The sequence below is a fragment of the Ceratotherium simum genome, chromosome 17, assembly GCF_057802395.1.
Source record: "Ceratotherium simum simum isolate JZ-2026a chromosome 17, ASM5780239v1, whole genome shotgun sequence".
Taxonomy (NCBI): Eukaryota; Metazoa; Chordata; class Mammalia; order Perissodactyla; family Rhinocerotidae; genus Ceratotherium; species Ceratotherium simum.
The window spans coordinates 19,212,635-19,334,530 of record NC_141916.1 but is presented as its reverse complement, the minus strand read 5'-3'; the positions used below and the strand labels follow the sequence as shown (position 1 = coordinate 19,334,530).

Below are 121,896 nucleotides of genomic sequence, written 5' to 3'. Positions count from 1 at the left end.
GCCCCAGTAGATAGTTGTATGTCATAGCTGCACATCCTTCTAGTTGCTGTATGTGGGACACGGCCTCAGCATGGCCAGAGAAGCAGTGCGTCAGTGCCCGCCCGGGATCCGAACCCGGGCCGCCAGCAGCGGAGCGCACGCACTTAACCGCTAAGCCACGGGGCTGGCCCCCTCCCCCCCTTTGGATATGTGAAGCCATGGCTCAGAAATCAGAACCTACTCTGATGTCATCCAAGAGCCAGCTGTTCACATGCCATATCCTCCTCTTCCTTCCAGAGTCTCAACCTTATGCTGGAAGCAAGGATGGGCACCATTCCTGAGAAACAGAATCACAGATTGCAAGTTCTCTGAGGACAGGGTCATTTCCTAGTTAATGTTTCATTATGCCTGATCCCTAGGCCAAGTCTGGCTGGGAGAGTGGAGAAGGAGGGGGAGTGCAGAGGCTAAGTGGGAGATGAGATGGCTGTGTGCCAGGGAGAGTGAGGGTGGGAGGGTGTTCGTTAGCTGAATGAACTAAGGAAAGCAATGTCTAACTGAATTGACAGACAATTGCCAGAGATGGCTTCCTCAGCCCACACCATCTGGATTTGGAACCTTCATGTCTCCATTTCTTCCACCTTTGTCCTCACTCCTCAGAGATGCACTTGCCTTTGCCTCCTGCCCAGTGACATTTGGCTCTGACTTGTACTCCATATCTCCTTTTGTTCTTATCTTCTGCACTTTCATGCTAGTCATCAGTATTTCAGTTACTTATTTGTCCATGTCTTTGATTAACTGAAGAGTTACTGATGCCTACTGTGTGCCAGGCACTTATCATGGCCGTCTTGGCTTGTTGGCTCCCAAAGGGCAGAGATAACACTTGGGGAATCCTTTCTGATGGTGTCCAGGTAAGTGGCCAGGTGTTCATGGACCTGGTTCCAAAAATGAGTTGGGGAAGTGTGGGTTTCAGCAATGAGACAGAAAATTTTAAAAATAAACACGCCTCTATTTTATTAAAAATGTACAGTTTGAGCACTGAAAGAGGAAAGTGGCGTTTCTCAGAGTTCTATGACTACTTAGCAATTCCCAGAGTGTGTGTTTAAAAACACCAGCTGAGAACCTGCATTTGGAACAAGTTTCCATGTGATGTGTAGTCACCCTGAAGTCTGAGAATCACTCACTAAGGGATGGAGTGGGGACTGGGATTGTCTCAATCCTCTGGCATTTTAGGGTTCCAGGGAAAGACTCATTTGACTTTTTACGAACAAGCTCAGCTGACTCATCTCGGGGTTCCTGGCATGCCTTTCTTTGGGTCGCTGAGTCACTGAAAGAGTTAATACAGTTACAGGTGGGGGAGCAGCTGAGACAAGGATGTGAGTGCCCGCCCAACCCACCCAAGAGCTTCTTCCCTGGTCGTCTCTGGGAGACCAGTCCAGGGCTGGGCCCAGACTTGACCCAGACGTGGAATGGCTTAACACAACATTTCTGCCATATCCCAGGGGCTCTGCTTCCTCTGCTTCTCTTCTTGTGAATCTGCCTCTCTTCTCACTTCACAGAGTACTTTCTCTCCCCTCCCCTACTCTTCCATGCTCCTTCCTACCCATCTATGTTTCTTCCTCTCCACCCCCATCTAATCTCCTTCCCAGAAACCAAGTTATAAGCCTTCTCCTCTGTCTGCAGCATGTTGGATGTCTGTGTGAACCACTGTGTACTTTAGCTGTGCAGGAACAGGCCTTGAGCAAGGGAGAGCAGGGCAGTTAGAGTCAAGGTTAGGATTCTTCTCCAGCTGCAGGCAGCGTTTGGTGTGTGTAGACATGCAGCCATCTTACCTGTCAGACAGAGAGCCCAGGGATCTTGATGCTTGTAAGGCAAAGCAGAAAAAGATCTTGAAGAAGGGGGCCAGCTAGGTTTTGAGGGACATGGTCTTCCTAGTGTCCCAAACCACAGAGGGAAAATGAGAGGACACCCCAGCGGGCCTGTAGATGACACAGGCTGTCGATGCCAGGCAGACCAGGAGAATGGGGCAGTTGGTGTGAGGTTGGTCCTAGTTATGAAACTAGATGGTACTGTGAATGGGACAGCATGGCCAGGGGAGCTGGTGAGGTTGGCAGGACCACAAAGAGGTGAGTGACCTGGAACCACAGGGCAGGTGGACGTGAGGATTCATGGTAGGCCAGGGGCAGGTGGCCAAAGAGAAGGTGCACTTTGGGGAGTGGAAGCAGAGGGGCACACACACAGAGCACTCACAAGGAAAACAGCACGAGCACCAACCCTCAAGGCAGCAGTAGCCTGGGCAGCAGCAGACAACTTTCGTTAAAGAGTGGCAGATCCTCATGCCACAATAACAGGATCCCAAGAACGCAGGGAGCCCCCACAATGAAACGTTGAGGCCCAGCCTGACACACAGGTAGACGGTGCCACCTTGGGATGCGGAAAAAGAAGGCAGAAGAAGCAGGAGTTTGCCTCTACACCTGGTAGAGAAATAAACTGAATAAACTTGTGTAGAGTTGGGAACAGGGGAAGAAACTTGTATTCACCTAAATTCCCCTGGAAAGGGAAAGCTGTCTTTGCCAGGAACAATATTTTGATAAGTGCTTAAGCCTAAAGCTGAGATCCCCGGGGAGGCCAGGGAGTGGGTGGAACAGCTCTGCATGAGATGGAAGGAGTTTCTGAATTTTGCATGTTATACCAAAGAGAGAGGGGAAGGAAGGAGGCTGCTGTTTGGGATGTTCACTGTGAGTCCTTTTCCCCATCACCTTGTTAAATTTTCAGAAAGTTACTAACATTATGAAATGCTCGGGGTCAAATGCAGTGTGTATACTTGGTTTATGTGCACGTATTTATGTGTGCAAAGAACACAGGGGTTGGGGCCTCAGATTCTAACAGATGCCGAGCAGAGCCCAGGCACTGACAGGGATGCAGAGGGAGAGGAGAAGCAGCTTGGAGAGACAGCACTATAGGGGCGTGTCCCCCCTTGAGACACCACTCAATGGGGACCTTGAGCAAGTTTAGCCAAATCTCAGTGGGGCAGGGCCCCAGTTGACTTCCGGGTTATTGAGTTCTGCCACACTGTTGTTTTAGTTATTCTCAATTAATTCTGTTTGCTATTTCCAGATCAAGAACAACGGCAACAATACACACACACACACACACACACACACACACACACACACACTCCTTGGAAACTCTCCAGAAATTGAAAACCAGATATCTGTGTACTAGGTGGGCTATAATGCTGATGTCCAGCTGAGACTCTCAGGCGTACTTCAGAGCAGACGCATAGCCAAGGACCGGCCTTCTTTGATGCTGCCGTGCCACTCTGCCTTACCTAAGTCCCTGTCTGGAGGATGGTGGCAGCACCAGCGTCTTACAGCTCTTAGTTCTGGTTAGGTCTAGACTGGCAGGCATCAGTGCCCTCTCCCTGTCAGAGATCTTTAGTTGGGGCAAGGCCAGGGCCATAAGAGACATCTGGGATTGGTAATCTAGAAATGCTCCTTGGAAGAGCCTTGTGTCTTCAATAGTGACATCTTCAAGCCAAGAGAGGCAAAGGAAAGTTGAACCTTCCTAACCAGAAAAGCCTCCTGTTGGCCCAGTGAGTCCTGCCTCCCTCCCCTCAGCTGCTCTTCCCAGGGACAGTTCTTGAAGGCAGTAAAGAAATGAAATGCCAAAGACAGGCCCAGGCCCAGTCTCAGGTTTATCATGTGATTCTTGGTCTCCTTCATCTCTCCATCCTGCACCTGGCTCTCCTAGAGAACAACCCCTAGGCTTAGGGCGGGATACGCCTCTTGAGCAATTCATGTGCAGCCCAGGAAACAAATGGGGAGGGAAGACTTCTGTAGTGATCTGCTGAGACACTATGTAAAGTCCTTTGAGAGATCTAGAGTGGTGTTGGCACGAGGACCCAAGCTGATGGCCAGTGAGGCAGGTAAGCATCTCTCTGTCTGATGTGGTACAAAAAATGAGGTTGGTATTAATGTCTGGAAAAAGGTCTCTTGGGCTGTTGGACAGGGACAGTGTGTGCTCTGGCTCCTGCCCTTGGTGGGCAGGTCTCCCTGAATCCAGATTAACTATCCAGCTTGCACCTTACCGGGCCTTGAGGGATGTCAAGCTTTTGTGGTAGGAGGAACGCACATCCAGTGCCAACAGCCGGGGAATATCCGGGTACCCCCCTGGCACGTCCCAGGGCAGGCTAGCAGGGATCTTCTTTTCTATTGGGTGACTGGAGGAGGCCACATCAGTCTTCCAGACAGCTTCCATCTGGTTCCCCTGTTGGCTAGGGGGTGGGGGTCAAAAGGATAAAAAGAGACAAAGAGTTAGATACAGAGGGAGACTGAGAAGCAACAAGCTCTCTAGGGTCACAAGGCTCAAGACACTGGGCCTTGTTTTCTTCCTTTCTCAAATATTTGTCATCACCCTCCTTGTCACCTCTCTTCCCCTTAACTCTAAGTCTCACCTCCCTGGGGCTCCTTGGGCTGAGGAGCTGCTGGAGGAGGCTCCCAGGGATAGCCCCCATCTTTCTATGCACATACCCTGGGGCTGAAGCCCTGAACAGGCCACAGTAGGGTGGGTATGGATGTGGGTCTTCTCGACTGCCCAGAGGCTCACAGTGTCTCTTTTTGAGTCTAGGGGTCACACAGTGGGAAGGATCAGGCTTGTTTATATGGATGGACTAATGGCAGGTGCAGGATCAATGCTCAGGGTAGTAATGGTTGTAAGTTCTCAGTTGTGGGTCCTCAGAGTTTTTCAGTTGCATAGTTTGAAACATACTTGGTCAGGCCGGCCCCTGAAGTCCACTCACCACCATACACACACCCCGGTCTGGGCTGGTGGCCAGAGCTGGGCAGAGAGGCTGAGAAGACAGGTGCCTTTTAACTCATGGGGCCAGCTTTGCCTGTCTGTGCCCTGGCTGAGCTGCCAGCCTCCCCAATCTGGCCACCCCTGCTCCCTGCCTCCCCACTCATCCCGCTGGCTGCCCCCTTGGCTTTGCTGCACCTACCAGGCTATCTGCAGGGACACACATTCTGGGTGCTTGGACGTACAGTGCTCCAGGGGCTGCTTGCAGGAGGGGCCACTGGAGTGGATGCGCCGGAGTAAGGATGGGGGTGGCTTGCTTTTCCTTGACTTTGGAGAGGTGACCACAGGGGTGTGCAGATGAACATTCCACTCCAGCTGGAGCTAGAGGAGCCAGCAGAGAGGCATCAGGGAGACAGGAATTTATCCCCTCTCTAGGGTAGGAGGAGGCATTGCCTGACTCAGGGCTGAGCAGAGAGGGTAAGGCCTAGGGAATCCCTCCAATTAGAGACCCCTGGGACTCCAGGGTATTGAATTTCCTAGAAATTCCTTCAATTCTTATGTGCTGTGTGAGTTCCTGTCTTCTCCTTTGTTCTGGAGAATCTGGACAATGGGCAAAACAAGAAGGAAAAAAAACAAAAGGAAGCCAGAGCAGCTGGGACTCCTGGAAGCACTCATAGGGTTGGGGACATGGGGCCTGGAGAGCTCTGGGTATCTTTTCATCCAGCCCTGGCACTGGGCAAGGAGCTGGGAGAACCCTCACAGACATCCAAAGAATTATCATATGGTCCCTTTTCTTCTCAACCTCAAAACCAATTCAGTAAGTCAAGACATCTACAGGAGATGATCAAGACTAGTACAAGGTGACTGGAAACTGAGTTGGGAGATACCTCCATGGCCAAGGCTCCTCCAGCTGCCTGATGCCCACTTACACCAAGTCCCTCAGCACACTGCTTCCTCCAGACTCAGGCCGCTGCTGCTCAGGACTCAGGGGGGGTTACCTCCTGGCCCAACACCACGGGAGATCCCAGCAGGTTCTGAGTCACTGCTGTGGTTTCTCCAATCCCCCCAAGCCGTCATAGCCCCCTGTGGACCATGTCAGCACTCACTGCCTCTCCGCCCTGGTAGCAGGGGAAGAGCAGAAGAAGCTGAAGCCAGCCCTCAGAGAGTAAAAGGAGGTCAAACCCAACGGATCGGGACTCAGAATGACTTTGGACTCTCAACAGCAACACTGAAACCTAGAGGGCAATGAGCAGTGCCTTCAAAATTGTGAGGGAAAATGAACTCTAACTTAGACTGTCATATCCAGGCAAACTGTCAATGAAGAGTGAGAGTGGATACTGTGTAGACATTTTCAGACAACCAGGGTCTTAAGGACTTTATCTTCCAGGAGCCCTTTGTCAGAGAGTGACTGGAGGAGGGGCTCCACTAAAACAAGGGAGACCTGGTGTCTAGAAAGCAGGGGAGCTGTCTCCAGCTGACTCCAGCGAGTCCCCAGCACGAGGGAAGAGGACAGCTGGGAGCAAGCCTGGAGAGCAACCAGAGCTGAGAGGAGCAGGGCAGAGACCCTCAGGGAGGAAGAACCTCAGTGCAAAGTTGGGACTGTGGGCTCAGCTACCTCCCCCTCCAGAAGGGTCTCTTCTACAGCTCTTTTTAGGGGTCCCTCTCTCTCTTGCTCTCCCCATATATGGAGATTGGAAATCTGCCCTTCCTCACGCTCTGGCCGCCTCCTGCCTTCGCCTCCTGGTTCAGAGGCTTTAACCTGCTCTCTTATTTCCCATCCGCTCCTCCGGCCCCCAGTCACCCCACATCCCTACTGGCTGTGTTGACCCCCGAGAAGGTCGCCAGGAGGGCGGGAGGCCGACCTTGGGGAACATGGTCACCATGCTGCTCAGGCACTCTCGGCGCTTCTCCTCCACGTCCTTCTGCTTGTCCGTCCAGGCCTGCAGCCTGAGGGTGTGCTGGTGGTCAATGTTTTCCAGGAAGATGTAGAGGTTCTGGGCTTTGTAGGCAGCCCCAGTTTCTTGCATGGCTTGTATGTGGTTGATCACTTCTTGTCTGGGAAGAGAGGGAAGTGATTTAGCGGGTGAAGGGGCCTCCTCCTCCCCACAAGTCTGTTAACCAGAGATGATTCTGTGTTTATAATTCCTGGGAGCAAGAAGAGAAACGGAGGTCCGTGAGAGCTGGGGAAAACAGGGAGCAGAGAAGTGGGAGCCTCAGGCTGGGCTGGAAACAGGAAGAGAAAATGAGGCAAATGGGGGAGTATATTAGGTGGGTTATGGACAGGGCAGTAGGAGGAGAGAGAGAAATAGGAAGCAGGGCTAGAGGAAAAGCCGACTATAGGGAGAGCAAGTTGTAAGAGCCAGACCTTCCACACCTTCAGGGTTACCCATGGCCCTGAGGTCCAGCATCCTTTGCCAGTCCCCTCCTTCAGAGAGACCTTGTCCAAGCCTGGGGTGCTTCTCCCCGTCCCCCCTTGCCCTGTGCTTCTTCTCTCCCATTGGGTTTTGGCTCTGCCCACACACAGCAGTGAGTGTAGGGGGTTGCTAGGCGGATGCCAGGGAGGTCCTACCGGAGGCTCTGGAAGCGTCTGTAGAGGATGTACTTATTGCACAGGCACCGCAGCCTGAGTGTGTTCAGCTCCATGGTGGTGGTGGTGAGCTCCAGCGCCTTGCTTCGCAGGTAGTGGGGCAGCCCCAGCTCAGCCTCCTCACTCAGGAGCTGCAGATTCTTCTTCTGGGCCTCCACATCCATGTGGTATGTTTTCCCCTTAAGAGTTACCGGGGATATATGCAAAGGGGGCTGGGTCACCTTTTGGATGGACGTCCCCATGACAGGAAAAGAGGCCGATTTCTTGGGCTTTGTGGGAACCCGGCGGGCCTGTGGTTTCTGGGTAAAGTTGGCCGAACTCATGGTCCTCTGGCTTCCAAGGGAGGGCTGCTGGGTATCAGGAGACCTGGGCAAGCGTGGCCTCCTGCCTTGGCAAGCAGACTGGGCCCGGCTTGGGGGAGGTGCTAATGATGCCTTCTCCAAGTCCCTCCATCCACTGGTGGTCATGAAGATCATCCTCTCCACGTCCTCCCTTGGCTGCTCTGGCTCCCTCCATGGTTTTCCGTGCTCCTTTTCTGGCTGGCCCAATCTCTGCTGCTGTTCCCTTGCCACCTCCTCCATCTCCCACTGCCGCAGCTTCTCCTGGTGCTCCTGCTCCTGCAGGGCCCACTTCTTCTGCCGCTGCAGCCACATCTCCTCCTCCTCCAGCCACTGCTGCCTCCGCCTCTCCCAGCTGAGTTCCTCTTCCCACTGCTCCACCTTGCTCTCCAAGGCCTCCTTCCTGGAGCTCTCTGGGGACAGCTGCTTCCCAAAATGGGACTTAATTTGGAGTCCTTCCTTCTCCTGGGCTGCTTCCTGAAAGAAGTCCTTCTGGTCTTTGACTATGTGGCCAGGGCTTTCTGCCACCGGTCTTTCCCATTTCTTAGGAAACTTGTGATCCACTGAGGATGGCCACACAGGCTGAAGACTTTCAGTGTCCATGCTACTGTACACATCTGCAATCCTTGAATGCATGGTCATGCTGGAAAGTGGCTGATATGTTGAAGGCCTAGCACCACTGTCCCAGGCCATGGCCATGGGACTTGGGGAGAGTGGTGAGAACAGCTGATCCTCCTCCTTGGGTTCTTGTTGGGTTTCCTCTGTAACTGTTTCTTTCTTTGGGAGGGTCTCTCTCTCAGGGGGGCCCGGGGAGTCAACCAAGATCTTAGCCAGGTCTTCTGCTTGACCTTTAGCTGACTGAACCTTCTTCAGCTGGAACTCTAAGGCATGCTTTATCAAGAGAAGGTCATGGTACTTTCCCCCTAGAATTTCTACCTGCTTTAGTAGGGCATCCCTCTTGCTCTCAAGGACTTGGAGGGACTTCTGGAAGTACAGCCTCTGGCTGCTGAGTTCTTTGGTCATCTCCATTTTCAGGTAATTGTATTTGGTCTCCAGGCTCCTGTTTTCCTTGTGCTGGAGGATCAAGGCCTTGTTGAGGTTCTCCACCACAGCGGACATGTACCTGATGGCCCTGACCTCCCCCTGGTTGAATATAGTAGAGTCTAGGAGCTCCTGCAGCATGGACTTCACCTCGGAGACTCTCGTGCAGGTAGTGTGCTTGTCCTGGAGCATCTGCTCCGGGCTCAGTGGCTGAGGGTAGGATGTAGATTTTTGTGAACTTTGTTCCCGCCAGCCCTGCCAGAAGGTGCATTTGGATACTAGGAGAGGTGGAGAGAAAAAGGCAACAAGCTCCCATGGGTCCCAAGGATTATACTGATTCTCCAGACCCTGCTTGGCCAAATTCCCATCCAACCCTCTTAGGGCTTTGGCAAGAATCAGGAGTTGGGGCTATATGTGAGGCCAGGGGAGATGCTATCAGGAGAGAGCTCCCTCTGCTGGGCTTGGAGCTTGCCCTGAGCTTACCTGTCAGGGTCTGCCAGCTCCAAAGCACCTGCAGAGCCCAGAGGGGCCTGGAACTATTCAATCCAGTTCAACTCAATTCAGTGTATTCCTGATCCTCCATGTTTCCCTGGAGTAGAGTTATTTGTCTAATCATGCTGCTTCCCAGCCTCAATATCTGTGTTTGGCTCCCTATTGCCAACTATCCAAACTCTGGAAGCCTACCTGGCACTTAGACTCCAGATCACCTGGGAAGCTTTATTTCCCTCTCCTGTTACCAGTGGACTGTGTTTGTTGAAAATTTATCACATGTTCCTGCAACTGTTCACGTGGTTTTTTTTTTTAATGACTAATGTCTTTTTCCATTTGGGGAGTCATGACCTCCTTTGATACTTTGATGAAAGCAGGGGACCTTCTCCTCAAGAAAATGCACATAAACCCAGATTGTGCACTCTATATTCCAACCCATTCATAGATATCAGCTCTGCAGGTCTAGTCATGGTCATAGTTGTACCCCCTGGGACCTCCTGTGTCTAGGGCTGCTGGTCATTATCTTGGAGCATTCACTCCTTTGCCTATTCAACAAACATCACTGGAAGAAAAAAAACTCACTAACTTTGGATGAGGGGGTAAAGGAAATATGGAAATTAAATGAGAGTGAAGTCAAGCTAGCATCTAGCTAATGTCAGTGAGGCCATATGGCCTAGTGGTTCAGAGCTTGGATTCTGGAATCAGATAACTTGGGCTTGAATCTCATCCTTACCACTTGCTTTGGGCAAGTGTCCTAACTTCTCCGTGCCTCTGTTTCTGAAAAATGGGGATAATCATAGCATCTACTTCATAGGACTTAACTAGGTTATCCATGTTTAGTGCCAAGCACAGTACCAGGTACCTAGCAAGTGCTCAATAACTAATCCCTAAAAAGAAATGAATAAGACACAGCCTTTGCCCTCTAAGAGTTTATAACCTAGCTAGGAAATAAGTCAAGTATACAAATAACTGTATCTCAAGAAATAATATGGTAAGGATTGTAGGGGAGATTGTCTCCTTCTCATCCACCTTTCCCTGCTTCCTCCCTCCCCCAACTATCGACCTTACTTAACTGATAAGGAACCTGGCCATGAGAATCAACAGTAAAATGCTAATGTTAGCTGTTACTAAGCCCTGAGCATGTTGGTGCCTTACACCAAGTGGAATCCTGCAAATGGGCAGTGTCCGCCTCATTTTGTATATGAGGAAAGTGAGGTTCAGAGAGATGAAATTACCTGCCCCAACTCACACAGCCAGAAATTGGCACATAGGATTCAAACTCATGTCTGTCTGACTCTGAAGCCCATGTTCTTGAGTAAGATTAAGAAGCCAGAAAGCCTAAGTATGGGGCCTGGCTTGGCCACAAGCTTTCTTTGTGGTCCCTTCTCTTCTCTGAGCTTCCAATGTTCTCATCTACAAAATGTAGGAGTTAGATAATCTCAGATCCCTTCTAGTGCTGATAGGAGTAAAATTTCAAAGTTGAGCCATGTTGTTGACTGACCACTTCTGGAGCAGCCATAATTGAGAAGGTTCTGGAAGGCCTCTGGCTGAGTCTCACCAGACTTCTTGACTCTGCAGCTGGGTTTGGAGTAAGGAAAGGATGTTCCTTGGGCTCTAGCTACAAACTCCAGCCTTTCTGGCCTTCTAGCTTTCTTCCCCAGGACCTGCATGAGGCCACAGCTCCAGGGATCACCAACTGGGGCCTGTCTCCACATCACCCCTACTTCCAGCCCTGAAGGACAGCTCAGAACTGTCCAGGGCTCATCCTGAGTTCAACACCACAACCTCTCACTACTTCCCATCCATCTCAGATAAAGCTTTTATTATAGAGGAGAGTCGGGAAGACTCCCGTAGACACTGGAGTGTGACTTCTTCCCCTGAGATGGCATCCACCCCCCCAGCCCCGCTCCTAGGTGCTCCTGGAACCTACTTTGTGCCCTTTTCTTTTGTCCTTCAATGAGAGTGGAGCAAAGGGAAATGAGAGACTCAATGCCTCCTTTGGTGGCGATGAGGGAGAGAGGTAACACTTTCTCCATCACCTCAATCCATTCATCCAGGGCTTCCTCTTCCTCCTCATTCTTCCTGTTCCTCATCTCATAGGTCAGGCTGTCACCTGGAGAGGGAGTGGGAGGTACAGGCTGAGAACAGTCTGTCCTCTGGGGAGCTCCAAGCAGCCCTATAGCACAAGGGTTACACCAGCAAGCTTTGAGGTCGGATTGGTTTCACCTCTTACTAGCTGGGTGATGGTGGGCAAATCACTTATTCCCCTGAGCCTCAGTATCCTTGCCTGTTAAAGGAGTGGGTGAGGATTAATTGAGATAACACATATGAAATGGTTAACATGAGGCCTTCCATGTAGCAAATATGCAATAGACATTAAATAGTATTATTGTACTATAAGGCCAGGATGTGTCTGCCTTGTTATTGCTATATCCCCATTGCCTAGTCTAATATCTGGACAATTATATTAATTAACTGGAGTTAACAGCCCTGCTTAGTTCTTGGGGGCAGGTGAAGGACCACTGAACTGAGAGCTCCTCAGGGACAGGGCAGTGTGAGGGGGTAAAGGCACATCCCTATACTATCTTCCTCCAACATTGCAGCATCTACCACACCTCACAGCAGACTGAGGTCTCATGATGAGATAACTCTGATCTTAATGGGGGTAGCATCTGATTCCAGGGCTGTATGCAGCTGTTCCACACCCAGTTGGCTATACCAGTTGCTTACAGCTGGAATCAGTGCTGTTTGGCCCAGTGCCCATGCAGTAAAGGTCATTCAGTACTTGGAATATCACCTTTGGGCTCCTCTATAAAGTAGCTAGTGTGCTCCACCAAAAAACTGTTAGAACTAATAAACAAATTCAGTAAAGCTGCAGGATACAAAACCAACATACAAAAATCATTTGCATTTCTATACACTAACAAAAAAGAAATAAGAAAACAATCCCATTTACAATAGCATCAGAAACAATACAATACTTAGGAATAAATTTAACCAGGGAGGTGAAAGATCCCTATACTGATGACAAAAATTGAAGAAGACACAAATAAATAGAAAGATACTCCATGTTCATGGATTAGAAGAATTAAATGTCCATACTACCCAAAGCCATCTATAGATTCAATGCAATCCCTATCAAAATCTCAATGGCATTTTTTACTGAAATAGAAAAAACAATACTAAAATTCATATAGACCACAAAAGACCCCAAATAACCAAAGCAATCTTGAGAAAGAAGAACAAGCTGGAAGCATCACACTTCCTGACTCCAAACTATGTTACAAACTCATAGTAATCAAAAAAGTATGGTATTGGCATAAAAACAGACACATAGACAGATGGAACAGAATCAAGATCCCAGAAATAAACCCACGCATTTACAGTCATCTAATATCTGACAAGGGAGCCAAGAATACACAATGGGTAAAAGATAGTCTCTTCAATAAATGGTGTTGGTAAAACTGGACATTCACATGCAAAGAATGAAATTGGACCCCTATCTTATACCATTCACAAAAATTAACTTGAAATGGATTAAAGACTTAAATGTAAGACCTGAAACTATAAAACTCATAGAAGAAAACATAGGAAAAAGCTTCTTGACATTGGTCTTAGCAATGATTTTTTGGATATGACACTAAAAGCAAAGTCAACAAAAGCAAAAATAGGGCCGGCCTCATGGCTTAGCGGTTAAGTGCACGCGCTCCGCTACTGGCGGCCCGGGTTCGGATCCCGGGCGCGCACCGATGCACCGCTTCTCTGGCCATGCTGAGGCCACATCCCACATACAGCAACTAGAAGGATGTGCAGCTATGACATACAACTATCCACTGGGCCTTTGGGGAAAATTGGCAATAGATGTTAGCTCAGAGCTGGTCTTCCTCAGCAAAAAGAGGAGGATTAGCATGGATGTTAGCTCAGGGCTGATCTTCCTCACAAAAAAAAAAAAAAAAGCAAAAATAAACAAGTGGGACAACATCAAACCACAATGTTTCTGCACAGCAAAAGAAATGATCAAGAAAATGAAAAGGCAACCTACAGAATGGGAGAAAATATTTGCAAACCGTAGATCTGATAAGGGATTAGTATCCAAAATATATAAAGAACTCATACAAGTAAATAGGAAAAAACCAAATAATCTGATTAGAAAATGGGCAAGGACCTGAATAGACATTTTTCTGAAGAAGACATACAAATAGCCAACAGGTATATGAAAAGGTGCTCAACATCACTAATCATCAGGGAAATGCAAATCAAAACCACAATGAGAGGGCCGGCCCTGTGGCTTGGTGGTTAAGTGCGTGCGCTGCGATGCTGGCGGCCCGGGTTCGGATCCCGGGTGCACATCGAGGCACCGCTTCTCTGTCCATCCTGAGGCCGAGTCCCACATACAGCAACTAGAGGGATGTGCAGCTGTGACATACAACTATCTACTGGGGCTTTGGGGGCAAAAAATAAATAAAATCTTTAAAAAAAAAAAAAAAAAAAAAAAAAAAAAAACACAATGAGATATCACCTCATACCTGTTGGGATGGCTATTATGAAAAAGACAAGAGATAACAAGTGTTGATGAGGATGTGGAAAAAAGGGAACCCCTGTGCAATGTTGGTGGGAATGTAAACTGGTACAACCATTTTGGAAAACAGTATAGAGGTTCCTCAAAAAATTAAAAATAGAACTACCATATGATCCAGCAATCCCACTTCTGGGTATATATGAAAGGAAGCAAAATCACTATCTCCAAGAGATATCTGCACACCCACATTCACTGAAGCATAACTCACAAGAGCCAAGACATGGAAACAACCTAAGTATCAGTCAACAGATAAAGAAAATGTGTTATATACAACAAAATATTACTCAGTCATAACAAAGAAGGAAATCTTGCCATTTTCTACAACATGGATGGACCTTGAGGTCTTAAGTGAAATAAGTCAGAAAGCAAAAAACAAATACTGTATCATCTCACTTACATGTGGAATCTAAAAAAGGTGAACTCATGGAAACAGAGAGTAGATTGGTGGTTACCAGGGGCTGGGAAGTAGGGGAAATGGGGAGATGTTGGTCTAAGGGTACAAACTTTCAATTATAACATAAATAAGCTCTGTGGATCTAATGTACAGGATGGTGACTATAGTTAATAATACTGTATTGTATACTTGAAATTTGCTGTGAGTAGATCTGACATGTTCTCACCATACACAGAAAAGGGTAACTATGTGAGGTGATGGATGTGTTAACTAACCTTATTGTGATAACCATTTCACAACATATACGTATATCAAATCATCACATTGTACACTTTAAATTTACACAATGTTATTTGTCAACTGTGTCTCAATAAAGCTGGAAAAATTAAAAAAATCAAATAAAATACCTAGTGTGGGTTTGAGTTTAGTTTCTGTCTTGCTAAAAAATGAGATGTCGTTAACAGGCTAGTGACGTAGCCTTCATCACTTATGCAGCTAATGTCACAATCTATTACGTTTTGGACAATTACATGTTTGCCCCTCTGGGGAGGGGAGGGGAGGTGTTGTGACATGAGTGGGAGAGTGTGTCACTGGAGAGGCACTGGGATGTGTCTTTTGCTCCCCCTGCACCCACTACCCTGCACTCCCCTCCTGGCAAATGCTGACCTAGGGTGGAAAAGGAGGAGACTGGGTGAGCTGGGACCAGTGTCATGGGGGGAAGGCACCTGCCCTCAGGACTGCACCCAGCCTGCAGACTCACCCCAGTTGCCCAGCCAGCGGAGAATCTCATACAAGTGCTTCTCTTTAGTCTTAGCATCTTTGGAGAAGGAAGCAATTTTCTCCAGCAAGATGAATCTGTTTTTGCCCTTTTGCTCCGTCTGGTGCGATTTTGCCTTTTCTTTTAAATCGTATCCTAATTCTTCCTGGAAGCGATTGATGACACAGTTGACATTGTCCAAGATGTCCGAGAGCTGGCAAGAAATATCCTATATGGGAGGCAGCAGATTGTAGTGTTTAGGGGCGTGAGCTCTGGAGCCAGATGCCACGTCCTAGCAGTGTGATCTTAGACAAGTCAGTTAACCTCTCGGGGCTTCAGTTTTCTTTTCTTTTTTTTTTCAAACAGGTATTTATTTTATTTTTTAAACAGATATTTTTTCCCTTTTTTTCCCTTTCCTTCCCAAAACCCCAGTACATAGTTGTATATTCTAGTTATAGGTCCTTCTAGTTCTTCTATGTGAGCCACAGCATGGCTACTGACAGACAAGTGGCGTGGTTCTGCGCCTGGGAGCCGAACCCGGGCCACCAAAGCAGAGTGCGCCAAACCTTAACCACTAGGCCATTAGGGCTGGCTCTTCGGGCCTCAGTTTTCTTATTTGTAAAGTGGGGATTGTTTCAGTACCTATGTCACAGGGTTTTTGTAAAGATTAAATGAATTAATATTTGTAAAGCACTTAGGACAGTGTCTGGCACATAAAACAAGTGTTAGCTCTTATTACTGTCATTTTAATTATTAAGACCAGGTTAGGAAGGAAGAGGATACTAAAAATCTACAGCAAACGTTTCTTCAGAATTTGCTGAGGACTTCTGGACATCTCTCCTCACAAGAATCCAAGTGCAACAGACTGGAAAAATGAGGTCCCAAAACCTCAGGATCACAGGCTCCCATAAAAAAATGCACCAGAGGCCCATGTGCAGGGTGATTCAGACTTCGGCCATTTCTCTGTGAGCTTGTAGGGTTTAGCTTGGGGGACTCTGACAGGTTGCAGAGAACAGACCCCGAATCCGACCCCGACTCCCTGCGAGGACCCACCACAATGTGTCTCAGGGCCATCCTGGGGCTTCCTGTGGGCTGTTCCTTTCCTGGGCCCTGCCCTGCCTCAGGGGAGTGGTTTGATTCCAGCTTGCCCTGCAGAGGCCAAGTCTAGAGGTGGATATTTTGCATTAACCTGTCTGCAAACCCAGTTTGCTGAGGATCCCAGGAACCCTGAGGTCCCAGATCTGGAATCTTGCCCAAATCTAGGATCAGTTCCCAGCCTCTACATCAAACCCCAACAGAAGGGTGACTTCCTCATCTCATAAGTTACCTCCTGAGCCCGAGTTAGCTGCGCAGCCTCAATCCTCGAGATAATGGCTTTCACCGACTCAGGGGTCACCAACTGTGGGGACTTCTCTTTTTCCATTTTGGATCACTCTGTCAATCACGAAGATGTCCTGTGTTTCTGGTACACAGGCCTGGACACGTGATGTTGGCTGCTTTGGGGTTAAGGGCTCCAGGGCAGCTCCTGGGTACCCTCTGCCTAGCCACAGCTCTCTGTAACTGCCAGACATCAAGTTCCAACTGACCTTTTCTCCAGTGACATCATCAGTTTGATTGGAAGAATGACTCCCTGTCATCTATCTGATTGGTTATCTAGCTTTTTATCTGTCACCTAATATATATTAACTCGACCTGTTGCTTTTTAAAAATCATTAAATGTTACACTCGCAACTAAACATTAATGGCTAAAAATAGGAAAATGTAATTAGAAAAAGTTCTTTTCCAAAAGAGAACTGTTTTTTAATTAGAGCCCATCAATAACTAATGGGAATATATTTGCATTTGCACCAGGGATCAAGGCTCAATCAACACTTTCACTTACTAAAGTGAGTTTCTGGCATATAGTAGGCACTTAAACACTTGTTGAATGAATGAATATGTAAGTACAAATACATATACATGAAAGTTATTCTTCCATGCTGCTAAAAAGTATTCCCATTTAACAGATAAGGAATTAAACATTGTAAGTTCAGTTCTTAGTAGTGCCATGGCCACTTAATAACTTGCCACCTGATACTCACCTGTCTTTCACATACTATCATTCATTCACTTACTCAAAGTTACTTTCATTGCCTCATTCACTCAAAAAACACTTATTGGTAACATTCTATGTCTTAGGCATGGGGGTTGGTGCTGGAAATACAGAAATGAGTGAGACCTACTTCTGTCTTTGAGGCACTCATACTCTGGCTATGGATACCTGTCTATCTATACATCTGGCACTGGGTGGTTCTTTAACCCCTTATGATTTCAGAGCATGTTGTAGTTTATAAATAACTTATTCATCCTTACAAACATGTGCGAGCCAGCTAAGGCTCAGAGGAATTATGAGATTTACTTAAAATTACAGAGCTGGGAAGTACAGAATCAGAACTCCAACCTAGTTTTCTGACTCCCAATCTGAGATCCTTTCCTTTTTTTCCTCTTTCTTCCCCCCCTTCTTCTTTCTTTTAAACCCAATCATACTGATAATTACATGACATATAAATGACCTAAACAAGCCAATTAAAAGATAGAGATTGTAAGATTCAATTAAGAAAAATCCAAGACTCAACTATGAGCTGTCTACAAGAAACACACTTTAAATAAAAAGATGCACAAAGATTAAAAGTAAAAGGATGGAAAGAGATAAACTATGGTAATACTACTCAAAAGAAAGCTGGAGTGGCTATATTAATATCAGATTTCAGAACAAGAAATATTAGCAAAAATAAAAAAGGAAGGACATTCCATAAAGATAAAGGTGTCAATTAATAAAGTGGACACAGTCCTATATGTATATGCTCCTAATACCATAGCTTCAAAATACATGAAGCAAAAAACTTACAGAGGTGAAAGAAGAAATGGATAAATCCACAATTATAGTTAGAGATTTCAACAGTTCTCTCAGGAATTGGTAGAAGTAGAAAAAAATAAGTAAGGATATAGAGATTTTGAAAAACACTATCAACCAACTCAACTCACTTGACATTTGTATAACACCTCACCCAACAACAGCAGGACTTATATTATTTCCAAATCCATATGGAACAATAATCTGGGCCATAAAGTAAATATTAATAAACTTAAGATTAGAATCATACAGAATAGTTTCTCTGACCACCATGGAATTAAACTATAAATCAATAATTGGAGTAACATCTGGAAAATTCCCAAATATTTGTAAATTAAACAGCACACTTCTATATAACTCATGAGTCAAAGAAGAAATCACAAGGAAAATTATGAAATATTTTGAACTGAGTGAAAATGAAAACATGACATATCAAAATTTGTGGGATGCTGCCAAAGCATGCCTAGAGAAAGAAACTAGAACAGGGAAACGCAAAATAAGCAGAAGGAAATAATAAGGATAACAGTAGAAATCAATAAAATAAAAAACAAACAAAAATGGAGAAAATCAATGCAACCAAAACCTAGTTCTTTAAAAAGATTAATAAAATTGATAAAACTCTAGCCAGATTTTATCAGGAAAAAAAGAAGGTACAAATTACCAACATCAGGAATGGGGGGGGGGGCATCACTAAAGACTCTACAGAGGGAATAATTAGGGAATATTATGAAAAAACTTTATGCCAATAAAGTTGGTAAATTGGATGATATGGACAAATTCCTTGAAAGACACAACCTATCAAAGCTCACTAAAGAGAAAATCTGAAAAGCCCTATATTTACTAAATTAATAAATAATTAAAATTGGATTTGTAATTTAAAACCTTTCCCTCAAAGAAAACTCCAGTCCCAGATGGCTTAATTGGTGAATTTTGCCAAACATTTAAGGAAAAAATAATGCAATTCTAGACAAACTCTTCCAGAAAACTGAACAGTAGGGAAGACTTCTCAAATCATTTTATGAGGTTAGCATTACCCTGCTATCAAAACCAGACAAAAATATCACCATAAAAATAACCAGAGCCAGGGCCAGCCCCAGTGGCCTAGTGCTTAAGTTCAGCGTGCTCGACTTCGGTGGCCTGGGTTCAGTTCTTGGGCGTGGACCTAGACCACTTGTCTATCAGTGGCCATGCTGTGGTGGCAGCTCACATACAAAAAGAGGAAGATTGGCAACAGATGTTAGCTTAGGGCAAATCTTCCTCAGCAAAGAAAAATATTAAATAACCAGAGCCATCCCTGATGGCCTATTGGTTAAAGTCTGGCATCCTCCACTTCGGCAGCCTGGGTCCGGTTCCTGGGCGCAGAACCACATCACTCATCTGTCAGTAGCCATGCTGCAGTGGCAGCTCATATAGAAGAACTAGCAGGACTTACAACTAGAATATACAACTATGTACTGGGCCTTTGGGAAGGAAAAAAAAAACAGAGGAAGATTGGCAACAGATGTTAGCTCAGGACGAATCTTTCCCAGCAAAAACTAAAATAAAATAACCAATATCTCTCACAAATATAGACATAAAAAAATGAAATGGAAGCCAATGACTGGAAAAAAAATTATTTGCAAAACATATGTTCGATAAAAGACTTGTATCCAGAATATATAAAGAACCACTACAACTCAATAACAAAAAGAAAAATAATCTAGTTTTTAAAATGAGTAGAAGATTTGAATAGACATGTCACTAAAGAAGATATACAAATTATAAATATGCACATGAAAAGATTCTCAACATCATTAGTCATTTGGGAAATGCAAGTTAAAACCACAATGAGGGCCAGCCCCATGGCTTAGCAGTTAAGTGCGCGCACTCCGCTGCTGGCGGCCCGGGTTCGGATCCCGGGCGCGCACCGACGCACCACTTCTCCGGCCATGCTGAGGCCGTGTCCCACATACAGCAACTAGAAGGATGTGCAGCTATGACATACAACTATCTACTGGGGCTTTGGGGGGTAAAAAATAAATAAAATCTTTAAAAAAAAAACCACAATGAGATGGCAAGTCTAACAAGGATGGGTCAGACAATTAAAAAAAGTGACAATGACCAGTGTTGAGGAGGATGTTGAGAAAGTGAAACCCTCCATTATTACTGGTGAGAATGTAAAATGGTACAGCAACTTTGGAAAACAGTTCGGCAGTTTTTTCAAAAGTTAAAATATACATTACCATCCAACCCAGTAATCCTATTCCTAAGTATTACCCAAGAGAAATGAAAGCATATGTCCACACAAAGACCTAAACACAAATATTCATAAGCAGCTCTATTAGTAACAGCAGAAACTTGCAAAAAATCTAAATGTCCATTAACAGGTGAATGGATAAACAAACTGTAGTATGTCCACGCAACGAACTATATTACTTCACATTAAAAAGGAATGAACCACTGATACATGCAACAACATGGATAATCTCAAAAGCATTATACTAAGTGAAAGAAGCCAGACACAAACTACTACAAAACTGTATGATTCTACTTATATGAAATCTAGAAAAGCAAAACTAGAGTGACAGAAAGCAGACCAGCAGATGCCAGGAGCCAGACAAGGGGAAAGAGGCTGACTACAAAGTGCACAAAGAAAGTTTGTAAGTGAAGGAAATGTTTTATGTCATGATTATGGTGGTGGTTACATGACTGTATTGTGAAAATTCACTGTATTGTACACTTAAAATTGGTGAATTTTATTATATGTAAATCATACCTCAATAAAGCTGACTTTAAAAAATGCAATGTTTTATAATGCCCAAGACTGTAGAGGGACTGTGGGCAGACAGTGCAAGGGGCTGGAAGTTAGTCAGGAGGTTATTGGAGGGTGTAAGAAAATAACTCTTCCTCCTTTCTTAGGTGGCAGGTCTTCTCTACTTTCACACCCTTTTCCCTTGGGGCTAGGATGCTCCCTCTTCTAGACATTAGTCCTTCCCAAGCCCCTCTCCCATGGGCAGCTCTGTGGCCAGTAGCAACACCTTCACCACAGTTCAAAGGCCACACTTAGGTGATCACTAGCCCAGGAGAGATGTTTGTAAAATTTTTAAAAAGCAGCCAACCCCTTTTCCAAGCAAAGCCTTTTATAGAACCTCACTATCTAAAACAGATAAAAGCAATATCTTATTAGAATACATGATATCTCAGGGCCGGCCCAGTAGCGCAGCAGTTAAGTGCCGCTTCGGCGGCCTGGGGCTCACAGGTTTGGATCCCGGGCGCGCACCAACGCACCACTTGTCAAGCCATGCTGTGGTGGCGTCCCATATAAAGTAGAGGAAGATGGGCACAGATGTTAGCTTAGGGCCAATCTTCTTCAGCAAAAAGAGGAGGATTGGCATCGGATGTTAGCTCAGGGCTGATCTTCCTCACAAAACAAAAAACAAAAAACAAAAAAAAGAATACATGATATCTCAACTTCATGGTATCTCTGTGTTATAAAATCATTCAATGTCAACAAGCTTGCTTTGATGAACCCAAAAATTTGATACGTAGGATATTTGAGTGTATATATTTTTAAACTATTGTTTTAAAAACAGTTAAAATATATTTAAAGTTTCTGGGTAAAAATGCTAGATTAAACACATGTATCTAATTTTGCTCCACTAAAACTATAGCAAAGGGATCTTTTTTTAAGGCATAAATTCACAAGGACAGGGAAACAGGAGAGGAGACAAGAAGAAAATACTTTAGGAAGCTGGAAAGCATATGGAGTGGTTATTTACACTAGAGAAGGTTGGATCCTAAGGCAGCAGTGGGACAACATACGGCAAGTGGAATTGGTTGTGCCAGATCACTGACCATCCCAAGAAGGAAGACCTAAAGATGCTGACATCAGAGGTTCCCAGCCAGATCACCCTGCAGTGAAGCTAGTGGCCAACAAGCTCCATCCAGGTACCTGAGCTAACATAGCACAAATGTTCCCAATCAGCTTTCTGGTAACCCATTCTTTTTTTTTTTTTTTTTTTTTAAAGATTTTTTTTATTTTTATTTATTTTTTCCCCCCAAAGCCCCAGTAAATAGTTGTGTGTCATAGCTGCACATCCTTCTAGTTGCTGTATGTGGGACGCGGCCTCAGCATAGCCAGAGAAGCAGCACGTCAGTGCGAGCCCGGGATCAGAACCCGGGTCGCCAGCAGTGGAGCGCGCTCACTTAACCACTAAGCCACGGGGCCGGCCCGGGTAACCCATTCTTAAACGTGAGCAGACAACCAAGGATTATAAGACCTCCAAGAAAAGAATCTAACATGAAAGAGACCAAAACAACAGAAAAAGAAATTTAGAGCAAACAGAGATTATGCAGAAAGAAGAAAACTATCAATAATAGCTTTGGAGATAAGATAAGCTATTGCAACCCTGCAAATAAGCAGCTACAAAAAAGAATATTCAGGGAATAAAAATAAAGTGAGAGTAATAGAATCTTTAGCACGTTGAAAAACTCAATAGAAGAATGGGAAGATAAAGTTGACGAAGTCTCCCAGAAAACAAAGTAAAAAACATGGAAAATAGGAGAGAAAAATAAGAAATTAGAAGGACCAGTCCAGCAGATCCATCATCTGAATTATAGGAGTTCCAAAAAATAAAGGAGAGAGAAAATGGAAGGGAAGAAATAAGCTGGGATGATTCCAGCTTATTTCCCAGAAGTGAGGGGCAGTGAGTGCCTCTCACCAAGACATATCACTGCCATTTCAGAACACTAGAGGTTCAGAGAGGGGGAAAAAGTCACTTACGAAGCATAAGGAGTTAAAAGGCTTCAGATTTTTCAAGAACAATGATGAAAGCTAGAGGAGGTAATGTCCCAATGCCTTCATATGCCAAAGGAATTCAATACCCAGCTAAACCATCAATCAAGGGTCAGAGTAGAATAATGGCCATGTCAAACATGCAAAATTTCAAAACAATTTATCACCCCCTTTCTCAGGAAGCTTCTTTTTCGGGAAGATGGTCTCCTCTAAAAAAGAGGGAATAACAAAGAGAAAGACCTGGAAAATGGCAAATAAAAGATCCAACAAAGGAGAAAGGCAAGGAAAATGCCCAGGAGGATGAGAAAGGTGATGCCAGATTGCCAGATGTGCAGGAAGGGTAGAGGATAACGACTCGGATTGGAGCAGATCAGAAGGTTCCAGCAGCAGTGTCTTCAAGAAGAAGTTGATAGAATGCTGTATATAGATATTCTAAGAAGAGAGTTAGGCAGCTAGGGGAAGATTTTCTAATAAATACATAGAAAACTAAACAAATGAAAAAACAAGATAATTATTAATTCCAGGAAAAAAAAGTTTTGCAGGAAAGGAAGAGTAATCAAAGTTTTCTGCACGGTTCAACACTGAATAGCATATGTAGTCACAGTTTTGTGAGAATTGAAAATTGAACTAACAAAAATTATCGAATTAAATTTGGCAAATTCCAGATGGGAATGAGGTATAAGTGGTGGGGAGAGAGGAGGGGAAAAAGAGTTAAATCCTCAAATTTGCCCCTATTATTTGTGGGGGCTGGGGCAAGACTACAAAATAGAGACTCACATTCTAAATATTTTAATGTTACAAATTAAGCTAACAAACTGTTAAATAAAATAGCTTTTAAACTCCTATCTTTACAAATATACCTTCCTAAGGACCTGGAAGGCCAGGTTCTAAATTAGAATGTTGGAAATCCTCAGAGTACTACACTAGAAAATAGCAGCCCCCAGCCCCTGGCTCTTGCCTGACCTCCTTTCCTGCTGTCCTTGCCTCTGTCCTGCATTAAGAGAGCCTCACACAGGGTCCTGTGAACACGCCAGCTTGTGCTCATGCCTCTCATGGCAAATAGCTGCCCCTTGGCTACCCCTCAGGTCTAGGGATGCCCACACCACCAGCAAGGTCTCCCAAGGGAGGAGAAATCCCTTGCACCAGGAGGTGCAGGCCTGGAAAGCAAGCTGGGCAGAGAATTCCAGGGTCCCAGGAATTCAGAATATTTGGCCTATAAAGGGGTACATGGGTTTTGGTTGGGCATATCCCCTTGGACTCCTCACCCTGTGTAGGATGCAGCTGGAGAAGGGCCAGAGATCTGAAGGTAAAATGCCAAAAGAAACAGCTTAAAAGAGCTGAAAATGGCTGCCTCCGGAGAGGGAGAAACGATGAAGGCAGGGCTCTGATGTTTTTCATAACAAATCTTATAGTTATCTGACTCTTTAAAATAGGTATCTATGTATTCTAAGAAATACTTCATAAAAAAATAGAAACTTTAAAAATAAAATGTGATTGATAAAAGTGTATGGAACCTCTGAATCACTTCTGCTATGCCTGGAGGTCTCAATAATAAAGTTTGAAAACCACAGGACTAGGCCCTCATTTGAAGCCATCTAGGTATTGCGATGAAAACCATAATGAGGTTTCTCTCTACAGGAGCCTCCAAGAATGAATCCCCCTTCCTTTCCTCCCATTTAATTTAGGACTTCTACGTCCTGTTAGTTGGTTTCCTTCCTCTCCCCTGCTACACTCTAAGCTCTTTGCAAGCAGGGCCCTGGCTCAGAGTTCTTCGTATCTCCAGACTTAGTAAAGTACCAAGCACAGAGTACACGCTCAGCTAAGTGTTGATGAATGAAGGAAAAAGGAAGCATCTTTACCCATGCTTTGGAGGGAAGGTGTTTCATCCCTTTCTGCACCCGTTTGCCTGGGGTCCTGTCAGTTACTAGCCGTGAGACCTTCAGCACATTCATTAATAGTTTTGGATTATAATTGCCTTATCTGCACAACATAGTATTTATCTCACATCTTTAATTCCTGTAAAAGATTGGGCCCCGGCTCCCTAAGATTTCATCGTTTGGTGGGAGCCAGCTCTCAAAAGAAGTAACTTCAGGGTTACGTGAGAAGCACGTGCACGCCCCATGAGGGCAGGGATTTCGGGGGATCCGTCTGCTTTTTATTCAACTGCTGTACGCCCAGAGCCTGGAACAGTTGTGGCACATAACAGGTGTTCATTAAATAGTTGTTGAAAGGTTTAATTAAAAAGTGCTAAGAATAACTACACATCGAATTAAAAAACGCTTTGTGAGGTGCAAAGATACCCCTATGTTAGGAATCAATACTTCGGTCCAGCCCCTGGTCCTGGGAGCGAGCGCCCGTGCGGGGCGGACGCGCCAGCCGAGCCGCGAAGGCCAGGAGGTGGCGGGACGAGCTCTGGAGGCGGCCGGCGGGAAGGCAGGAGAGCTGCCGGCGCGTGCCGCGCCGGCGGGACGCGCGCCCAGGCCGCTCTGTGCAGCCCAGGGTCGGCGCTCCAGCTGTCCGTCAGAGTCCGAGCAGGCACGCCCCGCCCCCCGGTGGGCGGGCCCCGGACCCGGCGGGGCGGGGGCGGGGCCTGGCTCTCCGCGCCGGGGGCGGGGCCGGGCCTGGGCGCTCCGGGCCGGTGCTGGCCCCGGCTGAGCGGCGGGAGCGACCGGAGTCCCGGCCACCAAGGGGTGCGACCCCCCCATTGGCCCCGCCTTCCCGGCTGCGGCCCGGCCAATCAGAGCGGCTTTTACTGGCGGGTGGGCCGAGCCGGCCCAGCTGCTCCGAGGCTCTGGCATGGTAACGTCCCCGCGCGGGGGTGGAGGGGCCCGGGGCGGTCCCGCAGCGTCCCTGGCGGTCCGGGGCCAGTCCGGGGGTGCGGGGAGGCCGCCGGGGGTACCCGGGACCCCGGGGGAGGGCGAGGGGAATGAGAGGTTAGGGACAGGAGCCCGGGAGGGGGTGGGGCGGGGATTGGGGGGAGAAGGGGTGGGGGAGGCCATGATGGAGGATGGCGTGGGGTGGGGGAGGTTGAGGGAACGAGAGTTGCGGGACTGGGTAAGGAGGAGGAAGGGAAGAAGTGAAGGGAGAAAGGTCGGGAAAGAAGGGAGGGGGCGGGAGATGTGGGAACCACGGGACAAGCAGAGAGCTGGGGGCCGCAGTGTCCCCTCCTGGGATATTTGGCGTGCGACATGCCCCTCCCCCAGACCCCGTGCTTGTTCCCTTTGGAAGCCCTGGATGCCCCATAACACCTCCAGGAGACCCCCTCCTTCATTTCCCCACCGTCTCCTGAGGTGAGGAGGGGGCACTGTCTCCTGAGGAAGGAGGCTTCCAGCCCCCACCCAGTATTGGATAGTCCAAGAGATGGACGAGCAGAGGCCCCTTGGTCCCAACCCTGGCTTTGCCATCAGCAAACTGTGTAACAACTCTGTGTGACCTTGGGCAAGTCACTACCTTTCTTTGGGCCTCAGATTTTCCATCGATTAAAAAAAAAAGGAAAATGCATGAGAATGATATCTCAGATCTTCCAATGGGGTGGTTCTTAAGAGAGTTCAGAAGAATGGGTTCTAGAACATGGGGAAGCGAGAAGGATGAAGATGGAGGTGAGGCCTTCAGCTGGGGCTGCGGAAAATCCCTAGGGATATGGCGGGGATAGGAAGCACAAAGCCTGCAAGGCTGGGGCAAGCTAGCCAGCGCCTCTGGAATCCTGTTGAAGGAATGGAAAAACTCTAAGTAGAGGAGGAGGTTGAGACCTAACCCAAGAAAGATGAAGACCAGAAGTAACATTCTGTTCTTCAGAGGGAGAGTGACAAGGAGATGTCAGGATCAGAGAGAGGCAATGGAAGATATTTTCTGGTATGACAGTTAGTATCTTTGGGGAGCAGGAAGAATAATAAGGCTGGTACAGGGGAGTGAGGACTAGGATGCTCTTGAAAACAGGGAGGGAGGGGCTGGTGCTCTTTGGGTCAGCTGAAGAAGGGCAGCAGGTAGAGCTAGAAAACAGGGTAATCACCTGGTCTCTCAGCCTCCATGATACATTTCTTTTTGATGATGGCTATGTACCTTCTTATGAGAGATGTGCCTCCCAGCCTTCATTTTCCAACACACATCCCTTCAGGGAGTGAGTCAGACCAGGCCAACCTGGGATCACCTAGCTGTCTGAGGATTTTAAGATTGTGTGAGGATTGGGGTGAAGAGAAAAGAGGGCAATGAATTTGAGTGTAAGAAATACCTGTGGCACCATCATCCTTGCTGGGAAGCAGTGTTGTGTAGTAGTTGAAAGCACAGGCTTTGGGATCAGACTGCTTGTATTCCAAACCTGCCTCTCCCAAAGCACAGGCTTTGGGATCGGACTGCTTGGATTCCAGACCTGCCTCTTGCTACTTAATCTCTCTGAACCTCAGTTTCTTTATGTATAAAATGGGGATAATAACCTCTAAGATGGTTGCAAGGATTAAATGAGTGTTTGGCATGGTATCTGGCCCATAATAAGCACTCAGTAGATATTAGCTATTAGTTGTTATTATTCCCTCTTTCCATTCTCATTCTTCTGTCTCTCTGTTCTTGTCCTTTTCTCCTTTTGTTCTTTTTTCTGAATCTTTAGTTTTAGATATCCCTTAGATGTGGAGGCTGAGAAGAACTGACTGCCTCTTGGGGGGGGGGGGGTCCTTCCACTGGCCCAGGTGAATATGTTGATCAAATGATCAGTTGTCTCTTCTTCATCTCTTCCTAGCTCACAAATGTTTTTTTATTCCTGAGAAAACACAGGATCTGCTTCTCTTTCAGCCCCTTTTTCTTATCCTTCTCTCAATATGAGTTACTTTTTCAGATTCTCACCTAGAAGTGTAATAAGACCTAAAGTTTTACAGGCACTGCAGCAAGTGAGATACTGACAGGAGTGTTTTGCGAAAGAAAGAAAGTATACACATCACACGGGGGAGGCTCAGGGAAGGGAGGGCTTTGGAAGTTCTATAGTAATTTACGTTCATTCGGTTGCTCTGTCCTCTGTAGGGAACTGTCCAAAACAGGCCAGTATCTGGATCCTGGCCAGGAGTCTCCATTCCAAGTTAAGGATGGTCATATACAGTTAGTATTTTATTGTTTAGGTTTTCCCTTGCCAGTATTTGATTCCAGTTCCCTTTCCTCAGCCACACAGACCTCTGCCACGCTGCCCCTCTCTCTTATCACAGTCAGCCTTCACCCGGAGAATTTATACACATGTACCTGGGACATGTGTTCACACGCACATTTGCCTGTTTTAGGATATTCCGGTATGCAAAAATAAGGTTAGGGATGAGTCTGCATTTTATCACAGCACTTTGTGTGCAGGGCCCTGACTAGACACTCAGAGAAGGCTTAAAAAGGAAAAAACTCAATCCCTGAATGTAGGGAAATCCCCCCCTGGGTAGGGAGACAGGTGGTCCCACGTGAAACACCCAGCAAACATCTACAGAGTAGCATGTTGCTCTGTGCTAAGTAGTGCAGCATTTATCCTGAAGGGACACAGTTAGGAATGTGTGTATGTGTGGAGGATAGTCATAGAGGTAAGTTGAAGGAGGTGAATACTGGATCATCTTGAACAAAGAGAGAAAGTGGAATAAAAGAAACACGTGGAGTGATAATTCCTGTGCAAAGAGGAGGAGGGAAGCCATTGAGTCAGGATGAGCCAAGACGAGTGTGAGATGGGCCTTGTTGAAAGGCTTTGAATGTTAGATGAGCGATTCTGTAGGGTGGGCAATAGGGAGCCACCACTGGATCTCAAGTAAGAACGAGATCATGTTGAATGCTTGCTGATTAACCACATGAGTTGCAGGGGGTATGCTAGAGTGAAAAAACAGACCTGCTTCCTGTGGGAAGGACTGTGTTAAGGGAGTAGGGCTGGAGGGCAGATTGGATCCAGCCCTGGCTGTGTCCCTAACCAGCAGCGGGACCTTGGACTTACTATTCCCCCTTAGTTTTCTCATCTGAAAAAAGGGGACTACCTAAGGTGGTTGCCACAGCGCCCTCTAGCTCTGACATTCTGTCTTCCCTGAATAACTACCAGCCTTACCAATAGCTTTGTTTTGTGGGATGAGACCATTAAGTAACAAATATTTATTAGCATGTACTATGTGCCAATAGGGAGTGGTAAGGAAAATACAGTGGGATAGGATATTGGGATGAGCAAAAACAAAGTCCTTGCCCCTTAGAGTTTTCAGCCTAGTGAAGGCAGCAGATATTTCATTGATTCTAAGACACATTTTAACATTTCTGAAGTCAAGATGCATCTTAAATTCAATAGAGTATTATAATTCAGTTGGCAGCATTTGTTTTTTATTAGTCCCACATAACATAATAGTACAATCAGAATTGTACAAGTAACTGTAAAATTCAAATGGATAATTGCTGAGGGGGAAGGTACATGGTGTACGAGCATGTAAAAAAGGGCTGTGACTAGTCCACTGGGTCAGGAGGAAGGCTTTCTTGGGAAATGGTGACTGGATAGATGTGAAGGATATGTAGGCGAGGTGTGTGGGTTGGCGGGAAGATTGCCCCACGCAGAGGTGGATGCCTGAGGTAGAGAATGGAGAGGTGAGTGTGGCTGGAGCACAGACCTGGAAGCTCAGCATGGGTGAGGCTGGCAAGGCACTTGGGGAGCAAACCTGCCACAGCCTCCTAGGCCTTGGGCAGGAGTTTTGGTCTTTATCCTAAGAGCAGCGGGAGCCATCAAGGGGGTTTTAAGCAGGGGAGTAACATGGTCTGAGTGCATTTTGATGAGCTCGTTATGTCTGCAGGTTGGAGTAAATGTGGGGAGACTAGTTGGGAGGCCACTGCAGTAGATCAGATGGAAAAAGGGGTGGTGGGGGTGGAGGAGGAAATGGAGAGAAATAGATGGATTCAAGAAATCTTTTTGGAGGTAGAATTAAGAGGACTCAGTGATGTATTGACAAGCAAGAGGGAGATGTGCAGAGTGACTCACAGGTTTCTGTCTGGGACAGCTGGTAGGAACCAAAGACGGTTACGTAGCAACTGGGAAGTTAGAGAGGATGCGAAGGCAGCTGGAGATGGGAAAGTGTGGCACAGGGAATTGGATTTTCTCCCGTGTGGACTGGTTTCTGACTTCTCATGCTGAGAAAAGTTTCAGGGCACAGGAGTGGGTCTGAATACCGGGCTAGACTGAACACTGAGAAAAGGTGATTCAAGTTGGAGTAGTTTGGTTTATCTCCTTCTCTCCTTAGGACATGGGCAGGAAGAGAGGAAGGACAGGTGTTGCTAAAGGTAGACATTAGCAAGTATCTTTAAACACTGAGCCTTCTCAGTATAGGGCTAATTGGGGAAGTAGGGCAGTTGGGCAGCAGTGAGGTGGCTCTTCAGCTAGCCACTACCTTTCCCTACCACTCTCCAACTTTCAAGCCAAGAGGAGGAAGGGTGTGGCCTTTTAGCTTCATCTCCAAGCCTCAGTTCACTTAAAAAAATTTTTTTTTGAATGGGTAATGTAGTCATATGGCTGCATGTTGAAAAGTTACAAAGGGCATGCAGTGAGACATTTCCCTTCTACCTCTGTCCCCCTTCTACTGATTTGTATGTCATCTTTTGTCTCCAATTTGATACCATCTCCAAGATGATAAAACTTTGCTGCACTTTGTTTTTTTCCCACTTGTTAATATATCTTAGAGATTGTTCCATATCAAGACAATGAGCTTCTTCATTCTTTTTTATGACTGCATGATATTCCATTTTATGTTTGTGTATAATTTCATAGTTACTTGCGGATAGATATTTAGGCTGGTTCCAGTCTTCTGTTTTTACAGATAATGCTGAAATGGAAACCTTGTACACACATCATTTTGGCCATGTGGGGCTATATCTGTAGGATCAATTTTTAGAATTGGAAGTTTCTATATAGAGAGTATTTGTTCCTTCATTCATTTATTCAGTATTTATTGAGTACCCATTATGTGCCAGATACTGTGGCAGGGACCAGGAATCCAGCTTTCCACAAGTCAGATATGATCCCTGCCCTCATGGAATGTTATTACCCTCTAGTGAGGGGAAACATTTAATTACAAAGTTGTGTACACAAGGAAACTAAAAAGGGAATCAGAGAATAAATTGGAAGGATCTGCTTTAAATAGAGTCAGGAAGGCTTCTTAGAGCAAGTGATATTTAAGTTGAGAACTAAAGGATGGGATGTGGCCAGCCATTAGGTGTAGGACAGAGATCTAAGCTATTCAAAGCCTCATCCACAGGGAAATGAGTTGAGGATCTCTAGGGGAGGAGGAGTAGAGCTAGGGAGATGAGGGAGATGATTGGGAGTGGAAGACGTCAAAAAGAGTGAGTGACTAAAGATGGGGCCAGTTAGGGGAGGGGGCCGCTGGTGAAGAGAGGAGAGTTAGGGAGACTAGTACTTATGAAGGACTAATGCTTATTTGTGTTGGGAGGGCTTTGGGATTGAATCTTTGTCACTGGGTGAATTCAGATAGGGGAACACGAAAAGAGGCCACTTCCTCCGTGGACTCTTTGGGAATGAGAAACCCCTGTTTAACTGGTTTGAGGGAGGCACAGTCTTGCCCACAGGCAGGAGAATGGATGAAAAGCCTTGGGAAGAGCCAGTCTGTGCCTGTAGTGGAGCCTCTTCCATCTTTTCTGTGGCTTTGGCAAAGTGGAAACTTCAAAATAAAGATGACATTGAAGGGGCATGGCCAGCTGGCTCTGGGCTGGTGGAAGAGAGAGCAGACCTACCCAAGGCTCAGAGCTGGGGGTGGGCAGGAAATTGGGCTTGGAGACCCTTCCTCTGAACTTTGTGCTCCTTTTTCATCCTCATCCCTCTGCTTCCCTTTTGTAAGCCAATCTCTTTGCCCATCCTGGGTCCTATGACTTTTCTCTCCCTCAACAGTCGGTTCCCGATTCTGGTCCCCGGCCCCCAGCAGCGCCTGCCCCCTTCCCACCGGGGCCCCCCATGATGCCACCACCCTTCGTAAGTTTTTGTCTTTCCCTCGGCTTGGCTTTTCCAGCCTGCACCCCCAACACCTCAGTCCCTAGCACTGCTGCATCACCAGCACGGTTTTTGTATATTGCCCCCTTCTGCTGCCCTTGGAAGATGGATGGTTTTGCTTGGGCATTGGGGTGGGAGGAGCTGCTGTTAAGCTCTCAGTCCATGAAGTTGACAGTTCCTCCTTTGTCTTTTTGTCCTTGGGACATACTGGGGTCTCCTGGGGGGTAGGAGAAGTGAAAGGAAAAGACCCCATTAGTGTGAGGGCAGGCGGGGCTGTCTTTCTCTTTCAGTACTCCTTATCTGTATTCTTTAAATATGCCACAGAAGTCAGGCTGGAATAGCAACTGGTAGTCCGAGTTGGAGAAAAAGGGATGAGTGACAGGGGACTGGGGGATTTGGGTACCTGGACACCTGCCTCTGGCCCTGTATCTGAGAAGCTTCTCTGGGGTGAGCTGCTGAAGAGGTGGAGCCTTCCAGCTGCAGTCCGGTGGCAGTTACACTTCCCTTTTCCCTCTTCCTTCCGTACCTCTCAAGAAGCTGTGTCCTTGCCTGTTAGACTCAGAGGACCCCCCGGTTATCAGTCTTTCTCAGTGATGAAGAGGGAGGCAGTTTTATGCTTTGTAATTCTCAAACTAAAGCCTTGGAATTGCCTCAGAGCTGAGAGGGAGGGTTGGGAAGGGTGGGAGACAAGGTGTTTCCTGACAGGTCTAAGGCAGTGTCTTCTCTGCTCAGTGTCTCTGCCTTTCCTCATTTCCAGATGCCCCCTCCAGGAATCCCCCCACCCTTTCCTCCGATGGGGCTACCCCCCATGAGTCAGAGACCACCAGCCATCCCTCCCATGCCACCTGGCATCATGCCCCCAATGCTTCCACCAATGGGGGCGCCACCACCACTCACACAGGTAATCCTGCCCCCTGCATTGGCGCCTCAGAAAACCCTGTGAGTTTAGCTGGGGGTGGAGATGAGAGTCATCATCTGGACTTCAGAAACTGGGGAGGGAAGGGAGGGAGCTTCGGGCCAGGCCCATGTCGATCTGTCTGCTAAATGACTGGAGAAACGCTAGGCTAGGCCCAGAGCCCCAAACCTGGGGATTGCCTGAGGAGGTGCCCATGTGAGAGTCATGGCCCCAGTCTCTGTCAGGACCCTGCCCAGCTTGGGCGTGCCCTCATCTCAGTAGCTGGTTTTTGTCTTCTTTTTATCCATAGATACCAGGAATGGTACCTCCCATGATGCCAGGAATGCTGATGCCAGCGGTGCCCGTCACTGCAGCGGTAAGCGTTGGGGGCTGGCAGGAAGCCGTGTGGGTCTGATGTGGTGTACAGGGATATGGCCTCCTTTCTTTGCCTCTTCTCTTCGGATCACCCTGGTCCCTGGTGGCACTCCCCACCCTCAAGTCCTTTCCAGCCACATACTCTGCTCTTCTAGTGTCCCACTCATCCCCAAAGGCATGCCCATTCTCTTTTGGTATTCCCTCCCTGCCGCTGTGCCCAGCTCCCTTAAGGAACACACTCATGCCGGACACTGCTTACCTTGCATAGCTTGCACTGTGGACACTTGAATACAGCCCCCTCTTCCCATCTTCTCTGCCTCAGGAGGAAGCAACAGCATCTTGGGATCTCGCTGTACTTTCTTGTGCTGTTGCTCAGTGTAGTAAGAGTCTGGGTACGAGGTAGAATTTGGTATCCACTGTGAAAGAGATGGGCCTTGGAGGTCAACTCAACAAAATACTCTCACTTGAGGAAAATAAAGAAAGGAGCTGCTGTGTGATTCGCCCTGGGGTCCTAGAGCCAGGGCCTCAGAGGGTGGGGGCAGCCTCTTAGGGAGCAGAGATCCTTGGGAGCAGGAAACCTGGATCCTGGCCTGGCCTGCTTCTCTATCCCCCATGGCCTGGGTCCTGGGGGCCACTGGGCTTGGCCCCAACCCTTCCCCCTCCTCTTTCTTCGGCAGACGGCTCCGGGTGCAGACACCGCCAGCTGTGAGTCTTCTGGGGGCCTGCTCCCCCCAGGCTCGGAGGTTGGGGGGATAGGGGAGAGGGGACCGTGGACTAGAGCCCACCCTGGATCATGCGTGTTGGGATGCCAGGGAGCCTGGGATGTTGATGGGACCAGGGGATATTTATTGGGGATGGATAAGGGAGGAATAGTTGGGGATAAGATGGGAATTGGAGCAAGGAGTTAATATGTTTCCTTTGGCTTCTTTTCTAGCTGCTGTGGGTGGGACAGGCCCTCCGGTGAGTTCTTCTAGCTCAGGGGTCTCTGGGTAGAAAGGCTGAAAGCGGGGGGCTGATGGTTAAATCTTTGGGGTGAGGAGGAGAAGCTTTGGCAAAGGGGCCTTGACCACCATTCTGTGCACCCCCCACCCAGAGGGCCCTATGGAGTGAGCATGTGGCCCCTGATGGGCGCATCTACTACTACAATGCTGACGACAAGCAGTCCGTGTGGGAGAAGCCCAGCGTGCTCAAGTCCAAGGCAGAGGTCCTGAATGGGGCTTTCTGGCCCTTCCTTTCAGCTGCCCTGACCCTTCCAAGTCCTTGGCCTCCCTCAAGTCTCTAAACATACACATGGTTCCTCTGATCCCGAGATCCCTGACCACCCTCCGACCTTCCTAGGCTCTCAGGAAGTCCACCTTCCCCCGTGCTGAACCAGGCCAGGTGGTAGCTAAAAACTCCTGTGTCCCCTACTCACTGGATCTCTTAGCTCCCCCACCTGGCTGGAGGGCATGCCCAGCCCACTGATGTCCTCTGACCCATCCTCTTGTAGCTGCTGCTGTCTCAGTGTCCCTGGAAAGAGTACAAGTCGGACACAGGCAAACCTTACTACTATAACAACCAGAGTAAGGAGTCCCGCTGGACCCGGCCCAAGGACCTGGATGACCTGGAGGGTGAGGAGGGGTAGGGCCCGGGCAGGGCTCTGGGAGGTGGCCCATGACACACCGTGACCATATTATCTTTTCCCATTGTAGCTCTAGTCAAACAGGACGCTGCAGGGTGAGTGACTTGCCCCACCTGTCTACCTGAGGGGTGGGAGTGGACTCTCTCCTCCCGATCCATCCATCGCTACTTCGTGGGAGAAAGAGCCAGCTCTCAGTCTCCTTGTGGAGTGGTCTCCTCTGGCCCCAGTCCTTCACAGGATAGAGAGACCAGCTAGCCCCTGACTACCTCTATCCCTGCTCTACTCCTGGACACTGACCTTCTGGCTCACCTGCAGGAAACAGCAACAGCAGCTGCCACAGACACTACAGCCGCAGCCTCCTCAGCCACAGCCTGACCCCCCACCTGCGCCTCCTGGCCCCACCCCAGTGCCCACCGGCCTCCTAGAACCTGAGCCAGGTGGGAGTGAAGATTGCGATGTGTCAGAGGCTGCCCAGCCCCTGGAGCAGGGGTTCCTTCAGCAGCCGGAGGAGGGCCCTAGCAGGTGAGGGCTGCCCCCCCGCGGCATTCCAGATGCTGGCCTCAGGCTCCAGGCTGGTTCAAACCTTGACCTCTGCCAGGCCTCTTGGGAAGGGTGTGAAGATCTGGGTGTGACCTCTGAAGGGCAGAAAAGGGCTGCTCTGGGAGCAAGGAGGGGGTGGTGTGCTGCTGATCATGCAGGGCACTGAAAGCTATGGGGACTGGGGGACGCTGTGGCTGAGTCCCCTTTGCCCCCCAGTTCTGGACAGCATCAGCCACCACAGCAGGAGGAAGAAGAATCAAAGCCAGAACCAGAGAGGTCTGGCCTCAGTTGGAGCAATCGGGAGAAGGCAAAGCAGGCCTTCAAGGAGCTGCTGAGGGACAAGGTGCTGGTGGGGGGCTCTCAGGGTAGGCCTGGAGGGGGCTGGAGGTGGGCAGGCCCCGTGACCCCTGCCTGCTCCATTCCAGGCTGTCCCCTCCAACGCCTCGTGGGAACAGGCCATGAAGATGGTGGTCACCGACCCCCGTTACAGGTAGGCCTGGGCAGAGGGAGCCAGGCCCTCCAGGCCCTGTTTATGAGAACAGCTGGGCCAGGAACTCCCCGAGAAACCCCAGCTCAACACTCAGGCCCCAAGGGGGCCAGAGTCAGGAGAGTGATAGACGGGTAAGGGTGCAAGGGGAAGAGAAGCTGGAGGGCCTCCAGGAGGAGGGGAAGGTGTCTGACATGAGACATTCAATAAATGCTTGTTGAATTGAATTGATTCGAATTGAATTAATTGGGGAAAGAGGGGACTGGATAGGGCAGAGGCCCGCCTGCAACTTGAGAACCCTAAAGCAAAAGGGCCCAGTATTAGCAGTGTCTTGGAGCCCGGTCTCTTCCCCTCACTGCCTCTAACCCTTCCCCACATCCCAGAGACCTGTCTTGCCTCCCTGGGCCCTCGGAGCCCCTGCAGCCTGCTGTGCCCATGCATGGTCCCCTCACTCAGTTCTGTGTGCCATGACCCTGCTTTGTGGGCTGTGCAGGGTGGTTCAGGCTGACTCCTTTATCCCCACTCCACTCCCATCCTGTCCACCCCAGTGCCTTGCCCAAACTGAGTGAGAAAAAGCAGGCATTCAATGCCTACAAGGCGCAGCGGGAGAAGGAGGAGAAGGAAGAGGCCCGGCTAAGGGCCAAGGAGGCCAAGCAGACCTTGCAGCATTTCCTGGAGCAGCACGAACGCATGACCTCCACCACCCGCTACCGGTCAGGGGGCCGGGCTGGGGTGGGGCCTGGGAACCCTGAGAACACACGGGCCTAGGGTCTCTGTTCTCTGCCTGCCGACCCACAGCCTATGTGCTCCACAGGAGGGCAGAACAGACCTTTGGGGAGCTGGAGGTCTGGGCTGTGGTCCCTGAGAGGGATCGAAAAGAGGTTTATGATGATGTCCTCTTCTTCCTGGCCAAGAAGGAGAAGGTAACAGTCACTGGGCTGGATCCGTCAGCCCCATTTCATCTTAGAATCCCCATGTCTTTGCTTCCTGATGGGCCCTGGTCATTCACTTCTCCACTGCCCCAGGGTCCCAGCTCCTTACTTGGGAGCTGGTGTGGCACTTGCACATCCCCCCATTTCTGCTCTGAGCCTACAACCTCGGGCATGAGAGGGCCAGAAGGAGTTACTGAGGGGTCGGTCTGTAACCTGTGCTCCTTCCCCTTTCAGGGGCCATGAAACCTTTGCGTCTGGCCCTCCTAGGGTTCCCTAGCTGCCTACCTTTCCCCAAATCCTCCTCTGCCCAGGCCTGCTTGAGTAGCTCCGGCCTGCCCTGCCTCACCCTGACCCTGTGGCTCCCCAGGAACAGGCCAAGCAGCTCCGGCGCCGCAACATCCAGGCCCTGAAGAGCATCCTTGATGGGATGAGTAGCGTCAACTTCCAAACCACATGGTCCCAGGCCCAGCAGTACCTCATGGATAACCCCAGCTTTGCTCAGGACCACCAGCTGCAGAGTAAGCCCAGTCTCCAGTCCTGCCTGTCCCTTCCCCGCTCTTCGTGGATCTGAGCCCCCAGAGCCTGCTGCACACTGCTCCCCTGCCCCTCCTGGACATCCAGGAGTCCCCAGCACTCACTCAGTCCTTATCCCTGTACCTCTCTGGACTCTGGAGATCCCAAAATGCTTCAGGACACCCCCTCCCTCCCTTCAGGGTTCACTGTTGACATGGACATTGTGTCCTTGGAGGAAGAGCTCTGGGACTGGAGTCAGAAGACCTGGAGATGATGATTTTTATAGCTCATATGAATATGGTCTTAAATCGTCATGGCACTCTGGGCCTTAACTGGTCACACATGTTACAATAAGCTGTTGGCCTGTAATCACTGACGATATCAGTAATTTACCTCCTGAAGTTGCATCAAAACCTGATTGATTCCCGGTTCCATAAAACATAAAACCTCAGATCCTGAGATAACTGGTTTCATATGATGACTTCCAGTAACTGAATTTACAAGAGCCGAATACTTGCTAATTTTTTCTCATATAATTAATGAATCCTCCTCAAGAACCACTATTCCAGCAGCCTCTCCCACAGAGCCCTCTGCCCCCCTTGCCCCACCACCCTGAGTGTCCCCGGCACCTACAGGGACAACATCCTTAAAGCACTGGGGGGCTGGGGTCTGAGAGGGTGTCTGTTGCTGATGTGGTGCCTGCTGAGCCTCCTCCCCACACTTAGACATGGACAAAGAAGATGCGCTGATCTGCTTTGAGGAACACATCCGAGCTTTGGAGAGGGAGGAGGAGGAGGAGCGAGAGCGGGCCCGGCTTCGGGAGCGGCGCCAGCAACGCAAGAACCGGGAGGCCTTCCAGGTATCTTTGCCACCCTCTGGATCAGAGCTCACTCTGCCCTGGTCTTTAGCCTCCCCGCCCATGCCCTGCCTCCTCGGCCAAGCCCACTGTTTTGTCTGTGTCCAGCCCTATCCCAGCTCCAGGAGGCCTCTCTATGTCTGTAGTTCTGCTCCTGCTGTGTCCCCTCTATTCTGGGTGGAGCTCCTCTAGGAAGACTAGATGTATGCACAACCCAGAAACTGCCAGTAGTAAACACCTTAAAGGCACAGCTTGGCAGCTACGCCAAGTTTATTTCCCTTCAGTGGGGAGGCAGACAGGCCTAGCTGGCTTATCCCCCAGCTTGGAGGTGGTACTGGTGGTGGTGGTGGTGGGGTTACTTAGCTGTATGTAACACGTCGAGAAGTTGAAACCAAGTCATGGGAAGATTGTGCTGCAGGCAAATTTCTGTTTCTTTGCCTCCCAGCCTGGCTCCTTCTCTTGTTTTAGTCTGTCCCTCTCTGTGTTTATGTTCTTTCCTTTCACATTGCTCTCTGCCTCCCCATCTGTGTCTCTTCGTCTCTGCCTCCCTTGCCTGCATTTCTTCAACCTGGATTGTCTCTGCCTCTCCCTGCCATCCCCTCCCCACCTCCCCGGTCTTTGACTCTGCCTCCCTCCCTGTCTCACTCTTCCTATAACTGACCTCTCTCTGCTCAGACCTTCCTGGACGAGCTGCACGAGACGGGGCAGCTGCACTCTATGTCCACCTGGATGGAGCTGTACCCAGCGGTCAGCACTGACGTCCGCTTTGCCAACATGCTGGGCCAGCCGGGTAAGGCAGCCAGGCTCCCCTTCTCTGGCCTGGCTTCCTGCCCTGCCAGCCTCTCTGCATCCCCACTCCCTGGTCCTTTCCTCGACCCCGTCCCCAGGCCTTGGGAAGCTGCCGCCCGCCAGGCCCCCCTCCCTCCCTCCCCCGCAGGCTCCACCCCTCTGGACTTGTTCAAGTTCTATGTGGAGGAGTTGAAGGCACGATTCCATGATGAGAAGAAGATCATTAAGGACATCCTTAAGGTGAGGGAGGCCCGGGGTTGTGGATGGATGCAAGCTGGGTATGGGGCACACCCCCCAGACAGGACTTGCTGATAAGTCCTGTTTTGCAGGAGTGTTGCAGCTCTGTTCAGCAGATATCTACTGTGATCCTGTACTGTGCGCTGGGGACATAATAAGATATAATTTCTGCCCATAAGGAGCTTATGGCCTAATAGGAAGATAGATATGACATCTATTACACAGAGGGGCAAGTTATTACAGAGATGAGAATCAGAAGAATTGACATTTGAACTGTACCTTTAAGAAGGAGCAGATGGAGTGGGTAGAGGTCCCGGGCATAGGGTACTGCAGGACGAAGGCAATAGGGTGGAAAGGACATGGCCGGTTTGAGGAGCAGGAAGCCCAGCTAACCATAAACTGGCAGCCCACAAATACGTTCCTTCTGGCCTGTGCAATGTTTTAGAAAAATTTGGAATTTGTTGCTGACATTTTAAAATCGGGAGATTGCACGTAAAAATCTGGATCTTCAGCTTCTCTTGAAAATTTAGATTACCTAGCAACACTGGGCTGGTTTTGCAAGGCATTCAGTGGACTCAAGCTGAGATGCCACTTCCTTTTAGAAGGGGCATGTCGTCCTTATCCTCACATCTCCTTATCACTTCCCTGATGTGGCAGCGAGTTCAGCTGCCACTTATCATCACACATGCACGTTGCTTTTCTTACACTGGAGAAGTAGTTCTCAACATCCATGTCTATCAAAGGTGGAAAAGTGAGTGAGGGACTAAGAGAGCCTTGTGTTTCAGAAGGAAAAAAACAAAAGGAAAGCAACTTTCATTGTGGAAGTGAAGAACATTCTAAGGCATTTGAGGAGGCAGAATAGCACAGTGGTTAGGAGCAGGACTGTGGAGGCAGACTGCGTTGGGTACAAGTCCAGCTTAACCACTTATGAGTTGCGTGACTTCGGGCAGATTTCTTAACCTTTCGGAGCCCCAGTTTCCTTTCTGAAAAATGAGGAGTTTGCCACCAAAGTATACCTCATTACCGAGGGGAGTAACTTGGTACCTGGATGAGAAGGGTCTGAGAATAAAACTAGAAATGTCCCGCTGCACATACATTTCTTTGAAGTCCTATGTTTTGCCTCACAAATTCATGCATGTGTTGCATTTTAATACCATATTACTGCTCTGTTTAATATAAACTTAATATTTTAAAATTACTTACCATTAGGTAAGATATATCATATTGTCCTGTGGCTTCCTCTTTCTCTGGAACCACCTGCCCCAGTTTGGAAGTAGAGCCCTGCGTGTAAAATGCCTTGAATGCTAAAATAAGAAATTTGGATTTTTATCTTGTAAGTAATGGGGAGCCGGGGAGTGACGTGATCAGACGATGTCTTGGAAAAGCCACTGGTGCTAGTGGAGAGTCGCACCTCTCAGCCTGAGAACTAGTACCCTTAGGGATGGGAGGTGGTAGGAGGATAGATCTTGAAGCCTCAGGATACTGAAAGTGATAGTGGCAAGTAATTCAAATAAATTCTGAGCTTGAGTCATCTTTTTCTGACTCACCCACAGACCTCTTCCCTGCCGTTGGGGCCATGTGGTAGAAAAGCCTGAGCAGCACTGGACTCTCAGGGCTGGGCTGGAGGTGTGGGAGAGGGTGTGCAGGGAGCCCAGTCAGGAGGCTGTGATCTGGGGGGGCAGTGAGCTTCGGGCGGGGGCAGTGGGGATGGGGATGAGGGGAGAGCTGTAGTGCTCCAACTGTGTGTCGGAGACTCCCTAGGTTTCGTCAGAGGTGCCCTGGGATAAGCAAGGGGGGGTTGAGGAGGGGGAATTTTATGCTCCTTCCTCTATTTTCAAGTACAGCAGCATGCTTCTCTTTTATACACAGAGGTTCTACATAAGATTTTTATTGAAAAAATGTTTCTGCTGTTAAAAAAAAATGAAACTTGAAAACCAGTAGGATACAGTCACTCAGAACTAGAATTGACAGATTTTTTTTTTGTGAAATTGAAGGAAAAGAAGGAGTGAGTTGAAGTTGGCAGGAGTGGATGATGGCACCATGGGTAAGGATTAAGCAGAAAGAGCAGGGCTAGAGAAACTAGGAATTCCATTTGGGGACTTATTCTCAAAAGCAGCCTGGGGCAGGGAAGAATAAAGCACATACCGTATTTTAAATAGGATAATCATATAAAGTAGAAATATCTAATCCCAGGATAGCTCAATTTTATTGGACACTTAACTTTTAGCCACAGAGTGGCTGGTCCTGCTGACAGGCTTGCAGGAGTCCTATCCTCACTGAGTCCTGTCTGTCTACACCTCCTGAGAAAGAAGCTTCTTTAGCAAGTTCCCCTTTCTGTTCCTCCTTTTGGGCTCCTACTTATGGAAGGCAGATGAGCCCAGGAGTCCCTGTGGCCATCTGCCACCAGGCACACTGTGATGGCGCCTCTCATAGGATAATGCAAAGAGCCCTGGACTTGGAACAACTGTGAAGATCCAGGCCTGGGAGATCCATGGCGGGGGGGGGGGTCATGGGAAATGAACTCTTGGGATCTGCTGAATTTGAAGTGTCTATGAAATATCCAGTCTAGTATGGGTCTGAAAATCAGGAGAGGTGGAGGGATGAGATTGCTAGGGACAGTATAGATTGGATAGTGAGAAAAGATTAAGTGCTGTTATCAGGGGAACAAGTGTATGCAAGAGAGGTGATAAAAGAGGTCAGAGAGACAGGAGGGGACCCTGGAGAGGGGAGTGTCTAAGGAGTGAACAGCAGAGGTGCTGAGGACCAGACGAGCAAGGACTGAGAAGGGGCACTAGGAGTTGGCTGTTAGGCCATGAGCAACCTTTGGGAGAGCAGTGTCCGTGAAGAGGGTGGAGTGGGTGCAGCACAGGCTTTAGAGTCAGATAACTCCTGGCTGTTTATTGGGTGAGACCTCTGAAAGTTCTTTAATGTCTCTGAGCCACAGTTTCTTCATCTGTAAAATGGAGATAATTTATGTGTATGGTTGTGAGAATTAAATGATAACATTTGTAAAGTGTCTTGCTTGTAGTAGGCTCAGTAAGTGTTTGTTTGTTTTCTTTGTGCTACATTTAAAGAAACAAAGGGAAAGACGCAGAGATTGTTAGCATGAGGAAGGTGAGAGCAGGGTAGATAGTATGTTCCAGGTTAAGTGAGTTGTGTGCTTGATGGAAGGAACCAGTGAGGAGGTGAGATTAAAGCCTTCGATTCCCTAAGAAAGAGAGAGATTGATGTGTTTGAGGAGAAGGGCTGGAAAGCATGGGTTGAGGAAGTCCTCTTGGAAGAATTCTTGCAGGAAGAGCATGCCTCTGCCATCAGCAGGAAGGCTGGAACAAGTTGGAGCTGTGTGGAGGGAGAGGAAGGGAATCTGGGCCTGTGCCCCAGGTGACTCGAGAGCCAGACTTCAAACGCCAGTGCCTCCACTCTGCACCGTGTTGTCTTGGGCCAAGTGAGATAACTTTCCTAAGCCTCTGCTTCACTGGGGTGTTGTGAGGCTTAGATGAGAAGCACAGAGCCTGGCCCATGGTGCTTCAAGAATGTGAGGTGTTCTTAATATTGTTTGGGAGTTGCACACTTGATGGCCTCTGTTTCTCCTGTGGACTGAGTGATCTATGTGGGTCTTGTGCTTAACAGTACAGGCTTTGGTGTTTGAAAGACCTGGGGTAGAGTCCTCGCTCAGCCACATAGCCTGAGACCTTGGGCAAGTGCTCTAGTTTCTCTAAACCTTGCTTTCTCCTTCTACATAAAATTAGAAGACTAGGACCTATCCTTAAATTTAGATAGGTGAGGATTAAATGAGATAATGTGTGTGAAGGACTCAGCGTGGTACCCGGTACATGGTAAACACTCAATAAATACAGCCAAAGGGTGGGACCAGCAGATGTTGACTGAGAACGCATAGAAGTTACTGAGCAGCAGGAGGGCCCAGCTGGGGCCCCAGCTTTAAGCCAAAGGAACAAAGAGCCAGTTGTGAGAAACTCAGGCATCAATCGGCAGATGTGGCACACACACACCCTGCCCCCCTCCTGATGTGATCCAACCCCCAGGCTCCCTGTGACAGGTAAACCAAGGGTAGGCATGGGGGACTTAATCATCAGATGGCGAGGACCTGGACAACTTGGTTTTTGAATGTGTCCCAGTCCTGTGGATCTCTTCTGGGGGTAGGGGGCTTCTTGAGCTTCCTGTAGTCTGACCCCCCTGCCTGCCCCGGAGGCCACCTTTGGGCCTCAGGCCCGTCCGTGGTGCCCCCTGCTTCATGCGCTGCTGTGCCCACAGGACCGGGGCTTCTGCGTGGAGGTGAACACAGCCTTTGAAGACTTCGCCCACGTCATAAGCTTTGACAAGAGGGCTGCTGCGCTGGACGCAGGCAACATCAAGCTGACCTTCAATAGTGTGAGGGGCCAGGCGGGGCGGGGCTGTAGCCAGGACTCTGTTCTTGAACTCATCCCTGTGTCTTGTTCCATTCCTTCTCGCTCACTGCCCCAACGTGGCTGTACCCCCAGTTCAGGGAATGATAGTAGGAACCCAGACCCCAAATTCCTATCTCCTAAGGTATGCCTGAGTGGGACCTGGGCACTCACCTTCCTGGGTGACTATGTTCTGTGTCCTTTCTGCTCTCAGCTGCTGGAGAAAGCAGAGGCGCGGGAGAGAGAGCGGGAGAAGGAGGAGGCGCGAAGGATGCGGCGCAGGGAAGCTGCCTTTCGAAGCATGCTGAGGCAGGCCGTGCCTGCCCTGGAGCTGGGCACTGCCTGGGAAGAGGTCAGGACTGCAGCCTGGCACCAAACACCACCCCCTCAGTCCTGAGGGCAGCGGTGCTTCTCCACCACTGGGGGCCCACCCCAGTCATAGCACAGCTCAGGGCCGGCTCAGGCTCCCTTCCTTCCTCTGCCCCAGCCCTGCCCTGTGTTCATGGCGGCGTCCATGCTGTGCTGGGGCTGGTCTGATCAGCAGTGCTCTCCCGTTCAAGGTCCGTGAGCGCTTTGTGTGTGACTCAGCCTTTGAGCAGATCACCTTGGAGTCGGAGCGGATCCGGCTCTTCCGGGAGTTCCTGCAGGTACTGGAGGTGAGGCAGAGCTTCTGGTCCTCTGGATCTCTCTCAGGCTCTTGAACACCTGAGGAGGCCAGCTCAACAGAGACCTCAGTGACTTCTCACCCCTGGGGCTCTCCTTGCCCTGGACAACTAAGGAAGGGGAGATCTTAGGGTGCCCTGGGATAGGCCTAAGGCCCTAGCCTCAGGGAAGGAGGCAAAACCAGGTTTTAGGATGCAGGGTTCTTCCTGGGGCTAACCCTGGTGCCTTCCTCACCCCTCCCTCTGCTCTACCAGACTGAATGCCAGCACCTCCACACCAAAGGCCGAAAACATGGCAGAAAGGGCAAGAAGCACCATCGCAAGCGTTCCCACTCGCCCTCAGTGAGTTGGCAGGTAGAAGGGACGGGTGAGGCTGCATTGTCTGGGGGCCTAAGAACCACTTTTCTTGTTTTTGCCCTACATCACCTCCCTTGGAGGGAGATTTGAAGATTCTTTTGGCCCTGGATCCTCCTCTCTGTCCCCAATTCCCAGACCTGAGGGCTTCTGGAGGCCAGAGAACCTCTGCGCTGACATGTATCTGCTCATCTGCCCAGGGCTCTGAGTCAGAAGAGGAGGAGCTGCCCCCACTGTCTCTCCGGCCCTCCAAGCGGAGGAGACGGAACCCCTCAGAGTCAGGCTCTGAGCCCTCTTCCTCACTTGATTCGGTTGAAAGTGGGGGTGGTGCCCTTGGAGGACGGGGCTCCCCATCCTCCCGCCTTCTCCTTGGATCAGGTAAGCAGTTGGGAGTTGGAGAAGTTGGCCCAGATGGACAGGAGGCCCTTGGGAAGCCCCAACCCCCTGAGGGTAGAGTGGTTTGGGAGGGCTGCACCATCGCAGAGTAGGAAGAACGTCCCATCTCTGCCCAGGCAGGAAACTGGGAGAAGGAAGGAAAACTGGACTGACTGCAACTTCCGCAGACAGGTCCTTTCCTGTGAAGAACAAGCAGATGGACCATGGCAGAGAAAAGGATGAGCCCTCCCTTCTCCCATGGGACTTAGTGGGGGTTTTTCTGTCTCTAGATCATAGCCTTCGGAAAGCCAAGAAACCAAAAAAGAAAACTAAGAAGAGAAGACACAAGTCGGTGCGTAGAGAAGGAACTTCTACCCAAGGCCCTGCTGTTTGTGAGATCTCTTCCACCCGCCTCCCAGGCTGTCCTTCACAGGAACTGAGGAGGGGGGCTCTGGGCTCTTACAGAACAGTCCTGAGAGTGAGACAGACCCTGAGGAGAAAGCTGGCAAGGAGAGTGATGAAAAAGAGCCAGAACAGGATAAGGACAGGGAGCTCCGGCGAGCAGAGCTCCCTAACCGCTCCCCAGGCTTTGGAATCAAGAAGGAGAAGGTGAGAGGCAGGCGCCTGGCCCAAGCCCCGTCAGCACTCTGTCCAGGCCTCCACGGCCTTTGGTGGGGGGAGCTTTTGGTGAGCTGTGCCTTTGCTCCACCAGACGGGCTGGGACACATCGGAAAGCGAGCTGAGCGAGGGTGAGCTGGAAAGGCGGCGGCGGACACTTCTGCAGCAGCTGGACGACCACCAATGACCTGACGAGCCGCTCTGCCTTGGGTCTGTGTGAGGCTCTGGCTCCTAGGTCACCCTCACCGTCTGCCCCAGACTCCTTCCTTAGTCTGTTTTCCTCAAGTAACCCCACCCCAACACACCATTGCTGGCACCTCCCAAAGTTGCTTGTGGTGTTGAAGGGTCCCCACTTCCCGGACAAATAGTGCAGTCCTTGCCCTCAGCCCCAGACCAGAGATTGGTGGTATATGCCATGTGGGGTGGGTAGTGCCAGTAGATAAAATGTGAGAAAGGGCCTCCAGGGAAGAGTGACAGGCTGGTGGACACAGCCTGGGTGGCAGAGGGCGGGGTCCTTACCCTCTAGCATCAGTGCCTGCTCCTGCCCGCCCAGGCCCTAGGGCTCCACCACTCCTTGCTCCAGCCCTGGGACCCCGTGTATGTGTGTTTTGTTTTGTTTTGTTTTTGTTTTTTAAATAACAATATTTATAACATGGCCATTGGCTCTTTTGTGCTCTCCATATGCTACGGGGGCAGGCTGGGGAAGGTGCATGCATGGCCAGCAGAGGGCACTAGTGTCTCACAGCAAGCCTGCCTCCCTTTGTGTGGTTGGAGCCCACTCAGCCTGGTTCCCCTTCCCCAGGCTTTTGCACTCACCTCCCCTAAGCAGATGGCAGCTCCGCCCAGCCTCCTTTCTGCCCCCCTGGCCAAGGTCAGGCTAAAGGGCTACTCTAGCCCCCCACACTCCGAAAGAGGAGACAAAGTCAGGCCTGGTGCTTCAAGCCTTTGTTGAGATAAGGAAGGTCTGGGGTTTATGTACAAGCGAGAAGGGAGGTGGTACATATACAAGAAGGAGTGGGCCCCTGTGTTCCCTTCCAGGGGCTGAGAATAAACTGGCAGAGGACTGAGAAAATAGCTAAGACTGCCATGCCCCCTGCCCCCTGCCAAAAAAAAAAGAAATCTAGCTGAGGAAAGGAGGTAAGGATGCTGTTGGCATTCCCTTTCTCTAGCTATCGTGGGGCCGGGGCAAAGAAAACCACTACCCCTTGGCCCACCTCGGCAGGGAGAGTCAGCCTAGAAAGAAAAGGGCCAAGGGCAGTGAGCATGGAGCCTGTCCTCTACCCTTATCATTAGGGCACAGCTGGGCAGGGCCCAGGCTTAGGTGGGCCTTGCTCCTGGTAAAAGATGATCTGAGATTGGCAAGGTCCCAGGGCTCCCTAAGCCTGGACACTTCTAGACCATAGCTGACCATAGGGCTGCAAAAAGGAAGGGAAAAGAAGGGATAGTTGCTTTCTCCTTTCGTCCCTCTGGCTCTGGTGAGAGTGAGGCCTGGGTGCCCCTGTATAGGCTAAAGCTGGAAATGTTTTTTTCCAGCTCTGAGCTGACTCTTCAGGAAATGAAGTTGAAGACCTTGGGGGCAAAGTGCAGTACTGGAGGCACCAGGGAAGTGCCAGGCCCTGAAAGACCCAGTGCCCACAGTTTCAGCAGGGAAGATGCAGCTTTGAGAACTGGGGTGGCAGTGGACACTGGGTTGAGAGCAGCACAGCTTTCTGCTGTGCCCTTGGCCAATTCCAGGGCTCCGGTCCACTGGTTGGACTTGCAGGATTCTGAGAGTTGAAGTGCTTCTGCCTCCAAAAGGGTCTCAGTGGGGGCCTGGAGCCCGAGGTGGGCCACTGGGTGGCGCAGCACTCCTGGCTTGGTGGCGAACGACAATGGGCTGGTGGTGGAGGCCTGTGGGGAAGACAGAGGCCTGTGAACAGGCAGGGAGGCTGGGCCAGGCCCCACTGTCTATAGGAAGAGTTCTTCAGGAGCAGCCCCACAGGCAGGGCAAGAGGAGAGTCAGCCATGAGGCCGATGAGGGAGAAGCTTAAAGAGAGGCCAGAAGGGATGGTCAGGGAGATTGCCGGGGCTCTGCATTTTCAGAGGACCAGTGGGGGCGACTAGAGGCCACTGGGAAGTAGCAGAAACAAGGTAGACTCAGCAAGAGCCTGAAGCTGGGAAGACACCTCAGGCAGATTGGATATCAGAAAACAGAGGTCAAGGGACATCTGATGCCCCTGGGCAGAAGCAACTGCTGGAGCTCTTCGGAGGAGGGACCCTGAGGTGGGAGGCAAGGACAAAGGACACCTGGGCCCAGGAATGGAGCCTCTCAGCCTCAGCCATCAGAGGAAGTGGCCTGGTCCTGTCTGCTCTGGCAACTCCCTACCCCTTGGGTCTTAGTAGAAGCCAGGACAGCATTAGTGGGAGAGATACCACTCCCCTGAGGGCACATGCAGGGGATTAGCCACACTTCGCAGAGCATGGGGCATGCAAGGAGAGAAGTATGTCCCCATCACCACGAGGCTGCCAGAGGATGGTTTTACTTCATGCAGGGGAGGAGGTGCCTGTGGGTCCCAGCAGGAGTCCTGGGAGGTAGGCATGCAGAGGGGGCAGCTGTGGTGCCCAGTACCTGTCAAGGGCCCCAGCCTTGGGGGTTAACAGTTTGACTCATCATGGTGGGCTGCATCGCAGAAGAAGCGTGAGCCCCGCTTGGCAGTACGGGCCGTGAAAGGGACACTCTTCAGCACTGTGGCCCAGGAGAGAGACAGTGGTCAGGCCCCAGGGGGTAGGGTGAGAGGAGGGCCCAAAAGGGTAAGGTTTGGATTTGGGAGCTGGGCCCAGTGGCCAGGCCCCAGGGAGGGAAAAGGGCCCCACCTGTGATGATGTCCTCAATGGTACCATCCTTCCCCTCGTAAACAGGCCGGTGCTCCTTGGCCTGGCGCCGCCTCAACTCTGCAATTAACTCCTGCTGTTGCCACTTGTTCCGCTGGGATGGGGTCTAGGGCCGAGCATTTGAAGGGGTAGGGAGTCACCACTAACCTACGCTGGGGTTGGTTCCTGCCCCAAAATGCCGTCTGAGGATGCCCTTGATTGTGCATGGCAGCCTAGCCCCCATCATTGCCTAGGAATCCTCTCCCAAAGCTCCTCTCCCCATCCTTCTGGACTCCAGCCTCAGCCCCTCTGGGTGGTCCATGGGCTCCAGTTTTCCATCTCCTCTCAACTTCTCTGCTTCACCCCCTCCTAATCCTTTGCCCTGTTCTCCAGGCCCCAGCTCTTGGTCCCACCTACCTTGGCATCCAGTTTCTTGGCTTCCTGAGCCAGCTGCTTCTCCCGCATTACCTCCTCCTGCTTCTTGCGGGCTTCATTTTCTTGTTCTGCTTCCTAAGAACCGTTGGGGGGGCAGGGTGGTGAGGCTCACACAGGCTGTGAGGGGAGGGGCTGACACTGAGGGTGGAGAGTGGGTGGCAGTGGGACCAGCAACCCCAGGTGGCCACTCTCTGGAGGGGCATTTCCTGCCCAAAACAATGACAGGAAGGGCCTGGGCCCCCACCCTGCCCACCAGTTCACAGCTAAGAGGCCTGAGGCCAGCTTCCACGCTCCCTCCCAGGACTCAGAGGAGAAGACGGAAAAGGCCAGACTTCAAGTCCAGCCCTTTCTCCCCCACCAGTTTTCTCTCAGCCAAACTCCTCTTTAAAAGTCTCTCTTCCACTCACCTTGTAAGAACGAATGAATCGGACAAATACTGGGAAGAATACAGAAGGAGGTGTGGTCTTGGGACTCTCACCGAAGTAGCGCACAACTGCATTGTAGGCCTCCTGGGGAAGGGGTGGGCAGAAGGGGTCAGCCTGGCAGGGAAGGAGAAGCCCGGCTCCCCACCAGGGACAGGAGGCCCACAGAAAGCAGCCCCAGCCCGTGCCAGCTGGAAAAGAACCAGGCTCCCAAAGCTCCCTAGAGTGTATGTCTCCAGCGGCAGCGGCCTGCCACCCCCAACGTCCCCTGTCCTCCACATACAGCCAGCCAGCCACTTGATAAAAGTTCTCTGATCCAAGAACCAGGACTAAGCCCACCTAGAGGGACATAGTGCCTTGGCCCTGGCTGCTCCCACCCGCCTCCACCCTATGCTCGCCTCAGCTGTCTTGGCATCACGCTGGAGCTTGTCCAGTTTGCCTTCATTGGTGCTGAGGAAGTTCCGAAGGACGCTGTTGTCATGTATGCTGCACTCCCGCCGAATCAGCTCCATGCCCCGGCCCAACTCCTTCACATCTAGCAGCACGTTCTCCAGGGACACTGTGGTCACCAGAGCCTGGGCTGAGGCCCGCCCAGGGTCCAACATGCCCACCTCCCAGCCCAGGGCTACAGTGGACTCTGGCCCTCCCCCTCTGCACGGCTCACTCAGGTGGTCACACTGCTGCTTCCTGAGCCACCCACATTGACAGAGGGGCACAGTAAGCTAACCAGGCTCTCACAGGGGCAAAGGAAAAGGAATGAAGGTTGTGAGCTCATGACCCCAAAGAGCAAGGTAGCAAAGGAAGGCAAGCCAGAGAGATTGCTGGTCTCCAAACACAGCTGCCTCAGGCCTGCCCGTTTCCACGAGGCGGGCAGAAATAACAGCTACCTTATGTCTGTGGGGGCCTTTATGGTTTTTCTAAGCACTTCACATACATCATAGAGAAATGCAGTCTCTGGGGCCAGCCTGAGGGAGTTGGGAGTAAGGAGCCACTGCTGCCCTTCCTCTTCCTGCTCCCACTGCACCCAGGTGGGAAGGGCTGGGTTGGGCCTCGTGCCTGCAGGAAGGCTCCCTCTGAGGTGGCCCCTGCCCATGGCCCCAGCGGAAAGCTTTGAAGTGGTCAGAAAGAAGATAACAAGAGCCAGAAACGAAGGGACCCAAGTGTTCCCTCTGCTCATAGCTTTCTAGGATTGTTCTGGGCTGGACACGAGGGCAGGCTCGCTGGGCCAGGCTGCCCTCACCTGCTGCTGCCTTCTCCACAAAGTGCAGCTCGTGCCAGAAAGTAGCCAGGTCAGGGTATTTCTCCTTCACCGTCAAGGCAATGAAATGCAGCAGTGTCATCTTCCTGTCGGTGGACTTGGTGTCCAGCAGCTGGGAGAGGGGGTCAGGGGGCAATGTGAGAGGGGTGAACACCTTGGTTCCACAGCCGCTGTCCCTCAGGCTTCCTGGCCCATGTTGCCCCCGCCATCTTACCAGATCCAGGCTCTGGAGCTTGAAGCCGTACACAGCTCCCCGCTTGCTGCTGTTCATGTAATTCCCCAGAGCAAGTATGATCTGCCCAAAAGGTACATGGTAGGAGGTCAGGCCAAGCCCTGAGGGCTCCTTCCTCCTCTCTGTGTGGCCCCAGGCCCCCACCCAGCACCTGGGAACCACCAGCACCCCCATCCACAACCTCTCCCCACCTCCAACATCTGCTTCAGCTTCTGTGAGGACTTGACAGAGGCGGAGGCTGCAATGATGGCATTGAGTTGCTGAAAGGCAAGATGAAGAGCTGAGTAACCCCACGCCGAGATGGGGCAAAGTGAGTGAGGGGCTGGAAGGACTGGTAGGGCAGGGAGGTGACTAGCATGCGGAGGGGTAGCTGCAGACAACCGTGATTTGGGTGGAGGCTGTACCGGTGTGAGCATCTGCAGGTTGTCCTGGAAGTTGCCCAGGAAGGCCATGCCAGCCATTCGCTGGGTCAGCCGCTCCACCTTGCTGAAGAGCAGCATGAAGCGGTCCTCGGCCGCCAGCTCCTCGAGGGGCTGCCGCTCCCGCTCATACTGCCGCAGCAGCTTCACCTCGGCCTCTGTGGGCAGGAAGCGCATCAGGCACTCCACGAAATCCACTGGTAGTGTCTGTAGGTCAAACCTGCATAGGAGGGAGGAACCACCTCAGGTCTCTCATTTGTCCATGTTATCCATCATCCCTTTATCCTCCAGCTCCTAGAAGGACTGAGGGTGGGAGCTGTGAGCAGGATACAGCCAGAGGCAGAAGACTTGTTGCCTCATCTGTCATAGCACTAGTAACAGTCCTAGGGGAACAATCTATGCCCTGTTTAAAAACCCTTCAATGTCTTTCCTCTGTTCCTAGGGAGAAATCAACACCTGAGCCTGCCTTAGGAAGCCCAGCCTGCAAGACTTCTGCTCCCCTCCCTACCCTGTCTCTCCTACTCCCTTCCTTACACTAAAGCCACAGCCAATTTTCAGTATCTAGGACACCATGCTTCTCCCTCCAGACCCTGAACTGCACTTTATTTTTTTGTGAGGACGATTGGCCCTGAGCTAACATGCGTCACCAGTCCTCCTCTTTGCTTGAGGAAGAGTGGCTCTGAGCTGACATCTGTGCTAATCTTCCTCCATTTTGTATATGGGACGCCGCCACAGCTGGCTTGAGGAGTGGTGTGTAGGTCTGCACCCAGGATCCAAACCCACGAACCCTGGGTCACCGAAGCAGAGCGCTCAAACTTTACCACTACACCACCGGGCCAGCCCCCTGAACTGCACTTTAAATAAATACTTCCTTCAGGTCACAGGCAAGACATTGCCTCCTCTGGGAAGCCTTCCCTGATCACCAAGCTCAGCAACCTGGCCTTCCCTGTTCCAAAGCTGCCTATATCTCCGCCACATTGGTGGTTATCACCCAGTGTTACTGGACTATTCCCACTAGACTGGGAGCTCCTTGAGTGAAGGTCTGGGCTGAATCCCCAGCACCCACACAGTGCCTGCAAGAGCATGGAAGCAGTAAGTTCTGGCCAAGCCAGTGGATAACTGAGGCGTGTGAGGCAGTTCTGTCGATGCTCTAGAATCGAGGGAAGGCCAGGATCCTACATGGAGAATTAGGTTGCCCACTGGTTAGGAACCAGGGCCAGGTCAGTGGGAGCCTCACGTGTGGATAGCCCTGCAAATCTCCTCAGCTGAGCGGCCAGCCTTGCGTAGGGTGATGGCCAGGTTCTTGGCACGATTGGCTTCCAACAGGGTCACTTTGCTGGCAGCCTTTTGCGCTGTCTTGTTCTTGGAGCAGATGAGGTCGAGGGCAGGGCCCTGGGCTTTCGTCTTGAACAGTTCTTCAAACTTGTCCAGGTCCAGGTCCTGGCAGGAGATGACGAGAAGGGAAAAGGCTGTGGTCTCATACTACTAGAGGACCCCCTGGCAGCATGACCAGCATCGGCTCATCTCTAGTTCATGGAGGGCTGAGTCTGAGGGCTTTTCCAAGGCCAGGAGATCTGGCTACAAGGGCAACCTGGACCCCAGCCCCCAACCCCACCCCTCAGTTCCCCAGGCCCTGCTACCTCCAAGATCTTCTCATCATCAAGTTCGCTGAAGACGGTGCCACTGATCTGGTTGGGTTTCAGTGCTGTCCAGTTGAAGACAGGCAGCCGGAACTTGGTCTTGATAGGTTTCTTGATGCGAATGGCTGGTTTGGAAGGAGGATCAGTGAGGCAGGGGCCAAGGACACACTCCCTTGGCCCCACTAGCACAGCCCAGAGCCCTGAGAACACTCACCTGACAGGCCTACTGTCAACACCACAGAGGGAGCAGCGCCAGGGAGAGGTGGGGCTGGGGGACACTTGTCTGGAGGAAGAAAGGCATAGTGACCTAGGGGCCAAGAGACTCTTCAGAGTTGCCTCCCCTCTGCCCGCCCCACCTGTCCTTAAAGAATCTCAGAGTAGGAAGTTGCATGAACTCCCTGCCTGAGTGGCTCCCAGGGGGCCTAACTCTGACAGGGGCAGGTCTTGCTAGTCTCTGACCCACTCACTCCTGCTTTCGTCTAAGCCCTCTCCTCGGCTGTCTTCAGAGGGATCAAGAGCAGCATCTTTATGCTCCTTAAAACAGATCCATGTCTGCCCTTAGACATCCCTTGCCTAATAACTTGAGCCTTCCTCAGATTTTAGCCCTCCCTCAGCCCTCTCCCACCTGACTTTATATCCTTCCAGCCACATCCCCAGTTTCTCCCTGAGGAATACACTGCTGACTGGGGTTTTGGTTTGGCCCCACAATGAGGCTACCTCTCCCAGCTCCCAGGGTCCTGCTTACCTGGTAATGGGGGAGCTGGGGGGGGCAAGGGAGGAGCCGGTGGTGGAGGCAGAGGTAGGGCCTCCTCAGGGGGCGGGGCTGGAGCCAAGAGGTCCAGGTCGGAGGGTGGCATGCCCTCACTCAGCTCCGCAGGGCCTATCCGGGCCAGAGCCTCGCTGCCCACTGACTCCAGGCCCCGGGCACTGGGCTCCAAGTGGCATCGGCGCTGGAAGGCCTCCTCCTTCTCTTTAATGAGCCGCCGCAGAGTGTGTACCTGGTGGCTCGTGTTCTCGTAAGTCTCCTATCAGGCAGACAGCACAATTAAGGAGAGTGGGCTGAAGGCGCAGCAGTCATTGCCCCTAGGAAGAAGCCTTCATACCCAAGGGTCTCTCAACTAGGGTTTCTGGGAGGGTTATGAGACAGAGAGTGGCAGAAACCAAAGTGGGGACCAGGCAAAGCTGGAATGCAGCAGAACAAAAGAGGTGAGCAGAAGAGCTGGCCTGCCCAGCTGGAGCTCTGAAATGTCCTTCCTCTCTGCTTCAGCCTTAGTCTCACTGGTCTCTCAGGGCACAGGCAGAAGGCTGCCCCTGGAAAACCCCCTTGATCCACCAGCAGCCTACTAGGGCCGCTGTCAGCCCTCTGTACTTGGGACTGCTCTCATTATAGCCTTGTATAATCACTCAATTGGAAGCCCCCTAAGGACAAGACCCTGCCTTAGCCAGCTCTGTATCCTCCATACTCCCAATACAGTGCTTCAGACTGTTAGCAGGGGCTCCACAGATATATATTGAGCTCAACAGAGTAAGCATAATTGTATTCCATGGAAGAAAAGGTAAGTTGGGGGAGGATTTTACAATTAACAGAAAGTTAGGTGAGGGAGAGAGAAGACACTGAAATATGAGGATCCCCTGCTCTCTCAATTTAGGATACCTGGTGGATATCCTAATAAATAGTTCCGAGTACCTGGGCTACTCCAGGCATGCTCATTACGCAGGGCAGGGGGTGGCACGTGGAGGTGCAGGGGAGGGAAAAGCAATTGGACAGGCTGGTAGGAGGAGGCCTGGACTCCAGAGGTGCCTGCAGATGCCCCATCTGCTCCCACCCTCTTCTGCGTGTGTCTAGACCACTCTGGCTTCAGCTTCCCTCTCCAACTAAAAAATGGGGTGTAATCATCGGGCTACCCTCATCTGAGTGCCTCAAGGGTGAATCAAGATCTGGATTCATGAGGACTTGCCATAACTCAGGAAAGAAAGCAAGATCCCCAGGCGCCCAGTACCAGTCAGGGACTCCATTCCCCAATTACTTGGTACCTTGATACTCTCCAGTTCCTTCTCCCGCTGCAGCAGCTGTTTCTCTAGCTCTGCCACACGCATCATATTCTCATTCTCTAGGTCCAGAAGCTTCTCTGTGAGCTGCAACATGGGAAAGGCAGGTTCAGCTCAGGGCTGGCCCTAAAGCCTGGGCACTCAGCATAGCCTGAACCCGTCAGGCCCCAGGCCCCAAAGGCAGCTTGGCCTTGTGGCTTCCCTACATCACTCCTGTGGGCCCAGGGCCTGAGATCAATTGAAATAGATACAAGACAAATGACCACCTCTGACTCTCTCGAGCCTGAGGCCACCTCACGCCTAGCCATGGAGGTCAGTGTGTGTTCTGATCTATGGATGATCCGGTGCCTCAGCCAGAGCGGAGCATGCTCTAGAGAGCCTTGGTGGGTTCTAAGGCTTCCCTCAGGCTCACTCTGGAGGCAAGTGGGTCAGTTTAGGATTCCTGGAACTCAGATGTCCTCATCCTCTCCCCACCCTCAACAGTGGTTCTGGCAGCAAAGGAAGATCACTTACATGGGACACATGCTCCTCCAGCTCCTCCACCTTCTCCAGGGCCACATTCTTGGTCTCGGCATCCTCCAACAAACCCCCCACATCAAACACGTTGTCCAGGTATGCCTGGATCTGCACCTGCAGCTTCTCGCTCTCTGTGTGCCTTGACTTCTGGGGAAAAGCAGAGAGGGTAGTAGTTGGGGGGCCTCCTGAGAAAGACTTAGTCCTCATCACCCTCCACGACCACTTCCTTGAGCACAAGATCCAGGGAGTTCCCACTATGGCTGTGCCAGATTCTCGCCCCATGGAGCTGCCTGACTGGGGAGCCCTCTGCAGGAGGCCTGAGTCCCAGGCAATAAAGACAGGTAAGCTTCCAGGAGCATCGAAGACTAGGCTCTTGTGAAAGAAAAACCCTTTGTGCTATGGCTAAGCTGGTCCTCTAGGACTCTAGCCCAGCTCACCTGCAGGAACTCCTCCAGCCCCAGCTTGGTAAATTCATACTGCAGGTGGACCCGGAAGTTCATATCCTCCACCGAATGCACCACGATGTTGATAAACTGCATGCAGGCCACCTGGAGAAGCAGCAGCCCAGAGGGGCAGAGACAGGCAGGGCAAGGAGAGACCCAAGAGACAAGGAGGGTAGGCAGCTGTTAGAACCATCATCACCAGGTGGATAATCAAAAAGAGTGAATTAAAATAATTAAGTCTTTCTGGGAGCAATAAGAGTATTTTAACTTAAAAAAATGTTAAACTTAATATTCAGTGTATGAAGACAAGTAAATTACATGAGAAATAGATGTAAATGAAGATACAGCTCTCTAATTTCTTCTGCACATCAGCAGGTATTTCTTGAGACAGCTCTACTTAGTTGAAGACTCTACACTAAAGGGAAGAGAAGCTGGAGGAAGAGTTTGGGAAAACGAAAGTAGCTCAGAGAGGACCCAAATCAGGGATGGTAAGGCCACAAAAAGGGGGAAAGGAGGTAGATCTGAGACACACAAATGACATTGTCCTCAAGTTTCTAAAAGCTCTCCGGGGTGGGCATGTGGACAAGGAGCATTTATGGAGTAGAGACAATCATTCTAGGTTCTATACAGAATATCAGAATACGCTGTCTGCCTGGTCCCTGTTCTCAAGGAGCATGTGGCCCTGCTGGGCATGTGCCTGACCCAGGCCCAGTTCCTCACCATGAAGTCGATGTTGCTGTCCTCATTCCGGAAATACTCCATCAGCTTCTCAAAGCGGTGCAGCTCCTTGCATACCTGAACATGCAAACTTTCTCAGTAAAAAGATCTGTCCCAGGCAGAACCCAAGCCCCTGAGCCCTGGCTCCCAGGAACATCACAGCAAAGGGACTGGTTCAGACCAAGTTTAACCACAACTCGCTATGCGATGGGCCATTCAGGACACAACAGAAGAAACCCTGGGACCTGACATGGGCCCTGGGTCCCTGGTCCCCCACCAACTTGCTGAGGGAGCTCAGTAAAGCCTGTGCTCTTAGTCTGGGCTTTAAGTGCTTCTGAGGATAGGCCAAGAAGAAACACAGGGGTCTGGTGTTGCCGAGTTATTGAAGGAAGGAGGGAGGTTGGAGGCCGTGGCTCAGGCAGGAGGCTGAGGTCCTAGTAAGGATGCAGGAGAAAGGCCAACGTGCAGGAAAGCCCCTGTGCTGAGGGGGATCCAGAGACCCCTCTGAGACTCTGGCTTCAAGGAGGAAAAGCCATTTCCTGGCTTGAACAATGGATGCTAGGGAAGAGGTCCAAAGAGGAGGAAGGGGTGGAACTAGCAGCTGCGGCTGGATGTCGAGGAATCCTATGTTCAAGCAGATGGGGGTTTCAGAGCCAGGCCCAGAGGCTGGGGAAATTCCAAGTAGGAGCTCCCTCTCCCCTCACCAATAACAGCCAACAACCCAGGAGGATCCTTGCTTGCCTTCTCCTCCCACTGCAAACACATCTGCCTTGGGTGCTACCAGTGGGTTCACTGCCTCAGAACCACCCGGGGAGCCTGTTAAAGCACAAACACCTAGGCATCCCAGGGGTCTGCACATTTAACAAGCTCTTCAGGTATTCTAATGCCTGACTAGGTTAGGACCCCTGGACGATAGCCCTCAGCTATCTGAGGGCATCCTGATCTAGCCAATCAGGAGCTTTCCTGGCACAAGATCTGGTAAGACTGAAGTTCTGGTTTTGGTAAAAAAAAAAAATGGCAGGGGGGGCAGGCTTAGCTAAAGCACTGGGATGTTAAATCACTGGGATGTGTGAGATCGCAGGAAAGGTGCTCACCTACCTGGCTCCCACCTCCTCCCCACCAAATACACACACACACACATGAATGCAGGAGACTGACCTCTTTGAAATTGTCAAAGGCAGCAAGAATGATTTCGTGACCTCCCCGCACCAAACACACGGCTGCCAGGAGCTCCAAGACAAGGGCTTTGGTCCTAAGGGGTGAAGAAGGAAGATTAACACCCTAGCTCCCCACCCTGGCCACCACAGCTCACTTCCACAACTGGGTGACTCCTTTCAGAGAGTAGAGACAGCCTCGGTGGTGAGAGGAGAGAGTGGGTTTGGGAAAGAGGCAGTGGCAGGAAGGCCTGCTCCCTCACCAAGCTGTGCAGACCAGAGGGAAGCCAGGGATACTTCTCCTCCAGCAGAGGTGAGAGAGCCAAACCAAGGCACTGACCCAGGCCACAGGACCCCAAGGCCAAGCAGGGCTTCTTATCTGGGATGAGTGGAGCCCGGATCTCCAGAACCTGGGGCAGAATGGGGAGGAAAGGGGAGGGAAGGGACTCACCTTGGATTCTTGTTGTTGAGACTGAGCGCAATTTCGTTGACAGCATGGGGGTGGGACATGACCAGGTTGAATCCATACTGTAGCAAGGGAAAGGACAGACGGAGGGGAGACCTTGCTGGTGAGGAAGGCAGATCCCAGCCCGATCTCCTTGACTGCAGGCCCACCAGCACACTTGTCTTCTATAAGCTGATGCCCTCCTAGCTCTCCTGGTTTGGCAGGTGAGGCAGAAGAGGCAGAGGAGCCATGGCTAGTGCTGCCCCCTTACCTGATAGTTCATGATGGCTCTGAGACAGAGAATACAGACATGGACATCATCCTTCTGGCTCACGAGGCGGGAGTTCTTCAGGGCCCTGCGCCCAGGGAGAGTGCTATACCTGGGGGAGAGGGGGGCTGCTGGTGAAGGGTCCAGGAGTGCTCACATCACCCAGAGAGCAGGATGCCCCTGAGCAGCAGCAGAAAAGTGGGAAAGTGGCCTTGCACCACCAGCCCAGAGAGAGAGGGTGCAGGAGGCAGGGTGCTCAGCTGTTTCACCTCCTTGGAACAGGTCTTTGTCAGTAAGTACCCAGGATCCCAGCTTTATAATAAGCGCCCAAACCATCCTCAGCCCAGAGATCCTCCAAAATACAACAGTAGATGTGCAGGCCTTCCTAGTCCTTGAGATGAGTCCAGGGAGACATTCGTTTGGGTCTTCCCTCCTCCTCCTTCCAGTTGCTGCATCTTCCACATATTCCCTGGGGCACGAGCATGTTGGCTCCTATCCTAGTTCTATATCCCAGAAAAGGCAGAGCAGACCCCAAAGGCTTTAGGAGAGCCAGGGGCTACATCTGGTTTGCAGTCCCCCAGTGATGTTTCATGAAAGAAAGAGGAAACACAAATGGTGTCTGCTCATGCATAACTAGGATGAGGAGCGGTGTCAGGGGGATAAAACCCAAAGGAGACGAGGAGAAAAGCATGGCCATGGGAGATGAGACCACAGGAAGGGCCACAGGAGCCAGAGGAAAGCCTCCCAGGGTAGGAGGGGCTCTGAGAAGTCAACTGGTCCATCCACCTGCCTCCGGGCAGGACGGCTCTTAAGATACTGCAGACAAATGAACACGTGGCAGCCTCGAAGGGAAAAGGCCTAAAGGGAGAAGTGAAGGGAAGGCGAGCAGCGGGCAGGCTGGGTGGGAGCTGGTCTCCGAGCAGCTGATGGGGCAAAGTGGAGATCCAGAGGGACACAGACATGAGGGCAGGAGCTGGATCACTCGGTGAAGACCAAAGAGCTGGGTGAGAACAAGCCCTGCCCGAGAGGCTGGGAGGAATGGCAGAGTGAGAATAAGAAATGGAGGGGCCCCCAGAGAGGGGGTGAGGAGAGGGGAAAGCTGGAACCCCAGATGGGGTGGGCACAGCCGAGGTGATGTACTTACCCAGGACAGATCGCTGGGCAGAGTCAAGGAGACAGAGAAGACAGACCAGAGACAGACTGGCAGGCAGAGGGCAAGAGAGCTGAGCCTGGAAGCAAGAGTGGAGGGAGGAGCATGAGCACTCAGCGCTGTTACCCAAGGCCTGGACTGGGGCTAGGATGGGAGGCAGCGGGCAGAGCGAGAGCACATACCGGAGCACAGACTGGCGCGCGGAGCGAGCGAGGCTGTTGGTGAAGGGGGCTGACAGGGCGCTGGGTGGCTGCAGGTCCTCGATGGACCTGCTCCAGGACCGGAGCTTGTCAAATGCACCATCGTCACCACTCTCCAGACCCTCAAAGTCAAACCTGGAGCAGGAAAGGACACACAAGCGCACACACAGGAGAAATTCAGTGCCAAGCCCCCTGGCAAGCCCGCTCCTGCCCTTTAGACCTCGAGGACAACAAGCAAGGGCAGCAAGAAGAGAAAGCAGAACTGGGCAGCAGAGACCCAACCCTGGTCGGGAGAGCCACCGACACAGGACAAGGGCAGAGCAGGCACAGGCAGCAACCAGGAGGGAGATCTGAGAAGACGGGAATGCTGACGGAGGCCAGCTACTGCTCCCACTGGCCAGGCGATTCCAGGAGTGACCTCTCCATGGACCCACAGGGATGCAGGGAGCTGGTAGTCCTCCTGCACTCTCAGCCTTAGGTGGGACATCTCAGAGAAGCTGTGGCTCCCCATGGAGAATCTGCCCCATGGAGGGTAGTGGAGAACAGGCCAACTACAAGTCTTGCTAGTTGCCAAATGGCAGTAGCCAAAGGGGGCCTCTCAGTGCCCTGCGGGGATGCGGTCAATTCTGGATTGGGCTCATGAGGGCAGGTCTGACTGGAAGAGAATGGGTGTCCTGGCAAACCCAGAGAGGGACAGTCCTCTATGCTCAGGAGGAGCACCACGGTCCCATCCTAGCACTGGGTTTTAATGACTGGGTTTTCTGTGGTTCTACTTGAGGCTTCTAGGTTTTTCTGGTATAGAGGCTCCTTCAGCTTCCCTAGTGGAAGAAATCACACGTCAACAGTGTAGACTGGGGTCCTTAGTCCATAGGAGTCCCAGGATTCTGTAGGGGGTCCCAACACCTTAGGAGTTGGGATGGTTTCTCTGTTTGTCACTTTTTGCACCTAGGACCAGATATCTCCCACCATCAGCAGTTTGTGAGTGTGGCCAGGGCAAGGAGGACAGCTCAAGATCACAAACCCACGGGGCCTTCTCCCTTACATATCCCCACATCGGGATATACCCGCTCTGAGAAACAAGGCCCACTCCTCTTTCCTGTCCACTTCCCCCCGTAGGTCACTAAGGACTGGGCAAGCATCTCCCACAGTCTCTTGCCCACAAGGAGGCTTCTGCTCGGACATGCACAGCCCTGGGGTCAAAGGCACAGAGGCTGAGGCTTTCTGAAATAGGAAGTGATTATCTGCAGATGCCTGAATGTTCCAAAGGAAGCAGGAGCAGGCTTCAGAGTCCTGAGGATCAGATCTTTAATGGGACTCTCAAGTAGACATCAGAGGAGTCTCGCTGACAGGGAAACAGCTTGCCAGTGGCTTCCCTCCATCAATAATAGTATCCCTAGCACTGGTACATGCAGTTTACAAATAAATGCCTTCACGCAAACTCTATTTGGCTTCACCCTTTTCCTCTCAACTCTTCCCCAAAACACACACTCTCTCCCCTCCATCCCCTGCTTGAGTGTTTCTCTTAAAAACAGAGTCAAAGGCACTGCGCTGGACACTACAAAACTGAGGTTCCAGTGTATTTTGGTTTAGAGCAGCTGGGATTTGTTTGCTTTTCAAATGAGGTAGGCTTATTTGGAAAAATGAAATACATCTTTTTACTATAAAAGCTCTGAATTTTAAAAAAATCACTTCAGCAAATGTTTTTCATTTCTTTCTATAAAAAGAGTGGTTTTTAAAGGGATAGGAGGATCACGAGGCACGACATCTACAGGGACGTGCATGGGGAGTGGGCCACTCTTGGTCTTAACAGGGGATGACCCAGAAAAGGTGACAGAGAGGCCAAACCTAGGAGAGGCGTTAGTTCACACACCTAAGGAGATGAGACTGAAGACCTGCTGGACAAAGAAGAACGGCCAGGGGGCAAGGACAGTAGAAAGAAAAGTGAAAGTCAAGGCTAGGGCTGAGTCCTGAGACTGGGGAGTTCCCCAGGACTCCGGACCTTCAGTGCTAAAACTGGGGAAATTCATGGGCAAACCAGGACAACTGGTCACCCTAGGGCTGACTTAAGTCTTGGGTATAAATCTGAGTGTGTTGGCCATCTCGTGAATGATCTATACTCCCTCTTTCCATAGAGTCAGGTAATTATGGTAGGGACACCACCTTGAATACTAATAATTAACAAGTAAGCAGCTACCACAGTACAGACTTAGTACGTTCCAAACACTACCAAGTGCTTTACACACATTATCATCTAATCCTTACAACAGCCCTGGATCCCCTTTTATATAAGAGGATGCAAACTTGCCTGAGGTCGCACAGACAGTAAAGAACAGAACTGAGACCCACAGCCAGCTTGTCATATTAAAGCCCACGTTCTTTCCACTACCCTACACTGCCTTCTCATCTGGCTGCCTCCAAGCCCCCAAGCTGCTTGACCCAGTCTCCAGAATGCTTCATTTTCAGTCTGGGTCAAAGGTCATGCTCACTGCTCCTGGGGCTCTTCAGCAATGACCTGGAGTAACCGTTTCATATCTGGAGACCCAAAGGAGCTTCTTGAAGATTCAACTCTCCAAAGGCAAATGAATCCCACCAGGCATCTCTCCCAGAAGCCAGGACACTTCCTTGGACTGCTCCCAGCTGGGAGTCTGGATCCTTTGAGTTCTGATTCTGAGCTCCCTTTCCCTTTCTCTCTCCTCCTGCTCCCCAAAATGCACCTTCTACTCCAGCCACCTGGCATTCCTCACTGATCCCAGACATCCCCTTGGCTCCCTGTCCACTCCCACACCACTACCTGGGCTCCTCCCTCCTGGCCTGGGATTCCCATTCCCATCTTCACTATTGCAATCTCACCCTTTCTCATCAAATCAGAATGGGACTGTGTACTCACTCACTGGTCCCCAACCCTAGCCCCAAGGTGGTACTCACATGACAGAACATTGGGCAAAGGACAGGTAATCCACCAGCACGTCCAGGCCTTTGTTTTCATCATTCAGAAATTCCCGTACCCACCTGCAGATAAAGGAAACATAGTGGAGGGGTCTGCTAAGTGGGTTGAGGGGGAAGCGAGTGAGGGGCCTATGACCCAACAACACCCTCTCCTAGATCCTCTGGAACTTAGCACCAGGCTGGGAAAATTCTGAAGATCAAAATCCGTGGCAGACCCATCCATAATCATATCACTGGCCTGGACCTCCCTTAGGTAGAGAGCCAGGGATGGGGAAAGGTACAGGCCTTCCAATACCACATCAGCCAAACAAGCTTTCTGGAATCCTCTCCTAAAGGGCCAAGGCCCTGGCTCAATCATTTTCTGTTTCCTTGGTGTCTAGCACAAGGCTGGGCTCACTGTCCTTGCGCAATGTTTGACGGAAGAATTAGGGGATTATCAAGAGCATTTACCGCAGCCCTTGTGCAAAGCTGTGCCTGACAGAGGCCAGCAGGTCCCCAATTTGACCAAAGTCTGTCAAAAGACAGGCAGGAAAGGTCAGAGAGCTCTGAAACCAAGGCATGTTGGGCCAAAGGGCTCTCCACCAAGTTCAAGAAAAGGTATTTTGGGACATAGTGAGCAAAGAGAGATACGTGGGAGTTCTCTGTTTGGTCGGGGTGAGTTTGGCAGAACAGGAAAAGGATGGGGGAACAGTCAGGAATTCAAGTAATTCCAGAATAGCTATAACCACTCAGAGCCAGACTGAGGACTCAGGCGCCTTCAGCCAGGGAGGCAGGAGGCTGGACTGCAGGCACCCTAAAGACAATGGGCCAGGGTATTTCTGCCCTTCTGCCTTCAGGCCTTTTAGGCTGAGATAACCCGGGAAGGAAAGTGAAGAGCGAGTCCCAGGAGGACTATTAGAGGACAGGTTCATTCCCAGCACAGAGACATGAAACTCTGGGGTTGAAACCCTGACTCTCCTGAGTGCTCTGCTCCCTCGGAACGTCCAGGGGTCTATATACACCAGCTGCGCCAAACAGCCCCGCAGGGCCGCCTCGCCCCCACATCTGGAACACCAGTGCCATGTTTGCCGGCCACACCCCGGGCTACAGAGAGAGGCTGGGCCGGAACACCAGGCCCGGCTGCGATCTGGCAGCAGGCTCCGGCTGTGGCTGACTGACACCAGAGCTGCCTGAAGTTAGCTTCCTCTCTGGGGGCCGACAGGCCTCCCATTTCCTGTCTGTCTGCGCTCCAGCTCCCCACCCCCTTCTCATTTCCTGTCTGAGTCTACACTGCTATTTTCGGGATCTTGACACTGTGAGGAGAGGTTAAAGGGCACTTAGGCAAGGCCGAGAAACCAATACAAATCAGGGAGAGGAGGAGCTAGAGAAGCTCTGGAATCCCACTTCCCAGCCCGCTGCTCCAGGGCCTGAGATCCCATTTGGCTGCCCCTGCACACCCAGGTTCTGCAGGCCCTGGGGCCCATCAGGCTGTGGCGGAAGCAGGATCCTTCTCCCCGCACTTTGCCCTGGGCTCCTACCACCCTGGAGCACCCACACCCTAGCCTGATGGCCTGACAAACTCTCCTGCCCAGAAATCCGGAAAGGATCCTGGCCCTCCCACGTAACTCTACCCAGAGAAGCCACAGTTCAGATGACAGGAGCTCCTAAAATGCCAGACACTAAGCTGCTCCCTGGGAACCAAGGGCCAGGTCCAGACCTCTAACTTGTGTGCCAACTGCCAAGAGGCCTTGGGCCTGGGAACCATGCTGCTCTAGGCCCAGTGCTTGGCCAGTGGCCAGAGGGGCAGGCACCAGGTAGAAGGGGCGGGCAGAGGGAACTGTCACACACCGCTCTGTGGCCCCCTCCCTAGAAGACCCCCTCCTCATGCAGGAAGACCTAATAAGGAAGACAGGAGGGCCTGAGAGAGAGGAAAAGAGGGAAGGAAGGCCCTGTAGGGGAGTGCAGGGTGGTCCTGGTATTTGGACCTGTCATCTGGGTCACTCTTGTCCTCACACACAGAGTCGCTGATGAGGCCCTGCCGGGTTTTCCTTCTGTGAGGATTCACCAAATAAAGCTGGAGACTTAGTCACATACTTCCTAGCGGGTCAGCTTTCAATGTCTGGTTCACAAATGAAGTGTGGAAGCCAACTCTGGCCACCAAGTACAGCTACTGAGGCCAGGAACTGTCCCTTTCCTGTTCTCTCCTATGCCACTTCCCCTGTGACTGCTGCTGCCACAGCTGGCTACACACACAGGTATAAGAGCCCTGGGGAGGCTCAGCCCAGGGGGGTGGACAAGTGGGCGGCTGCCACGGATGGTGGAGGAGGCAGATGATGTCATTTGGCTTTTTCTACCCCTGCTCTCAGGAAGCCCAGGACCCTGGGGCTGGCAACTGCCCAGCAACCCCCACCCCCACCCCAGGCTTGACTTCTCACTCGTGTAAGCTCTCAACATTCGTGCCAGGCCCTCTGTCAGGACTGCAGCCCTGCCAACAGTTCTCCATCAGGTGTTTCTCACTGTCCTTTGTGTACACACACTCTCTCTCCCTCCCTCCCTCTCTCTTGCTTTCACTACATATGCTCTGGCTGGTTACGATTCTATAAAACTGAGAACACTGCCATCTTTCACTTTACCTCACAAGTTAGCCCTCTGCCTGTTCAGCAAGTCCTCATCCCCCACTCATAGACTGGAAAAAAAAACGCATGCAGTTCCTAGGGACCCTGTCCATGGGCTGGCAGTGCCAGGGTCTGTGAATAGAGAAGACATTCAACTCCTGGCCCCACTGCCTTAGATCCTTCCTGGTGCTTTAGGAAGCTGCTTCTGCTCATGAACTAAGATTATTTTACAATCAAGCAAATAATCTTCTGGGCACCAAATAGCCCAGGAACTAGGTCTCAGCTACCCAATGCAATATGCTCCCCATCCCCAGCCTTCTCTGGGCCTCCTTGGCCCAGCCCCAGGCCACAGGCATACTCCAGTCCCAGCTGCTATGGGAATGTCTTCCACTCAAAGCCACAGGCTGAGGACCCCAGGAGAGGCCCCAAGCTTGCCAGCAGCATCCAGTCAGCAGCTGGCAGAGCTGAGGGGAAGAAAAGCCAGAAAAGGAACAGTCTGAAGCTCTGGGGAACCAAAGCCATTTAAGGGGCAACTCTGCCCCCTGGCAGGGAGATAAACAGGCAAACCATCCTCAGGGGACACCAGATCCTGAGTGGCCAGGTGAAGAGGCTCTGACGGCCAAATCTGACTCACCCGATGTGGTTGGTACGAAGTGAGATCTCCAGTTCCCTCAGCACTTTGGTTGACTCCTGCACTCTCCTCCTGAACTTCTGTAAACATGGAATTTTCTGTCACTGATGGAGAACCCCCCCAATCCCATCTTACAGTATAAACAAAAGAGGTAGTAAAGGAAAGGGAAACTATACAAGAGGGAAGGTATAGGCCTTCCCTCTGTTATTAACCAGCCACGCCAGGCCCAGAGCCTCGAAACCCAGAAATCCAACTCTCAGCGCTCAGAAGAAAAGCCCCACCCCAAGTCAAAGGATTTGCCCCAAACCCCACAGGACTATAAAGGGCAGCAAGATGGGGCCTCCCTGCCTCACACTTCACCTTCCGAGTTACGCTGGGGTCCAAGAAGCTCTGGAGTTTCTGGATATAAGTGTGAGGAGGATTCTTCACCTGGAATCGTTCCTGTAAGGGAAACACGCGTGTGTGCACACAGACACCCAGAGTCCTGAGGAGAGTGTTGAGGAAGTAGAGCACTCATGGTGGTCGATGTGAGGAGACCCAGCCTCCTAAAGTTGTGTCACCTGGCCCTTAACATCACCCAAATTGTAGCTTCCCTTCCTTGACTTACCTTCAGGTGCTTCCCATCTGTTGCGATCCTCACCCTCCTCCAATTAATGCTCCCTGAGCCTGTAAGATTTTTCTTTGTCAAAAATTATTTTAAGAGTCTGCTGCTGGGCCGGCCCCGTGGCTTAGCGGTTAAGTGCGCGCGCTCCGCTACTGGCGGCCTGGGTTCGGATCCTGGGCGTGCACCGATGCAACGCTTCTCCGGCCATGCTGAGGCCGCATTCCACATACAGCAACTGGAAGGATGTGCAACTATGACACACAACTATCTATTGGGGCTTTGAGGGGGGAAGGAGGAGGATTGGCAATAGATGTTAGCTCAGGGCCGGTCTTCCTCAGCAAAAGGAGGAGGATTAGCACGGATATTAGCTCAGGGCTGATCTTCCTCACAAAAAATAAATTAATTAATTAATTAAAAAAGAAAACTTTGAAAAAAAAAAAAGTCTGCTGCTTGCTAAGAAGATGAGGAGATTACAGAGCTGTGAACAGCACCCAAAATAAAGATACAACTGGGAAATGTTCACTGCCTAGCTAACTGATGGACGGACGTTAGGAAAGCCAAGGGGAGGGGAGCTAGGCCTTCTAGAATCCAGCGTTCTCAACCCTGAACTCGTAAGTTGGGACTGGACTGGTTTTGCAGCATTAACACAGCTCAGAGCTGGAAACACACTTTCTGCTCCGTGCCCAGGCCCCAGGCCCCAACAATCCAAAGCAGCCTCAATGCTGAAGCCTGCTTTCAGCAAGGTCTTCCCTCGATCCCCTTCCACATCGGGCACAGGACCACGCCCTCCCCATTTTGGTCCATCCCCCTCATCTGACCCAAGGGGAAACTCAGGGAAATTCTGGTCCTGTAAGGGCCTTCACAACTGAGATATATGAAGAGCTGGGGGGGTGGGGAAAGGGTCTAGAAGAACGATATGTTAGGAAATAGAACCTAAAAATAAAATGAAAGAAAAAAAGAAAGGTTTGAGAAAGAGCTGAAATTAGGTGACCTAGAAAAGACCATGAGATTATCAATTAAAGAAACTTAGTACCAAAGGGCTACTGTTCTCCAAACCCCAAGAAGGTACTCACCATGCTTACCCACTCCTCTTTTTTTTTTTGGTGAGGAAGGCTAGCCCTGAGCCAACATCTGTTGCCAATCCTCCTCTTTTTTTGCTGAGAAAGATTGGCCCTGAGCTAACATCTGTGCCCATCTTCCTCTATTTTATGTGGGACGCCTGCCACAGCATGGCTTGATAAGCAGTGCATAGGTCTGCGCCCGGGGTCAAAGCCGCGAGCCCTGGGCCGCCGAAGCAGAGCACGCAAACTTAACCACTACGCCACCAGGTCGGCCCCTCACCCACTCCTCTTAATGCAGAAGACGAGGAAACAGGCCTTCCCTAGAGAGGAAGGGACCTAGACCAACCTCTCTGAAACCTAACTCTACCTTAGGTCAAGCAGCATGACTTGGGAGGCAATGGAGCATAATAGTTAGCACAGATGGAGTCAACTGCCTGAGCCCTGGCTCCATCACTCTGGCTCCATCACCTCCCAGTGTCAGGCAAGGTGCTGAGCCTTGGGTTCTTCATCTATACAACATAACAGTGCCTTCCTCAGAGGGCTTTTGTGAAGATTTAATGAGATATTTCAGTATACGTAAAGTGCTTGGTCCCTAATAAGCATTCAATAAATGTTAGCTATCACAATATTGTTCAGTGCTTGAAAAGAAATAATAAATTTGTTCATGACAAAGCTCCATCACAAAGTGCTGTGTAAACACACTGCCTACACTCTGTGCCAGGTGCTTCCCACCTCCCAAGATGTAAGGAAGTAAAAGCTGACGCTCCTAGCCATGCAGACAGCCCTGTCTGAGTTCAGAAACTCATGACTTGTGATCTTCAAATGTGTGCAGGGGAAAGAGCCAGACTGTAGGTGTTAGTTCTCGATTCTGAGCTAAGTAATAATCTCTATATTCTCTTCCAGCTCTTAAACACTATTCATGTACAGAGAGCTTCCAGTCCTCATGTTCTGAGATTTGGGAACCGAAGACTAGAGGACTGGGGCTTCTCATTCCTAGAAGCTTGTAAATAACGAGAAAAACTCTGCTATTTGCAGAATGAGAGCTAAACAGTCCTTTGGATTCCCTGCCAGGCACAGCTCTCACGCTGGGGAATGGCAGAAAGAGGCTCTGCTGGGAAAACTACCAAACTCCTCCACAGCTGACCCTATACCCCAGACCTACACAAACCTCCTTCAGGCCACTGCCCATTGGGAAGAAATCAAGACAGCTCTTTGCAGGAGCTAAGGGGAACTTGGCCTACCAGCCCTGTGTGTTAGGAGAGTCCTCTTGGAACAGGAAGTGAGCATGGACTGAGGCCAAGTCCAGGCCAGGGTTCCCCAAGGGGCCGCAGGGTTGCAGTCAATGCCTTCGGCCCTCCTGCCTTGTCTAGCCCAAGACACAACCTCCACTCCCAGCCCTGCCCCGAACCTCATACCTGGTCACAGATCAGATCCCACTTCTTCTCATTGTCATACTGCCGCAGGAGCCGGGCCTTGTCAGGAGGCAGGTTCATGGAGCTCTGAGGAGAGAACTCGAGTCAACAGGGCTAAAAGCTCCCCCAACCCTGAGGAGAGAAAAGCTAGACTACACACACCTTTCCCCTCCTGGACCCTCGGGCTTCACCCGGACACTCTATTCACCGATAAGGAAGGTACAGAGGTAGGACAGTCCTCCTGCCTCCCCTTCAGATGTAGTTGAGTTTGGTTGAGCAACGTTTTCCAAACCATACGTTGTGGAATCAATTTAGTGAGTCAAGATTAACTTTATTTTAAATGAAAATAAATAGATTAAAATAGAATAGGAGAGAAGATATCAGAATTCATTGCAAGTAGGAAGTATAATGTTTCATGAAGCTTTTGTTTCTTTTACATTTCATATATATACATACACACACACGTAGGTCATGCTATAAAATGTGCTTAACATGGGACAGGTCAAAAAAGTTTGAAAGTCACTAGTCTAAAGCAGCAACTTGTCAATCTGCTTTTCCCCCATGGCCTGAGAGATGGGTGGCTTTCCTGCACCATGCGTGCCCATGGGTGAATCTTGAGCCACCCACAGCCTGTGTAGACGCTACAACTCTACCCCCTTTTCTCGTATCAGGATGCAAGTGAATGAGAAGGACATTGTATAAAGAAAATCACTCAAATTCTTTTAGGAAATAATTTACAAAATTTCAGTACTTTAATTATTAGTAGTAAATTACTTATGACACACACATCTCCCAATTAATTAAGACACAGTAAAATGTCCTGACCCCTTGTAGAGACACTCTAACCTAGAATATAAAAGAACAGACCAGGAGACATCTTATTTTGTTCACCACTGTTTGCTGAATGAATAAACGAATAAAAGTGTGAGTGAGTGAGCAAGTGAAGCCCAAGGCAATCGTGGACTAGCCCCACTCAGGCCAGCAGCCATGCCTTCCCTCCTTTACCCTGTCCAGCCAAGCCTCTCCTCTATGCAGTCTGGCTGCCTCTGTCGCAGTCACAGCCCTTGCTGCAGTCACAGTCAGATCACTGCACCTGCTCCCACCCCACTCCTGAGTCGAATATGATCTCCCATCTGGAGTATCACACCTGCCTGATAAGCCACGTGGCTCTCACAAATCCAGCCTCTTCCCCACACACTGCGGGCCACCTGGAGGGACTGCCTCTCCACTTTCTCTCCTTTACTTGCTGCTCTGAGCTCAGCTCTAACTCCCTCGCAACCCAAGCATGACCACTTGGTTTACCTCTGCCCACTCCTTGACATCTTATCCCTGGGGACATGAATTGTGTGTGCCCAGGGTCCTGAGGAGTCACACAGGCCCTGTATTACTCCAGAAGAAGCAGGAGTATACTGGGAGTGGGCCCTCCGTTTTCTAAGAAACTGAAAGAAAATCCTTAAGCATCCTTTATTTCTGTTACATGTATCTATTTTACTATGCATTTATGTACACACATACTATAAACTAGCTGTACACTCATCTAGCCCCTGAAGGACTATCTATTCACATGGTCTCCAACCCCCACTAATGTCTAATACTGTGACAGGCACCTAGTGGAGAGTAAGCTGCTAGTAAAACTAGGGTTAAGATGTCCCAGTTCCAGCTATGGGCCCAGCTCCTGGCTGGAAACAGGGTCACTATGGCTCAAAAAAGGAAGTAGGGTTGGGATCTCTGGTCAGCATTTAGAAATGGAAGGATTTAGGAATATAGAAGTGGGGCAGGAGACAGAAGAAAAGCAGAGGAAGAGACCACGACAATACACCTCTCCCCATGGTTTCTGCTGCCCCATGAATCTGCCTGAGCTTCCACAGGAAAGAGGGGCTAACTGAATCCTCCTCACTGCCAACGTAGCATGGATGGCTAGATGGGCAAATACAACCCTGAATGTTCTCTCTGGAACTACTTTGCTAAGGGCCAATCTCGGCATGTCTGTGTAGATAGCAGGACAGGAGCAGGAGGCCACAACAAAACAGGGACTCAAATGTCAAAGGCAAGCCCAGAGCAAGGTCTCCCACCTAACTGAGGCCAGGTCGCTGCCAGCTAAGCCCAAGTGAGACCAGGGCAGAAATAATCCTCAGGCTTGGCTCTGGCTCTGTGTGCATCTGAGCACTTCATTGTCATCTGCCCGTTTCTCCAAAGTCTGTGCCAAGAAAATAGTTTTCTGTTGTCTCCCCTGGAAGAAAGCCACTGGGGGGGTGGGGGTGGGGGCACGGCCAGGCGGGCTGTCGCTACAGTGACAGACATCACATCCTGTCTACACCAACTTCCTCCCTCAGCCACCCACTGGCAGCTGCTGCGGCTTCACACCTCCCCAACAGGTGAACCGGTAAGGAAATGTTTGGTGCCCCTGGGGCTTCAAAGACGGAGCAAAGTCACCCCCTTTGGGAACCCCAGCCTGAGAGCATGGAAGAGGCACATCAGGGGCCTGGCCAAACTTCAGATGCCCAGGAGAGAAGGACCCCCAGAGATGGAAACAGGTAGCAGAAGCAAGAATCAGCTCTGACCACAGGCTCACATCCTCCAGGCTAGAGCTCTGGGTGGCACTTTCTGGACAGTGATGCCAGTCTCGCTGCTTCTTTGGGGACTGAAGTGTTATGGGGAAGGAAGTGTGTCAGGGGAATTCCCCCAGCCTCCAGCACTCTCATAAGAAATCGGTCACTGACTGCCGGGTGGGAGCCACCCGCCAATGGGGCAGGACCAGGGCTCGGCCGGGGCAGTTCTCTCCCTGCCAGACAAGGGTGTCAGGCCTTTTGCCTCCACCTGTAGTGTGCGTGCGTCCAGCAGGGCTCCAATGTCCTGAGGAAGCTGCTCTGCCCTGAGGAAGGACAACTTCCTGAGCTCCGGGGATAGCCAGGGAGCAAACCTGACACGGTTCCGGTCTCAGTCAAAGATTTGTTTCCTTGATCTTTTTCTTCAGTGGTTCCACAGAGACTGCGGGCTCTCAGAAGGCAGAAGCTGGGCTAAGTTCCTGCTAACTCCTCGCTGGGACCCTTGCTAAACAGAAAGGAGGCACAGCTGTCTTGGAGCGGAGGGCACTGAATGTAAAGTCAGAGGGTCCAAGATCAACTTCGAGCACTTCAGAGTCACTGGACCTCAGCGAGCTCGTCCATAAAACAGAGATAATCTCACTACTTCCCAGTGTTTTATGAGGACTAGATGATAAACATTTTATGTCTGTATTTGTCTGGAACACTGTGAGTGTTCAACACAGTTCCCTTTCCCTTCCTCCTGAAAGTCCTGTGTCACGTTGTGACATCCCAAGGACCTGCCCTCTTGCTTCTGGGCTGTCCCTCTATCTCTGCCTCTGTCCCTCCTCCAGCACCACTTCTCAACACTCCGAAGACAGAGCAATCCTTTACCCCTCCTTTGATCTCTCTCTGGTTTCCTCTAAGACTAGGAGGCAATTAAATACCACCATCTTTGGGGAGGGAGGCGGAGACCCCAGGGAGATGGGAAGACAAGGGGAAGATGAACTCAAACTGAAAACAACCCTGGGACTGATTCCTAAATCAGAGGGAACCTACAAGAAGTCTAATAATAAAAACCTATAATGGGAAGAAGCAGAAAGGCGTGGATCTGATGCTTCTCTAGCAAGGCTGCTCTGGTTTACTGCCAGTTTGAGGCCAAGCAGAGTGCCCTGCTCAGTGGCCAACCTCCTCCTGTGTTCTGTGGGAGCAAGGGCCCAGTCCCTCCAACAAGGCTTCCTTACTCCCCACCCAACCCGTCAGCCCCAGTGAAGCCCAGGAGGAGGGAGGCGGCTCTGGTCACAGAGGTTCCCTTCCCTTTCCTGCTCTGCACCCCCAGCCAGTGAGCCCCTCCTCATTTCCTTCCCACGGCAGGGGAAGGGAAATGCTGGTGGGGTTGGAGTTTCCTTCAAAGCTGTGGGCCCTGCTCTGGGACTCACCCTGACTCTGTTGGTCTCCTTGGGCCAGGCCTGGGGAAAACCCAACCAACAGAAATAGGAACCACAAAAAATTCCCAACTGTTTCTGTTGGTCCCAGTCAATCACGATAAATCTTAGGAACAGAGAGAAAAATGGCATAGTTCCTCTGAGAGACAGGGAGAGAGATATTTGAAACTTTCCTGCCAAGGGGATTCTGGAGGCTTTAGGGAAGGCAGGCAGGGGCTATTTATATTGAGCAAATATAGAACTTGAGTTGGTGCTTTTCTTAATGTTTTCCCTCTCAGAACCACCTCCCCACCAAGTCCCCTATGGCTGCACACTTCTCCCAAGTGTGGTGGCCCCAGCCCCTGTCCTCAGCCCATGGGGGTGGGGAGCCCTGGGAAGCAGAATCTAGAACTTCCCCAGAGATGAAATAAGGCACTGTCCTGAGCAACACAGGCTGCTGCACCCCCAGCCACAGCGGCCACCAAGCCCTCTCAGGCACCACAGCCCATTGTACATATGGGCAGAGGTGGAATGTGGTGAGGAAGCACAAGGTTTGGGAGTCCAAGAGACTGCCATAGAAGGAGCTGGAGCACTACATTCCCGCCCTGTGTTCCTGCCAGGATCCCCCTCACAAACCAACTACTATGTCCCCAAGCCAATGGTGAAGCAGGCAACACCGGGCACAAAGGACAGAGCGCTAGGAGTGGCCCAGCCTGCCCTCCACGTGTCTCTACTGGTGGGCAGTAGGCACAGCTCTGGCCAGCTGGGCACTGCTTCCAAAGGGCAAGTGCCCAAGGAGGGAGGTACCAGCTCCTGCTGCCTCAGCCCCTTGGCGGCCACAGCCAGCCCTGCTGCAGTAGCAGCTCCCAGACAATGAGAGTTATTTTCAGCCAGCGCTTTAACACAAGCCAGCTGGCCAGTGTGCAGGGCGGGAGTCCTCCTCCAAACAGCCCGCCCAGACGGCAGGCAGGCCAGCCAGGCCAGCCCATTGCCTACGCTGCTGCCGCCTCTGCGTCACCGTTTGTTTATCTCGTTATTTCAGCACAACTCCTCCTAACTGCCCCCCCAAAACTACAATCCTGTCAAAAGGAAACCAAAAAATCAGGGAGTTTGATCAAAGGTCCAAGAGATAAAATTAAACGGTCCAGACAGGGGAAGCACAGCAGCCCCTCCAAACACCCACACTTTTCCCCAGCCCCGTGACTGATGGGAGTGGCGCAGGGGAGGAAGCAGAACGGACTGGTGGCCAGGTCTCATTGCAGCCCCCACGGACAGGATGGAGGCCAAGCCTGAATAGGCTGCCAACCCAGGAGATGAAGCTCTAGACTGCTCTCCTCGCCTGCCTCTCTCCCATCCTTCTCTTCAGAGCTTAGATTTGGAGAAGATAACTTGCGACAGACAGCCTGGAATGAGCCTGAGTCAACTGTGAAAGGTTCTGGGAGAAGAAATGGATCCAGCGGCAGAAAGGAAATCACAAGAACAGTTTGTGACACTTGGCTGGAGGGAGAGGTAGCCCTCCCCATGAAGGAATAGGGGTGAACACTTCAACCAGCCCCTGCACATCGGCGAGTTCGAGAAGAGCAAGGGGGGGACGGTAGCAGTCACCTCCCTGGACTCTAGGCCTCCAGCCCTGGCACTGCCAAACCCCACAGCGTCAACCGCGGCTCCTGCTCTGCTCCTCATCTCCCTCCCTCTGTGACCCTATGCACAGGAGCTCATGGGTGCTACACAACTTGAGCCACGCACAGTCTCATCTAGGCCTGAGGTGCCCTATTAGATTTATGGGAAAGTTGCTGGGGTACCTCACGACAAAAGACGTCAGAAGAGTGGGTGCTCTTGGACTTAAGTGTCTGTAGTGGCTTAGGTCTGACTTTCTGTTTTTGTTTAATTGAAGCTCTTTGGGGACAAATCGCCAGGGAAAAGCTAGCTTTCACAGCCTCGGAGCCCTGTCTGGAGAACGTGCATCTGTGGTCACTGATGACTCTATAACCAGAAATGACTTGCTGAGCAGTTATGGGCCAAGTCCCTGAGCAGCCTGGAGGAAAAAGAGATGGATTCACCAGATGTCTCAGGCTGAGCTCTGCAAGTCACACGGGAAGTCAGATGAAGGAGAGGTCCTAGAAGGCCAGCATCAATCAAACAAAGAGGTGGCTTTTTCCAAATACAACTGTACCCCTGAGGCCTCTTCTTCACCCTGGAGGACTCTTCCATTGGCTCCTGAGAAGGCAAAGGAAGTTGGCCATGCCCCCAATGCCAGTAAAGCCCCCAGCTCTACCCTCTGCCACACCGTCGGCCTCACACCTGACATCAGGTAACCTCTGCAGGTAACCTGGCCCCCAGGCCCTGGACACCCCTTCTGGCCTACTCAGTCAAGAAGCAGACAATCTCAGATACGAGAACTCTTGTTAGCTCTTCCCAACTGAGCCCCCGGGCCCTAGCTAAAAGCCACTGCCACAGCAACTTGATCTGTCTGCTGGCTCCTCAGCCCCTCCTCGCGGTTAGCCAGACCCACACACTCCCCAGTTACGCAGAATGGAAACTATTCTGCTGGGGGCAGTCGGCTTTCCAAAGCTAAGGAGTCTTGGGGCAGAGCCTCACATTCTCCTTGTAGCCAACCAAGGTCCTCCCCCCTCTTCATGATATTCTGCCCTCTCGCCTGGGGAGCCCTAATAGGCAGTGCTACCTCTCAGAGGACACAATATTTCTGGGGTTACATCCCACAAAGAGCATTTTGCTCTGTCTCCCCAGATCACAGCCCATTACTCACTGAGACCCAGTGCGTCTCCCTCCCAGAGTCTCTCATCCATATCTTCCCTTCCATTCCCACCATCACCATCAGATGGGCCCTTATTCTCCACTCCTGACCCTCTGGGATAACCTGCTAGCTGGGATCCCTACTTCTAGCCCTCCCTTCCCTCCAACCTGCACGTGGATGAAATGTCTAAACTCCCCAACACATAGGATAAATTATGTTTCTTCTCCATTTAGAAATCTTCTCTGACTCCTTATCATTTATACAAGGAAGCCCAAACTCCTTGGCCTGCTATTCTTAGCATCTTAAAATAAGAAAGAGCTTCAGAAGTAAGATTCTCCCCAGGCTAGCCCCAGCATCTCTGACCAGCCTCATCCTCTCCTGGACTCTCCTAGAACAGCCACTCTAGCCATAGGATTTGCTTATAACTGATGTTTCCCTAATCCTCTAAATCTCTACCTATTACTACCTGACTCAAAATCCAACAGCTCTGTGACTACCCAACCTAAAATAATCAGCCCCTCTTCTGAGCTCCAAAGCATAATCACATGTGAAGAATGATATGGCAGAGAACTGCCTGTTAGCCCCCAATGTCTTCTCCTTATCCTCCTTAGTAATGAACCTCCAATGTTCAGTTGAGCACTTGGCAGCTCAGAATTAATATATTTCTCATCTTCCCTTGCATTCAGGTGTGGCTATATGACCGCATGGGATGCAAACAGCAGCAGTGTGTACAACTTCTGAAAAGTGTCATTAAAGGGAGGGAGTATACCCTTCTTATCTCCTTTTTGCTTCCACCTAGTTGGAATGTAGAGGTAATGGCTGGAATTCAGCAGCTATTCCGGACCATGAGGTGACCTTGGAAATGAAGTTCAGATGGATGAAGCAACAAGAAATAAAATACCTGGTCACTGATACCATGGACCTTAGCACAAATTGAATGTGTTCCATATAGTGTCTTTTCATGTGTGTGTTTTCTCTATTCACAACTGGAACATGAACTCATTGATGGTAGGAGTCACGCCTTATCCTTTGAATCATGTGCAGGTGCTTAATATATAACTGACTGATCCTGCTACTACTCTGAACAAGTCCTTTGTTCAGCCCCTGGTTATTTTTGGAGGGGATTATCCAACTTCTCACCATTGTCCTTGCTATTCTGGGCTCTCTCTCCTATAATCTGCCTTATGTGCTATACCCCAAATCACTTACTTTTTATGCTGCTTCTCCCTCAGCAAACTCCCACTTCTCATTCTGAGTTTCAACTCTGTCCTTCAGTTCATGCCATGAATCTAAGCCATTCCTTTGCCCTTCTCTTTAACCAGACTCATCTTCTTATAGCCTGCTAGATCACAGGCTCCTGAGCACAGGGACCACCACCAGCTGGGTTACCATGGTAGGAGGTGCTCAATGCAGATTGGGCAAGTTGGATTTCCTGATACATATACTTCTTTCCCTCTTGTCCTTGAGTTTTCTACTCCATTACACCCCAGAGAGATCACCTCCTTCCCAACTGCCAGCCATGCCCTGCCTTCAATTCACAACAGGTGAAATCCCACCTTCTCTAGCAAATCTTTCGTAAGTAAGAGCGGTGAGATCTACCCTCCCCACCCCCGCCAACAGTGTCCCCACACGTTTACTGTCTTTAAAATGTGTTCATGGAGTTGTGACTTGTGGCTAATGTCTCTTCACCTTTTCTTGCACGTTCAATAAACATCCTATCACAAATCCCACGATGTGGTTAAAGCACTGAATGAGGAGCCACACTGCCCTGGTATGAATCCTGCCTCCTCCACTCACTAGGTGTGTAGCCTTGGGAGATTTATTTAACCTCTATGAGCCTCAGTTTCCTCATCTATAAAACGGAGGTAGAAATAGTACCTACTTCATAGGGTTGCTATGATGATTAAGTAAGTTAATACATGTAAACCATTAAATCAGAACCCAGGTAATAAATGTCACACATAAGGCTAGCTGTGTTTTTTTGTTTGGGTTTTTCATTTAACATTTAGCTGGAAAATAACTATATGCCAAGCACTAAGATAGAAGCTGAAGATATAAAAATAAACATGGGGGCCAGCCCAGTGGTGTAGTGGTTAAGTTTGCGTTTTCCCCTTTGGCAGCCCAGGGTTCGCCGGTTCAGATCCTGGGCACGGACCTACTCACCGCTCATCAAGCCATGCTGAGGTGGCATGCCACACAGAAGAACTAGAAGGACCTACAGCTAGGATATGCAACTATGTACTGGGGCTTTGGGGAGAAAAAAGAAAAAAAAAAGAGGAAAGATTGGCAACAGATCTTAGCTCTGGGCCAATCCTCCTCAAGAAAAAAAAGACCAAAAAGATATTTAAAAAATAAATAGGGCAGGATCTCTACATTTATTTATTTTTTTGTGTGTGAGGAAGATCAGTCCTGAGCTAACATCCGATGGCAATCCTCCTCTTTTTTGCCAAGGAAGATTGGCCCTGAGCTACCATCTGTGCCCATCTTCCTCTACTTTATATGGGACGCCGCCACAGCATGGCCTGACAAGCGGTGCGTCAGTGCGCACCCGGGATCCGAACCCGCGAATCCCAGGCCACCAAAGCGGAGCGCGCACACCTAACTGCTTGTGCCACCAGGCCGGCCCCAGCGTCTTTATATTCAGAAAATTTATATCCAGAGGGCAAGGTAGTCGAGCAAACCAGGGGTAAGTGTAGACAACACTGCTGTGTGAGAGGCGCACATGGCACTGTGGGATCCCAGGGAGGTGACATCTAATTAGACAGAGGAGTCAAGGCTTTCTAGAAGAAATGCCACAGGATTTAGTCTTAAACATCAGGCAGGAGGTAGTCGGGCAAAGGCAATGAAGGAGGGGAAGACAGTGATATTCTAGGCAAGGAGACAGCATTTGCAAATACGTGAAAGCACAAAACACCATAAAAAGTCCAGGAGTCTCTAAGTGATTTGCAATAATGGAATGAAAGCGTGTATGAGGAAATTATAGCAGGCAGGAGGGTCTTAGGAGCTAAGGTAAGTAAGTGGGCATGGGTAGGACAATAATGATACTACTATTAAAATGAAAATAGTAATAATGACAAAAGCTAACATTTATTGACAGAACTGTGATAAGAACTCTATATGAATTACCTCATTTAATTCTCATAACAACCTATGAAGTTGGGACTATTATTCCCATTTTACAGGTGAAGAAACAAAGGCTTGGAAAGGCTGCGGAACTCGCCGAGAGTCACACAGCCAGTAAGTGGTAGAAGTGGGATGTGAACCCAGGTCTGATCCCAGAGCCTGAGCTTGTAACCCCACACAATACCTTCTCTGAGACAATGAATTACATTAACCCTTCTCTGTGCCTTTTCAAATTATACACGAACACAATCAACCTTCCTCATGAAACATCTCCCAAACAACCCAGACCTCTGCACACGCCTTTCTCTGAACTCCTGCAGGGCTTACTGCCCTTACCTCCCGTTGACAACCATATTCAATCACTCCTTCAACAACACTAGTATCTTCTATGTATTGTACACTGAGCCAGCTGGAACACCTGTTTTGCCTTGTGATAACTCTTGTATATTTACAAAGAAAGGGGAAGCTATGGCTTATAAACATCGACTCTGGGCCAGGCGCTGTGCTAGACCCTTTAATTACAAGATTTCAAGGAAAAATCACTTCTCTCTCATATTGTTATTCGTCTTTCACATGTCTATATTATTTCTCAAACTAGACTGTGAGCTCCGTGAGAGCACTGACTTTGCCTTGAACACACCTGTTCCTAGACAAGGATGTCTGGCACACAGAAGCAGCTTAATAGATACTGTGAGCTGCCCATGTGGACAGCAAGGGCGGCTGGGGGCAGCTCTCCATCTCACCCAGTGCACCAGCTGGGGACCCACTCTGGCTTTCCAGGAGTCTCATTATAAATCCAGGAGCTTACTATCACACCATAAAACTTCATGAATCCCGTCCTACTTCCAGCCGACATGTGGGAGGGGCATGACTCCTGCTTTATGGAAGGGTAAACTGAGAACCAGCATGGGGACACACCTGTCACACGTCAAATCAGCTAGGAAGATATGACAAATCCAAATCCCTCTACAAATCCTCTGTCTCCCCTTGCTTTTTCAATTGCTCTCAAATGGCAGTCCTTCCTCAGAGCCTCAATGCTCCTGTCCTCTTCGGGCAGGAATAATAATGACCCCAGTCTTCTCCTGATCCATGAACCATCCTCCAAACATTGTGCCCCCCTCATGCCTTTAAGGCCAGACCTTGACACAGAAGTCATAGCTGCCCACATCCCAACTCCATCTTAGAGTGTCCCAGATTTTTTACATCTTATTTGATTGTCCAGCTAGAAAAAAAACACCTGTTAGGAGTTAGCCTTCTGAGAGTTCCCGCCCCATGACCCAAAGAGACCCTGAATCTTCTCTGCTCCTTGCAATGTCTGGAGTCCTAAGTGCCATACTCACTTAGGGCCACCGATGGGGAAGAAAACATTACTGAGCGTCTCTTATATGCCAGGCACTTTTCTCACAAAATCTCACTTACTGCTCTCAACAACCCCTGGAAGTAAAAGTTATTATGCCTGTTTGGTGACAGAATTAAGAATCTGAGACCAACTGGCTTGAGGTCACACAGAAAGTGCCAGAACCCAGACTCAACCCCAGATATGTGGCCTCCAACCAAACTTTTGCCAGGACATGGCTTTTTCTACCACATCCTGCCATCTCCTTACAAAGAAAACAGATCTCCATTTCTAACTTGGGAAGGTCCAGCTGGATTTGTCTGACTGGCTTTGGTTGGTCATTAAACAGTGCTTCCCTGTCCAGCACGACTCGGGTGAAGCAGCTGAACGAGGCAAGTATCCTGGACACCTGAAGTTCAAGGCTTCTGCCTCTGAGCAAGAGGGAGACCATGCAGAACAAAGAGACAGGGGAACTGCCCTCTTGGACACCACATGGTGACAATTCCCTCAACACTGAGTGGCATTTAAACATTCAGAGCGCTATAGACAACAGCATCACGGATTTGGAATCATGGATGACCTAGATGTGACACCTGGTACTTTTCATGAGACAGTGGGAAAGTTATTAAACTTCTCTGAACCTCAGTTTCTTCATCTATTACACGTGGATTACAATATCTACCTTTTATAAGAATTAAGTGAAGGGATGAATGAATGAGAAGGATTTCGCATGGTGCCTGGCACAGGAGGAGGGCTGTATAAACAGTAACTAGGATGAGCTACTCCAGGAGTCATAGCTGACTCGAGTTAGCTTCTACAATTTCTCAGTATTTTAAAATACATAAGAGAGAGTATACAGGTATAGCTGAACAGTGCAGATTAATTATATTTATTTTTGTATTTATTAACTCTTTAGGTTAGAGCAGCTGCACATGCGCCCCTTTGAAAGACAAAACCGAGACACCAGGGGCCAGCCCAGAGGCATAGCAGTTAAGTTCGCATGCTCCGCTTCGGCAGCCCGGGGTTCGAGGGTTCAGATCCCGGGCGCAGAGCGACGCACCACTTATCAAGCCATGCTGTGGCGGTTTCCCATATAAAGTAGAGGAAGATGGGCACGGATGTTAGCCCAGGGCCAGTCTTCCTCAGCAAAAAAGAGAAGGATTGGCAACAGATGTTAGCTCAGGGCTAATCTTCCTCACAAAAAAACAAACAAACAAACAAAAGAAAACGAGACACCAGGGCCACCCAGGGGATTCATGGGGAAGCTGGGACCAGAATTCAGGGAGACAGAATTGAGTCACTGACTAAGGTGCTCTGCTGAGTGATCTGGGACAATTCCTCTACCCTTCCGGAGGAGATTTTGCTAAACTGTCTTCCGTGTTCCGCCTTATTTCAAATCCCTTACTTCCCCACGGTCACCTGACTTTCTCAGGTTAAACCTGCGGTCGGCAAACCTGAGGTCTGATTCTACCACAAATCTCCATTTTCGGCCCCTCAACTAACTACTCTCAACAACTCTGCTTCTCTCCTTGTGACATTGCATAAGTCCTAGTCGTCCCTCCCAGTCACTGAAGGGCTGTGCTGCCTGTGGGAATATAGAGAAAGGCATGAGAATGTTTCAGCCTCAAATTTTATTTGACCAGAGGACACCAATGACTCTCAAATATGTATTTCTATCCCAGACTTCTCCTCTGAGCTTCAGCTTTAAATATCCAAATGCCCCTTAGACATTCCACCCAGACTTCCACAGGCTCTGCAACCTCACGTGTCTCTAACTGGCCTCCTCACTTTCCCTTCTACACTTTTTTTTCTGCTGTGGTTCTCTTAATCAACGGGACCTCCATCTAACTAATCTAGCAAGCTAGAAATCTGGGTGCCATCCTGAATTCATCCCTTTCCCCTCATCTCCACCTTCCCAATGCCACATCTAACCAGTCATCAAGTCCCCAAATTTAATCTTTTTGATGATTTAGTGACCTGTTGCATCATCTCCACCATGCAAACAGCTCTGGTTCAGGCACCCATCATCATCATCACGCTACCAAGTCTCCCTCTTGGCTGCCCACCTCCAATTCTGATTCCCTCCCATGGCTACCAGACTGACCTACCCACCACTCAATATCTGACCACGCCACTCTCCTTTGAAAAGCATGAAGTACAGTCCCTTTCTCACAGCATTCAAAACCCTCCTTACCACTGTAGCCTCCCCTCCCACCACTCGGCCTTACACCTCACACTCCAACAGCAGCTGCATGAGGATTCTCCGCACATATCATGCTCAGTCTCGCCTTGATGCCCCTGCGCATGCTGTCACCTCTACCTGGAATGCTTTCTCCCCCACACTCCTCCAATCCTAATTATCCCTTGAGCCAGCACAGATTTCCTCCCACAGGCAGTATCCCCCGAGCCCCACCTCGCCGTGCTTCCCGGATGCTCCTGCATATCTATACCACTGCATTTCCCAAGCTGTATACTGCAATTACCTGTTTAATGTGTTTGTCTCCCCCTCCAGACTGCAGTCCTAGGGGCAGACACTGTCTTAGTCATCTTTATTTCTCTGGCACTTAACATAATCCTAAGTGCTCAATAAATGCTTTCTGAGTGAATGAACACCAGGTGGTACTCAGCAAGTCTCTGAGGGCTGGTGTTGTGTCCCTCTCCCTGTCTCCAGACAGGGAAGATGACACCTTAACCATTCTCAGTTCGCAGCTTCAGAGGCCCTCCAGGTACTGATGTAAATCTCCACCTGCCTTGCCATAGAACAAGGCCGGAGTAAGCTCTCTGCCCTCTTGCCTCCAAGACAATCAGAGTAGCTGGTAGCATTTTTATAATGTTATGGCACCATCTTGACATTTCTTTGGGCATCTATAGGCAACAAGTACTAGATGGTTTCTTTACAATTCCTGGAAGGAATCGACTGAGAAGCCAAATGCCACCAGATACTGTCTAGCTGGCTACCCCTCAACTCTTAACAAGGATATTCTGGGGAAACAACAGATAAATGCTTTGGGAGCTCACCAGGCCCTGTTGCCCCATAAATGCACAAGAGATTCTTAATTCCTTAGTCACCCACGATGCCAGCAGTAATTAGCCAAGCCCAAAGGGAGCAATTAATAGCTGCTATTGGACCATCAATCAGGAACTCATGCCAGATGTATCAGAAAATAATCTGCAGACGTGAGCACTTCACTAGGGAGCAGGATTCACCAAGTGCCCTGACTGCCAAGGGCCTGAGGATAATGAGGGCTTGTGTGATGCTGATTCTGCTGAGCAGCAAGTAAAAACAAAATAACCACAACCACAAACAAGACGTCTGTCCAAAGTAAGGGGCCCAAGCATACTCCGGACACAGAAGGTTCAAACAAAGATGTTCTTTCTCAGTGAGCTATCTCTTGTCCACCCATTCCAGAACATTATCTGGGCCTCACTCTAACGCTGGCCTCGAGTGGAGAGGAGTGTGTGATCTCCAGTCTGCAAATGAGCCCACATAACAGTGGCGCCCACCACCCCAGAGTTCAATACAGTCCCAGGAGCAGAGGTCTGGACTTCGGCAGGCCTATGCTGGCTGTTCCCGCTTTGGTAAGGCTTTTAAAGTCCAATCCTGCTATACTAGAGACAAAATGTGCTAGAGGGCAGACCAAGAGCTACGCCAGTTCCTAGAGGTCCTAAGGCCTGTGAAGAGGTCATGACAAGGCCAACATCATCGAGTAGGAAAGCAAGGTGACTAACGTGTGATGTACAGTTGAGTGATTTTACAAATTTGAGGTACACAGAACTAGTCTCTACCCATCAACAATAATTCATATTTCTTCAATATTCTCATTAGGCTCCTTAATACCAGATCTCTGACTTCAAGAGGTTAGTGGTCTTAGAATAATACTTCCACTTAAAATTTATTGAGCAGCCACCATTTCAGACACTGTCCTGGATCCTTTACATATGTTATTTATTCCTCACCAAATTCCTAGAAGCTAAGTATTTTCATCCTTATTATACAGATAAAGAAACTCAGACTCAAGGTTAAGGCACTGGCCCAAGGTCACAGAGCTAATAAATGGCAGAGCCAGGATTCAAATCCAAATCCATTGAGCCCCAAAGCTCTTACAAAAGGCCTGGCTGAGTACCCGGTCACAGGCAGAAGGAATCCCTGCCCTCCATGCAGTTTCTCAGGCCAGACTTCTTATTCCTCCTCTAGCCAAGAACACACAGAGTGACTTCAGGAAATCTTGAGAGAATCAGGCTTGAGGAGACCTGGAAAGACAAGTATCTATTTACAGTTAATCAGCACCTTGCCCAGCCCTGCAGACAGTTCTGACAAGTGGAGCACGAAGAGGCAACCACAGGCTCTGACTGGGGCCACTTGGGGCTAGGAACCAGCGGGGTCCCCAGATGAGCACTGATCTGAGCCCCCAGACTGGCTGTGCGGCCACATGGAGCCTCCTCCTCGGAGACACGCTTGGGAACTGGGATCCAGAGTCCATGGAAAGTTCCCCTTCACTATTTCGCTCTTCTCTTCTACCTCGATCCCCAAAATTGCCTTGCCACCTTATCTAAAATATTGTCCCCATAACTCTATCCCCTTACCTTCTTTCTCTTCATGGCACTTATCCCTAGCTAACATGATATACCATATAGTAGTTTATTGTTTTCTCGAACAACAACATGAACTCTATGGGGCAGGTCTGGTTTTGTTCACTATCATATCGCTTATGGCTAAAATACAGAGTAAACACTCACTAAATGTTTGTTGAATGAAGAAACGAGTGATCACACAAACATTTTAAAATTCTACTTCCATCCCAGTAGACTACATGAGAAGCAAGAATGAATAACTCCTACTTCCCAGGAAGCCCCATTAAACCTGTTGTTGGACCCTAACGTTTCTTCCGAAGTCCCTCCCTAAAGTCCCTCCCAGCTCACCCCCAAGCCCACAAACCCTAACCCGCCCCAGAGCAGGTACTAAAGGGAGAAAATGGAGTAGTGCCTAGGGAGGAGACACATTTCTCCTCTAGTTAAATACAGCCCAGGACCTCTGCAAATTAAAAGCTCCCTCTTTACTGAATCCACTCAGCTTTAGTTATAGGTCGCACTTTTTATTTTTGTAACCAGCCAACCCACCAAATTATAGGCTCAGGCCACCGGTAGGCACGCCAAACACTGGGGCAGCCTAGCAGAGGCACTGCCCTATCTGGCCTGAGGATGGGTGCAGGAGCGAGCGCTGAGCACCAGTCAAACCTAAAAGGGCAGAGGACACGATTGCTCTGCAGGGCTGAGTCGAGTGAACAGCCCGATCTCACTCAGGCCAAAATGCTGCCCAGAAGGAAGCCAGACTCCAGGGCTCTCCACACAGCAGCCACAGTGAACTCTTAACACTATAAAACAGACCAGTCACTCCCCCATACTACAATTAATATCCAAACTCCTCACCAAGGCTGACAAGGTCCCTATGACCTGGGCCCTGCTCATCTCTCTTCTGCCTTCTCTGACCTCTCTTCAGCATCCTTGTCAACCAATCTGGCATTCCTCTAGTTCCTTGAATGTGAAAAGTTCTTTCCCATCCAAGGTTTGCACAGGTTGTTCTCTCTTCCTAGAAAACCCTTCCCCCAGATCTTTACAGATGGCTATGAGGATGGATAGGGGTGAGTGGGTTTGCAAGACTGGAGTAGAGAGACCACTGAGGAGTCTATTACAGCAGACCAGGCAAAAGATGAGGACAACCACAGCAGCGGCAGTTCATATGGAGAGAAGGTGAGAGGAGTAAGCAGTAGCCTAGAGTGACTCCCAGGGGTCTGGCCTGGGTGACTAGCTGGGAGAGGGTGCCATCTCCCTGCCCCACCCCAAACCCACCCCAATACAGTGTGTAAGAAAACACTAGCAGGTAGAAAGTAGCTCACAAACATCGGACACTATTACTATGCAATGAGATGTATTTACTGAGCACCTACCATGAACAAGGCATTGTTAATAATACAAATTATTGGGGCTGGCCCTGTGGCTTAGCGGTTAAGAGCACGCGCTCCGCTACTGGCAGCCCAGGTTCGGATCCCGGGCGTGCACCGACGCACTGCTTCTCCAGCCGTGCTGAGGCAGCGTCCCACATACAGCAACTAGAAGAATGTGCAACTATGACATACAACTATCTACTGGGGCTTTGGGGGGGGAAAAAAAAGAGGAGGGTTAGCACGGATGTTAGCTCAGGGCTGATCTTCGTCACAAAAAAATAAATAAATAAATAAATAATAATACAAATTATTTAGTACAAGACAACATTTCACCTAAAAGAAGGCAAGATGGATTTGACAAAGGAAAGAATTAGCCCAAAACTTGGTGACTAGAAAGGGAAGCTTCTACATTTTTGGACTTTTGCAGTTCATGGGTAACATGCGGGATCATCTTCCATCCAGATTTACTTAAATCAAATTATTCTGATTCTCTAAGCGCTAAGGATTGAGCATTTATTTCTCATATATTTCCATCATTCAACTTAATAAGCAAACCCATGAATGGCCAGGAAACCTTTACCAACAATCTCGATTCCCCATTGAACACTGGGGCAGGAAGGCTCCACAGCCTTCTCTAACAATCAGGGGCTCTTCAGACAAAAGTCTCTGTGAACTGATCATCCGTTCTGATCCAAGCTCACCTCACCTCCTACGACTAGGATCCTCTATCCCAGCAGGCAGAGCTCCAGGTTGCTCCTCGCATAGCTGGCTCCTTCCTCTTTAATCCCCTTGCATACTGCTCTGGCCTACAACAGCCTCCTCTGTCCTGATCCACACCTGTCACCTTTAAGATCCGACTTAAAGTCCATGTCCTCCTGAGAGCACTGGCTGATTAGCAATCCTGTGCTCGCTGATCCTTCCCTAACTCTCCAATACTCCTGTGCTTGTAGCTATGTGCCCCTCATCACCTCATAATCTCATCCGGTCTTCACAACAACATGGGATTGGGCAAGACAAATAGTATCTCCACGTGATGGATAAAATAATCGAGGCATAGAGAGAGCCTCATAGACAACCCGAGGACACACACTTGTTTTAATTCTCTAGTTGTTCAAAGTACAGTTCTAAATATATATTTTGTCTTTCCAACTTAGACAGCATTGTCTTCTATTTCTCTAGTATTCTCCAAAGCACTCAGGAAAGGGCTGTGTACACAGCAGGCACCTAAGAGACATTTCCTTAATAAATCAAGAAAGGAAGGAAAACGAAATGAAAGCAGAAAGTCTCTCACAGACTTCCAAGGCCATCTCTGGCCTTCATTTAGAGGGGAGTCTCGGTTATGCTCTCTCCTAACAACCTGTTCTTTGCCCCCCAAAGATTTATCATACTTTGCAATTAAACATTTTTTTATTTAATGTCTGTCATTCCCCCTAAACTCCATGAAGGCAGAAGTGATATTTGTTTTTTCACCACTGTAGACTCAAAAAATAAGTCAAAAAATAAATAAATACTTGAATAGTGAGTGTCCTAGTGGGACAGCTGGGATTCGAGCCCAAGTCTGGCTGACTCTAGAGCCCAAAGCTTCCCACATCTCTTAGCAAAAGATGACTTGTCCTGGAACTTCCCTATATTCTGCCATAATCCACATATTTCCCTCCAAAGCAGCACTGAGGTCAAGGGGGACTGACCCTGGAAAGAGAAGGAGACTGTAGTTAAGGATGTGGACTTTGGAGTCAGATTGCTTAGATTCAATTCCTGACTGCACCATCTATTAACTGTGTGAACCTAGGTGAGCTATTTAACCTCCCTGGCTCTCCGTTTGCTCATCTATAAAATGGAGATAACAACAACTACATCATAGAGTTGTGATGATTAAATGAGATGATGTGTGTAAAAGCTTTGCATGGTGCCTGGCATACCATTAGCACTCAATTAATGTTAGCTATTAAAATGATTAGCTATCTTGTCTGGGAGACAAGAATCTAGAGAACTTGGCTTCCATGGGGGTCAGGGCTGCTGAACTTTGAGAAGCTGAGCTGCAGCAAAGCCCAGAGCTCATGTTTATTCTCTTTGCTGACTTCACCTGCTACAGCTCTGCTAAGGCTGGAGGTGCAGCGGCCAGTGGCCTGGAAATGAAAGAGGCTAAAAATATACAACCTGGCTATGTCTAGGGGACCAAGACTGTGCATACATTTAAGAATTTAAAAGACAGCCTCAGGGCAGACGAGCATCTCTCAGGATTCTTTCTACTATGAAAACTAACGCCAAGCTCAGCACAGGGCAGGGAACGGGCTGTGGTCAGTTGCTGATCCCACTGGTGTCCTTTCTCCCTCTTGCTCTCTTCTTTTGGCTCAATGCAGAGAGTAAGAGAGAGGAGCTTTCTTTTTTGCAATAAAAGTTGAGTCCTCTTCCCCTATTTTCATTCTTCTTTTTCCCTTAAAGGAGGAATAAATACGTGGGCACATATTATACAAAAATTCAATCAATTCAAAAGCTTATAGAATAAAAAATGAGTCCTGGTTCAGCCCCCAACCTGATCCATTTCCCTCCATATGTCACCACAGTTAACAGCTTGGTGTTCATTCTTCCAGGCCTTTTTTCTGTACATTTATATACAAACACAAGTGGCTTTATAAAGCATTATATAGAGTCTTCTTTTAATCGCCATTTTAGACGATTACATTTATACATACACACACACACATATCTTGGAGGCTCCCATCAGCCACAGCCATTTATTGAGCGCCTACCCGGTGCCAGGTATTTGGCTGTACAGTGATAAGCATACATAAAGTCTCCACCCTCACGGAGTCAACAGTCTGGGGAGACAGATAATAAACAAGTAATCAAACAATTTCAAAATAGAAAATAATACAAAAGAAACGAATAGGATGCTAAGATAGAGAATAACAAGTGAGGGAGGCCTCTCTGAGAGGTGGCATTTTCTTTTTTTTTTGAGGAAGATCGGCCCTGAGCTAACATCTGCCAATCCTCCTCTTTTTGCTGAGGCAGACTGGCCCTGGGCTAACATCCACACGCATCTTCCTCCACTTTATATGGGACGCCACCACAGCATGGCTTGACAAGTGGTGCATCGGTGCGCACCCGGGATCCAAACCGGCGAACCCCGGGCCGCTACAGCGGAGCACGCACACTTAACCACTTGCACCACCGGGCCGGCCCCAGAGGTGGCATTTTTAAAACTGAGACCTGAAGTATAAGCTGAATCAAGCCATTTGAAGATCCAGGGAAAGGGCATTCCAGGAGAGAAAATAGCTAGTGCAAAGGCCCTGTGACAGAAAGGAGTTTGTCCTGAACTGAAAGAAGGTTAATGTGGAGCTTGGTAATCAGGAGGGTGAGTAAGGTTAAAGAGGTCAGCAGGAGCCAAATAATCCACAGTCTTAAGGGCCAAAGCCAGGAGTTTGCTTTTTTTTAGTACAAAGGGAAGCCATTAAAGGTTTTTAGGCAGGAGAATGCTGCTATTTGATTTATATTTTAAATTTGGCTGCTTTGTGGAGAATGGATGAGAGGATGGAAGAAGGGGCATAGTGTATTAATGTACCATTAATGACAACCATGAACATTGTCAATCTTTAAAATTTTGCCCAGACGATTAGTATAAAAAGTATATCATTTAAATGTCCATTTCCTTGATTTCTAGTGAGGTTAGAACTTTTTCCTTTGCTTTAACTTTTAATTATATAACTAATACATTAGTACATTCCCCTTGTAAAAAATGTTAACAGTATAAAGGTGAGTTCCTTTTGACTCTCCTGTTCCCATTATGGTTCCCTCCCTGCATCCCAGAGGTAACCATTGTTATTAGTTTTATTCATATCCTTCTAGAAATTTTTCTATGCATTTTTAAATCTATATATATAATCAAGAATTAAGCATCTTTTAAAAGTTGTATTTCTAGCAGTCCTTTTAGCATGAATAAAAAATCTAAACGGAAATTTTTGCTTAAGGCCTCTCTAAGTAAGTGACGTTTAAGCTGGGACTTGCTCTAAGTTAGTTAACCCCTCTGAGCCCTGGTTTCATCATCTGTAAAATAGAAGTGAAATAACTGTCTTAGAGAGTTATCGTCAAGTTTAATGAGATAACACATGTAAAAGCACGTGGCACACACCCAACAAAGGTGAATCCTCTCTCCTTAATCTACACAAGTTAAATCCAGGCATTTGGTAGAGATTGAGAAACTGAGCCATTCCTATAAGGATGAGACGGGAGACTCTACCCAGAAAAAACAACATTTTTAACATTGTCCTGAGAAAAACGTTTTTTCCTAACAAATAAGGCCCCCAAAAGATCTGAATTTTTCTTCAATAATTCTAGTATGAGATATTCTGAGCAGTCAAAACAAATATAGGTCTTTTTTTGTTTTTTTTTTTTTTGTGTGTGGCAAGGTAGAAAGCAAGAGGATTTAAGCATAGCAGTAACTGCTAGAGACTGGATGTTTGCAGTCCCCTCTCAGGCACACCCTGGGAAGCCAGCTGCCTGGATATTCCCAAGACCTTAGGCCTGCAGGAGGGAGTTGTGGCTTCAGGCAGGTAGTACCTCCAAACACAGGATATGACCTAACCTTTGGGCCTCACTGCAAGGATGCCACTGGTTCCCCAGCTTGTCAAAGTATATCCTGTTATCCGGACCTGGATGTTCCTGGAGGTTGAGAGTCTAGCTCAAAGGGGCAGACCCCACCACAAAGTGTCCTTAAGCAAAGTTAGATCAAAATGTCCAGGGGCCAGAATATCCCCCTCTGAATGGCAGTCAGCCAGGTTTCAACAAGCTCTCTCTTTTGGAACCACCAACAGAGGCATCATTCTATCCGAACTGATAACCAGGGCTCCTTCTCCTTACAAAATATCAAGAGTACTGTTTGTATCAAGGAGCTCCTGCAGTGGCTTCTCCTCACCCACCTTCCCATTCCTCTAGGCTCAACCCCCAAAATACTGTGTGTGTGCACATATGCATGGGGGTAGGGTGAATTAGGGGTCACTGGTTTAATCAGATTTTCAAAAGGGTCTGCTACCCAGAAGATTCAGAAACACTGTTGAAAGATCTCCCAAACATATTCCCAACCTACAAAAACTTTTACCCTGGTTTGAGGGGCTAACTGGGGGTGGGTAAAAGTCAGCACTGAAATATGTATATTCCAAACTGCTCCTTGATAAGTTTGGGTACAGCCCAAACTTATAAGTAAGGGTACTTGATAAGTAAGGGTACAGCCCACAGTACAGAGGGAATCAGGCCTTAAACCTACAGAGAGGAAATAAAAAGAGGTCCACCTCTTGCCTGAAGTTAGAATAGGAAATAAGAAAAGCAAGAAAGCACCAAAAACTATGGCTCTGTCTTCACTTTCACTGCCCTTGAAGCTTCATCCCCAACTGGGACACAGGAAGTGGAGGCACAGATTAGTAGAAGATAATTCTTAGCAGGAGTGCTATCAGCATCATGTGCAGATGATTTCTTATTGTGTAGGACTGACCCAAACACTGTAGGATGGTTAACATCCCCAGCCCTCAGGCACTAAGAGCCAACAGCATCCCCCAGGCAGTGTGATGACCAAAACATCCTCACTTGTTTCCAAAAACTCCCTCCTGGGACAGTACCACCCCAGTTGAAAAACGCTTTAATTTATGGGAATAGAGGTGGTGTCATAGGTAATGTATATGCCACAAACATTTATTTGTAGAACTTTTACAGATTACAAAGTATTTTCATGGTTTGTCTACTTTCAACATCCTCAAAAAAAAAATCCTGTAAGGAAGGTAGTTATTATCATCACCCATTTCATTAAAGGAGGAAATTGGCTCAGAAAAGTTATAGGCTTTGCCCAAGGTCACTTAGCTGGAAAAAAAAAAGGCTATAAAGCTGGATCAGAACCCAAGTCTTCTGATTCCAAAACTGACGCTGTTCCTTTCAAAACATCCTTAGCCAGCAAGAGTCTCAAACCAACTACTTCTACCTGGAACCCAGATTTTCTTAAGGTTTCATGGGAAACACTGGGAAGATCTAGGGATTGGCTCCCCAAGAAGGAAGCTAGTAAAAACTGAGCAGAAACTAACTCTGATCTATGCTGTAGGTGGTTCTTAAAACAGGATAACCATCTCCTAACGTACTCAAACACAAAGCTCAGCCCCAGATCTTACCTAGAGAGGGGCTGAGCAATTGGAGGAGGGTTATGGCATTCTCTAGTCTAGATCTGAGTAGAAATGAGCAAGTAGGGGAGAAAAAAATATATACTTTTCTTGTTAATGTTTTTAGAGACCCAGAGGCAAGACCACCAGCCCAACTCCAGCCCTGGCAATAACCCTAGGCGTGCGTGGGAAGGTGGTCAAAGATGAGAAGGAGGGGACGGGGGAAGAGATGAGGACAAGAATTGAACCATCATGGGTATACAATAGCCTAAACCTTCCTCCACTGGCAAAATTTGTCATGTAAATAATTCTGCTAGCCCCTTGTGGTTCTGAACATTATTTAGAACACCTTTCAAGGACCTCAAAGTACTTTATAAACTGAGGAGAGTATGCATATTAGCAAAGCTGGGAATAGGGGAAAACTGCTTCCAAAAAACCCTATCCAGGTCCTCCCCTACCCAACACACAAACTCCCAACCTACAATTTTGTTGTGAGATGATGGAAGACAGAAAGGGTAAAAGGATTCTGAAAGATGAAAAGAGAAGGAGGGTGGGAGGCAAAGACAACCAGAGTATCTCAAGGACCGAGAGGCAGCCTGACATCTTTCTTGGGGGATCATTCTCCCATGTGGAAGGAAAATAAAATACAAAGATGTGGCTCTGCCAAGGGAGGCAAAAGAGAGACCGGAAATGGGAACTCGGCTGCCCAGTTCATCTCTATTCTGGAATACACTTCTCTTCTTCAGGGACAACAGTCTTAAAATCTTAAGTTGTCATCTGGTGCTATTCAAAGAGGGGGCCCTAAAGTACCCAGTGAGGAGCAGGGGGTGAGGGGGCTGTGTGGAGACAGCTCCCTCTCTTATCTTCAAAGAAAAAGGTCCTTCCTCTTCTCTGAACTGCATTTCCGAACTGGAATGAACCCCCGGCCTTTCCCTGGCACTGCTTCGGCTCAGCTCAGACTTGGGAGAAATGTTTCCCCAGAATGGAGGTGACCAGCCTGGTGGACCAGATAACACGCTGACTTCAGGCAGCCAGCGCTGCTGTCTCCTGGGACCGCTACAGTCAGTTCTGGGGTGGATACTTCGGTCTTGACCACAGAACCAGGGCCCAGGATCCGACCAGCCTTCCCAGGCTACCTCAGGGGAGGATCTGTGGTCTCATTTCCTCTCCACCTTGGCTTCCTTTTTCACTTCATTGAAGATTAGCTATTTCCACCACGACCAGTTCCTGTTCTCACCAGCTGTAGCAGTTGTTTCCCCACAGACAGAACTATGAAGCATTGGTGTGGCTGCCACCTGGACTGTCCCAGCTGCAGAAACAGGCCCAATAAGTCCTGAGCTAAAGGGCTTTCTCATCCCAGATAAGACCCAGGGAGAAGAAATTAAGGGGCAGGAAGCAATTCCGAGAACTCCACAGTGGATACTCTGGTGTCCATTTTATTATTGTTTTAATCTTACATAATAGTTATATATGCTCTTTCATATGAGAAAAATACTTTATAATGGAAAAATATGGGAAATGTATACATTTATTACACAGAAATATGTATATGTAATAAATCCCCAACAGAGAGTGAAGGACACAAACAAAAGATGACCAATACACTTATGATGAAATGTTGAAAGAAATGCAAAGTAAAACACGATACCATATCTCACTAATTAAATTGGCAAAGGTTTTTAAAAAGTTAAACCATCCAGTAATGGTGAGCTTTTAGAGAAAGGGAGACACTCACACTATCAGTAGAAAAGCCAAGTGGCACAACTTTTCTAGAAGGCATATTTCTCAAAGGCCTTTAAAAAGTATATACCCTTTGACCCAAGAATTCTACTTCTAGCAATTTATCCTAAGGAAATAATCAGAGATGCACACAAATATTTATGCACAGGATATTCATTACAGTGTTATTTATAGTACCAAAAAAGAGAGAGATATACAAGGCAGTAATAAAATACTATATTATGGAGTACTATGCAGCCATGAAATCATGATACTGTAGAATATTTAAACAAATGAGAAAATGCTTAAAATAGTAAAATAAAAATCAGTTTACAAAACAATATGCACAGTATGACCCTAATTGTTAAAATATATATAAGTACATCAAAATGTTAACAGTAGATGGTGAGATTACAGGTGATTTTAATTCTCTTCTTTATACTTTTCTATATATTTTATACTTTTTATATTTTTAACTTCTAAATTTTCTTAATAAACGTGTATTACTTTCATAGTCAGGAGAAAAGAAGCTATTCTCAACCCTCCTCCGTCCCTTTGAGGGCACTCACATGCATTAATCTCTTTTTAAAAAAACATTTGGAAATATATATTTAGGACCTTAAAAACATTATATCCTACAGCCTAGCAAGTTCAATTTTGGGTTTCTATTCTAAGGAAAACTCTAAATATTGAAAAGGCTTTGTACACCAAGATGTTCATCACAGCATTGTTTATGATGGCAAACAGAAGCAAACAATCTAAATGTCCAACAACAGGGCCGGCCCCGTGGCTTGGTGGTTAAGTGAGCGCGCTCCACTGCTGGCGACCCGGGTTCGGATCCCGGGCTCGCACCGACGCACTGCTTCTCCGGCCATGCTGAGGCCGCGTCCCACATACAGCAACTAGAAGGATGTGCAGCTATGACACACAACTATCTACTGGGGCTTTGGGGGGAAAAAATAAATAAATAAAATCTTTAAAATCTTTAAATGTCCAACAACAGAGGGACAGCTAAGTAAACAATGGTACATTCACTTGATGGATCATTGTACAACCATTTAAAAATGTTTACAATGACTAGCCTGGAAAAACTAATGAAATAACAAAAGCCAACAAAAAGCCAAACTGGAGATATATATAGATATATACATATATATATATACATACACCAATATCACAACATTGTGCAAAAACCTATGCAGAGAAAAAAAATACGAAAGGTTTTAAAACACATTGGCTCCATTTGGTAAAGGAACTAGAGAAAATATGGATGTTTTTCTTCGATTCTTCAAATTTTCAATCTTTTGTTCTTTCTAAATTGCCCATGTTTTTTTTAGAGAATGAGTATTACTTTAAGAGAAAAAAAACAAAAAAAGCTGAATCTCCCTCTGAGCAATGAAAACATTCCCAAATGACAAGAAGTCCACTCCATCGGTGCCATCATCCTGCCACACACACACACCTCCCCTAGTCTAAGGCAGGGTCATATGGGAAGGTCAAGGAATGAGGCTCCTCTCTGTGGCCTAGGGTCTTCTCAGTGGGATCTCCGAACAAGGGGGTTCCTCTGACCAGCTGCTGCTAAGGGCCCCTTCCCTCCCCCAAGTCCTATTCCAGCCTGAACTAATTCACCACAATCCCCAGGGCTGGGAAAAAAATTTCCACCATGGCGATTTGGAACTTGATATTTAGTCCAAATTTTTCCCAGCCCCTTTCTGTGTCAAAGGAGGCGCCTCAAAGCCTCTTAGACAACTAGCACCCAGGCCAGCTTAGCTCCCACATCAGTGTTACACTTACAGCAAAACCCCAAGTCATCAGTCATCACCAGGGAAATGTGAAAGGAGGAGCCACGGTAGGGACAGCCTGTCACACAACCCACCCTCAGGCCCTGAGAGCCTCCTCCTGAGGGATATCCAGGGCTTTTTCTGGTGTCAGAACCTTTAGACTCTAAGTCTGTAACAAGCCAGCAAAGAGAAAAATTAGGGTGCAAACGCGGCAAAGGCAGACAGCTATCCTTTCAAAGCCATTAAAGCCCTCTGCCTCCCCTCTCTAAGGAAAGGCCAGTACTGGCCAGAATACTAGCTTCTGGGCAACGGAGGGTGGGTAGAAATCTAGCTGGGACCAAAACACAGACGAGGGCTTTATCAGACCAGAGATCGGCTCTCATTCTGGTAGTAATAAAAAGGAGCTCCATGGGCCGGCTCCGTGGCTTAGCGGTTAAGTGCGCACGCTCCGCTACTGGCGGCCCGGGTTCGGATCCTGCGCGTGCACCAACGCACTGCTTGTCCAGCCATGCTGAGGCCGCGTCCCACATACAGCAACTAGAAGGATGTGCAACTATGACGTACAACTATCTACTGGGGCTTTGTGGAAGAGAAAAAAAAGGAGGAGGATTGGCAATAGATGTTAGCTCAGAGCCGGTCTTCCTCAGCAAAGAGGATTAGCATGGATGTTAGCTCAGGGCTGATCTTCCTCACATAAAAAAAAAAGGAACTCCAATAACTGCCTATCTCTAAACTTCTAAATACTCAACAGAATGGGGGCTGCTGCTCAGACGGGGGTGGGCGGTAAGGAAGGATCCCAAGGAAATGGCATAACACAGCAGCTTCACGACCTTTTTCACATCAGGGCACAGCTAGAAAATAATATTATTTGTACAGTACACGGGGTAAACGGTGGAAGCTGATCCCAGCCAGAGGGGACCAATCTGGGACCTCAGCTGCCCCCAGGGATGAGGGGATCAGTATCCCAGCACACCAGTAGGGAAGCCCTGGATTAGGGCAGTGGGCTGGGTTAGGACTCTTGGGATCAATGTCCTGCACAGATTACCCCATGGCTTCAGACCTTGAGTTCTCCAACCTCGGCTGACAGGCTGTGGGTCAGATCATGCGTCTGCACCAGAAAGCTGGGAGCCTGTGGTCTTGACTCAGCAGTGATACAACTTCCCCAGCCAGGGTGCTTTTCAGGGGGGTTTCCATAGATACACTGGGACTGGGGAAGCCCTCCATCTGACAGCAGCAGGCATATCCTGAGACTGGCTATACAGAATGGGGTAATTGGTTTCATCAGATTTCTGAACCTAAAATCCCTTTTTGGGAATACAAGTGATCTCAGATCTGAGTCACTGCTGAGAGCTACAAATTTAAAAGCTACCATTTACTGAGTATATAGTAGATGCCAGAATGTGCTAAGTACTTGACTTTCAGTTTCATTAAATTCACACAACCCCATGTGGCAAATACTATTATTACTCCCATTTATAAGAGGAAACTGGGACTCAAAGTAACTTGCTTGAGGTCAAACACTTTTCTAACTGGAGACTGTGGAAGGGCCAGTATTTGAGCCCACACTGACTTAAAGTCCATGTGCTTAACCAGGACACCAGTACATCACCTCAACAAACCCCCCACAAACAGCTTTTTCTTTCTTTCTTTTCTTTTTTTTGGTGAGGAAGATTAGCCCTGAGCTAACATCTGTTGCGAATCCTCCTCTTTTTGCTGAGGAAGATTGGCCCTGGGCTAACATCCGTGCCCATCTTCCCCTATTTTATAGGTGGGACGCCTGCTACAAGCATGGCTTAATAAGCTGCGCGTAGATCCGTGCCCGGGATCTGAACCTGTGATCCCCGGGCCACCAAAGCAGAGGGCACGAACTTAACCACCCCCAGCAAACCAGCCCCAGCAAACAGCTTTTTCATAAACCAAACCAATTACAGTGAAGCTGATAATGTGGGAAAAAAAATAGTGAAAAAGGAGCAACTTCTCTGACTCTTACACAATCAAGAAAAGAAGCTAATCTATATTGAGTACCTACTGGGTGCCAAGCGCCTTACATACATGGCTCACCTAATTCTCAAAATCCCCAGGATGGGAATTTATTAGCCCCGTTTTACAGATGAGGAAATCTAGGCTCAGAGAGGCTAAGACAGAGCCCTTGCTTTTTCTACTACACTAAGCTTCTCCTGACTGTTCAGGAAATACACCTGAGCCTGTTCCAGGGTCAAACATCCAACAGCCAGTACTGTTCCAAAGGATAGTAGAAAGGGCACGTTTCAGGAGCAGAGGAGGGCTGGCGCGTGGTGTAGCGGTTAAGTGCGCGCGCTCTGCTGCTGGCGGCCTCGGTTCAGATCCCGGACGCGTAGCAATGCACCGCTTGTCAGGCCATGTTGTGGTGGCATCCCACATAAAGAGGAGGAAGATGGGCACAGATGTTAGCTCAGGGCCAGTCTTCCTCGGCGAAAAGAGGAGGATTGGCATGGATGTTAGCTCAGGGCTGATCTTCCTCGCAAAAAAAAAAATCAGGAGCAGAGGAAAGAGGGATCTTTAAGAGCCCCCAGAGAAGAACTCAAGTCTCCATGAAAGCATGATTCCCCATGAAAGCATGATTTTCCTGTGTTGGAAAATTGAGGTAAAATCCCCTCCTCTCCTAAGACAGCTAACTAGCCCTGGCCTGCCCTGTTCCAACTCCCCATCAGCAGCAGCTCAGGCACACAGAAACAAGACCAAAACAAAAGCCACAAGGAAACAAATCAAAACTTTATACAGAAAGGACGGCTTGCAAGTGGGTGGTCCAGTCCCAGCTTGACCTGGCTCTCTGGGTGCTCGGCTAGTAATCAGGACACCACATGCATTTTGTGAATATTAAGCCATCAATTTGCCAACTGAACAAACTTGTCAACCAAGCTCCAGTGAGGACATGATCAACTCTGGTTCTGAGCTCTCACAACAAGCAGCCTGCCAGCCCCTAGCTAAGGTAGCCTCCCCGCCCAGACCACCTCAGACCACCTCTTTCTCTTCAATTTCTGTAGCTACCTCATGCCAGCTTGATGGGGGTTTTCACACCCCCACTGGAGTGCAGATTCCCTCCCACTATTTTCCCCAACAGTTGAGCTCTTGTTCTTAAGGGCACCAAGTCCCAGGCTCTCCTCCTCAGCCTCAGAGACCACCACAGCTCATTAGTAATCACTGACTCACCCCATCCCCCTGAGGAGGCTGGGGGAAATGCAGAGGGACACAGGATGTGTGGCCCAGATCCCTGTGGCCCTTCACAGAACTGGTGGGCAGAGAGGTGCCAGTAACATTGCTTCCCCCTTGGAACCCTGTGGATCCTCTCTGATCTGGCTATGGCGCCAGGGGGCCCGTGTCAGCCTCTCCACTATCAGAGAGGCCAGGATCTCTAGACAGCTCCACTGATGCCAACAGATCTAATCTCCCTATTCCACGGCAGATGAAATCCAGTAAGGCTGCTAAGTCCACAACTTATCCCTCCTCATGACAAAGGCCAAGTTTGCCCTTCAGGCCATCCCAACAATAACAGCAGCATTAACACTGCCTCTTAGAGAGTTCTTTGAGAAACTGGAAACTATTTCCCCAAGTTTCTCCAAGATTTACCTCTGTTAGCAAATGTTACATCATCTAGTTCACTTTCTTTCTCCAAAATTTCATCTTTAGCTCCAACATAATTCTCTGGCTCCCTCCCAGCGATAGCAGCTCAGATCCTCTCTATCCACAGAGCCACTGACATAAATGTCCAATCCCCACACCAAAGGAGAATCCCAAAGTCAGCTCTAAAAACTCATCTACACAGATCATTTGGGAACCTAGAGAAAGACTAAAACGAAGCACAGGCAAAGAACACAAACCAGACCCTAGGGCTTAACATAAAAAGGGGGGAAAAAAAGGAGGCGGGATGGTTTGTGTATTGTTTCAATTGGAAAAATACACTAGAGAAATGGTTTATCCACATGTTCAGCCCTTTTAGGCAAATCCACTATTACTTTGCAGGATGCCTGCAGGCTGTTCTGAAAATAAGTACTGTAGAATGGCATCACTCTTTATTCCACCCTCTTCAAGAGCTGCCAGCCCCCTCCCCATTCCCCCACCTCTCCCCCAAACATCTGGTCTGGGCTAGGAGTGGGACCCACTCCCTGGAAAGCCTCCATGTTAACACGAGAGGCGGTCTCCCCAGTTAGAGAACCCTGACATAGGCTGAGGAGTGGGCCGGCCCTGAGCCTCTGAATTCCCCCGCACCAGCCAGAGGCATAGGAATGAGAATTCTAGGGACCCGGGGAGACTGTCGGGGAAGTGGGGAGGACGGGCAGCAGAAGGGGGAGGGAGGAACAAGAAGGCTGGATCCTGGGGCGGTCCCGGCTTGGGGACCCCTCCTCCTAAGTGTCCCGCGGTTGAGGCGTCGGTCGGGAGGTCCCTGACGGGGATGTCGGGGCCAGCCAGCGGCTGCTCAGAGGTTCACGGGGAGGCACTGGGGGCTGAGGTCTGTCGGGGGCCCTGACTGAAAGGGGCCGGACCGGAGAACCCGGGCAAAGTCCCACCCTGGGCGCTGGGACCGGGACAGGGGGCGAGGGGGGGGGCGGCAGGAGGGGGAGGGGACTGGGCTCAGCTCTCACCAGCACCAGGGCGAACCTCTCTTCCAGCTCACAGGGTTCAGGCATCGGCATCTTGCCTGCCGGCGGCAGCAGCGACACGCAGGGCGGCTCGCCGGGGCCCCCCTCCGCGCTCTCCAGGTTGCCCATCGCTGCGGGGCCCCCTCGGGGGCCTCAGCCCCCCACCTCCACGCCCGGGGGCCTTGGGCTCGGCCGCTCGGATCCGGCTCCTCCCTCAGCGCCGGCTCCCCTAGTCCCGACTCCGTGGCCCGGTCGGGAGCGCGGGGGACTACTCGGGGTCCCACAGGCGGCGGCGCAGCGGACAGCGGCACGAAGCGACCCGCACGGCGGCCACAGCTCTTGCTCACACCCGCCGCCTCGCCGCTCTCGGCGCGCCGCCCCGGCGCTGCCCCTCCCCGCCCCCCGCGCTCTTTCCCTTCCCCCCCGACTTCGCTTCCTCCCACCCACTCCCGGCCGGGACTCCGGCTTCCCCCGCGAGCGCCGACTGCAGCCCGCGCGCCGCGCGCCCCATTCATGCAGGCCCCGCCTCCCGGCACAGGCCTCCCGGGCGGCCCGCCCCGCCCCCGCCTGCGCCAGACTGACGGCCGCGCCTGCCAATCACAGTGCCTCCCGCCCCCTGCGGCCTCGTGCCTGGTGCTTAGCGCGCCCTGGCGGGCCTGGTACGCATCTAATCGCCGCGGTTGCTGAGGGTGTGAGGTGTGGGCTTGGACACCGCGGAGATAGACCCGGCTTCAAGTGATAGCACCCGATTTCGTTTGAGGGAACCACTCTTCTCCTGTTTTCGGTCCACACAGAGCTGAGCTTTACCAGCATTCCTGGGGGCCCCGTGACACAGGCCTGACCAGTCACCGCATTTTCTTCCTTTACCTTCAGAGACTGTTTTAAGGATTGACACTTGACCCACACCCAGAATATGACTCATTTCTAAGGCTTTCTCTGGAACAATCAGAAAGAGGCACTCTCTTTCCATTTGGGCTGCTGAATTGTTAGAACGTAAATTTGAAGCTGCTAGTGGCCATCATACCATCATCCATCACGCCTCAAGCCTGCTTGAGAATGAAGGGAATTCAGAGGAAAGCAAAGCAACGAGATAGAGACAGAGTTCTAGGAACATGCTGAGAGCCTGAATCCAACCATGCTTGACGTTATCACTTTGACTTTTCATTCATTTATACAACAAATATTTACTGAAAAGCTCACTATACGTCAGATACTGTTTTAGGCACTGAAGACACATCTGTGAACAAAAAAGGCATGCAACTTGCCCTCTTGGAATTTACATTCTGGGTAGGTGAAGAGGTAGACAATAAACTAAGTAAAATGTATAGATGTTAGTGACCAACGTTAATAAAAATAAATCTGAAAGAGGATAAAAGTGGGAGGGGGGTTAAAATTTTAAATAGGACAATCAGAGAAGGCCTCACTAATCAGATAACATTTAGACAAAGATCTGAAGAAACTGAGGGAGTAAGCCATGTGGATATCTGGGAGAAGAATGATCCAGACACAGGGAACAGCAAGTGCATACTATGTCTAATAAGTTAGAGGAACAGGAAGGAGGCTGGTGTGGCTGCAGTGCAATGAGCAAGGGAGAGAGTAATAAAAGATGAGGTCGGAAAGGTAACCAGAAGCCATGTTGTGAAGGGCATTGTAGGCTATTTTAAGGACTTTGGTTTTTCTCTAAATGGGATAGGTAGCCATTGGAGGATTTTGAACAGAGGAGTGGCATGATCTAACATGTTTTAAAGGATCATTCTGGCTCTTGCATTGAAAACAAGCTGAATAGAGGCATGGGCAGGGAGACCAGTTAGGAGGCTATTACTATGATACAGGTGAGAGATGATGGTGGTTTGGAGCAGGGTAGTAGCTGTACAGGTAAAGAGAAATGGTCATATTCTTGATGGATTTGAAAGTAGAGCCAATATAATTGCTTGACAGTTTGAATGTGGAGGGTGAATAAGAGACAACTTCAAAGCATTTGACCTGAGCAACTGGGAGGGTGTAGTTTTCATTAACTGAAATGGAGAAAGACTGTGGGAGGAGTAGATTTGGTGAGGGAGAGCCAAAAAGGGAAGATCAGGACCAGGGTTTTGGCCATGTTGAGTTTGGTTTGCTGATTGGACATCCAAGTAGAGGTAGCCACCAGGCAATTTGATATATACAAGACTGGAGATCCAGGCTGGCAATATCAATTTGGAAGTCATTAGCATATCGATGCTATTTAAAGCTGATAAATTCTACTTTTTTGTAAGTCAGTCTGAGTTAGGTTTCTATTGTTTACAACCAAAAAGTGCAGTCCTTGTCTTTCCAGACCATTGAACTCTCTGCCAAGAAGCTCAGCCTCTGCTAATCGGTTGGACAAATCAATCAACTCACATCTTAGCCCCTCTTTTCCTACCCCTCACCCCACCCCAAACACATACTTTCCCAACTGCTAAGGAAGACTCTTCTAGGGAAGAGGAGTTACAACATGACTGAAGACTTCTACTAGACAAAAAATTGAGGATTCAAGAGGGGAAATAATCATTAGTCATTTATTATGGATGCTCAAAGAACATCTAACAGAAGGAAGAGACTTGAAAACAGCAGCATATTCACCCTTGTGTGGTCTCTTGGTCCCAAACATTTTCTTTTTGGTTTTGCTTGACCACTAGATCTACACACTCTAGGGTCTTCTGGAGTCCACTAGATTACTACTTTCTTTGTTAAGTTTCTGCTTACCCACCTTCAAAGCTTTCTTACTTTATACAGGATAAAGCCAAAACTTAATCTGGTATTCAATGGTCTGTATCATCTTCAAACCATAACACGTCTTCAATCTACTTTTCCTATGTTGCCTGGCTCCAACATATTATGAACCCTTTGCTTCAGCTGCAAAAGTCCGTCTCCAAACGTTAGTTGTGCATTCTTATGTCTTCAGCTTTGCTCCTTGTGGTAGACAGAATAATGGCTCCCCAAAGAGCCCACGTCCTCATCCCCAGAACCCCTGAATATATTATTTTACATGGCAAAAAGGACTTTGCAGATGTGATTAAGTTAAAGGTGCTAACGCTTTAATTTTATCCCTGTAAGATCTATTTTCAGACTTCTAACCTCTAGAACAGTAAGATAATAAATCTGTGTTGTTTTAAGCTACTAAGTTTGTGGTAATTCATTAGAGCAGCAATAGGAAACGAAGTCACTTCGCCTGTGTCCCTGATCTGGATTTCTGCTTGCTTCTATGCGGCCTATTCAGATCCCACCCAGGCTCAGCATGATCTTTAGTTTTTAACAAAATGCAACAAACAATTATTGGATGCCTGTCATGTGCAAAGCATCTGGCTAGATACCAGTAGATAAAGAATGCAAGACACAAAGATGACTAAGAGACCCCCCCGACTTCAAAAGAGCTCACAGTCTGCGGTATAGGATGCAAGATAGGGCAGAGGAGATGTTCCATGTTTGAAGGCACCAGATAGGATCATTGGTGTTATATTGGTGGGTACCAGCTTTTAAATCCCATCCCGGAATTCTCCGAGATTTAAACGATCATGACTCGTATTTTGTCTACTTTTCATTTGGAACTTAATTCAACAACATTTACTGATAGTCTGTTACATACAAGACACCATGCGAGGTGCCATGAAAGAGACTCAGATACATAACTCGTGGTTCCTCTACTGCCTTTTGTTGTTTAATTTTTTTGCATATGTCTTGTCTGGACTGTGGGATTTTTTGTTTGTTTATTTAAGACATATGTATCCAGGACCTCCTTTGTTTCAAGTACAAAGGAAGTTCAATGATGAATAGATGTCTTTCTTTCAGGTGCTCACAATCTAATAGGAAAGACTCTTAAAATAATGTTTACAAAACAGTTGCTAAGTCTTGTAATAGAGAGGTGGACAAAGAGCTGCTGAGAGAACTGAGGAGGGAGCTGTAAAGGAAGGCTTCAGGGAGTAGATGACACTTGAAAAGGATGAATAGATGTGCCAGAGGAAAAAGTGAGACAGTGTGATGAGAAGGTAATGGAAGGAGGGGTGATCAGGCAGGGGAAAAGGCATTTCAGGAAGGAGGAACAGTACAGGCGAAAATGGAGAACTGTGAAAGAGCACGGAATGTCTGAGCAACAGTAAGAATTTCAGTGAGGCTGAAACCTAAGGCATGTAGTGGGAGGATGGGAGACAAAGCTAGAAATGCAGGTCAAATCAAGTTCAAGAGGAGTCTGGCGGTCAGCTGAGGAGTTTGCCCTTTATGCTGTAGATAGTTCTGTGTCCTAGACAGTTTTTCTTACTAAGTTTTTTTGTTTGTTTGTTTGTTTGGGTTTTTTTGGTAAGGAAGATTAGCCCTGAGCTAACATCAGTTGCCAATCCTCCTCTTGTTGCTGAGGAAGACTGGCCCTGGGCTAACATCCGTGCCCATCTTCCTCCACTTAATATGGGACTCCAACACAGCATGGCTTGACAAGTGGTGTGTCAGTGTGCGCCCGGGATCCGAACCTGCGAACCCCAGGCCGCCAAAGTGGAGCACGCGCACTTAACTGCTGCGCCACCAGGCTGGTCCCCTAGACAGTTTTTAAGGATGCTCTTTGGAAAGATTCCTTTAGCAGTATTTGAGAATACAGAGAGGTCTGCAAAAATGATACAGAGAAGATAAGGGCCAGAACCAAATCAGAGCAGGAGGGATGAAGAGAAGTAAAGCTGGGGGGAAAGATTACATCAGTCTTCAAGGGCTGCCTTAATAAATACCACACACTGGGTATCTTAAACAGAAATTTATTTTCTCACGGTCCTGGAGGCTAGAAGTCCAAGATCAAGGTGCAATCAGCGTTGGTTTCTGGTGAGACCTCTTCCTGGCTTGTAGATGGCCATTTTCTCACTGTGCCCTCACATGACCTTTCCTCTGTGCAAATGCCAAGAGAGAGGGCTCTAGTGTCTCTTCCTCGTCTTATAAGGACACCAGTCCTATCGGATTAGGGCCCCACTCTTTTGACCTCCTTTAACTTTAATTACCTCCTTGAAGGCCCTATCACCAAATACAGTCATGTTAGGGGTTAGGGCTTCAACATATGAATTTGGGAAGGACACAATCAGTCTATAACAGATATACCTGAGATAGAATCAACAAGACTTAGTTACTATTAGATAATAGTCAATAATATTTTTACAGTGCTTTATAATTTATAATATTTTTTCACATTCATTGTCTGATTTGACTTTTACAACACTGTAAAAGGGATATATTGTCATTATCCTCATTATACAGATGAGTAAATAGACTAAAAGGAGTTAAATAATATGTCCAAGGCCATATAGCTAGTAAGTGGTGACCCTGGCACTGAACCTGGCCTTGGACTCAGAATCCCATGCCATTCTGATTCTCTTGCGAGAAGTGAGGAAGTAAAGAAGACTGAAAAGTTGAGGCCAGCTCGAGGATGCCTTACCTTTTGTCTCTAGGGAAGCCCAGAATCTCTCTTAAGTCAATTGCTTCCACCTCCTTACTCAAAACACTTTCAACCTCCTGCCTCCACCTGTGCCCTCCCCACCCAGGAAGCTTCCACATTATCCCTAGCCCCCTCCTCTAAGATCTTTAGAAACACACGCTTCCTTGGGCCGGCCCTGTGGCTTAGCGGTTAGGTGCGTGTGCTCCGCTGCTGGTGGCCCGTGTTCGGATCCCAGGCGCGCACCGACGCACTGCTTCTCCGGCCATGCTGAGGCTGCGTCCCACATACAGCAACTAGAAGGATATGCAGCTATGACATACAACTATCTACTGGGGCTTTGGGGGAAAAAAAGGAGGAGGATTGGCAATAGATGTTAGTGTAGAGCTGGTCTTCCACAGCAAAAAGAGGAGGATTAGCACGGATGTTAGCTCAGCGCTGATCTTCCTCACAAAAAAAGAAACACATACTTCCTCTTTGATGGGAGGGGGCGGGATGTGAACACAGATATTTAAAAATTTTTCTTAATAGTTTGCCCTATTACAGACAGAATGCTCTTTCCTTCCTCTTTGCTGACTAATTCCTACTCATCCACTAAAACCAAACTTACAAGTCACCTCTTTCATGACTTCTCCAAGTTTGAGAACATGTCTGTGAGCACATAGCATCCCAACCTATCTCTATCATCATATTATGAAATCATCAGATTGTGTAAACTCCTTCAGGGCAGATAGATATTTGTAGTATTCAGCAATAGCACCCACTTCGTGTCTGTTACCTGTTCATCGAACAAATGAGTGACTAGATACATTGTCACATTCTTCCCACACAATGAAAGTCCTTTTATTCTTTATCATTCCTACCAGATACAATCTATCTGCTTGTAGTACTTGGGGTTCAAAGCAAGAAACAAAAACCCCTCCAAGTATTGTAAGGACACAAGGACATAGGTGCTTACAAAAATCAATCAGAAAGTCTAGAGGAGCCCACTCTGGGCTGAAACTCTGCGAGTGCCCTCCAGAACATTGTAGACGTGTTCTACCCGGGAAGCTGCTACCTCTGCCACAGTCAGGGAGGGTGGGATACCTGGAGGTCTCCACTGATATCGGGTTTAAGCACAAGTGGCTACAACTGTGATCCAGGGCTATGATCAGGACATTGCTGCTGCTACACTCTGATGCAACCACCTCTCAATATTTGCAATCACTGCTCTAGAAATATATCACATTTCCAAGACCTTGCTTGCCAGGTGAAATAGCCAAAGTAGCAGTACAATGGCCTTTTTCTCACTTCTGCCTTCTGAATCTCACCTGAGTACATCTGACTGGCTGCAAGGTAGTCTGAGAGATATAATCCTTAGCTTTTCAGCCTGTGCAGTATAGGAAAGCGCACTAGAAGGAAATGGGAATATATGCTGAATGCTAATTAACTATATCCACCACTGTGCTTGTCTGAAAATCCACCCAATGTCTTATCATCTGCAACTGGGTCTCTTCCTCCTCCCCCAGTGCCCACCCTGGTGGCTGGTTTCATGTCTGGTCTTGGTCCCTTTAGTCTGCTCCTTCAGGCTGCAATTTTCCCTTTTCTGCGACCTGGGTGAGGCAAAACTTCTTAGCTATAATTCCAAAAGCACAACCATAAAAGAGCAAATTGATCTATTGGACTTCATCAAAGTTTAAAACTAATGCTCTTTGAAAGGCAATGTTAGAGAATTAAAAACAAGCCACAAACTAGGAGAAAATATTGCAAATCACATATCTAACAAAGGACTTGTATCTAGAACATGTAAATAACTCTCAAAAATCAATAATAAGAAAACAAACAGCCCAATTAAAAAAATAGGCAAAAGATTTGAACAGATCATTCACCAAAGAAGATATATGGATGACAAAATAAGCACATGAAGATAGTCAATATCATTAGGCATTAGGGAAATGCAAATTAAAACCACAGTGAGGGGCTGGCCCAGTGGCATAGTCTTTAGGTTCGTGTGCTCCGCTTCGGTGGCCTGGGGTTCGTGGGTTTGGATCCTGGGCGTGGACCTATGCACCACTCATCAAGCCATGCTGTGGGAGCAACCTACATACAAAATAGAGGAAGATGGGCACAGCTGTTAGCTCAGGGCTAATCTTCCTCAGCAAAAAGAGGAAGATTGGCAATGGATATTAGCTCAGGGGCCAATCTTTCTTACCAAAAAAAAAAAAAAAAAAAAAACACAATGAGATACCACTACACACCTAAAATTAAAAAGTCTGATCTGAGTGTTGGTGAGGATGTGGAGAAACTGGATCTTTTATATACTGCTGGTGGGAGTGTAAAATGGTACAACCGCTTTGGAAAACAGTTGGGCAATTTCTTAAAAAGTTAAACATACACCTACCATATGATCCAGTCAATCTACTCCTAGATATTTACCCCAAAGAAAAGGAAAAATATATGTGCACACAAAGACTTGTACACAGTTGTTCTTAGCACTTTATTTATAACAGTGAAAAACTGGAAGCAATCCCAAAGTTCATCACCAGGTGAATAGATAAAAAAATTATGGTAATCCATGCAATGGGATACTTCTCAGGAATAAAAAGAAATAAACTGTGATACTACAATGATGGACGAATCTCAACTAATTATGCCGAGTAAAAGAGTACATACTGTATGATTCTACTTATAAAAATTCTAGAAAATTCAAACTAATCTATAGTGATAGAAGGCAGATAAGCAGTTGCCTAGGGATAGGTGAGGGTGAAGGCAGCAAAGATTACAAAAGGGCATGAGGAAGTTTGGGGGGATAATGGATATGTTCATTATCTTGATTATGATGATGATTTCATATCAAAACTCATGAAATTGTATGATTTAAATATATGCAGTTTATTATATGTCAATTACACCTAAATAAAGTTATTAAAAAATTAAAGTAAAGCAGAGACTTTTGGACTGGGAAAAAAATCCTACACTCCTAATATATATTCATTTATGTGATTGTTTGATGTCGGTCTTCCCCACTAGAATGAAAACTGCATGAAGGCTGGGGCCTATTAGTACAAATACTTCTCTAATGTTTAACATAGAATCTGGTGCATATTAAGGACTTGACACATATTTGTTGAAGAAAGAAAAGAGAATGAGAAGAGTTGAGAATACCTCCAAGTTTTAATCCTGAGTAAAAGAGAGAATGTGTTGCTATTGATAGATATGGAGGAATCAGGAGGAAAGGCAGAGATGGAATAGGCCGAGAGGGTGAGGGAGAGCCAGGTAGTGCTGTGCCAGGGAAGCCAAAGGAAGAAGTAGTTTCAAAAGGTAGGAGGATTAGAAAAAGGCCATTGGGTTTTTGGATTTAGCAGTTAGAAGGCATTGGCGCCCCAAAGAAAGTGATTTCAGACAGAAGCCAGGTTGTTTTTCCCTCCCCCCGCCTTCCCCATACACAAAACACAAAACTTCCCCCGACAGTACGAGTATCCATTTACTTCACTCCATCGTCACGAGTTACCGCTCTAGTCCAAGCCCTCATTCTCTCTCACTTGTTCTATTCCAATAGCTTAACTCCTTTCTCAGATGCCGCTTTTGTTCTCTTATAATCCATTTGCCACAAATAGCTAGAATGATTGTTTTAAAACACTCATCAGGTCATGTGCCTAGTTCTTCCACAGAATCTTCTTGTCATTAGTTCCCCTCTTTACTCCAATGGTTGGCACCCTAATGTGCCCAAGCTGTGAAACCCTCAAGCTTTGTCACATTGTCAGCTGGAATCAGGAAAGGAAATTGAGCAAGGGTATTAGTTATACATTTCTGCCTAACAAATTACCCCCAAACTTTGAGGCTTGAAGCAAACAAACAAAAAACGTTTGTTATCTTACACAGTTTCTAAGGCAGGAATCTGGGAGAGGCTTAGCTGGGTGCTTCTGGCTCAGGGACTCTCATGAGGTTGCAATAAAGCTATTGGCTGGGGCTCCAGTCATCTGAAGGCTTGGCTGCTTTTAAGATGCCTCATTCATGTGGCTATCATCAGGATGCCTCAGTTCCTTGCTAGTTCTTGGTAAGAGGTCTCAGTTCCTTACCGCCTGGGCTTTTCCACTGGCCTGCTTGAGTGTCCTCCTGACATGGCAGCTGGCCATGAGTGATCCGAGAGAGAGCAGAAGCTGCAATACTTTTTCTGACCTAGTCTCTCTAGTCTTCATCACTTCCACTTTCTTGTATTTATTAGAAGCAGGTCATTAAGTCCAGCTCACACTGAAGGAGAGGAGAATTAGGCTCCACCTCTTGAAGAGGGGAGTCTCAAATAATTTGTAGAGCTGTTTTAAAACGATCACCGTAAGGCAAGAAAAAAAAAGTTTCTTGAAGCCTTAAGGATGAAGGAAAGATTTGGATCATCAGTTGTGAATAATGATACGGGAGTCAATGCAGTAGGTGATGGTTATACAAGCATAGTGCCTTTTCTACCTGCTCTACGTGACAGAGGCAGGACCAGGGAAAGCAGATGAAGAAGCTGGCCAAGTGTTTGGGGCTTGGAAATGGTGATAGGGATAGAAGAGTGTAGACTTTAGAGTGCTGGGAAGTACTGAAGTAATTGATCTGAAACTCAGCTGAAGCTCCACAGTGATATGGAAAGAGCTAATTACTTCCAAGAATGAAGCATCTATGATATTTCTTAGGGAAACTAACTTAATCTATTTGAGTTTAGGTTCCTCATCTGTAAAATGGGATTAATAATGTCTGCATTACCTTCTCCACTGAGCTGTTGTGCAGATAAAGTGAAATAATAGATGGAAAATTACTTTGAAAAGAGTAAAGCATTCTTCTAATACTCTTGTTATTGTTATCACTGCACTGTGAAAAGTTAAAAAGGGCTGAGTTGATATTAAAAGATATTGCAAGCTATATTTTTCAGTTTTTTTTTCTTTCCTGCCAGTCTTTAATAATAATATTCCATAGTACTGGGATTGGAAAAAGAGAGCTCAATGTTCTTCACTCCTGTCCTTCAGATGTCTATGGATATACAAATGAGATCTGGGAAGTGAAAAGGCGCCCTCTGAATCTGAAACAGAACCATAACTACTCGCACACATTTGTAGGTGATGGTGTGGATTTTAATGTGTTTCATTTCTGTCAGCTGCTTGTCCTCATAACCACGGGGCAGAAAAAGGTCAGTGCATTTGAGATCAGAAGGAGGGATTGGGGTTATAAAAGCAGACAAGGAAAGGTGTGAGACACAGAAGAAATTACCTCAGGGAAGCCATGTTTATCCCCATGTGTTGGGGAACCACGCTGGCCTCCCTAGGGTTGTGTTTAGCCTAGGACCCCAAGTCATTTTCAAGTTGCCCCCCCACCCCTCCTTGTTCTCCTCTCCATCCTTGCCCTAGGCTGAAGAATTTGGCCTGCTTTTTATCTCCTTCTTAACTCTGCCACATCCTCCTCCCTAACTACTGGAATGCAGAATCTATTGCTGTCTTCCCACCTTCCTCCTCACCATTCTTTTAGTCTCTCCTAGCCCTTAAAGTCAAATACAACGGCCATTTTCTTTTATTTTTATATAATTTTATTTATTTATTTATTTTTCCCCCAAAGCCCCAGTAGATAGTTGTATGTCATAGTTGCACATCCTTCTAGTTGCTGTATGTGGGATGCTGCCTCAGCATGGCTGGACAAGCGGTGCATCGGTGCGCACGGAGATCCGAACACCAGTAGCAGAGCGTGTGCACTTAACCGCTAAGCCACGGGACGGCCCTGAATGTTAAGATTTTATAACTTTTGCTTCAGATAAGTTTTTTTCTTTTTTTTTTTTGTAAGGAAGGTGGGCCCTGGGCTAACATCCATGCCCATCTTCCTCTATCTTATATGGGATGCCACCACAGCATGGCTTGATTAGTGGTGCGTAAGTCCACACCTGGGATCCGAACCTGTGATCCCTGGGCCGCCGAAGCGGAGCCAGCGAACTTAACCACGACACCACTGGGCCAGCCCCTGCTTCAGATAATTTTTCATAAAAATAACACATTATAAATATGTTGAAGTTTCCTTTCTCTAATCTCATTCACTGCCCGTCTTCCCTAGAGGCACCTATTATCTTGAATCGAATGTTTATACAGTCCAAGTTTTTAAAAACACTTGCGGGGGCCAGCCCGGTGGCGCAAGCGGTTAAGTGCACACGCTCTGCTGTGGCGGCCCGGGGTTGGCCGGTTTGGCTCCCGGTTGTGCACTGACGCGCGGCTTGTCAGGCCATGCTGTGGCGGAGTCTCATATAAAGTGGAGGAAGATGGGCATGGATGTTAGCCCAGGGCCAGTCTTCCTCAGCGAAAAAGAGGGGGATTGGCAGATGTTAGCTCAGGGCCGATCTTCCTCACACACACACACACACAAAATAAATAAATAAAAATAAAATAAAAACAGTCGTGTACAGGGGCGGGCCCAGTGGCACAAGCGGTTAAGTGCCCGCGCTCTGCTTCGGTGGCCTGGTGTTCTCAGGCCCAGATCCCAGGCGCGCACCGACGCACTGCTTGTCATATGTCTTCCCATATAAAGTAGAGGAAGATGGGCATGGATGTTAGCTCAGGGCTGATCTTCCTCACAAAAAAATAAAAAATAAAAACACTTGTGTATATATTAATAAACAATGTATATTATTGTTCTGGGTGTTATGTTGTATTTATATCAATTGCATCATATTGTAGGTAACGTTATGTAATTTGTTTTTATTCATATTGTGTACAAGATGTGTACACGCTGATACATATAAATCTAATACATTTGTTGTAGCAGCTGTATGGTTTTTCATTGTACAACTCTGTTTCTCAACCTTTCTTTTATCTCCCCCAAGGAGAAAATTTATTAAAGTTATTAAATGATTCAAATTTAGTTTTAATTTCCCTAAACAAGAGAAATTAAATACTAAGGGATAGGCTTTTGTTGGGTAGGATTGAGCTTTGGAGGGTCACTACCACAAACTACACCTAAGATTTTGGCACCCCCCAAGAACCAATTTTTACTGTTTTCGGGGTGATATCACCCCTGTTGAGAATGCATGGTATAAATATACCATGTTTCTAATTTTTTGTTATTTCAAAAAATGTCGCAATAAATAGCCTTAGGTATGTATCTTTATATTTATGCATTAAAATATATATCTGGAAGTTATGAGGTATGTTCATTTCAGCTTTGCTAGATCTTGTTAAATTGCTCTCCAACATGTTCACTCTAATTTTCCATTACGTCAACAGTATATGACCTCCTGTTTTTTGGCTTCCTCACCAATACTGGAGTTGTCAGACTTTTCAATTTTCCAATCTTGTGTGAAATGTTATATATGATTGTTTCAATTTGCATTTTTCTAGTTACTAGTGAGAGTGAACATATTTTCATGTGTTTATTGGTCATTTGGGTTTTCTCTTTGGTGAATTGCCTGTTTATATCCTTTGCCCATTTTTATGTTGGCTTTGGTCTTTTTCTTATTGATTTGTAGAAAGAACGCTGTTTCAGTTATCTTTGCCACCCTAAACTTGGTGGCATAAAACAACAACCATTTTATTAGACTCATGAATTCTATGAGACAGGAATTTGGAAAAGGCACAGCAGGGTATAGCTGGGAAGACTTGAATTGCTAGAATCATCTGGAGGCTGGAATCCTCTGAAGGCTCCGTTGCTCACATGTGTAGCATCTGGGCTAAGATGACTCAGAAGTTGAATTCAGTTGGGACTGTTGACAAGAGCACCTACACATGGTCTCTACAAGTAACTTAGACTCACAAGCTGACCACTCAGTTCTCTAAAAGGGAGTGTCTCCAAAGAGTGTTCCAAGAGCAAGTGCTCCAAGAGAAACAGGCAGAAGCTGCATGGCTTTTTATGACCTAGCCTTGGCAGTCCTCAAGAGAAATGAAAACATATGTCCACACAAAAAATTGTACATGAATGTTCACAGTAGCATTATTCATGATAGCCAAAATTGGAAACAACCCAAATGTCAACAGATGTGTGGACAAACAAAATGTTATATACCCATACAATGGAATATGACTCAGCCATAAAAAGGAATGAAGTACTGATACATGCTACAACATGGATGAACCTTGAATATATTATACTAGGTTAAAGAAATTAGACACAAAAGGCCACATATTGTATGATTCTATTATACTAAATGTTGGAATAGGCAAATTCATAGAGACAGAAAGTACATTAGTGATTGCCAGCATCGGGGAGGGAGGGGAATGGGGAGTGACTGCTAATGGGCACTGGGTTTCTTAATGAAAATATTCTGGAATTAGATAGTGGTGATGGTTGTACAACCTTGTGAATATACTAAAAAGCACACTAAATTGTATAGCTTAACGGATGAATTTTATGTTATGTGAATTATATCTCATTTTAAAAATGTATTACCATATTTATGAGCCTATTGGAGGTATAACGATTTAGCCATGAAGACTTAGAGTAATGGGTAGAGAAGAGATATCGGTTTATTGTACATATCAGAGCATGTGATGATTCTTCAGTGTCCAGGTACCATCTCTTCTTGTTCAGGTTCAGAAATCACGTTCTTCATGTTCTTTATTGCCAAATAAGTCACTGCTGGCTAATTTCATATCTCCTAGCAGGAGAAAAGATAGTAACACTGTTAATACAATGCCATGGCTCTTTGGAACATATTTATATTGAGACAATACAGACATTCTTGTCTCTGTAGTTCCTTTATACCATTTATTTACTCCTGGTTATATCATTATTCATGACACAACATCAGAGACTCCCTCAAAAATTATTACTGTGCTATTGATGATGACCACAAATGCAAGTCTTACCCAGAGTATGCAAGAAAATTTAAACAATAATTTGTCTTATGGTCATGTTAAATTTTCGTCCAGAATTTTATGCCATAAACATAGAACAACACCTCTTCCAACCATGTCTAGTCTTGTACTCTTTAAACCATAATCACAGCATTCCCAGACTGTGATCTCTTTCAGTGTTGACCACACCCCTACCTTCCACACACCACCACCAACAGGGAATCTATGTGAGGGGTCAATGGTGGAGCAAGAGGAATGATGCCATTTGTGTATGCCTCATTTGGTATGACTTAAGACTGACATGGGAGAGAGTATTGTATTACCACATCACTCAGAAACAAAAGAGGACATCAGTTGGAAAGGTCCTGTTGGCTCTGTGGAGCAACAGTCTCAGAAGCACCGAGGAAATGATCTTGGGGGAGAAAGGTGGGACTGCTCCCAGAGGACTGCCTGACATATGTCCCAGAGTCTTTGCAGGGAATAGACTGACCCTGAGTGCCAGTGGGGGGGGTGAGGTTGGTGGTGTGTGGTGATGTACTGGATAAAAGATGCCTGCTGCCACTCTGTTGTCCTCTGGGGCTGTGGACCACAGGCAGCTCCAAACTCAGATTAATGACAGGAGAGGATCAACACAGGGACCCATACACACAACTCAAGCCCAAGGGTTGGTGGAGGGCTATTGGTAGCCCAGAGGCCTGAACTCATCTTCTGTCTGACCCCAAATAGGCATGTCACCACCATCCCAGAGACCCAATCTCATGCAATTCCACAAAAGAAATATCATGCTGGCTAGCAAGAGTGATCGACTCACCAGGATGCCTTCTTGGAATTGAGACGGGGTCACGGGGCCTTAGGATGACCCCATAGGCATGAGTTCCAGAGTTCCTCGGGCATCCTGCGATTGGAGAATGCCATGAAGGGGAGAAACTGGGACTAGAGCTTGTGCAGGGCCTGGTCTGGACTGAGCCTTAATGGCACTACTGGCCCTGTCTGGTCCTAGGCACATGAGGGAGACAGAAAATTTCCGGGAAGGCCCTTGAAAGCATGAGGCCCTCTGAGCCACAGAACCCAGGACAGAGGTCTGGGAATAAGGGTGTTATTATAAGGAAGTGATTGCTATGTGGCTTATAAGGATAAGTCATAAAAAGGGCTTCCATCTAGCTCTCTCTGTCACTGGGATTGCTCACTCTGGGAGAAGCCAGCCCTCATGCTTTGAGGACATTCAAACAGCCCTATGGAGGAGCCCACAGAGAGAGGACCTGAGGCCTGCTACCAACAGCCAGCACCAAATTGTCAGCAATATGAGTGAGCCACCTTGGAAGTAATTCCTCTAGCCCCAGTCAAGCTTTTGGATGACTGCAGCCCCTGTTGACATCTGATTGCAACCTCATGAGACCCTGAGCCAGAAATGGAATAAATAATCTAGGTCATCAATGAATGAATAACATATGTCAACATTATGCAGGTGAAACTCCTGGCAACCTATTGTTCTAGATGGAGAATGCAATATTAGCTTGACAAAAGGTTTCTTGTGCCTTTACGTATGGCATGGCAATAGAGCTGCTGAACCTGAAAGGGCCACACTAGTACAAAGGTAAACACCTCTGCAGCAACCCCTTGGATTGATAACCAGGAACCAGATAGTCCCTGTTCCCAAGCACTTTTAGCCCCAGAAATGTGGCAGAAATTAGAGTGGGGAGGGGAGAGAAACCCCAAGGAAGACTGACAATACATTTTCTCCCACTCTGGAGGAATGAGGTTCAGAGTAAATATTAGGTTGCACCACAGAAAAAAAAATTATATTTATTGCATACCTGAGTTTGTGTACTGAGAATCATACCTCAAACATGTAAATTTTTTTTAAGTTGAATTTTTTGTCTTAGGAAGATTAGCCCTAAACTAACATCTATTGCCAATCTTCCTGGTTTTTTGTTTGAGGAAGGTTAGCCCTGAGATAATATCTGTGCCAATCTTCCTCTACTTTATATGTGGTTTGCCACCACAGCACGGCTGACAGGTGGTTTAGGTCTGCCCTGGGGATCCGAATCCACTACCTGGACCGCAGAAGGGGTGTGTGTGGAACCCAACCACTACCACACAGCCACAGGGTCCGCCCCCATCACATTTGAATTCTTATTGAAAAGATAGCTATTCTATCCTTCTAGAAAGTGAGTTCCTAAATCCTAGATTCTGATCTAATCTCCACTGATCAAACGCTTAATCTAAATTTCTTCCCCTTATTTTGCCAGAATCTTTTCTGTCCATTGGCCTGTTTCTTCATCGGTAAAATGAGGGGTGGGGGGATCTATGTTTTGTGCAGCCTGAAACACCTACAACTGTGGGGCTATATTTAAGAAAAAGAATATAAAATTATGTAATAATATCAATATTTATTTAGAATAAAAAAAGAAATCATTACAGATTTTGAAATGCTGACAAAACGACAAACATCAGAAAAACCCAGAAAAATAACTATTATTATTAACTGCCTGGCAACCACTATAAGCTCTTTTTTTTTTTTTTCTGTTTTTTGGCTGCATACTCTTTGCCTCTTCATATGACCATTTTGTACTATCTTTATAGAGATATTAGAAGGATAAATTAGTAAAAAAATAGTTTTAAAAATTGATAGTGTAGAAACGTTTTTTATCCGTTTCGCAACTCCTTTGTTCTTGCACAAGTGGTGCTTTCGTTGGGGACAAGCCCTCGGGGAGCTCCAGCCCTTTGATCTCCCTTGGCTTAGTTTCTTCCGGGCTGCCAGGGTAGCTCAGCCGGGTCGCCGCCCTGGTCTCCTCTCCCACCCACCCCATTCCACTCCCAACTCGAAGGACCGAGGTGACTATAAAGAACTACCCACCTCCCGCATGGGGGAGGTGGTCCTGGCAACCCTCTGGCCCTGCCCACGGCCCTCGGATCACCACTTGGGCTTAGAGGGTGACCTCCAGGCTGGGGTCCGCGCGTACAATGCAGGACTGGGGCTGCTGTTTCCTCCTCGTGTTCTTGGAGAATTCGCTGAGCCTTCAAAGGTGCTCTGAAGCTTAAGCTCCACTAGATACACAGCAAATTGGCCCCAGTGAGAGGGCTTTTCTATGTTCTCTGAACCTCTCTCCTCCTTTAACATTCAATGACAAGCCTGAAACTAGAATCTCAGGACTTTGCAGGGCTATCGCATCACGCGTCGTGGGGCCTCCACAACTTGCCAGGTATCTTGGGTGGGACCCGCCCGGGTGGCACCGCCCCTCTTCTCTTTCTCCACCACAGGCGGCTTTGGACAGTGATCCTTCCTTACTAGGGAGGAAGAAGGCAGACACCTTTTGCTACGACGCCGGTTGGCGACCAGAGTCTTGAGCGACAAGGGCATAAGCGAATAGCTCTGAAGTAGGCGTCGCTGTTTATGCCCTACAACCAATGGAAAGGCAGAAGTGCGGCCAACGGCCAATGAAGACTGCCCTTCAGCGGAACGCGGGGGCGGGGCTTCCCTCGAGGGGCGGGCGCAGGGTAAAGAGTCTGGGGCGGACCCTGGGAGAGTCAGAAGTACATCCGGTGTTACAAGAGCTGTGTGGGCTCTTCACAGGCGGGTAAGAAGGTATTGCTGAAGCTAGAACTGCGCACGCCAGGAGTGAGAAATGGAAAAGGGGTTAGCAGTTAGTGTATGAGCAAGAGTGGGAGTAGTCTCCGTTTTCGGATAGACTGCACCCTGGGGAAACGGGGCCCTGGTCGGCGACGGGACTCCGGAAAGCTGGGCGGGGATTGGAGAATCTAGGAAACTAGTACCGCGCATGCGGAACTGTACCGGAGCGGGGGAGGGGCGGGGGCGAGTCTGCTGGGTCTTTGGGAGCGACGAGGCGCCGATTTCTGCGCGGGAGCGCTAGCCAAGGCCCTTCCTTAGCCTCTGTTTCCGCCGTCTTCCCAGGCTCGTTCCCCCTCGTCCTCTTCCGCCAAATGTAGACGCGGGCCCCTTGGCCCCGCCTCGACCCCTTCCATCTGAGGTGAACGAAAGCGAAACCTCACGGGTTTGTGGTCACCCCCGCCTCCCCCGACCGATCGCGGCTCTGTTGCGGGCCCTGTGGCCCGGCCGCCTCTGGGCGAGCGGCGGGGCCTCGAGAAGGGCCTCGTCGGACGAGCTGCCCTGTCACGGCGGGGCGGGTGATGTCATACTGCTCTGTGACACGCGAGGCTCCTGGTTACTTTTAAGCGAGCAGCAGAGGCGGGAGGTGAGAGGAGACCGGGGCTTCGCCTGGCTTCCCGGCTCCGCGGGGTAGCCCCGCTGGTCTGGTTGGTTACCTTCGGACAGGTGAGGTGGCCTTGGCTCTGCTTGGTCGCGAGCCTTGTGGGCGTCTTTCTCAAAGTCTGCTCGGGAAGGACGTCGTTGGACGCTTGTTTTTCCCTCGGACCTACTGCGGAAGCTGTGGTGATAAGTAGGCTGTGGTATTTGTGTTTACTTATTAAGCGGGGAGTTGCTACCCCGTGCCAGCCAGGTTGCACTGCCTACCTCATCAGCCTTTGATTGGCCAAACAACAAGAACAACCACCTCTCTGAACTGGAGACTCTGTTCTAGCAATAAATTAATCTGTGAATGTGTAATCCAGGAGAAGAGCCGACGGTGCCGGAAACAGGTTTTAAGGTTAAAGGTTAATGGCAAATGGGCTTTTTAAGTTACTTATTGATATTTGTTTCTAGTTTATCTTTTGGTTGAATGTATAGTTGAAGAATTCAGTTCAAGAAAGATTATTTAAGTTGCATAACCACAGTTCTTACGGCTTCTGCAAACACACGTATTTCTGTAATTATTGCATTTACTCTCTTTGGTGTTTTTTTAGTCCTCTTTGTCTAATATTTTTTGTTCTGGCTTCAAGAATATGTTGACATTTAGATTCTCTGCCATTTTTCTCCAGTGGGGACAGAATGGTTGAATCCTTGAGAAATGCAGCTTGTAATTTGGATTGAGAGTTTTCCTTCTTCCATTATTTGGTTGTTGTGGAAACATGGCTTAGTACCCTCTTTCTTCCCTTCTCTCCCTTCCCCGCTATTGATGAGAATGAAATCTTACTCTCCTAAAGAATAGGAAAGATAAAATTAATCTAGATATTTAGTCAGCATTTCTGGTTTTTTTCTGATTATGGATATAGTTCATGTTTATTGTAGAAATGCTGAAAAATACAGAAAAGTGTAATAGGAATCAGCATATGTTAATTTCTTTCCTTTTTTTTTTTTTTTAAGATTTCTCTTGACCTATGGCTGGAACTGCCTTAATGAAAACTTGCTTTTCTACTGTAGGGTGTAATAGTAGAAAGAGCACCAGGCTTTAGAGGTCAGAAGACCCCTAATCTGGTTCTGCCTGTATTATTTAACTTTCTGATGTTGGTCAAGTCAATACTAATGTCCATTTAGCATTTTACAATGATTTCACAAAGGTTTCATATTGGCATTCAATAAGCTTGGTAGAGCAGGTTAATTATCCTTATTTTACAGATGAGGAAGCCTAGATGACCTTAGGTAAAATTTTCCCAAAGTTATGTGGTAGAAAATGGCAGGACTTGTGACTCCAAATCCAGTAATCTTGCTATTATTTCACTGCCTTTTTGAGATTTCTTTTTAATCTTTAAAGTGGGACTAATCATTCTTGCCCTTTCCTCATGGATTGGTGTGAAGATCAAAGGGGATAGTGCATATAAAAACACTTTGAAAGTTGTAAAACTTTTATCTAAATGTAGGCAGTGGTATTATTATTGAAGGTATTACTGCTGACCTGAAGAGTTTCACTTTATTTCGTAAACTACCCAAGGGTATTAATCACCTCTGGGAACACACTGAGTATTCTCTTGATGCTCTGTCTTCTAAATTTTCCTTTACTACTTTGACTTGGCTGTAGGATCTGGTAGAAGTCCTCCACTCCACGCTGTTTTGTTCCCCTCTAGTTTCTAACCAAATTTCATGGAGTAGCTTTTATATAATATACATTTTTGTTTTCCAAAGACAGTGTTCAAACCAAGGAGAGAAAGACTGTATAGATTGGCCTTTAAGGGCCACCTGAATGACCCCTCAAGGTCGGCTCCCCTCTGAGCCAGCTGGAGAATGTTGATTTGAGGTTGCAACACTCTTGATTTGATAATGGGGTCTAGATTTGCTCTGGAGACTCCAGGTTGTGCTTAAGTGTGGGGGATAGTGAGCTGAATCAGATGCAAACTGCCTGCAACCAAATGTGTGAGAGAAGTTCTGGCACAATTAACTGGAATCCAGAACACTTGAAAAAAGAGCTTCAAGGATGAGGGTTGAGTGTGGGTGTGCTGTTTGTCCTCATCTCTGCCTGCGTTCTTTGGGCTGAATAGGGTGTTACTGGGGAGGGCTTGCTGGTGTATACTGGAAGAAGCTTGTGTATTTAGGACATTGGTGCCTTCTTATGATTCAGTGTCTGTCAAACAGTTGTGGTTATAGAGAGGGAGATTCAGTAGTGTCCGAGTTTGGTACAAAAAGTAGTTTATCGAAGGCAGTTCCATCTCCAGTTACTGGTTTGGTTCTGAGGCAACCCCCTAGAGAGACTGGATTCAGTCTTAGGTAATCCGGGAATTTTGGTTCAAGTTAAGGAAGGGGCTGGGACATCTAGGGTCCAAATCTAGGACCATCAAAGCCCAGCCCTAGTCGAAACGGAATTCCTGAAACCGAACTGACCTACCTCCTAGGAGTGGCAAGAAAGGCATCAAGCTAATGACCATTTACTTTATCAAATTCTTTGCCACATCGGATTATCATTTAGTGGTTATTAGGCTGTCTCAAAACGCCTTGTGGCCCTGTGGGACAAGAGATACAGTGTAAATGTGCCAGAGGAGAGGCATGCCATTTAACAAAAGTCATTTTAACCAGTAATAAGATTTATCAAGTTTCTTTAAATTTCAGTTTATAGTTTTCTTAGACTCCCCTGCTCCCCAGTTTAATTTTACTCTCTCATTTGGGTAAGTATTAAGCCTTCAGGATATAGCTAGCTGTGAGTTAATGGTGGAATAATATTTAAAAAAAAATTAATTTACAGGTCACATGTAAATTAGGCCTGCGACAAATGTCTTCTAAAACTAGACTTTTAAAAGGGAAAAATTATGCACTGAAAACACGAGGGTAATGTGTATTTACACTAGTAACAACGATTCATTCACATATTAGCTGGTCGTGTTTATGAAGCACTATTCGAAGCACTTTATTTGTGTTATCGCACCTAATCCTCAACCCTATGAAGTAGGGAACATTATATATTAGTATTTTACATGTGAAACTGAAGCACAGTGAAGTTAAGTGCCAGAAATTTGCTGTGTGTCGCACAGCTAAGGAAATAACAGCCAGGATTCAAACGCTGTAGGCCATGCTCTTAACTACTATGCTAGGGACGTGGATACCCGAGTCTGAAAACTATTCAGTAGGAAAACTACTGGAAAATTACAATCCCCCCCTCCCTTTTTTCAACCACATGGGATTTATCTTCTCTTTTAAGTACCAGTTTGGTCCCTTCTGGATGTGTGGGAACAGGGTTCAAGTTGGTTGAATTACTACAACAGGAATGAAGAACCATATAATTCACAAACTAAATATTTAATTAAATGTGTGAACAATGTTTCTTTGACTTGCTGGTTTAATGTTGTTAAATTATATACGCTGA

The 121,896-nt window shown here is 48.5% G+C and overlaps 4 protein-coding genes across 19 annotated transcripts in view; 2 read left to right on the top strand and 2 right to left on the bottom strand.

Moving 5' to 3' along the window:
* Positions 1-1,159: 1,159 nt before the first annotated feature.
* On the bottom strand, positions 1,160-16,381 carry FAM186B (family with sequence similarity 186 member B). Its single transcript, XM_087441968.1, is given in 9 exon segments — positions 1,160-1,197; positions 1,200-1,295; positions 4,062-4,252; positions 4,976-5,154; positions 6,636-6,828; positions 7,343-9,017; positions 11,159-11,341; positions 14,962-15,187; positions 16,286-16,381. Coding segments are annotated over 9 exon segments (2,877 nt in total).
* Positions 16,382-25,291: 8,910 nt separating this feature from the next.
* PRPF40B (pre-mRNA processing factor 40B) lies at positions 25,292-45,910 on the top strand. 11 transcript variants are annotated; one of them, XM_087442443.1, is made up of 26 exons: positions 25,342-25,424; positions 31,498-31,578; positions 32,354-32,497; positions 32,802-32,867; positions 33,544-33,571; positions 33,801-33,826; positions 33,960-34,070; positions 34,356-34,476; positions 34,558-34,582; positions 34,803-35,009; positions 35,244-35,370; positions 35,453-35,517; positions 36,063-36,227; positions 36,329-36,437; positions 36,814-36,964; positions 37,685-37,818; positions 38,491-38,605; positions 38,753-38,844; positions 43,114-43,230; positions 43,459-43,596; positions 43,805-43,900; positions 44,162-44,248; positions 44,461-44,638; positions 44,926-44,987; positions 45,101-45,244; positions 45,348-45,910. In XM_087442443.1, exons 1-26 carry the CDS (start codon positions 25,422-25,424, stop codon positions 45,438-45,440), a joined length of 2,685 nt encoding a protein of 894 aa, XP_087298569.1. In that variant the 5' UTR covers positions 25,342-25,421; the 3' UTR covers positions 45,441-45,910. The 11 variants fall into 11 exon arrangements, with proteins under 11 accessions (XP_087298566.1, XP_087298569.1, XP_087298568.1 ...); XM_087442442.1 differs by having other exon boundaries at positions 44,162-44,260; XM_087442445.1 differs by lacking the exon at positions 33,960-34,070.
* Positions 45,911-46,183: 273 nt separating this feature from the next.
* Positions 46,184-100,405, bottom strand: FMNL3 (formin like 3). 4 transcript variants are annotated; one of them, XM_014786422.2, is made up of 27 exons: positions 100,058-100,405; positions 68,703-68,786; positions 65,983-66,063; positions 65,626-65,702; positions 62,377-62,460; positions 59,434-59,586; positions 58,105-58,213; positions 57,840-57,916; positions 57,393-57,486; positions 56,238-56,312; positions 55,512-55,622; positions 55,072-55,218; positions 54,544-54,645; positions 53,255-53,534; positions 52,724-52,792; positions 52,510-52,634; positions 52,107-52,309; positions 50,855-51,089; positions 50,642-50,710; positions 50,433-50,513; positions 50,201-50,330; positions 49,359-49,519; positions 48,946-49,047; positions 48,521-48,613; positions 48,107-48,230; positions 47,862-47,978; positions 46,184-47,143 (listed from the first exon to the last, which is right to left on the bottom strand). In XM_014786422.2, the coding sequence occupies exons 1-26, from the start codon at positions 100,181-100,183 to the stop codon at positions 47,887-47,889; spliced, it is 3,084 nt and encodes a 1,027-aa protein (XP_014641908.1). In that variant the 5' UTR covers positions 100,184-100,405; the 3' UTR covers positions 46,184-47,143; positions 47,862-47,886. The 4 variants fall into 4 exon arrangements, with proteins under 4 accessions (XP_014641908.1, XP_014641907.1, XP_004429048.1 ...); XM_014786421.2 differs by having other exon boundaries at positions 55,072-55,221; positions 100,058-100,404; XM_004428991.3 differs by lacking the exon at positions 47,862-47,978 and having other exon boundaries at positions 55,072-55,221.
* A 17,337-nt stretch (positions 100,406-117,742) lies between these two features.
* Positions 117,743-121,896, top strand: part of TMBIM6 (transmembrane BAX inhibitor motif containing 6) — an 18,015-nt gene continuing 13,861 nt past the window's right edge. The window contains exon 1 of one of the 3 annotated variants that reach the window (XM_087442433.1): positions 117,743-117,828. The gene's annotated coding sequence lies outside the window, so the exon portion shown is untranslated. Of the gene's footprint in view, positions 117,837-118,132; positions 118,240-121,896 lie in introns of those variants that run through there. The other 2 variants (XM_014786431.2, XM_087442434.1) reach the window with 2 other exon arrangements.

Bases quoted from the DNA above. Each gene is read 5' to 3' on its own strand.
- FMNL3 (XM_014786421.2), bottom strand. From the start codon at position 100,183: ATGGGCAACCTGGAGAGCGCGGAGGGGGGCCCCGGCGAGCCGCCCTGC. The intron at 57,487-57,839 runs GTGAGTCCCTTC...TTCACCCCTTAG, and splicing joins CTCAACAACAAGAATCCAAG to GACCAAAGCCCTTGTCTTGG. The intron at 55,623-56,237 runs GTGAGGAACTGG...CTGCTTCTCCAG, and splicing joins ACAGCAACATCGACTTCATG to GTGGCCTGCATGCAGTTTAT.
- PRPF40B (XM_087442436.1), top strand. The intron at 33,572-33,800 runs GTGAGTCTTCTG...CTTCTTTTCTAG, and splicing joins GGGTGCAGACACCGCCAGCT to CTGCTGTGGGTGGGACAGGC. The intron at 37,819-38,490 runs GTATCTTTGCCA...CTCTCTGCTCAG, and splicing joins AGAACCGGGAGGCCTTCCAG to ACCTTCCTGGACGAGCTGCA.